General features: G+C 39.3%; 1 protein-coding gene across 3 annotated transcripts; it reads right to left on the bottom strand.

The window, feature by feature from the left end:
- Positions 1-41,592: 41,592 nt before the first annotated feature.
- On the bottom strand, positions 41,593-121,649 carry tshz3b (teashirt zinc finger homeobox 3b). 3 transcript variants are annotated; one of them, XM_055154524.1, is made up of 3 exons: positions 120,592-121,649; positions 119,736-120,178; positions 41,593-46,821 (listed from the first exon to the last, which is right to left on the bottom strand). In XM_055154524.1, exons 2-3 carry the CDS (start codon positions 119,773-119,775, stop codon positions 43,205-43,207), a joined length of 3,657 nt encoding a protein of 1,218 aa, XP_055010499.1. In that variant the 5' UTR covers positions 119,776-120,178; positions 120,592-121,649; the 3' UTR covers positions 41,593-43,204. The 3 variants fall into 3 exon arrangements, with proteins under 3 accessions (XP_055010499.1, XP_055010500.1, XP_055010498.1); XM_055154525.1 differs by lacking the exon at positions 120,592-121,649 and having other exon boundaries at positions 119,736-120,563; XM_055154523.1 differs by lacking the exons at positions 119,736-120,178; positions 120,592-121,649 and adding an exon at positions 114,393-114,673.
- Between the last annotated feature and the right edge of the window lie 8,557 nt (positions 121,650-130,206).

The following is a 130,206-nucleotide window of genomic DNA, read 5'->3' on the forward strand; positions in this document are numbered from 1 at the left end:
AGTGTAATCTTTGAATTAGCTCCAAAAAGAACTGTGCTGACCTTTACACAGAAGTTATATAAAGTTCAATTTAACAAGCCTCTCCTCACTGTGATTTATTAACCTGAAATTTGAAGTGGGCCCAATTTCTTTAGTGCGTTGCCAGGTGCAAAAGAAAAATCTCACCTGTTTGGACTTTGAGAATGCTCCGATTGTGCCGAGGTTCAATCAGTACTATAGATGCGTCTTTGTTTTGGCTATTCCCCGGCCGGACATTAGCGCTCGGTATTAGCTGGAGTGGCAGGCGCAGAAATGACGAAGGTATTGAAAAGTAATCATAAGAAGTGACTCATGCTGTCAGTTAATTTCCTCCTCTTTGGGTTTTGGTTGGCGGCTTCTGTCATTCTACACCTTCACCTTTTTATTCACTCACTCCGGTCTCGAGCCACAGTCAGTGAAATGGTATGGCGCAATCGTGAGCCAACAATTTTATCCTACAATTTTCACAAAACGATGTGTAGTCTGGGACCAAGCCTGTCACCCTGAGTTCTGATGGTCATGATGGACAGGTTGATTAACTCATCAGACAAACAAATGATGCATCTTTATTAAACCAAACATGACAGCTTAAGAGTAAAAAGAAGCTCCACGATGCTGCTCTGTGGACGGTCCTGACCCCACCATTGGTTCAGGCCCCAGTGAAACAGCGGAAGAGGGACAAGATTAATTCTCGTGAGTTTGTGAACTCATAAATATAGCAGATGTTCAGATAAGGACAGTGGAACGTTGAAGGGGTCATCTTCAAACTCGTGGATGCTGATGAAATATCCTAATATAGTTGTTCAGTTTCGGTGTTCCATTCCATCGAAAAAGAAAATTGAATTCTGTCAACTGGACAAATGTTTTAAGACTGAATACTTTTTGACACTCATCCAAGCAGCATCCTTAGTTCTGACAGGGTTCTGGTGCGGGTCAGGCAGATAAAAGGCGGTGACTTACCAGAACTGAAGGAGATACGTACTTGCATGAGTGGTGAAATGCATTCACGTCACCAACGACTTTGGCAGAATAAAGGTTTCTTTTGCACTCTCTAATGTAGACATGAGTCCTGCCTGTGATGTGCGCCCCTCTTTCAGGTTTTAGATTTAACAACAGCGTGGCCAATCTCTAACCTGATTAATCCACCAGTTTTACTTCGTTTCACTTTGTAGAAACCGTCTGACCTCGCAGTGTTAGAATTCATTTGCTCGACGGTAGGTGGGTACTTTTTATCATTTAACCAATCGCTGCTATTTGGTAGTCATGTATGTAATGCTTTTCTCAAATCCCGAAGGAAGAAGGGCAATAATGTCTTTCCCCTTGATAAAATTCACCACACACTCTCTTTATTCCAGCTTTAAATCCTCGATCTCGGGAATTGTTGACAACACTGAATATATGTCTCTTCGCTGATTGGCTGGTGCCCGGACTTGGACTTCCGGGGTTTTTGCGAACCGTCTAGTGTATTCCGATTCCTGACCTGGTCACTGGAGAGAAATGAAATTGAGCGGAGGCAGTAGGTGGCGCAAGCCTGGTTTGCCAACCTCTGGCAATGTCTGAGACTTGTGTTTGGGCAGGGATCATTTGTACTCACTCTAAACAAAAGTGTCGCATTCTAACTATTGTCTTTGCTTGGGTGAGTGTACGCTTAGTTCCTTCAAGTGCTAGAATGTTAGAAAATTTTTGTTTTAATTCATTTAGTTCAATCTGTTTTTGTAGAGCCCAACATCACAACAGCAGTCGTTTTGCAGAGCTTAACAAAATTGTAGATTTAACCAACCGTAAGTTAGAAATCAAACAACTCCTCTTTGTGTCTGTAAGAGTTTTATTCCCTTGGGGGCTGTTTAAACCATATATCTCTCACCGCTACCATCAGTCAATCCACGTCGTAGTTCAATTCTTGCCCTGTCCGAACGACTTCCTGATCATCGTCTTGTGGCTGTCCATCAAGTTTTACAGAACCAAATGAAAAGTATCAAGGTGAAATATCATGAGTTCTTTATGACAAATTCGACAGCATTTCACATAGCTTGACTTACAGCCCACGTGGTGTAGCTGGAGAGAATAATCTAGTCCCTTTTCACCTTCAGCTGGTGGAAGTTTGCCAGTCCTAGCGTACCTGCACCCTTTTTACTGAACAACTCTTAACACTGCTACTGTAAAAATAGTGGAAGAATACAAGCCATCTTAGAATCAAATGGCAGACTGTGACACAGGCAGAAATGACAGAGGTAAACAATCCAGTCAGGGAGCTAAACGACAAGAGTGAGTGAGACCCGGGAGGAGGAGAGGGAGGAGGAAGAGGAGGAAGAGGGGCGATGGGCACGGAGAAGCCATGCAGCCGCTGTTTGAAGCAGGAAGCTGGCTAGACAACAGAGGCGGTTTTATCCCTCAGAACACAATGAGGGGACGGGCACAATGGGAGCCCTGCAGAGAGCGGGCCCGAGCGCTACACACCAGGATTAAAGCTAACACACACTCCGACATCCTCCCATCAAAGGCAGGGGAGGGGAGGTGTCTTAACGCGGGGAGAGGGAGCACAAAGAACGGCTTTATAAATGAAGGTATACTGTGAATAGTGTAATGTTTGCTTACCCTTTCACAAGAGCTGGAGGTGCATTGTGTCTCCCTGGCACCTTCCCCGGCAGTTTGAGGGATAATCCAGGCGTTCAGGGGGAAAGTTACAACACACAAACACAGGTGCTGGAACTAAATGTGACGCGAGTTTTTCAATGCAGTGCGGGGACTTCCTATGGGATTTAGATTGTATAATAAAAACAGATCTTCGATTTAAAAGACAGGTTATATGTCAGTGTTAAATCAAATCTGCTAATTCATACTTCTTTGTCTCTCCTGAAGACGCCAGATTAAATTTTGAAACAAAGATCGACAAACACTTCAACTTTTTACCAGTTTTTTTTGTTTTTGTTTTTTTGTTTTGTCCTTGATGATTAACTTTTCTGAGTCATATTTACTGCTTTTCTTGTCAGTGTTTTCGTGTTGTGTTTGTAGTGAATAGAGCTCATCAAAATGTGCAATTTTTTTTTGAAACGTATGATCATTGTAAACAGGAATTTCCGCTTAATGGTGCACTATATAAATTAAGTTTTCTAAATGGTCCGCCAATAAGTTTTTTATGTATATTATTGCTTTGATCACTTAGTATGGCAGCCATGTGCTACCAGGTCAGATCAGCGGAAAGGCGAGCACCCTCACAGTAAGAATGGACATTTTTCAAGATATTTCATTGCAATAAAAACACCTTTAACTGAATAAATGCAAGGTAGAAAAGTGTAACGGTGTATTGTGGAATATTTTTTTAGCGAAAGCAATAACTTCTCCATGAAAATAAGCAGGTGGTAGACCCTCCACAACAAGGTTTTGCCTGGTTAAATACCGGTAAAATAAAACATTATAGAGAGATTTCACTTTTAAGGATTTTTTCGGTAACAACAAGTTAGGACTACTCAAAAAAATTGATGAAACTGATTACACCGAACATTTTGAGTAGAAAAACTGCTGCTTTTGAGTTAACATGTCTATTTTTAAGTAGTACATATCCTAAAATTTTAAGTACTATAAGGTTAATTTAATAGGTTAACAAACTGTCTATTTTTAAGTAGTACATACTCTAAAAGTAGTTTAAGTAGTTTGTAATTAATATTTTTTGACATAACATAACTAGTACACAAAACTTAAAACTTTCTGGTGCCTTCAGTACAAAATCTTTAACTGTTTACCACAACCTTTTTTAACCAGTACTGACAAAATTTTTAGTAAATGTACATGCATTATTATTAATACATAAACAGACTGAAGCATACACTTTTTTGAATAACATTACATTTTTGTTGGTTAATAGTAATTAATAGTAAAATGCATAATAAGTGTGTGATTACATCTTTGTTAGTATTTATAAAGTACTTGCAATGCAGTTGTGTCTAAGGCCGTATTTTGCAAGTATTAACCCATTAACTAGTTTCTTCCCATTAAAGGTTGTATAGAGGATTTTTTTAAGGGAAGAGAAACACAGTGACAGTTCTTTTACAAATGTTGTGCATGCGTGACACCACCTTCATCCTCCACAGCTCCCTCAGTAGAAACACCTCCTCCCGCCTCTTTACTCTAAAAATCACGTTTTTTTTTTACAGCCAGTGCGCGTTCAGAATTACTGTTGAAATGACCTGTCTAGAAATAATTTAGCAACCGACGCGTCAGTTTTTAGACCCTTCGTCCGCTTCATTCGCGCAATCGCTGGAAGGAATCTCCAAGAATCACCTCGGTTTGTCTTCGCTCCTTTTCCCCTTCTCTTCTTCTTTCAGCGACCTCAAAAACCGACTTTCTTTTGCGGCAAACTGGTCGTGGATTCTCGTTCGCCATCGCAACAAACTTTGTGCGAAATGTGAGGAAGCGACAGTTTGAAAAAGCCTCTAAGAACCGCTGCATAAACCACGTGATCCCGACGAGCCAATTACACTAGAAACGTAGGGAGTTTGATTGATGACCTGACAGCCAATAGATAAAGAGGCAGCCTCGTTTTCTATTGGCTGATGTTTATCTGGCTTCAACACGTCCACAGTTGATAAATTTTCATTCTTTTTTTTTTTTTGGTCATCATAATTACAAGGCTGCTGCGTCTCTGTAATGGTATTTTAAACTTTCATTGACAATTTGAAACAAAAAAAAAATCCTCCATACAACCTTTAAAGAAGTAGAGATTACAATAGATGTTTTTGTGCATACACTGAAATCTTAATAAGCATTATTAAATGTTTGATTAATACGAGCTAATAGCTAAGTAAGAGCCAATTAGTATACCAATTACCACTTAGTTAGGTATTAATATGTGGTCTCTAAAGTGTTACAATTTTTTCCTTTTTCCTCTTGCAAAATGTATACAAACCAGTATTAAGATGAAACCGCCTGATTTTATTTAAAGATCCTATATTAAACAAAATTGACTCGTGAGATTCAAGCCAAGTTATAATGTTGCATAAAGGGGTGTAACGATATCTAAGTCTCATGATATGATATCGTCATGGGATGAATTTCACGATACGATATTATGGTGGGGACGAACAATCCAAACATGCAACAATAACATAATAACAGCCTTGAAAAGACTTGATGCAAAGAACTAAGACTTAAAAGTGCTTATAACTGTTATTTCTTCTTGTATCCTACACTGAAATGGAGCAAAGGATCATGGTCTATGTAGTTCCCTCTGCACCATAACTCTTAATTTAAACAATATTATGATGGTCAACGATATTATGGTATAAAATTTGACGATAAGATATCACAATATTTCAGTTACTGTTACATTCCTAGTTGTTACCTCATCAAAAACGTACCCGGAGTTGTGTTTTGCTTCATTCACACATGGCTGAGTAACACTTATCAGTCTCTAGTGTCACATTTTGTAGTGAAACAAAACACAGCTCCAGGTATGTTTGTGACAAGGAAACATTATAACGTGCATCAGAAAATAGCGTAATATGGGTCATTTAAGTGGTACATGTTTTACATATTTGGCTAATTTAATTCTAAATTGATTATATTATATGTTGTAACAGTCTGTGGCAATGCATCATTCAACCCAGCCTATTATTTTATCTCTAACAGTAACAGCTAATTAGTATACCAATTACCACTTAGTTAGATATTAATATGTGGTCTCTAAACTAAAGTGTTACCATTTTTTTCCTTTTTACAAAATAGTATTAAGATGAAACCGAATGATTTTATTTTATTTTATTTAAAGATCCTATATTAAACTAAATTGACTTTGTGAGCTTTAAGACAAGTTACCATGTTGTTACTAGGGGTGTAACGATCCAAGTGTCATGATCTGAAACTGTCATGGTATGAACCTCACGGTACGATATTTATTGCTATATCGTGGGAAAGCGCACGACATGGTGAGGAGGAACAATATTCAATCGTACAACAATAACAATAATAACAGCCTTGACAAGACTTAATCCAAAGAACTTAAACCTAAAAGTAGAACTGTTATTTCTACACTAAAATTTTGCAAAGGATTATGGTCTATGTAGTTCCCTCTGCACCATAACTCTTAATTTAAGCAATGAGACTTGTAATTCGATATATTGTGATGGTTCATGATATTATTGTGAGAAATTTGACGATACGATATCACAATATTTCGGTTATTGTTACATCATCAAAAACATACCCAGAGTTGTGTTTTGTTTCATTCACACACATTTGAGTCAGTCTATAGTGTCACGTTTTGTGTCATATAGTGAAACAAAACACAACTCCAGGTATGTTTGTGACAAGGAAACATTATAACGTGCATCAGAAAATAGTGTAATATGGGTCATTTAAGTGGCACATGCTTTACATATTTGGCAAATTTTATTCTAAATTGATTTTTATTATATGTTGTAACAGTCTGTGGTAATGCATCATTCAACCCAGCCTATTATTTTATCTCTATCCTGTTATGTCATTCCAGAACAAGATAGGTCAGATAGCAAAGGTTACAAAAACACACCTAGGGGACACTTTATACGTCTCTTCACATTCTGCGTTCAGAGCTGCCGCCGGGACATATTTGCATAGAAAAGCTGTTTGCATATGAAACAGGGGCTACGCGGCGCTAGCATCATCGTTCATTGATTTACAGGGAGATGTAGCATGTAGCGCTGACAAGCTGGAGTGCATGTCCCCTTTACCTCCTCGTGCCCTTTGTGGTCATATCAACAACATCACCTCGGCAACGGCTGCGGGTTTAGGTGTCTGGGAATAGTGCAAGAGCGTGCAGATTTTTTCCCCCTCTTTTTAATATGAAATTGCGGTTGACGTACCCACACGGCGTACCTCGTGGTGACAGGGTGCGGCGCATTTGCTAATAAGGGTATTCGTCACGCTAGTCTCTTCTTCACTGACAGCCCTCTCCAGCCATGTGTCACCATTGTCCAGCCAAAAATGAACTTAACATTTAATTATAGAGGAGGAAGAAGAGGAAGAGGAGGAGGGGTTAGATTGGCTTGTCAAGATGCAGGTTAGTTAAGGAGAAAAATGTTGATTAGGGGGTGACATGCACAAAGGGCTATTACGGAATTATTATTTAATTCCGTTGCAACTTTTTATTTTTTTCAGTTTTAAATTTCTTGTCAAGTGAGTAGAGTGGCTCGGATTTGTGGCTAGAGAAAAATATACAGTTGAAGGCCCTGTACGCGCCCATGTATTTGAGCGAAAGACAGAGAGATCCTTTATTGATCCCGAAGGAAATTCAAGTTTTGCTGCACCAACATTTACGCTGCGCTTTTCAGTCACCTTTATGTCTCAGTCAAAGGTCTCAGCGCAGTTTAACAGGAGGACTGGTCAATAAGGGTCGGCAGATCTGTGTCAGGGCCGTTTGAGGAGAGGAACAGTCATCTGGACAAAAGTGCCCCTCCTGTATCTGCGTGAAAATCTGTCTTGCCCCAGTCAGATATATTGTATAAGTCAAAAAATCTCTACATCTAATTCAGATTTTTCTGTCTGAGCCTGGCCCCACGTACAACGGAGCAGTGTTCGAGTCCGACCTGAGCCCGATAGGCATTAAGATATTTGTGTTTGAACCCAACACAATTAAAATCACACTTTCATAGACCTTCTAATGACGCATGTAGGATATTGTTTGTGTGGCCTCTAATGGACACAGAGACATAAAATACAAACTCGGGACAGAACAAAAATAATGAGAAGAATTTATTACTCACCTCTCATAAAATGGTAAATCTAAAGCAGCATCTCATCCATTAGCCTGATTCATCAGCTGGTTTCACTTCATAGAAACCGTCTGACCTCGCAGCATTAGGATTCATTTGCTCGACAGTAGGTGGGTACTTTTTAAAATTTAACCAAATGCTGCTATTTCGTTGTGATGTATGTAATGCGCCACTAATGGGGCTAACTGGTATATTAAGCTTTTCCCAAATCCAATAGGAAGAAGGGCAGTAACGTCTTTCCCCTTGATAAAATTCATCAAATATTCTCCTTGTTCTGGCTTTAAATCCTCAATCTTGGAAATTGTTGCCAACACATAATGTATGGGTCTTCACTGTTTGGCTGGTGCCCAAACTCGCACTTCCGGAGTTCTTGCAAACTGTCTTATGTATTCTGATTCCTGATGTAGTCGCTGAAGAGAAATGAAAGGCACTAGGTGGCGAAGGCCTGGCTACTCATTCTTATTGTCCATATAAACTGTCTTCCGCAAATGCATCAAGTCCACAAAACCACACTGTTAATACAGTTTGAGACTTTCTTTTAAAAGTAAAAAGGTAAAAGTAGTTCACGTGTGTCTGTTTACCTCCACACAGTGCACGGATTGAGGTGAAGCTGCAGATTCGCAATAGTGGCTCTACTTCCTGTGGACTTTATCGCCAATCTTTTGTTTTAAAAATCATGTATCTGAAATATTACACCACATTTCACAAATAATTATAACACAGTTTTTACTTGTGTCTAAACTAGAAGTGCAGTGCTCTGATCTTTGAACACTTAAGAGTCTTTAAGCGAGTGGTTTTACTATAGGACAGGAAACAGCTGATGTGCCTGAGTCCAACCCGAACCCGAATGAATATAAGTTTTGTCCGTTGGGTTTCCATACTCAAATTAAGTAGCATTTTATTCTCTTGTAATCAGGGAGTTTATATTGGCATGCTAGTTTTTGTTAGCATTACCATCATAGCAAAACTCCACTCTGGTCTCTGAAAGTTGTGAAAATTGCTTATAAACTCATTGTAGCGAATAATTACAGTAGGATGGGCAGAATGCATAAGGCAAGTAAGCACACTAATACACACTGACGTACTTTGTGCATTCTGAGCATAAGGTAAGTAAGTGTGTATTAGCATGCTAGTTGTTTTTAGCTTTACCGTCTCAGCAAAACTCCTCTCTGGTCTCTGAAAGTTGTAAAAAAGTGCTTATAAACTCAACGCAGTGAATAATTAAGAAGCTCGGAAGGCATACGGTAAGTAAGTGTTTTGTTAGCATGCTAGTTGTTTTTAGCTTTACCGTCACAGCAAAACTTCACTCTGGTCTCTGAAAGTTGTAAAAAGTGCTTATAAAAGTGAGGAATAATTTTGATCCACTGCAAAAAGTTTAAAAGTAAGTAGTTCTGTTTTTCACGTTTTTAAGACAGGAAAAATCTGGTACATTGTCTTAATACCTTATGCATTCCGAGCATATGGTACGTAAGCCTGTATTAGCATGCTAGTTGTTATTAGTTTACCGTCATGGCAAAACTCCGCTCTGGTCTCTGAAAGTTGTGAAAAGTGCGTATAAACTCATCACGGTGAATAATTACAGTAGGATGCTCGAAAGGCATAAGGTAAGTAAGTGTGTATTAGCATGCTAGTTGTTGTTAGCTGTACCGTCACAGCAAAACTTGACTCTGGTCTCTGAAAGTTGTAAAAGTGCTTATAAAAGTGCAAAACATTTAAAAAGTAAAACTAAAAGGAAGTAGTTCAGTTTTTCACGTTTTTAAGACAGGAAATATCTGGTACATTGTTTTAATACCTTATTCATTCTGAGCATAAGGTAAGTAAGTGTATGTTAGCATGCTAGTTGTTCTTAAACTCCGCTCTGGTCTCTGAATGTTGTGAAAAGTGTGTATAAAAGTGAAAAATAACTGCAAAAAGTTTAAAAGTAAGTAGTTCTGTTTTTCATGTTTTTAAGTCAGGAAAAATCTGGTACATTGTTTTAATGCCATGCTGTGGAACATTATAGGAGTTTTTGAAGCAAGTGGAGGGAAAGTACAGTAGAATGTACCTGCATGTATTCCCTATAACACTTGAACGTGCCCCATTTGTTTTAATTTTTCAGCGCAGTGTGGTATGAATGCGGCTCTGTGTGGTTGGGTGATTGTGGCCCGCTCACATGTTGAAATCTCATTCTTCTGCTCGCTCCAAATTAGCGCAGCATCTGAAGGTAATGAAATCACTCACGGCATCAGGAAGTAACTTGAAAATTCATTTTTATTTCCTGTGCAACGCTTAAAGGGCCTCCAGGGGGGAACGGAGTCTTGCCAATAAAAGTTCCAACCTGGCACAAGCTAAGCCCTCACAAATGAAGACATATGTCACGACAAGCAGAGAGAAAAAAAAAAAAAAAGAACGAAAGAAGGAAAGAAAAGAGGGGGAATTTGAACCTGACATACACCTCTTCACCAAAAGACCTCATAAATCCAATCTCACAAATGAAGTTTTGGGAGCAGAAATTTTGGCTGTGGCTTTCCTGGATGATTGGAATGAATAGAAGGTAGTTAAAATGTAATATCCCATTATGTGTGCCTGTTTTACTCGCCTGCCCCGGCTGAGACATAGACTGTCTGTCTTTTAGGGGCTCTCTGTGGGATGTTTTAATATTTTCCAGGCAGGCACATTTTACACAATGTATCTTTCTCTCTTATTTGAGACTGAGATGCAGATAGGAAGACAATGGGCCAGTGGTTTTTGTTTCGATCCGATACCAAGTAATACTACAGCAAACATTGCAACATTGATCCAATACTGTTACTGATGAGTTTACTTATGAGCAGGTTAAAATGCAATAAAACTCCACTACTATAAAGAATTTGACCTTGGTGTGTAGATTTTATCATTATTATAGCTCCAAACTGAAACTGACTGCAATCTAAAGAATGTATTTAATAAACTGATCAAAATTAGATTTTAAAAAACAAAAAATATTTCTATATATTTTCAAAGTTATATAAATTTTTTGCAAGCAAGTTGATACTGTTAAAGGCCTGATCATTATCAGTAGGGCTGGGTATCATTAAGAAGCTGGAGATATACGATACATACCATGATACCTAGGCCATGATACGATACACGTCTCAATACAGTGCACTTTTGATTTGATATGATATATTTCAAATCTACTCAATATGGTTCAATAAAAATATCATGCCTGTGATACAAAAAGTCTTTGTAAAACCACTTGTGCAAAGTTCATATGAAACACAAACATTTTACTATCAAAACAGTGAATATGTTAAATGTGTCGCATAAACAAGCTTTCTTCCACTCAACAAGCAACAAAACTGTAGTTCTGTAACAAAATAGTAAAATATACCAAAAAGTACTCTTGACAATATATCAATACAGCAGTCCCCGATATCAATACTGTGTATCATCACATTAAACAATACAATATATTGATATTTCAACATTTTTGCACACCCCTAATTATCAGTATCAGTGGTGGCTGGTGATATAATTTTTGGGGGGCACCAAGACCAATATTATAAATATATATTATGAACATATGTATTATATACAGTATAGGCTATATAGTGTTGTAACAAATGCCATAAACAGGCATTCATTTTGGTCAGTATTGGCTGAACTATATTGATCAGAGCACAAGGAACAGACAAGCCCAAACTTTACACAGAAGCGCAACGTAACACACCGCTCACACCCAGCCCCAACAACGTCAGCAAAACTACAAGGTGCAAAGAGTGCATTCAATTCATTAATTTTAGGTAAAAGTTCGGTAAAGTAAGATTAGAACAGGTATGGTATAAGAGTGCTCTAGTCTTAAAGTATGTTGACATACAGAATGACTCAATAAACCAATCGTCCTCTTCTTCACAGCTTCAGATACTCAAAGTTCACAATCTGAATTCAATTAAAATGACGCCAAATTATCGGATCTCCATGAATACAAGCAAACGTCTCAAGTTACAGGTCAGATCTACCATACCATACCATCTTTATTTATAAAACAACTTTACAGCTGGCTAAAGTGCTGTACATAAACACAGGATAGACAAGGACAATCATAGTACAACACAATACACAATACAAAGCAATACAACGACTAAAAGAAAAAAAAAAAAACAGCACAATTACAGTAAGAATGCATCTTTTTTCTAAGCATCGGTTCTCTATAAAAACACAAGAGCATAAATACATTCAAGTTAGATACATTTAACGCTTTGCTGTGCACCATTTCAGGCAACAGAGCACCTACCAGAAAAGTTTCGCAGTGCACCTTTAAGCTGGTCGTCCTTATTTACGTATTTTTGTCCATTGAAATAACTCCATTTTCCCCATGACTGTGACAAACCTGGCACTGTACATAACCCAGCTTACACACTCTCTCCAGATCTGCATCCCATTCTGACGTGACAAGCGTGGAGGAGTAATTGATTACATTAATAGCTAATTGCTGGCTCATAATTGGATCTGACTCAATTAAAAAACCTCTGGGTGATTGTAATGAACCGGGGCGCGGTGGCTGAGCTGGCTGCGCTATTGGCAACGAGCGTTCGGAAGGGGGGGCTAACGCTAACACCTGCAATGCTAAATCATAAGCGCCTCAGTAGATATAGAAGCCAGCCTGGGAATGCTTTGTGCTGTTTTTGCAATTCCTCAATGCGGATTTATATCTTTTGCTTTGGGAAAGGTTGTAATATTTCAACGGGGGGAGTGCACACGTGAGGATTCGGGGATGGGTGAGGGTGGGGTGCGGGCTACGCGCTGAAATACGGTATCAGCATATATTGTAATTTCATTTTGATAAGGCCATGCTTATAGCCTCGTATGGCTCGTCTTGAGAGGAGGAGTGAATGAAGCGCCCGGGTGTTATTTTACATATTCCCACAGCTCAGGGACTCGGAGAAGGAGCCATCATTAGCGGGGCTGCACTAAAAGGAGGAGAGGATCTGCAAATTAGGACAGGTGCACCACAGTGTTGCCAGCATAATGCGCTAGTGATAAAACGGTTACCAAGTCAGTTTGTTTCACCCAAATCTTTAGCTGTTTTACATTTGTCACGCTCTATAGTTGGGTTTATATGTAAATGTTTGTGCATTAATATCTCTGTTCAGTTTGGTTGTTGTGTTTCCTTATCAATATCAAGAACAGAGTTAAAATTTAAAATGCAAGTAAAGTGCTTTGGATATCTTGAAACTTTTCATTTCTTTACAGCTCCTACTACCTCTAAGTTACTACTACTACTAGTAGTTTACGACTATAATGGTTGTGCACAGTTGGATATGGTCCACCAGTCAACACCAACAACAGAGAGAATTTTAAAAATGCATGTAAAGTGCTTGGAGCATCTTGAAAGGTGCAATAATTAAAGACATTACCTTTTTTTTTTACTACTACTGCTACTACTTCTACTATTACTACTACTCCATCTATTTTCTTCCGCTAATCCGGGGCTGGGTCGCAGGGGCAGCAGTCTAAGTCTAAGCAGGGACTCCCAGACTTCCTTCACCCCGGACACTTCCTCCAGCTTCTCTAGGAGGACCCCAAGGCATTCCCAGGCCAGCCGAGGGACATAATCCCTCCAGCGTGCCCTGGGTCTTCCTCAGGGCCTCCTCTCGGTGGGACATGCTTGGAACACCTCTCGAGGGATGCGCCCAGGAGGCAATCGGAACAGATGCCCGAGCCACCTCAGCTGGCTGCCTCTCGACATGGAGGAGCAGCGGCTCTACTCCGAGCTCCTCATTTCGGCCATTTGTATCCATGATCTTGTCCTTTTGGTCATTACCCAAAACTCATGACCACAGGTGAGGGGAGGAATGTAGACTGACTTGATTGAAAATCGAGAGCTTTGCCTTTCGACTCAGCTCCCTCTTCACCACAAAGGTCCAGTACAGCGACCGCATCACTGCCGACGCTGCACTGATCCACCTGTCAATCTCATGCTCCATCCTCCCCTCATTCATGAACACATACTACTACTACTACTACTACTACTACTACTACTACTACTACTACTACTACTACTACTACTACTACTACTACTACTACTACTACTACTACTACTACTACTACTACTACTACTACTACTGCTACTACTACTACTACTACTACTACTACTACTACTACTACTACTACTACTACTATTGCTACTAATACTACTTTTATACCACCACTGCTGCTACCATTATTACTACTACTACTTTTATACTACTACTGCTATTACTACTGCTGCTACCATTACTACTACTATTACTACTACTACTACTACTATTGCTACTAATACTACTTTTATACTACTACTTCTGCTACCATTATTACTACTACTTCTTTTATACTACTACTGCTATTACTACTGCTGCTACCATTATTACTACTACCACTACTACTACTACTGCTACTGCTACTACTACTACTAGTACTACTATTTCTACTACTACAAGAGTCGTCTATAATGTTTGTGCATTAATTTCTCAGCAAAGTTGGATATGGTCCTTCAGTCAGAGTAAATACTTTTGAGTATCTTGAAAGGTGCCATAATGAAAGACATTACCTTTCAACTCTTCTATTATTGTAGTGGTATAGAATTCTACTACTACTGCTGCTGCTACTACAGCTACTACTACAGCTAGTACTAGAGTAGCTTAAATGATTGTGCATTAATATCTCAGCTCAGTCCAATATGGTCCTTCAGTCTTCATTTGCAGTCTTTTAATATGTTGTGTTAGCTTATCAAGACCAAGAACACAGTTAATTTAAAAAATGCAAGTAAAGTGTTTTGAGTATCTTAAACGGTTCCATAATGAAAGGTATTACTTTTCATTTCTTTCCTACTAGTACTACTACTACAGTATAATTAGCGAGGCTGAACAAAAAGGAGGAGAGGATCACCAAATTAGGACAGGTGTTGTATACTGTAGTGTTGCTCGCATAATGCATTAGTGATAAAACAGTAAGTCAGTTTGTTTCCCCCAAATCTTTATCTGTTTTACATTTGTCAGCCTCTTTAGTTGGGTTTGTATGTAAATACTTGCGCATTAATATCTCAGCTCTGTTGGATATGGTCCGCCAATCTTCTTTCAGTCGTAGTCATTTAATATGTGATGTTGCCTCCCAAGGACATACACAAATTGACATTTCCAGCTCAGAATTATGTATGCAACTGTATGCCGGACCACATTTGTCTTTGTTTAAGAGGGCCCAGGCTGCTTCGTTAATGCTGGCATACTGAAACAATGGTCTATGACAATTTTGCACTTTTTTTTTTTTCTTTGCAATATCAGGTGACTGCTTTAATAACCCGTATATATAATCATGTTAGATTACGTATAGAATGGAGCATAAAGATATAAAAGTGATTATTACAGAGTTCGACGTTCTTAATAATAATAATGCGTTAAATTTGACTGGAGGAAGTGAAGCTGCCAGTCTGTACGTCAGCCCCTTCAACCACCACCACTCACGTACCAGGTGTCTTGCCCAAGGACTCAACAAAAGAACTGCTGCACCTCCTGTAATCTGGGTTCAAACCAGGACCAAACCTTGACCAGTGTTAATGCACAATTTAAGATGTATATGGGTTGATATATAAGAGTAGTCTTTGAAAATGTAATTAAACTGGTAAAAACTGTAAAAAATAAAATGACTCTACATTCATCTACTACTTCAACTGTTGGCAATGGCACATTCATTGATTAGACCGTTCCATAGAACCGGTTCCAACCAGTGAGTTCATTTTGTTGTATTATTGCACTACTACAACCACTACTACTAATAATATCGGCTTGCACTTGTAATGCACTTTACAGGCCCGTCGACGCCTCTCAAAAAGCTACACTGTGGTCATTATTCATTTACACCACAGTTGGTGTTGGTAAAGCTGCCCTGGGACAGATTGAGGCTTGAGTAAGGCTGCCAATCTGCGCCATCAACCCCTCCGACCGGCACCAATAAATCACACACACACCGCATTCATACTAGGCAATGTGGGTGAAGTGTTAGGACCCAACGATAGAACTTGGTCCAAACTGGAATCGATCCTCTGACCTTCAGGTTGGTCTAACTGCTCTAACCACTGCTGCTGCTACTACTACTACTACTACTACTACTACTACTACTACTACTCTTACTACTACCGCTGCTACTGCTACTGCTACTATTTCTGCTGCTAGGCAATGCAGGTGAAGTGTCTTTTCTAAGGTCACAACAATAGAACTTTGTCCAAACGGGAATTCATCTTCTGATCTTCAGGTTGGGGTACCACTGCTCTAACCATTGCTACTACTACTACTACTACTACTACTACTACTACTACGACTGCTACTGCTGCTGTTGCTGCTACTACTCCTATTTCTGCTGCTAGGCAACACAGGTGAAGTGTCTTGCCTAAGGACACAACAGTAGAATTTGGCCCAAACAGGAATCGATCCTCCAACTTTCAGGTTGTGAGACCACTGCTCTACTACTACTACTACTACTACTACTACTACTACTACTACTACTACTACTACTACTACTACTACTACTACTACTACTACTACTACTACTACTACTACTACTGACTATAACTGACTTTTATCAGACAAAACATCATGTTATGGTATCCTCGTCTTTGCTTCTCTACAGCAAATCAAGTAATCCAAAGTATTCAGATTACGTTACTCACTTTAAGTAATTTAATGGATTACGTTACAAACTACATTTTGGGGTATGTAATCTGTAATCTGTAGGGGAATACATTTTAAAAGTAACCTTCCCAACACTGCTCCTGCTACATTTCAAAATAGTGAAGTTTTATCTGAACTGACCCATAGCTCAAAGTTGATTTTATATCATGTTTAAATTATAATATTTATAAGTATGATACAACATTAATTATAAAAATAATAATAATAATGCTTACTTGGGACGCCATCATCTCTACATAAATGGAGAATACTATACTAATATCAATACAACTTCAACCATAACTTAATGTATATGACTATCAGTACAACTTTGTGTGTAGATAGCAGAGTTGAAACCCTTTGGTAGATTTCGCCTGATTCTAGCTCCCGTCGTACCCGTCTGCTTGCGTACCTTCATGGCCCTGTCAGCTCTTCCCCTCAGAGGCTGTGATGGGGTGGGGCCTCGTCAGCCTGTCACCGGACCGCCGGAGTTTCATTAGTGCTGCCGCTCGCCCCGCCGCGCACAAGAGCTCAAACACATGTGCAAATTAAACCCACGTAAAAACTCACTGCCATACACAAAGCTATTTAAATGATATTCATTAGAGTGATGACATGTCCTGATGAGCTTTCACTACACGGAGGAGGGAGAGGAGGAGAGAGGCAGGCTGACGGGAGCCGCGAGGACTGCTCTTTTTGGGCCTGTCAGATTTTTGCCAACTCTGTTTCCCGGGCAGTCGGGCGTACTCCATCAGAGCGCCATATCTGCAAGAAAGATGTACATAGAAATAAGATTGGATGTGCAAGTTTTTGTGTCTTACTGTCAGTGGTGGATGAAGTACTCCATTTTGTGACTTAAGTAAAAGTACAGATACAAAGGTAAAAAATTACTCAAGTAAAAGTAAAAGTGTCACATGAAAAAAATCTACTTAAGTAAAATAAAAAGTTCCAGAAACAGAAAAAGAGTTACTGCCATTGTCAGTTAACAAAAACTAGTGGTGAAACTTATGGTGAAACATAATAAATATACTCTGAGGGGCTAAAATGTCTAAAATGAGGGACTGCATTAAAAAGACATCAGTTGCAATTTTACTGAGCTAACTTTTTGTTTGTCTTTTTTTTGTGATTTGAGAATCAGACATCGGCTTTAAAAACTCGTATCTTATATAACATATCAATACCTGATTTTTCAAACGGTGAAAGATGAAAGTATGTACTTGAAGTTACACTAAGGCTATGTCCACATGACAACACTCCTGGATTTTTTTATTTTTTTTTTGAGGGTTGAAAAAAATGTGCGTCCACACATGTCGGATCAATAAATATTCACGTCCAGACAACAATAAAGCAAAACTCTGTAATACATATGCCACACCTGTATGTGGTGCTGTAAACAGGACACAGCCAGAGCCACTAGACACACAATACTACAAAGAGCACATGCACATAGTCTAAATAATAAAGGTTAAGAGGCTTTGATGCAACAGTGCAAATAACTTAGAAGCGTCCGCAGCACAAACTCAACTCCGCCGTCCTCCATGATCGTCATTATGGTTGTTACCAGTTGCTGTTACTGATGACGGGGTCGCAACGTCATCATTTTCTAAAAGCTGAGGTTTGCTTGTCCACACGACAACGCAACGCCGCCATTCTCAGATTTCTCCACTCTGGAACCCGTTTTCAAAAAACACCGTTCTCGCCCACTCGAAACGCCGGCTTCATGTGGATGAAAGGGCGAAACGAAGAAAAACGTCACAGTTTCTGACTATAATCTTTACATATTTGTACTGTCTTTTTGCAAATAAATAAATCATAAATGAAATATTGATTGACAGGACATGGGGTTATCTGTTACATAAGCGTGAGTTGCTGTACAGTTGTGTGAGAATAGTATGATTGTAGTCCTGTATCTCTCACTGTTTGAGCAGAGCTGTAGGAGCCTGTTGGAGAATGAGCTCCTCTGTCCCTCTACAGTCTGGTGCAATGAGTGAGCAGAAATGTCCATGTTGGAGAGTCATTTGTCCAGTGTCCTCCTGTCCTCCACGTAACCAGGTTTAAGAATAAGTTTGTCAATTTATATGCAACTGACTTTTTTTTTTTTTAATGTCCCCGGCTTTCTGAGCTTTCTGGACTTGCTCCGCTATAACTTCCTATATTATCCTGATTTCCTTTATTGTGCTAATTGCAGTTATATTTAGACTGGACTTCACAGTGTGTATAACATCTCTGCATGTCTCACTTTTTCTGGCGATCTGCACTTCTGTGGATGCCTCCCTGTGCCAGCTGTCAATACAGACACAATGTAAGCTGCCAAAACCAACTTAGCCAAAAGCACCGTTATTTATAGGCCCATCACCATTTTAGACGCAAAGCAAATTGGATAGTGTGATTAACTACAAATGCGTGGCAAGAAATGATAAGTTATTGTTGAGTTCATTAAGTTGCCAATTTCGGATTTCGTAACAACTCTCTTTTCTTTTTTGACAACACTTGTAACTTCATAAATCCTGAGAAGGCATTATAGTTCCAAGTATCTTTACTGATCTGGGTCCATAATTAGGAGGATCTTTACGGAGAAATGGCATACTGGACATACATTTAGACTGACGGGGAAAGCATCGTACGCAGGGAAAACTTTGCAAAACACGAGAACATGCAAATTCCATGCAAAGTCCTTTTCATTTTATCATTTTTTATGGTTCTGTGTACATTGGACCATAAATTAAGTTCTTCTCAACTATGGAAAACAGTATCTCAGTTCATAGAATTCTCTGCTTACTAAGACTGAATGTTTAATGCCTTAAAATTGGTGTGTGCTTTGGCAAGACACATTTTTCATGAGTTCCAGAATCAAAAAAAGGCCAGCTAGGAATTAGCTTCAGCGATGTGGTATAACAAAAAACAATGAGTAATAATCGTAAATAAGTGCCTGCATTAAAATAAGATCACTTGCAATTGTATTCAAGAAAGAGTAACGTTACTTCAAAATAACTCAATTAGAAGTACAAAGCAGTAGTCCAAGAAAATATTCAAGTAAGAGTAAAAAGACTACTGCAATGTGCTCTACGCAGGAATCAACCAAAACACACTTCATCACTTGCAGTTAGTCCAGAACTCTGCTGCGTGTCTTTTAACAGGGAGCAAACAGCGCGATCACATTACCTCAATTCTTCCTGTTCATTTTAGAATTGATTTTAAGATTTTATTATTTGTTTTTAAAGCTTTGAATGGACTGGCCCCACAGTACATCTCGGACCTCATCCAAATGTACACCCCCGCGAGTGCGCTGAAGTCCGAGGGCCAGTTCCAGCTTGTGCTTCCCAAAATGAGACTTAAAACCAGAGGGGACAGGTCCTTCTCTGTGGCTGGTCCCAAACTCTGGAACGCTCTGCCCCCCCATGTACAAACAGCTCCCACAGTAGAGTATTTTAAGTCTCGTCTTATGACCCACTTTTATTCTCTGGCTTTTAATACCGCGTGAGTTGTGTGGTCCTCTGTGTCTTTTATTTTATTTTATTTATTTATTGTTTTTAACTTTTATTTTTTAGCACTGCTTTTATGTATTTATTTATTTTCATTGATTTTATTATTATTATATTTAGTTATTCTTTTTTTTTTTTTTTTTTTTATTTTTTTTTTTTTAAGCACTTTTTATAAACTGTTTTGTTTATAAAATGTGCTATACAAATAAAGTTGGATCGGACTGGATTGGATCTGTGGAGAGGCGACCCCACTCACAGTCAGAATGCATGTTTTTCTAGGTATTTTTGAGCAGTAAAACCATTTGTAATTGAATAAATGTAAAGTAGAGCTGTTTAATGTCATACTATTCCAGGCAGCGCATTTACATATCCATAGAAACAAGCAGGTGACGGACCCCCAGTCAGAAAGTTACACAGTGCCTATTTATATTATTATTTTTATGTAACACATTCTACAATACACCACTGTCAACTCATTCTCCAAAAGCCTTCTCTTTCGGCCTCTATTATTCCCCCCGTCTTTCAGGCACAAGCCAATTAATCCTGGCCTCTCCTCACAGCCCCTAATTAACCCCTTCAGGACTGGCATTACGCTTAACACCCGTGATTGAGGCCAGCCCTGAAATTACCCATCCTGCACTGCGGTAATGACAAAATTCAAGCCTCAAATATCTCACTGTCTGCATGTCTTTCAATGTGTGTGTGCGGACGGGCATCTATTACACTGAGAGGACTGAAATCTGCACACACACTCGCGTTATATAGGGATCTGGGTGCTTTATGGGGACTAAAATCAGGTCCTCATAATGTAATCCTCGGTTTGGGAATCGTTTACAGAAAGATCTTAAATTGGAATCTATCGAAATAAGTTTGAGAAAATTGTAAAAGGTTTTTAGAGAGATGCAAATGGTTTTATATGTGATACTTTGTGATTTTACTGTTTTGTATAGGCTCTATTCGCACTTACCGGACATTTGGAAACATACAGATGACGACATTTGGTGTAGTTGCCGACACTGGGTAATGGGCATGTATGATAAAATCGTGGATTCAGCAGCAGTGGTTTTCACAACCTGCCAAAGCTTTCCATGGGGAATGTGACTCTACTTTTTTTTTTTTTAAGTTAGACAAATTATAAAACACAAATTAATAGGGAAGGAAGAAAGAAAGAATACAATGACATCTAGATGAAGAAAGCTGGGCCATTTTCTCACTTTGTCAAGATTTATTACTGCCAACAGATCCCAGAGGAAGTCATCATGTCTCGTCATCGTGTTTCCAAATGTCTTCTGGTTTTGTGACGTAAGCGTGAATAGAGCCCAGTGACTGTGGTGACTGCTACCCTGGCGAGGTCTCTTTTGAAAAAGAGACTCTGAACCTCAGTGGGACTTCCTGATTAAATAAAGGGAATATAAAATAAAATAAAAATCATCATCATCTTTCATTATTAGATCAACAACGTGGTTTAAAGTTCAGATATGGGTTAAGTAGGGTGTGGGTTTAGGTTAAAGTACGTACGACATGTAAGACTATGTATTTCACTAAAACATATTTATCATTTTATCTAAAAAATTGTGAAGTTAATAGAGATGTATCAATAACTGAAATATCGTGATATCGTCAAAGTTCTCACAATAATATCGTGGACCATCACAATATATCGAATTACAAGCCTCTTTGCTTAAATTAACAGTTATTGTGCAGCAATAGTTAAAAAAAAAGACAGACGGCACTACATAGACCATGATCCTTTGCTACATTTCAGTGTAAACTACAAGAAGAAATAACAGTTCTAAGCACTTTTAAGTTTTAATACTTTGGATGAAATCTTGTCAAGGTATTTTAAGAGGAAAAAGTAGCATATAAAGTTTTGTTAACCTCCACAAAATATTACAATAAATATCATACAGAGAGATTTGGATATTGTTACATCCCTAATCGTGAGCCTCCCCACCATATTGTGAGCTTTCCCACAATATCACAATAAATATCGTACTGTTAGGTTCATACTGTGACGATATCGTATCATGAGACTTGGATATCATTACACCCCTAGTAGTTAATAGTATTACTTCCTGATTGGACTCATGTAGCTGATGTGACATACACAGAGAGAATTCCATTACTTTTACTTATAGCAACCATAATATTAAAGCAGACCTATTATGCAAAATCCTTGCATAATAGGTCTGCAAAAGCGTTTCAGACCTTTTATCCATGTTATAGTTGTTTCTCCTTCTCATTTACTCTCTGGAGGTTGTACTTGGAGTGATTCATGCTTGTCTGAGTAATCTTTAATCACTTATTTTCCACTTACTTTACTTACTTTTTAATTTCCGTTTTCACCGGCATAACACCAGTGCTCTGTAATTTCATTCTCAAATTTGATCAGTTATACATGTAGCATTCATCAGCGTCACTTAGTCATTTTGGTACAAATAAAAATAAAACATCTGCTGCCTGCTTTCTAGTGTGATGTGCAGCTATCCGTCGGAGGTGCCGACAACTATTGGGCACTGCAGTTTTCTAATGTGGAAGTCAGCTTGTTTGTGCTTGTTTCTTTTTGAAAGATTCAATATTGTGATATAAAATGTGCAAATTCTAACATAAGGATTCACAGGCTTCTTAGATTACCGTAAATTCTGGACTACAAGCCTCTACTTTTTTCTCACACTTTGAACCCTGTGGCTAATAAAAACTATATATGCTCTGTGGTTTGGCAACACAGGGGATACATGCAGCCTGAGTGCAGAAAACGCTGCTGTCTGTGCTTCAATAGCTAGGGATATTGTCAGCACACTCAAATAGTTTATCACCATGTAAGAAAATAAGTTATGCTCCTAAATGAACATTAGTGAGTGGGATACGTCTTACCCTTATGTGTAAATGATGAGAAGAAATGTGTCAACATCTCAAAACACATTGACATGATACAGACAGGACAGCGGCTCTTGCAGGAGACATGCGCAGTAGAGTGCGGGGAGAAACAGGGGTGATGCGCCGAGGAAGTTTTGAACAGTTATTTTGCGCTTCATTCACACACCCTCCTCATGGAAAACACACAAAGAAATGCAGATGATGCAGCTTTTAAGTTAACGGCAGTTGATGTGGCTGTGGAAGAAGGAAACGGAGCTGCTGCACGTGAGCTCAGCATCAGTGAGTTGATGGTGAGATTTTGGCCACGGCAGCACGACGAACTGACTCAATGCAAAAAGACGACAAAAGCAAAAGATGTGGACACCTGCGGCTTATATTCAGGTGTGGGCTGTATATGTACAATTTTTAAATTTTGTTAAAATTTCGTTGATGTGGCTTATATTCAGGTGCCCTCAATAGTCCAGAAAATAAGGTATAACTCTGTAGCAGACATAAGAACAATATGAACTTGCCTAAATTACACAATAGTTATGATTAGACAAATACATTACAACATATTTAGTTGGTTATGTGAATGGTTAAACTGCTAGATTTTTTAATTTTTTTGTTTTGTTTTGCTTTGTTTTTTGTGTGTATAAATTCTCACTGTATTTTGGTTTGGATGGAATTTTCTGCGTTGATGACACAGGTAGAGGGTTTCCATTTTAGAACTCACCGCAATACTTGTATTTTTGTAAATTTTTCTCAACTTTTGTCCATTAAAAAAAACATATGCAAAACTATGATCAATATTTACCACAAATACCACCATAAAATACCACCATTAAATCAAGAAATATTAGAAAAACATGAAAACCTGTCAAATGCACTTCACTAAGGAAGGTTAGGCAAATAGTGATTATGCTTAAAGTTAGAATCAGTCTCCAGGAAAATGAGTTCAAGTCAAAGTAATGTCCCTAGATAGTATAGACGTGATTGTGTGTTTGTGTGCGTGTGTGTTTGTGTGTGTGTGATCACCTCTCCCCCTTTTGTTAAAGCTACACGCATACATTACTTTCTCTCATTAGCATGTACACAGCAGACATACGCACACACATGTACACGGGGAAGGGGGCTATACGTTGCGTGGCATGTTTAATATGTTCCAGGAGTCATCAGAGGACTATAGAGGACCACTCCGCCTTTTGTTCCCGTAGCGACCAGACATACACGCTCACACACACACGCACACGGCACACACTGATGTTGTAATCAATTTGTGTGGCCAGACGTGCTCGGGATGTGTGTGTTAATTAACATTCTAGAGGGAGGAAATAATTTAACCGCGATAATGAGCTTAAAGAGGAGAAGTGAGAGGGGTGTGATCTCCAGGAGAGTGGGATACTACAACAAGGAAGGTTCTGAGAATGTGTTCTGTGAAGGTAGGATTCACCAGACGATGGAGTGACTAACAACTTGGAATATGACTGGTTTTATATGGGCACAGATTTGTGATTCTCAAACTAGGGGTGTCAAATTATCGCGTTAATTGCGATTAATTAATTACAGTCATATTTAGCGCGTTATGTTTTTTAATCGCGTTAATCTCATTTTTAATCTCTAACTTTAGTGTTTCTGTATGTGAGTTGCTTTATTATAAAACCTGTTTTTATGTGTTGTTGGGGACAACAACACACACACACACACAAACAAAAAACACATTTATACATTTTTTAATTTCGGCAATTCCACTCATTGTCGAAAACCCACACAAAACACGCGCAGTAAGAGCGACGTTTACGGCATCAGTCGCACAATGGACGAGGTCGAAGAGCCAGTAGAACAGAGTCAGCAGTGCACAGGTAAAAACGCATTCGTGTCTTGGAAATTATTCTCCCGACGTGAAATATAAAAGAAAATAACAAATTATAATATCGCCTACAACTTAAATGTCACTGGTGAAAACAACCTGCATAGGCTCATGATGTCTGCACTACTGTCCTATAGTGACCTGCCACATGAGGGGACACACACACAAACACACACAAACACAAACAAACACAAACAAACACACACCTTCATCATCGTCATTAACCTGAGAACGCGCGGACCACGTTTCCTTCCGTAGTTACTGCGCGGACACCGACGTGCTCCCGTGAGCCGCGTGTGGATCGTGTTTTCTCGTGTACGCTGCGTAAACCGCGCTTCCTCCTGTGCGCCTCTAAACCAGAACTAACACCAAGACTAAAACCAGGACTAATTCAGTCCAGGACTAAACCAGGACTAAACCAGGTCTAAACCAGGACTAAACCAGAACTAAACCAGAACTAACACCAGGACTAAAACCAGGATTAATCCATTCCAGGACTAAACTAGGACTAAAGCAGGTCTAAACCAGGTCTAAACCAGGACTAAAACCAGTGATCTCATATATAAAGCATTTCTCTATCAATAATATTTTTAATATGGTTAAGGAAAGACTGGACTTTTTATTGTCTTTAAGTAGACAAAAGTTATTATGTTCAGATTTCCTCGTCTTTGCTACTTTACAGCAAACAGTTTCTTATTCATGGAGACTTGGGCTCAACAACCAATTTGGAGAGATTTGTTAAACAATAAATGACTTTATAAAGTCACTTGTTTTGTTCTATATCAGTCTTTTGATCTGCCACAATAATGTAATAATGAATTTAAATGAAAATACCTCAAATTGAAGGCTTTTCTCAGCAATTTTTAGGTGAGATTAAAATGAGATTAATTAGATTAATTAATTACAGATCATAATTAATTTATCTCTCAATTTTTTTAATCGCATGACAGCACTATCTCAAACCTGTAAACTCCTCTGAAATTGAACTGCTGAGGACCACCACATGTAATTATTTGTTTTATAGTATAATGTAGCTGCAATTACTTACATTTTCTGAAAATAGTAAATCTTCCATGAGAAAAGCCCTCTTATAAGTCTCAAAAATTGAAAATACTGACCCTGAATACATATTATATGCTATATTTCACTAAAATATTTCTAATGAACGCCTATATTTAAGGTGCTCTAAGTAACTTTTCTGGTTGAGGGTCTGCTACCTGATTGTTTCCATGAAAGTGCTTTTGCCTGGAATTTTTGACTTTATGGTATAATGTAAGTTATCTATCGTGCTTTTATGATAATGCAGGTGTTGTGAAAAACATGTATTCACACAGATCTGACCTGTCTGATCCTCTACATGGAGGCAGTTAAAGAAGAACAATCAAATCAAATACTAAGTAAAGTCACTGAGCAGGTGTAGGCAGAAGATAAAGCTTATTGTGCCGACCATTATTTCCAACTACAGCACGTTCATGGACATTCATCTCTAATTTCATATGATATTAATACAATATTTTAATATGTGAGGAAGCTGGCCCGATGTGGTCAAAGTAGGAGGCAGATGACAACAAAAAATGTATTTTAAAACAGACTTCTGGAGTAGTGTAAAATAAAGTACAAAAAAAACAAAATAAGTGGCTCAAATCAAAAGCACCAAACAATGTGCTCAGAAGTCTCTCCCCAACTGGCAACACCTGCTTTGCTTTATACCTCGCCCAACAGGAAGTATCCCCCCCAGGTGACTTGCCAGGTAACATTCAAAGCAAAGCGAGGATTTCTTTTTCTGGGCTTAAGTCCCATTTCAAAATCAAAATGTTTAACATAAACTAATGTGAATTTAAAATGGGACAAAGGCCCAAGTTGTCACATACTACAAAAATAATAAAAAAAATCAACAATTATTCCAGCTATATTAATTATCCACAATATAAAGATAGTATACTGTGGAGATGTTGATGATGATGTTGATGGGGGAAAAAAACATGCCTGAAGAGGTTTTTGATGTCATCCATGCATGTTTGAGTATTTTAGCGAGTATTTTTGATTTTGACCCCTCCTTACTGTGTGATTCTGCTCAGCCCATAAGCCTTCATTAGCCATGTTCCCACACGACAATTCCCCATAAATATACAAAAGCATAACACAAATCTGGACACAACAACTTGAACAACTTGATGTTGTTGTCTTGACTTGAAACCTACTGTGGCCACTGAGAGATAGCTCTATGAAGGACGAGTGACTTGACACAGGGAGCCAAAAACAAAAGTGAAACTTATAAAACATCTATAATTTTTAATAATAAAAAGTGACATGGTGATCTAAATATATTATGTGTTAATACCCCATGGAAGTAAAATCCCCCGTCTTTAACAACAAGCCCAGTCTGGCCCATTTGCTGATTAGTCAAAAACATGTGTTCTATTTGTCGCAGCCTTTTACTAATAAACTGAAGATTACCAGACTAATCGATACGCTTTTCTGTCCATCAGTGCATCAGTTCTTTACGCTGCTGTGTTAACTAACAAATCCCCTTAAATGACATGTTTCCACATTACGGCTAATGCAATCTGTGCTCATTTGCTGATAGGGCAAAATCCTTGGTGATGGTGAAGCGGCCAGTGTTGTGCCTATTACAGGAGAACAGGGCTCATCTTATTGAATGGGGTCACACATCTGACCTGGTATAATGCAGTTTTACTATCAGTGCTGGAGGCGTCTGTGCACGGGAGTCAGGGGTCCCTCGGCTAAACACACACACATTTACACACATCAGCATTCACACTGGGGTCACTGCAGGGATGTTATGAGACAATAAGCACTTTCTCCTATCAGAAGGGTCGGCCTCTTTGACCTTTGAACCCCGGAGATGGTTCTTCGTAGAGAGTCCACCCCCACCGTGTGCGTCCGTGGGTTATTTTTACACAGCGGCTCAGCTAATTGGGTTTAGAATAATTCTGCAATATAATAATAATGATGATGATATAAAATGTGTGCATATGGAAGGAACAGAGAAGGACAATGTATTGCAAAATGGATTGGGGAAATGATTATATTGCAAAGGGTGTAATTATTTGGATATGTCCTGCTTTGAAAAATGTACTTTCATGAGGTTTTAACCATGCAATGCTCCCTCATCATTATCTTACTCAGAGTTGTACTTAGCCTGAGTCATGCGTGCTTGAGTTATCCTGTATCGTTCTGCATTTGGATAAGCTGCTGAGGAAGGCAGGATCTGTAGTGGGTGCAGAACTTGACTCACTCACATCTGTGGCTGAGAAGAGGGCTCTAAACAAGCTTCTGGAAAATCCTCAGCACCCCCTGCACAGCACCATCACCGGACAGGAAAGCACCTTTAGGGACAGGCTGTTGTCCCGGGCCTGCTGCACGGACACACTCTGGAAATCGTTGGTAGTTTGTGTACAACATGTCACTGTAAATGATGAATTACTTCTGTATTATTATTATTATTATTATTATTATTTTATTTTTTTTTGTTACTGAAAATTTCCTTCTGGATCAATAAAGTATTTATCTTTCATTTGAGGCTTGAATGTTCAGAGATTTTCTGTTTTCACCTACCCCTCATCTGCTCCCATTTCTTTTCACCTACTTGCAATTATTCAAAACAATGCAGACTTTAAAAAAAAAAAAAGTCACATATGGCACATGGCATATTTTATTGTAGACACAAAGTTAACATGTGTTAAACACTTATGTTTAAAGAGTTAAACATGTTCTGAAGTGCATCTGACACTTGTGTACTGTTTAGTTTTGACTTGTGTCTAATGTACTGTGCCAATGTTTAAAATGTGCTCAGTGAAATGAATTCTGATTTGAAAAAATAAACATGATTCCAAACACAATCACAATAGCTTTCTGAAAAATTCTAAATTGATTTTATTTCCCCCAACACATGGAACTCTATTATGAAACAGGAGTAAACACAAGCACACAAAATCACCTGTGTGAACTGTATGGAAAGGTGCACTGTGTGACTTCTCTGGTGGAGGGTCTGCCACCTGCTTGTCTCTATGAGTAAGTTATTCCTTTATTTCCTTGATCCATTATGCCATAATATAGCATTACAGTTTATTGCTAAAAAAAAATAAAAAAAATACACTGAAACAAATGTGTATTGTTTCTGTGAGTGAGACATTGTGCAGACTTCTATAAACCTCAATTGGATAATACACATTCTAATCTATGGGTTTGGGTGGTGAAAAGAACTGTTGCCACAGCAACTAACATTTAAACAAATGTATCCTTTGAATAGTAAAAAAAAATCCTCAAAATGTGGCCTGTAAACAGGAAGCTCAACCCCATGAATAGGCAATATTAGAGCTCTTACGGTCGTGACAGAGAGCCATGAAATAATACACTCGGCTCTTGTTTCCAATGCATACAAAACAAGCTACAAGCATACACTACACTGTACAATTAGTCTGTGTATTTCAGCTCTCACACCACAGCACAGACTGTCTATTGTCTGTGTGTGTGTGCGTTTGTGTGTGTGCGTTCGTATCCGTGTGTGTGAAGTGGCTGTGCAGTGTTTGTAGCGTTTAGAGGAAATTAGCCCGTGAGCGTAGCCTCGGCCACAGCAGATAGCGGGTCCCCTCTCCAGGCGGCGTGGCGTATTGATTTCTTGTTGTGAGGAGTGCTGTTCAAGCCCCATTTAAGATTTCCATCCAGCCCGCGGCCCCGTGTGCCAGCCAGCCGTAAATTAGGGAAATAGCACATTCATCACGTGCGTTATTTTAGAGACTTTGGACACACTGGAGAAGATGGACGACAAGCAGGTAGCATCCACAGTGACTGAACAGGAGGAGGAGTGCACAGAAAATTATTAACATTGCAATTGCTATATCAGGAAATAGAATGAGGACTCTATCTAAATATATCAATGTATTTTAAAGGCACGGTATTACGCTATTTTCTGATCTATGTTCAAATGTTTCCTCAACAAAACATACCTGGAGTTGTGTTTTGTTTCATGTTTAACACACAGTTCTTTTCTTTAATGATTCTGATGCCATATGGTAATACAGGAAGTGCTCCACTGTGTTTTTAAAGTCCATACACCTTCACTAGAATCAATTGGATATTTTCAGTGCTGGAATTTCCAATGTCTGCTGAACAAAAGGTAAAATCTAGGGGTTAACTTAAAAATATCACAAGGTGGAACAGAGAATTTTGAGCTTTGGAGATGTAAACAGACAAAAAATAAAGAGTTACTCAAACATATGTGAATGAAAGAAGACACTTCAGGCATTTTTTTTCTTTTTTTCTTGAGAAGGTAACAACATTAAAACATGGCTAAAAACTCACAATATAGAACCTTTCCACAGTATAGTATTATGACTTCCATTTATGCAAATACGGGTTTCATTTACTAAATCAAACCTTGAAAAACACACTTTCTTATTATGTAGGGTCACTTTTTCATCTGTATCTTGGCCTAGTGCCGTTACCCAACTGTCTCCTTTCAATAGGTTTAATAACATACTATGGAACATTCTAAGCAAAGCAAAAACATCTCCATGGAGACAAGCAGGTGGCTCACTGTCCACTTGAAATGTTACATATTGCACCTAAATATTGCACCTAAATTTGAGTTTGCCATGAATTAGATATCAATGAGAAATCAGTGAGTTATCATTTACACTTTTTTCCCCAATGCTGAAAACGGCAAATGCTGCAAAAACAAGATACCTACCTTTTTTTTTTTTTTTTCTGGTAATAGGTTTAGATTCAGTTCAAATAAACACAAATTTGCAAATGTTCAGTCAGTTGGTAGATTGTTTATCCCCACTAATCCAGAGGTTGGCAGTTCGGATCCTTGACGGAAAGAGCAGGCTTTGAGTGCCTTGAAGGTGGAAAAGCGTTATACAAAAATGTGACCATTTACCATTTTATCATACTGAAACCAAGTCCAAAATTGTAGCCTTGCAAAATGAATTGTATCTTAAAGGTGCACTGTGTAACTTTTTGGTTGGGGGTCTGTCACCTGTTTGTTTGTATGGATATGTCATTGCTCTGCCTGGAATGTTCCACAGTATGGCTTTACACAGCTTTGCCTTACATTTATTAAATTATAAGTGGTTTTATAGCTCCAAAATACCTACAAAAACAGGCATTCTGACTGTGAGTGGGGTCGCCTCTCCACAGATCTGACCTTATTCTGGTTTGGTCTCCATGAAGACAGAAAGGTTTAATACCATACTGTGAAACATTCTAGAGAAAGTAATAATATCTCCATGGAGAAAAGCATTTGACGGACCCACCTTTAAGATCTAAATGAAAAATAAATAAATAAATAGTTCATTCAATATATTGCAACTCCCGATTCAGATTTTACAGTGCACTTTGTGATTTCTGGCCTTGCACTGAACACATGATAAGAAACCAACACTCGGGACTGTAGAGAATCGCACAAATTTCAGGTGTCTGCGTCTTTGTGCGTTCGGGTTGTGTTCCTCGTGCTATGCCCCGTGATTCCATTGTACTCCCCCAGGCCGTGTACAACTGCCCCAGCCCCCCCACAAACCCCATCAGCCCCCTCTGGACCGGACCGCTCCATGTCCCCGTGGCCCCGTGTTCCTGGGGGATTGTGATGGGTACATTGTGTGTAGGTGACAATAACAGGACTGGTGTGCGGGAGAAGGCAGGACATAGACGGCTCCAAAAGCACTTTCAAGATGTTACTGTTCGTTCAGGATTGGCGTTGTTGTCCATTTACATCCAAGAGTGGGATTTGTAGTTGGGGGTCAGGGAAGCACAGTAAAAAAATAAATTAAAATCACTCTTTAAGCCACTGCATTTTTACATTTTTTGTATATTCTTTGCAAGACTTTGTCCACTGATCTGAAGGTTGGCAGTTCGAATTCAGCTTTTGACATAAACATCGTCGGTAGAGCGGCCGGAACCACTGATCCACTAGCCTGATTCATCAGCTGGTTTCACTTCGTGGAAACCGTCTGACCTCGCAGCATTAGGATTCGTTAGCTCAACAGTAGGCAGGTACTTTTTTTGTTTAAAGGTTGTATAGAGGATTTTCCAAGGAACGAGAAATCCAGCAACTGTTTGTCCTTTTTCAAATGTTGCGCATGCGTGAAACCACCCCCCCTCCCCTACAGCTCCTACGTAGAAACGCCTCCTCCCTCCTCCTCCTTACGCCAGAAACAGGTTTGTTTACAGCCGGTGCACTGCACATGACTTGTAAACAACTAACTACAGTGTTGGTTAGGCAAGACGGAGAAGTGAGGAGCGGGGGGAGCGGGTGTGCGGACATTTCGTGCGCGGACGAGAAGTGAGGAGCAGGGAGAAGAGCGGAGCAGGGAGCAGGGAGAGGAGAGAGGAGAGGGGAGCGGTGCGCGGAGATTCCGTGCCCGGAGAAGTGAGGAGCAGGGGGAAGAGCGGAACGGGCAGCGGGGACAGGAGTAGGAAAGGGGAGCAGAGAAGGTTGCGCGGAGATTCAGTGCGAATGAACTAGCTACAACACGCAGCAGCAAGCGGACTCTTTCTTTGCCTTGAAAATTACGTTTTCAGACATAGGATATCGCTTTCGTGTCCTGAAAAACGTTTGTGTAGCTCTTGGAAATAAAGTACGTTTTCATAATAAGCAGAAGTTTCCTGTCCAGGAGTAATTTGGCGACCAGTGCGTCAGTCTTTAGACCCTGCGTCTGCTTCAGTTGCGCCATCGCTGGAATGAATCTTCAAGAATCACCTTAGTTTGGCTTCGCTGCTTTTCCCCTTGTCTTCTTCTTTCAGCGACCTCAAAAATGGACTTTCTTTTGCGGCTAACTGCTCCTGGATTCTTGTCGCCATTGCAACAAACTTTGTGCTAACTGCGAGGAAGATATAGGTCAAAAAAAGCCGCTAAGAACTGTTGCGTTGGTGGAGTAAACAGCGTCTGTGCGTCTTGCGTCTGTGGACTGCGTGACAGGCGTACGTAAACCACGTAATGGCAGCGCGCAGGCAAGTCAGTTACGCTAGAAACGTAGGGAGATTGATTGACAGCCTGTCAGCTAACAGATAACGAGGCAGTGTCGTTATCTATTGGCAAATGTTTAGCCCCACCACGTCCAGAGTTGATTTTGACTCTTTTATGAACCAGTGAAACGCTCTACCTCTTTTTTTGATCTGACATACCTGGAGTTGTGTTTTGTTTGTGTTCGTTCATTCACACAAACCCTGTATATTCGGGCTGTGTTCTTCTCTCAAACTGAAAACACTTTGTTCCACCTTGTGATGTCATGTGGTAATACAGGACAAAAGGGAGAGAGGAGAGAGAACAAGGGTGAAGAGAGGTCCCTTTTTTATTTAACCGATCGCTGCTATTTGGTCATGAGGTATGTAATGCGCCAAATCCCGTTGGAAGAAGGGCAATAACGTCTTTCTCCTTGATAAAATTCACCAAACATTCTCTTTGTTCCAGTTTTAAATCCTCGATCTCGGGAATCGTTAACAACACAGACAACAACTCGCCCACGTTGTTTACTGTTGTGCTGTACCACAAAATGGACCCAGACAGGAGCTTGAGTTTGACGTCATGACTTCACAGCTCTTCGCTGATTGGCCGGTGCGCGGTCTACAACTTCCGGTCTAGTCTAGGTGTATTCCAATTCCTGACGTAGTCGCTGGAGAGAAATTAAATTGAGCGTCGGCACTAGGTGGCATTAGCCTGGTTACTGATCCACAGGTTGGCGGTGCGATTCCATATCTCACAGATGAATACTGTTGGTGGTGTTGTTGTTGTTGTTGTTGTTGTGTCCTTGGGCAACATCCACCTCACCTCATCCCCTTCTCTGTGCATTCTTTGTATGAGTGTGTGTGTGAGTAGATGAGTGGTTCCTTGATGCAAAATGAGTCTTGAAGTGACTTGAAGTTGGAAAAGTGCAATATAAAAATGTGACCTTTTACAATTTACGTTGCAGAAGATTTTAAAAAAGTGATGAAGGAATGCTAAATTTGAGATAAAATGTTCAGTTTCTTCACTTCTTTTCTTTTCTTTTCTGACACTAACCTTGCTTCTTTGGGCAAGACAATTCTGTACACTCTTTTATTACTATATTTGTTGACACAGCTCTTATTGTATTGCTTTATGCTCATTTGGCATCATAATCACGCTCCTTTTATGCATTTGCACGTTCCTGTTTTTGTACGAATCTTAGTGTTCATACCTGCTTCTATCAGATCTCTACATAAGCTGCGTGAGGCCAGCCCGGCGTAAGGCCAGTACTTCTTGGATGGGAGACGGCCAGGGACAGCAGGTGCCACAGTGGGGCAGCAGTGGCTCTAGTGCCCACTGTTGCTGATTTATAGATAGAAACTTTATTAATCCCGAAGGAAATTTGAAAGACGCCAACAGCTTTAGGACAACAACATCCAATCATTAGATAAATAAATCACTAAAACCTCGTAAAAATAGTGCTCGAAAAATGTTTCATGAGTTCACAGTGCTCTTGAGTTAGGTCAGAGAGTTGTGTAGTATGAAAGTGGTCTGTGTGTGCGTCCATCAGTCTGTCCCAGGGCATCTGTGACAGCAATAGTAGCTTACCACTACCAAGTATGGACTGAATGAATTATGCAGTGTATAGCAGTATTTCCCAAAGACTGGGCCGCAACCCTCAGGTGGGTCGGAAGAGATTTTTGATTGGTCGCCTTGTCACAAATCTAAATTTAATGTCCAAATAGGCGACTTATGAATCCTTTTATTGCTGGTTCAGTTACTGTTTTTCATTTTTTAATACTTGAGTAATACTAATTGTTTAGAGAGACACAATCACTCAGTCAACAATAAAATATCCTCATTATTTTGTCATTTACGAATAATGTCTATTGACTTGGGTTGCGAAGGTTTGTGACGTCTAAAATATCGGTCCGCAAAGGAAAAGTTTGGAAAACACTCCTGTAAAGCTTAAAGTGGAAAAAAAAGCTACAATTTAAATGTATTATTGTTATTATTTTGTTTTTTTATAACTTCAGGGGTCTATATCAGGGGTATCCAAACTTTTTTCAACAAGGGCCACATATCTAAACACAGATGAAGCAGAGGGCTGATCGAGGGCCGTAGACTGGAGCTCAATATAGCGAATAATGGAAATACGTGCATGTTTAACACGTTAGAATGATTCATCCGTCTTTATTCATGCTAAGATCCTTAAAATCACACGCTAAATGTTAAATATCAGCTTTATCAAGGTAGATTTTCGAAAAACTTGCAGTAAAAAGTTAATTTTTAATTGATGGGCCAATTCACCCGGAAGCCTGAGGGCCAAAAAAAATTTGTCTGAGGACCGCATTTAGCCCACGGGCCATAGATTGGACATGCCTGGTCTATATTATTATGCTGTTTCCTCATCACAAACATACCTGGAGTTGTTAAAAGTCCTTTTTTGCAAGGACGCCAACGTGTTCATGCGAATAAAGAACTTTTAATATATTCAGTCGGAGTGCCTTGGTTTTGTACTGTGCCCACTTTTACATTTTCCAATAAGGGCAACTTTCTGTTTTAAGAGTACAAGTTTAACCCTCGTAGAGCACCTGTACCGCTATTTTTTAACGCTTTTATGACCCAGTGAAGTGCTCTACCTCTTTTATTTCTGGAGTTGTGTTTTGTTTGTGCTTGTTCATTCACACAAACCCTGCATATTCGGGCTGTGTTCTTCTCTCAAACTGAAAACACTTTGTTCCACCTTGTGATGTCATGTGGCAATACGGGAAGTGTTTTAAACTCCATACACCTTCGCTAAAATCATTTAAATAATTTCAGCCCTGGAACTGCCAATCTCTACTGAACAAAAGTTTAAAAGTAGCTGTTAATTTGAGAACTTCTGCTTCGTGACATCACCGGCATTTTGAGCTTAGGAGATAATAACGCAGGATTAGTCAAACATGTGTGAATGAAACAAAACACAACTGCGAGTGCGTTTTTGAAGAGATTACAACATAACCTAAAGTTCACAACAGTCAATTTTGCCTAATATAACATTGACAAACGTACACACTGCTCGCCATACCCGTGCAGTGTGTAAAACTTCACACTATTTTAAAGCCGCACAATCAGAAAAGCTTTAATCTTGGCCAGGCCCTATCAGGACTCGGAGCTCGTAGCACTTACTGGAAGCAGAACATAACTGTTTGTGTTTGCCTCGTGATGAATGGTGTCCCCGGGTCAGCATTCATCATTTGACTCCACTGACTGTAACCAATGGGCTTCAGTGCACTGCGCAATTATACTGTAAAGCGGTGGAGGTGAGCGAACGCAAAGGCCCTCCTGTGTATGCACGCGCGGCCTACTCAGAACGACCTATTGTCTCCTGAGCTGATGCACAACGTTTAAACGCTCTGTGAATGTGAGGGTATAGAGAGAGAAGAGAGGAACGACAGAGGGTAAGGAGGGAGAGAGAGAGGTAGTAAGGGGCAAAGAGAGAGGAAACGTTAGGGAGGGAGGCAAGATAGAGAGAGAGAAAGAGAGAGTAAAGGACAAAAGGGAGAGAGGAGAGAGAGTATAAAGAGGTGAAGAGAGAGAGAACAAGGGGAGAGAGAAAGAGAGTAAGGGACAAAGGGAGAGAGAGGCAAAGAGGTAGTAATAGGCAAAGAGAGAAACAGTTAGGGAGGGAGGAGAGAGACGAGGTAAAGAGGGAGAGAGAGAGAGAGAGAGAGAGTAAAGAACAAAAGGGAGAGAGGAGAAAGAGCAAGGGTGACAAGAGAGAGAACAAAGGGAGAGAGAAAAAGAGTAAGGGACAAAGGGAGAGAGAGGCAAAGAGGTAGTAATAGGCAAAGAGAGAAACAGTTAGGGAGGGAGGAGAGAGACGAGGTAAAGAGGGAGAGAGAGAGAGAGAGAGTAAAGGGCAAACGGGAGAGAGGAGAGAGAGGGTGAAGAGAGAGAGAACAAGGGGAGAGAGAAAAAGAGTAAGGGACAAAGGGAGAGAGAGGCAAAAAGGTAGTAATAGGCAAAGAGAGAGAAAGAGTTAGGGAGGGAGGAGAGAGACGAGGTAAAGAGGGAGAGAGAGAGAGAGTAAGGACAAACGGGAGAGAGGAGAGAGAGGGTGAAGAGAGAGAGAACAAGGGGAGAGAGAAAAAGAGTAAGGGACAAAGGGAGAGAGAGGCAAAGAGGTAGTAAAGGCAAAGAGAGAGAAAGAGTTAGGGAGGGAGGAGAGAGACAAGGTAAAGAGGGAGAGAGAGTAAAGGTCAAAAGGGAGAGAGGAGAAAGAGCAAGGGTAAAGAGAGAGAGAACAAGGGGAGAGAGAAAAAGAGTAAGGGACAAAGGGAGAGAGAGGCAAAGAGATAGTAAGAGGGCAAAGAGAGAGAAAGAGTTAGGGAGGGAGGAAAGACGCCGGGTAAGGTGGAAGAGAGAGAGAAAAGGACAAAAGGGAGAGAGGAGAGAGAGTACAAGGGTGAAGAGAGAGAGAACAAGGGGAGAGAGAAAGAGAGTAAGGGACAAAGGGAGAGAGAGGCAAAGAGGTAGTAATAGGCAAAGAGAGAAACAGTTAGGGAGGGAGGAGAGAGACGAGGTAAAGAGGGAGAGAGAGAGAGAGAGAGAGAGAGAGAGTAAAGGACAAACGGGAGAGAGGAGAGAGAGGGTGAAGAGAGAGAGAACAAGGGGAGAGAGAAAAAGAGTAAGGGACAAAGGGAGAGAGAGGCAAAAAGGTAGTAATAGGCAAAGAGAGAGAAAGAGTTAGGGAGGGAGGAGAGAGACAAGGTAAAGAGGGAGAGAGAGTAAAGAACAAAAGGGAGAGAGGAGAAAGAGCAAGGGTAAAGAGAGAGAGAACAAGGGGAGAGAGAAAAAGAGTAAGGGACAAAGGGAGAGAGAGGCAAAGAGATAGTAAGAGGGCAAAGAGAGAGAAAGAGTTAGGGAGGGAGGAAAGAGGCCGGGTAAGGTGGAAGAGAGAGAGAAAAGGACAAAAGGGAGAGAGGAGAGAGAGTACAAGGGTGAAGAGAGAGAGAACAAGGGGAGAGAGAAAGAGAGCAAAGGGCAAAGGGAGAGAGAGAGAACGTAAGGAGCGAGAGATGGGAGATGGGTGGGTAAAGAGAGACACATGGGAGAGTGTCGGGTAAAAGACAGGGAGAGAGCAAGGGGAGAGAAAGAGAAAGAAAGAAAGAAGAAGGGGAGAGAAATGGCACAAGGGGAGAGAGAGAGACAGAGAGACAAAGAAACAAGAGAGAGAGAGAAAGAACAAGGGGAGAGACACAGAGAGAGAGACAGAGAGACAAAGAAACAAAGAGAGAGAGAGAAAGAACAAGGGGAGAGACACAGAGAGAGAGACAGAGAGACAAAGAAACAAAGAGAGAGAGAGAGAAAGAACAAGGGCAAAGAAAGAGAGGGAAAGAGCAAGGGGAGAGAAAAAGAGAGAAAGAAGAAGGGGAGCAAGAGAGAGACAGAGAAAGAACAAGGATAGAGATAGAGAGAGAAAGAAAGAAAGACAGCAAGAAAGAAAGAAAAAAAAGAAAGAAAGAAAGAGAGAGAAAGAACAAGAATAGAGAGAGAGAGAGTGAAAGAAAGAGAGAGAAAGAACAAGTATAGAGAGAGTGAAAGAAAGAGAGAGAACAAGAACAGAGAGATAGAGAGAGAAAGAAAGAGACACCAAGAAAGAAAGAAAGAGAGAGGAGGAAAGAAAGAACAAGAATAGAGAGAGAGTGAAAGAAAGAGAGAGAACAAGAATAGAGATAGAGAGAGAAAGAAAGAAAGACACCAAGAAAGAAAGAAAGAGAGAGGAGGAAAGAAAGAACAAGAATAGAGAGTGAAAGAAAGAGAGAGAAAGAACAAGAATAGAGAGAGTGAAAGAAAGAGAGAGAAAGAACAAGAATAGAGAGAGTGAAAGAAAGAGAGAGAAAGAACAAGAATATAGAGAGAGAGTGAAAGAAAGAGAGAGAAAGAACAAGGGTAAAGTAAGAGAGAGAGAGAAAGAACAAGCATAGAGAAAAAGTGAAAGAAAAAAAGAGAGAAAGAACAAGGGTAAATAAAGAGAGAGAGAGAACAAGAATATATTGAGAGTGAAAGAAAGAGAGAGAAAGAACAAGGGTAAAGAGAGAGAGAGAAAACAAGAATAGAGAGAGAGTGAAGGAGACAGAAAAACAAGGGTAGAGAGAGAGAAAACAAGAATAGAGAGAGAGTGAAGGAGACAGAAAAACAAGGGTAAAGAAAGAGAGAAAGAAAGAACAAGAATAGAGAGAGTGAAATAAAGAAAGAGAGAGGGTATAAAGACAGGGAGGTAACACGAGGAAGAGAGAATGAGAAACAGAGGAGAGAGAGAGAAGGAGAATGGTTTTCCTCGACTTCAATTTCACGCATATTTTCTCGGAGGCTAATGAGAGCCCTAAACACGGTGCCAGACTTTGGGCGACCCTCTTGAAGCCATGACATTTGCACACACAGCAGCACCTTGTCACCGGCGATGAAGTCCTTCTACCTGTCTCAGCTCCGTGTGTGTGTGTGTGTGTGTGTGTGTGTGTGTGTGTGTGAGGAGGGAGAAGAGAGAGTGTGTGCGTTGTTTTGCGTGCGTGTGTAAAGTAAATGGGACAAAACTTGGTTGAATTCTTCCTCGTCTCACACGGTCCACTGGAATACGACGTGACTAAAAGTTTGCAGCGTTGGTTACCTTTTCGGTGGCAATCTGAAACTGCGGTGTACCCATGTATATAAATAAATACATGTTTTATTTTACTGTTGTATGATGGTTTTATAAAAGGTATATAATGTATACTTTTATTGATTATTCGTTGCCCATCATGCAATCTTCCAAGAGCTATGGAGCGTTCAAAGGCTCTTCTTGAGATCTTGAGCTGGAATTTGGATCCGGAGCACTAAACGAAAAGTCGAAACAGAAACAGAAAGAAACCTACAACATTTTTTGTGACTGTATGATCTAACTTTCGCAGTGTATTGTCGTCTGTTACATCTACCGCAATGACTGAGCCACATATTGATTCCATAGTCGTGCAAGGACGTGATGCGGTCGTCATTTGAAGATGCTGATACGATTTCGTCCGTCTTCTTGCTGCGCTTTGTTGTCTTGTCCATGTCCTGGTTACCAACTTCTGCACTTACCAAATTTCTGTAGCATTGTCAAAATAATCTTCTAATTCTTGTGATTAAAATTGAGAATATTGTTGATTTTGCTCCAAATGTATGCTGTAATACTACCTCACATTTAAAATACCTTGCAAACTTTTATATTTATTATGGTATTTAGTTTGTACTTCATCTTGTACACATGTTGGGCACCACTCTGGTACAAAACAGTAAGCTGGTAGTGTGACTGATCTGAACAATAGCTGTACCTATGGTTTGTATCTGAAGAATTAAATAATATTACACTTTGCAACGATTCACTAAATTTGAAGTCAGTTTCAAACTTATAACTAGTAATTAGACTGTATTCCATCTTGTACACATCTTGGTCACCATCCTGTCTGGTATAGTGACTGGCCTGAACAGTGTGTGTACAAAATAACGTTTGGTGGTAGTAAAATATATTAAATCAACTGTGGTCATTTTTACACTGAAATAACATAATTCTGTAAGAACAACAACATATTTAATAGCAATGGACAAAATAATTTTACTCATGTAGTCGAAGTATTGTGTTTCATGAGTAAGTTCTACTATAAAATCACCAATATGTTTGAAAGGTTTTACAGTCGCTACTCACAAACGCAGAAATACTAAGTAATACCAGAATCCTTCTAGAGAAGGAAACATCACTGGGAGAGCGCTCAGATCCACTGACCTACAGGTGATTCTACCTCCCAGAAATGAATGCCTCTGCCATTGTCTTTGTGTCCTTGGGCAAGACACTTAACCCACCTCGCCCCTAGTGTCTGCGTACAATGGTGTGTGAATGTGTGTGTGAATGGGTGAGTAGTAACTTGTTGTAAAGTGCTTTTCCACCTTCAAGGCACAGAAAGCACAGAATATTTACTTAATTATTTCATCAAAGCAATGCAGTTAATTATGACACTATTTTATATATGTAAAGGTTACAATTACTCAGTAAATTCATGACTGTTAATTGTGGTGGTAAGTACATTTTACTTAATACTGACAAATAAATTGTACCTGATATTACAGCAGGGAAATTTACTTGCTAGTGCAGATTCTTATGAGGATTTTTTCCTAGTAAATCTTACAATTTTTTTTTTTTTTCAGTGTGGTTTGTTTCTGAAGAAGGAAATAACATTACACTTTATTATTGTACACTAAATTTCAAGCTAATTTCAAACTTGTATAATTGCCACATCATGGTCACCACTCTGGTACAAAACAGTAGGTGGTATAGTGACAAAGTACCAGTATGTATTCATGGTTTGTGTCAGAAAAATTAAACAATAACGCAGTTTGTGACTGTTCACTAAATTTGAAGCAAATTTCAAACTTTTATAATTACTATTTAGTTGGTACTACATCTTGTACATATGTTGGTCACCACCGTGGTACAAAACAGTAGGGTGGTAGTGTGACTGGCCTGAACAATAGTTGTACTCACGGTTTATGGCTGAAGAATTAAATAATATCACACTTTGTCATTATCGACTAAATTAGAAACTAATTGCAAACTTTTATAATTGCTATTTAGTTTGTATTTAATCTTGTACACATCTTGGTCACCATCCTTGTACAAAACAGTAGACTGGTATAGTGACTGGCCTGAACAATGAACTAGTATTTATTCATGGTTTGTGTCAGCAAAATTTAACAATAACACAATTTGTGACTGAATTTGAAGCTAATTTCAAACTTTTATAAGTGGTAGTTCGATTGTATTCCATGTCGTACACATCTTGGTCACCACCCTGGTACAAAACAGTAGGCAGTAGGTAGTGTGACTGGCCTGAACAATAGCTGTGTATGGTTCTTGTCTGTTTGTCTCCTCGGCCCCTCTGCTCTGCTGCCACTCACCCTCCTCCCGTGTGCCCCTCGTCACCACGGCGATGACACCCTCCACTCTAATGTGCTCATTAGGCACTGCACAGCTCACACGTAATTGATAGCCATGACACATATGATGCACACACACACGATTGCAAAAAACAGGTTCCTTTTTTAATGCTGCAGTAGAAAACAAGGTTATATGAAGTCATATAATGGGGGGGTTCATTGTCAAGAACAACAACAACCGAAAAACCAAAGAAAGAAATGAAAGGACGAAGTGCACAGAATTCATAACAGGGTCTGTGCTGTTTACATGCCAATATTTTACACATAAAGTTTTTTTTTTCTTTTCTTTTTTTCATTTCAACACTGGCAGCTGTCAGTTACTTCACCAAATTAACTGCCAAAAATGTAGCAGAACGTGTCACTCAATAGGTTAGAGTTACCATGGTTACCTTTCATATCCCCAAAAGATAAAGCTGCAGTGTGGATTCATGGCAAGGTAATTAGACAGGGGGAAAATAGGACTAAAACTGAAAAAGCATTCAACAATAGGAAAGAGAGTGCTTATAAATAACTTTATAAAGTAACATCTTTTGTACAACCTTTAATATTTCATACAGCGGCACATGAGTAGTGTCTGGTAAAAAGACGTTTAACCCTTTGAGCACGAGGTGGAAATCATCAATTCACCTGTCGTCATCCATTTTGTGTCCAATTTTCTTTTGATTAAATAACACATTTATAAAACTATTGTGCAAAAACAATTTTCTTCATATACTGTCAACCAGTAGATAGTCTTTTGTTAAATTAAAAATATAAAAAGATGCATAATTTAGACATGAATTCACATTTTATATACATATGTTACACAGACCTGATTCATTGAAGGCCCCTGATCAACCAAAACACACAAATTTATTCATTATTTTAAACTTTAATCACAATGTGTCAAGTCTTTTCGATAAATTTACATATACATTTGAATTTGAAATATGCCCACCTTTCAGAAATGCATGCCAAGTTTGCAACACATCCTCCCTTTAAACTGTGCATAATCTGATCTCACAATGTCTATTCTCAAATCGATGTCTTCTGGAACCGTAGGAGAAGAAGTGCTTTGACGTACTCAGAGGGTTAAATTGAAATGGCTGACTTTGCACAAAATGTCTACAACAAAAACAAAAAAAATGTGATGGCCAAAAATTAAAATTACAAAGTGCGCCAGATTTAGTTTTCAAATGTTCAACTAAACGGTTTTCTTTATGCATGCAGCTTAACACCCCAGTGATGTCAAAATATAAATGAACTCAATTCCACAAGTTTTCAAAATACACACCACTTCATTTTAAAATGTCTTTTTAAAACCTTCATATACAGAAGCATTTCAGTGACAAACAGCCCCCATCTGCACAATTTTGAAAAGTCACTTAGTTTCCATCAAACCAGAGCACAAAATTTGAATGTCTTGGGCCCCAAGTGAGTTATTTCACATAAAAATAACAAACTGCTACAACACAAATTTTGAAAAAGCATGTGCCAAAACTCAGAGCAGTAGTTTTATGGCATCCTTGTGCAGTTCTATCACATTTATGGTCCTTTTTCCATCGCCATAAAGGTCTGTGAGGGCTTGGGAGAATGTGAGCGAGGAAGAGTCAGACAGTACAAAAGATTTGCAGCATTGTCCTCAGTGAGTGCTACTGTTTCTCCAGCTCACTAACGTACATGAGATGATCCTCGGGGGATTTGCCATGAGTCTTGCTCAGGTGAAGCTTGACCGCATGCTTGCTAGCAAAAGTCCGATTGCACAGTTTGCACTGGTGCACCGCCCCACTTTCCTCCTCCTCAGGAGAGGGGGAGGGCGACTTAGCAGGGGGTAAGGAGGTGGGCACAGATGGGGGCAAGGAGATGGGTAAGGATGGGGGCAGTGCTGTGGGCAGAGAGGAGGGCAGAGGGTGACTGGAGGGGTGCAGAGTAGAGAGCAGTTTTTCAGACAGTCCTTTGGTGTGTCGGTGGTGGTTATGCTGTGAGATCTGGCTAAGCAGCTGCTCCCCGGAAAGCTTAGCTAAGTCTCTTAAACGGAACCCCAAGTGGGATTCCAAGTGGCTGACATATGTGGACGGGGAGCGGATCTGTGAGGCACAGTCACTGCAGAAGAACACTGGATGACCTGAGTCCAAGTTCTTTAAAAACTTGGTGCCACCAGTTCTCCTTAGCTGGTATTTTACATTGGCCAACCAGTGGGATATAGTTGTCATTGACAGACCGGTGAAACGGGAGATGTGCATCCTCTCTTGGGGGCTTAAGTCCGACATCATGTATTTGCCATCACTGGTCTGTCTTAAACTGGAGGCAAACTGGGCCTGAAGGATGAGGAGGTGCTGAGGGTTCCAGTTGGACTGGCGACCCTTACGTTTCTGAGCAGGAGATACGTCCTCGGTCTCCTCCTGCGTGGCACCCTCGATGTCCGAGCGCTCAGACAGACTGGTCGGGGTTGAGGACTTTGAGACCACCTGACTCTCGGTCAGATTCCTCAGCATATCAGAGATATCTGATAGAGCATTCTCTCTCAGAGGGGAGGAGGACATAAAAGACGCTAAAGCAGCCGAGGCTTTGGTCATGGTCATGGCTGCAGAGGGGGACACAGAGGAGGGGGTGGAAGTGCTGGAGGACAGGGTGGTTGGACCCATAGGGCCACTTGTGCCGTTTTTCTCACCGTGTTTACCCTTGGTCAGATCGATGGGTTGGTCATTGCTTACATGTTGCTGGTAGAAGTAGCGCTCTAAGTGGTCATTGCTGGGTTTCTTACTCTGGGCTGGTGGTGTGGAGGCAGCTACTGCGGCTTTTTCTGCCAAACTGTTACTCATTTTGAATAACATGCTCATAGGGTCCAGAGAGGGTAAGGCAGGTTTAGCGGCCTTCCCCAAATGCACGTTCATTACAGACTGCAGAGCGCTGAGGGGGTTGACAAACGGCTGCTCTGGAGGTGGGTGGTCTGTGATGATGGCTGTGCTGCTGCAGAGCATAGAGGGCAGAGGAGATGTGACTGAGGGGGAGTCCACACCATTCTCCACACACTCTTTCACCTCACCATTTGACTCTCTGTGGTTGGTGTCTGCCTTCTCCGCCGCAGCCGTGCTCTCTGGAGTTTTACAACCCCCTGCTCTGTTTTCTTTAGGGGATTCTCCTCTGGCCGACTCCCCTGCTTCACTGGTACATGGGGACGGAGTGGTACGCCTTAAAGGTGAGGCTTTCATGGCAGCATTTGGCTCTCTCAGTTTTTCTTCCACTTTCGCCACTTTTTCAGTCACCTTTTTCACTAGTTCTTCCATAGCGTGAAAATTATTCTTTGGCAATGGGGAAGTCTGACGGCTCGGAGGGGAGATGAGAGGCTGGTTCTTGCCTGTAGGAGAGAGGATATCTCCACCGGGAAACATGTACTTCAGAGGAGAATTTTTGCCAGAGTTGCCGAGAGAAAGTTTCATAATGTTTGGTAGCTGATACGCTGCATGTATACTGGGATAACCCCCCCAACTTGGAGCTCCATTCTGAGCTTTGTTGATGGCCGAAGTAACAGTGTTCTCCAAGGACTTGAGAATGTCCAGACCTCCTTTAGGGCTTTCATCCAAGTCGTCCTCCGTCAGATAAGAGTATTTGGAGGAAATATCAAACTTCTCCTCTGCCTCGTCATCACATCCTAGTTTTCTATCTTTATTTACAACACCGCCATTGTTTATCACGGACTCTTTAGTGCACTCTTCCTCTTTCTCCTCCTTTTTAATTTCCACCGCGAGAGTTGAGGGGGAGATGCTAACAGGTGGCACCGGGGCAGGCGGAGGTGAGAAAGTTGTTGCTGCCAGAGGAACTGACTGCACCTTTTCTTCAGTTGTTACACTGTTTGTGGTAACAGGCGCCGGAGACTCTATAATCGGTTTGCCCTTTTTAATGGCCGAGTTGGTAACTTTAATAAAGTGTCCCGTAACCATCATATGAGCTGTTAACTCTTGTAGCGTGTCATGCGAACTGCCACACTCCATACACTTGAGTATCTGCGATTTTCTCGATTCAAACTGCCAGGCGTAGCTAGCCCCATTTTGGTGTCCATAGCGATTGTTGGCTGTGATATAAGGGTTGGCGTTTTTCTGTAGAATATCATTGGAATCGTTCAGGGAGGACGGTTTAGGCGTGTTTGCCCCATTTGAGTCTGGCGAGCTGGGAATGTCAAGTTCAATTGGCACCTTTTTCCTCGCGTTGGAGATAATCTTAGCTGCCACTGGGGTAACCGGTTCTTTCAGAGGCACTTTCTGATAGTGTTTAGTCTTGATCATGTGTACGCTTAGATCTTGGAGGGATTCAAAGGAATGACCGCAGTACATGCATTTTAAAACTTTCTGTGCGTCCTCTTTCCCTTCCATTTCTAGCAGCGACCTCTTCCTGGGTTTGGACCACCTCCTGGTACCCTCGCTGTCCGTCTCGTGGTTATCGTCGCGGTAATGGCCCGTCTCGTTCATGTGCACCGTGAGCTCCACCAGCGTGTCGTAAGCGGCGCTACAGTCTTTGCAGCGGAACTTGCTGGCGCCGGTGAAAATGGAGCCGTAGAGTTTGGAGCTTTGGCGGTAGAGCTGGACGGTGCTGAAGAGATTGGGTTCGGTGGAGGCGGCGGACACTGCTACTACGGGGGTTTGCTGGATCATGGCCAGTCTGTTGTGGTGGTTCTGCGAAGCCTGCTGGAGAGTTTTGGCGATGGCAGTTTGGTGCCAATCATAACCCCCGCTGCCACAGCTACTGCTACTGCTGCTGCTGCTACTACTGCTGTGACTGCGTTTCTCCGGCTGTTCCGGGGGTTGTGTGAGGTTTAAATTCAGAGTGGACCAGTACGAGTTGGTGAGGAAAGAGGTGTAAATCGCTTTCATTTTCTCCAAGCTGTCAGCCACTGATCCTGTCGCGACTAACATTGCTTCATCCGAACTTACTGGCGTGGAGGAGTTGGCAGCTGCGACTGACATGGCGGAAGACAGAGCATTCGAGGCGTCCTTGGAAAGAAGGTCCTCGTTTTTAAGGGACGAGCTTTCAAAATCAGACATCCTGTCACTGGATTCACTCAAGTGCGACTCGCTGTCCAGCTCCTGTCCAGAGAAGTCGGCGGCATTCGGGGAGTCGTGGAAACCAGTGGAACCCGGTCTGTCTTTGAGAAGAAAGTCTTTTTCTTGACACAGAAACTTGGCACCGGGCTCGTCTCCCTCTTGAGCCGAATCCTCTCCATCCAGGTCCTCCTCCATCAAGACAGCCTCCTTCTCATCTTCAGGGACGTACGCTGTTGAAAAAGAGACAGAGAAAAGACTTGTTAGAGACACGTTACAGAAAATTGATTGATATGAATACTTTGTTTTGAAATAACTGATGATAGCACGAAGGCAATAGGGTTTAGTTTTTCTCTAGAGGAAGCAATCATCCACTAATATTTACAGACACTATTTCATATCATAAGCTGCTGAGTAACGTATTTACATTGACACTGGATTCATATTGAAATCAAGTCAGAACCCGTCCCCACCCATTGGTCTTTGTTCTATGCACCATACCAGCACAGCAAAAGAGAGAATAAGAGAGAGATGTGGAATGGAATGAGATGGAGGAAGGGAGGGAGAGAGAGAGGGGGAAAAAACGTCTCTTCAAACACAACTTGCCACCTTATTCTTCTCAAGGGGCAACAGCTTGAAATTAAAACTAAATTTGAAATTAATGAAGCACATTCTGGCGGTGGCGTTCGTTTCTGAAGTAATAAATTACTTGTATCAACCTCGGAGACAGCGGTTCCTGTCTGTCAATTAATATGTCTTACGCTTCTTCTGCAGACTCTAATGCATTCTCTAACAGACACTCTCGCCATTTAAATTAAGCATGCATTTTCACTCATTACACCGCTCAGCCCTCCTCACCTCCTCGTAAATAAAAACGAATGCATGTACGTTCGCCTGCAACAAATCTCGCCCCGCAAAACACATTCACTTCAATTACCAAAGATTAGGAAAAAAAAAAAGTTTAGTGTTATTATTTACAGTTTAGCTAGAGGGAGAGGGCTAGAGGCTTTCAATTTATATTCAAATCTTTCTAGTTTAAGAGCAGTACAACGGAAATCAGCGGGACGATGTATCAAGATGAATTATAGTTTCGCCTTTTGTGCGCTTTTGCATGTGAGTAGGCGTCAGAGGATAACATAACATCACACGAAAGCTGCTCAAATGCTCGATTTGTCAAGAACAGAAGAATGCAGTAGGTGCGCGCTGCTGAAATGAGCCAGCTAGTGTAGATAAGGATTGGGGTGTTTGGGAACATCAGCTGCCTTGTGCCTAGCATTCCTTTGGGAAACAGGCCATCACTCATGTAACCTGGTATGTAAACAGTGGAGACGGCCAGTGGGGCGGGTGTGGTAAGGGCCACTGTAAACGTATACGTAGGGGTGATTTTGAGTTAGTATCTACAGAAAAAAAACTCAGATTTGCATTATTATTTATTTTTTTTCCCCAATAGAGAGTCCACTGTGCATATTTGAAAATAGAAGTGAGTAATTAAAGAAAACAGCAATTTAAAGTAGCAAAAAGTCTGGGGGGAAAAAAAATAAAAAATTTCCTTCCTACTTTTGCAGTTAAAAGTACAATCAGAGGTGGTGCTACCATTAGGCAAAAATAGGCGGCTGCCCAGTGCCCCTTTTATGACCCAAAGCCTTCAGTTCTAATTTGTTTTGTGTGCTTTAAATTATTTCGCTCGTTGTCATGATTCCTACTGTGGGAGCCCTGGTCCATGATTGGTGGAGTACTTCTACATCTGACTAATCCTGCTTCACCTCCAGACTCCTTCTCCTATTTAAGGAGGTTGCGAGACCTGTTCGGGGCTGCTGGACTTTGTTGACACTTTGCCATTTTGTGTTTGTGTTTGTCTCTTTAGTGTCAGTCACTCGTTTTGTACTAGTACATGTCTGACTTTGTGTGTTTTGTTGAGACACTTGTTTTGTTTAGTTCTATTTTTTGCCTTTATTAATTTGTCACTCGATTCTGTTTGTGGGTTTATGTAGTTTAGATTTAGTTTAGTGTGTCCCTTAGTTTAATCACTCGTTTTTGTGTAAGCCTGCGTGACCCGTTTTTTTTTTTTTTTGCACAAAACTCATATGTTAATCCTGTCGTTTAGGTTATTTTCAGTATGTATTTTAGTCTGTTTTGTTAATTTATCTTTTACATTCGTGTTAATTAAACATTATTCAATTTATTCCTTTATCCATCTTGGTTCTTTTGTTACTTCCCCTGTCCCTAGCAGAGCTGAGTCGTATCAACCCCCAACCCTGGAGGGGCCCTCAGTGCTATTAATGGCCGAGGCCTCAGAGCAATTTGATTTTGTCTCAATATGACATTAAACGAGAGTAGTTTTAAACAATAATCATAAGAAAAATAATAATAATCATATGTAATGGATGTAAACAAAAACGTAATTGTACAAGCAAAAAAATAAAGGCGACTGAACTAATAAGACATGTTTCCAGTCCACTGTATTTCAAATAAATAGAGATGTGCATATTTCAAGAGCAATGGGGAAAAACAAATAAATAGTAAAAAAAAACAAACTGTTGTGAGGGCCCCAAACTCAAGTTCACCTAGGGCCCCCAAATTGCTGACTCCGCCACTGAGTACAATCCATTATTTTTTAAGCAATACTTGTAACAAAACCAACCACATACAAGCACATTTCTGCAAATTTCTAAAGAACCAGAACATATTTTGATTGTGATGAACCTCGAAAGTGAACATCAGATTCAATAGCAAGAATAAATCCACCTAACTCTGTTGAAAGTCCGACACAGACACTGAAATACCGATAAGAAACACAATGTATGCAGCCCGAGTAGTTGAATGCCAAATCACACCTACAGTTTGGTAAAAATAGTGACTTGTGCACAAAATACCCAACGCGAGCTGCCAGTAGTGTCATCCAACACTCTTCAACTGTTGCACACTCCAGTCTCTAAGTGCGCCGTGACTTGTGCGAGGCGGTGTGTGCGGTCGTCAACGGCAACCCCGGGAGAAGGCTCTGTCACTGTCAGGCCACTGGTTGCCGACGGCGATGATGCGTCAGTGCCGTGGGATAAACATATGCACAGAGACACAGATATCCCCGAAAACATCACGTCTCTCTCCGCTCTTCTTTCTCTCCTTTTCTCTCTCTGTTTTTCTCTCTATCTCTCCGCCGGTCTACTGTATATGCATGCCTCCGGGCGATCTCCGGAGCTCCTCTCAAAAATGTCTGCTCCACTGTTTAATGAAAAGCATCTCCTACAAGCATTTCAAACATGCTACTTCGTATTAAGGTGTTTAAGAGCGCTTCAAAAATGGAATGCTGTTAAGTGCGACTACACACAAATCTTCACGTGTTAAATCAAACATGGAAGTCATTACGAATATGGGGTTACATTTTGGAAGGATTGTTACTCATCGTCAAAATCTCTGCTTGAGACTGTTGACTGTCATGACTACAAAGACAAAAATGAGAAGGTTAGGTTATTTTTGTTTGTGATTTCAAATGCAATGTAATAAGATTTGCAAAATTTGAATCAAGAGTCACTTCACGACCGACATTTTTACATCAAGTTGTCTTTGTGAACTGCAAATTACCTCTAACAAAATGGAGAATACAATTATTACCATATTATTTTTATATTAGGATAGAGAAGGATTGTTACTCATAGTCAAAATCTCTGTTTATTTCAGTTTTACTCTTAGAGGTAAGACTACAAAGAAAAAAATGAGAAGATTATATATTTTTTGTTTGTGATTTCAAATGCAATGCAATAAATAAGATTTGCAAAATTTGAATCAAGAGTCACTTCACAGTCATGATGGCTTTGTGAAGAATTGTTACTCATCGTCAAAATTTGGTAACTTAAAACTTCTGACTGTTTTGTTTCAGTTTTACTCTTAACAGTAAGAGTACAAAGAAAAAAGAGAAGATTATATATTTTTGTTTGTGATTTCAAATGCAATGCAATAAGATTTGCAAAATTTGAATCAAGAGTCACTTCATGACCAACATTTTTACATCATGTTGGCTTTGTGAATTGCAAATTACCTTTTTATTTGGAAGGATTGTTACTAATTGTGAAAATCTCTATTTGGAACTGCTAACTGTCATGTTTCACTCTCAGCAGTAAAACTACAAAGAAAAAAAAGAGAATATAATATACTTTTATTTGTGATTTCAAATGCAGTGTACTAAGATTTGCAATATTTGAATCAAGAGTCACTTCACGACCAATATGTTTGTATCATGTTGACTTTGTGAATTGCGAATTACCTTTTTATTTGAAAGGATTGTTACCGATCGTCAAAATCTCTGCTTGAAATTGCTAACTGTCATGTTTCAATTTCACTCTTAACAGTAAGAAAATATTATATATTTTTGTTTGTGATTTCAAATGCAATGTAATAAGATTTGCAAAATTTGAATCAAGAGTCACTTCACGACCCACATTTTGACATCATGTTGGCTTTGTGAATCTCAAACTACCTCTAAGAAAACTGAGAATACAATTATTACTGTATTATTTTTGTGGTAAATCAAATATGGAAGTCATTACGAATATAAGGTTACATTTTGGAAGGGTTGTTAAACTACTGACTGTCATCTTTCAGTTTTAACAGTAAGACTACAAAGAAAAAAAAAAAGAGAATATAATTTATTTGTATTTGTGATTTCAAATGTAATGTACTAAGATTTGCAAAATTTGAATCAAGAGTCAGTTCATGACCAACATTTTACATCATGTTGGCTTTGTGAACTGCAAATTACCTTTTTATTTGGAAGGATTGTTACAGATCGTCAATATCTCTGCTTGAAACTGCTGACTGTCATGTTTCAGTTTTACTCTTTGCAGTAAGACTACAAACAAAAAATACAGATTATATGTTTTTGTTTGTGAATTCAAATGCATTGTACTAAGATTTGCAATATTTGAATCAAGGAAACTAAGTTGTTGTGCATCATAGTGAAGATTTTTGTTTGCAATTGATTAATAATTATGCCTGATGACTCTTCTTTTCTTGTCTGTTTGATGTTGTGTCAGTGTTCATGTCTTTTTATACTATATGAATGAAATAAATAAACAAATAAATACATAAATAATAATAATCATAAATCAAGAGTCACTTCACGACCAACATTTTTACATCGTGTTGGCTTTGTGAACTGCGAATTGCCTTTAAGAACATGGAAAATACAATTATTGCCATATTGTTTTTATTATTATTTAATTTAAATTTGTTCATGCACATGCTTTTAACAGTTTTATATCTTTAATCTGCAAATATTTCACTGTTTTCACTGTTTCATGTTATGGTTGATGTGTGAGTGTGTTCTGTTTGTACTTCTGTTTTATACTTCCTGTTCTCAAATGACGTACCTGGTAAAATATTGAATAATAAAAAAGAAAAAAATCAGTAAAGAACAAAATTTTGCAACAGAAATCTAGTACTCAAAAATAAAACTGGAATCTAATAATACAAACAACAACAAATATCTCTTCAAACAACAACAAAATTTCTCAATGCAAGTTTGAATTTGACCTAAATATTTGAAATATTTTGTCAGAGGAAGTAATCAGTAAAAACAAAACAAAAAACAACAACAAAAGATCCAAAGCATTTCCCCAGCTCCTATTTCTCCTTCCACAGATCACAATTTCTCAATGGTTTATTAAAAAAGCAAGTTTGACTTTGACCCAAATGTTGAATCTAACAAACAACAAAAAGCAACAGAATAACAAACCTCTTTTCTTACCTAGCTTCGATCCACAACCTTTCCTCGTGCATCTCCTATCTCTCCTCCACCCCACCCCGCCTACTCCACCCCCACCCTCCCCTCCTCTCCGCACCTCTCCCAGCTTGTGCGAGACATAAGACTGCATACAGCCAGGCAGCCAGACCCACATGTACACGCCATCTGTTCTGAATCAGCCAAAACGACAGATGTTTAAGAGAACAATGCTCCGGCGAAGGGAAGGGAAGGGAAGGACGCAACAGCACAGCAGCCCCGGCGTTCGCGTCAAGGCCCGAGCACTTCCGCGAGAAATCTCCGCTACACCTCTGCAAATTAGCTGCCGTCTGGCGATAAGAACGGGCCCGCTATAGAAATGCATGAAGAGACAAGAAGCGGTTGCCAGGTCTGAGTGAATCCAGCGTGTAGGATGAGTATATGATAATGAAGCACGTGACTCGATTTGGGGTTAGTTTAAGGAAGTGGTAGTGGGATATATTATCGTAACAGACATAAAGGAGGTTGTGTTACAGCTACAGAAGCACTGTAAGATCATTTTATTGTTTATCTTTGTTTACCTGCATTGTTTCATGAGATTATTGGTAATAAAAAAAATCTATGAAAGCAATAATCAATGACTTTTTGTGTCATGCTTAAAATCTAGTCTATATTTTGGAATTTTGGGTCAATTTTATTTCAATTTTTTTTTTAATTCATCCCATTGCATAAGGAGACAAAAAGCGGTTGCCAGGTCTGAATTAATCCAGCATGTAGGATGAGTATACAATAATGGATTGTTTAATGAGATTGTGGGTAATAATAATAAAAAAAAAATAATAATAAAATAAAAAATCTATGAACACAATAATCAGTAAATTTTTCTGTTATGCTTAAAATGTGAAGTCTACATTTTGGAATTTTGGGTCAGTTTTATTTAAATTATTATTATTTTCATCCTATTGCATGAGGAAACAAACAAACAAAAAAAGCGGTTGCCAGGTCTGAATGAAATCAGCATGTAGGATGAGTGTACGATAATGGATTGTTTGATCAGATTATGGATTTTAAAAATATTATAAAATAAAATAAAATCTATGAATACAATAATCAATGACTTTTTGTTTAACGCTTAAAAAGTCAAGTTTATATTTTGGAATTTTTCTGTTATTATTATTATTATTTTTTTAATTCATCCTATTGCATGAGGAAACAAAAAAACAGTTGCCAGGTCTGAATGAATCCAGCATGTAGGATGAGTATACTATAATGGATTGTTTGATGAGATTGTGGGTAATAAAAAAAAAAAAAAAATGTACAATAATCAATGACTTTTTGTGTTATGCTTAAAAAGACATGTCCATAGTTTGGAATTTTGGGTCTATTTTATTTAAATTCTATATGTATAATTTTTATTCATCCTATTGCATGAAGAAACAAAAAGCAGTTGCCAGGTCTGTAGGATCAGTATAATATAATGGATTGTTTGATAAAATAATAGTAAAAAAAATTTAATAAAATCTATGAATACAAGAATCTATTACTTTTTTGCGTAAATGTGAAGTCTATATTTTTTTTAATTTTTTGGCAACTTAATTTTTTTTTTTTTTTTTGTTATTTGAGTTCTTCTGTTGCATCCATACATTCCATATATCACAGCCTAATAATTTACATTCTAAACAATATATTTATTTTATTTACATTTAAATCTATTTTGTCCTATTTACAAATGAGACAGAACAGAAATTTCCAGTGTTGTAAGTCTGTGTCTTTTACAGTGCCAGCTCCCCAAAAACAACAATATGCAAACCTCGAAATTCAAAATTGCTGGTGATTGTTTTGCTAAAATTCTCACTTTTACATCATTTACATAATTATATTACAATGACATTACGGCGCACTCCCAAAATCAGACATTAACCTGGGTAGTAGAAGTAGCAGAGACAGAAGAGGAGAGGATATCCAAGAGGAGAAGCAAGTTTTGGAAGAAAGTCAACACTAGCAAGCACCCCCCCCCCTCAAACACACACACACACGCATGCACAGACACACACACGATCCCTTAGGCCACTGGCTTTAGTCCAGGCTACGAGGTCCACCACCATGACCCAGCACAGTGCGATAAATATGGACACACACACACACACACAGACGTACACACACACACACACACTCGTATCCACATGAAACCGCCGGAGTGGAAGAAGTCTGGGCCAAGCAGCACACCACGCATCCAGGTGCTCTTTTAATTAGCAGAGAGAGAGGGAGAGAGAAAGAGGGAGGGACGGAGGGAGGGAGAGAGAGGAAGGAGGGAGGGAGGGCAGCGGGGAAGGAAACCAGGTTTGATCTCATTTTCAGCAGAAGGAGACCAGCTGAGATAGCTCATTCTGATAGGAAAGGTGAGCAAAGCAATAAAGACGCCGTGCTTTTTACCAGATAACAAGCCACTGCTCGAAATGATGCTACACAAAACACAGAAGAAACAAAACACAGCTATGAAGGATGATTTCTTAATAGGTGACTGATAATTGCTACTGAAAATTCATTTGCAAAAACCAGATAAAGATAACACACTTGAGAAAATGTGTCAATGTGTCGCGTTTTTGTGTGTCCTTAGGCAAGGCACTTCACTCACATTGCCTAGTATGAACGTGCGTGAGTGTTGTTGGTAGTCGGAAAGGCCGATTGGCGCAGATTGGCAGCCTTGTTTTGCACCAGTCTATGCCAGGGCAGCTGTGGCTAAAGAGTAAATGGATGAATAATACACACATCTGTAAATTATTATTATTATTAGTAGTAGTGGTAGTAGTGGTAGTAGTAGTAGTAGTAGTAGTAGTAGTAGTAGTAGTCCCGGGCACCAGGGTCGTAGGGCCTCAGAATTGGACTCTCTTCCTATTAATTTATATTAGAAGTGGGCCCAAGTCTTTTTTTTCTTGGGTAGTAGTAGTAGTAGTAGTAGTAGTAGTAGTAGTAGTAGTAGTAGTAGTAGCAGTATGAATGAATTTATATTAAAGGGGGGCTCATGTTTGTCTTTTTTCTCTTGGGCCCCCGAATTTCTGTCAAGGGACCTGGTGGTAGTAGTAGTAGTAGTAGTAGTTGTCAGAGCAGTAGACAGGGGAAGGCAAAGGGGTCTGTTGTCCCGGGCCCCAGGATTTTAGGGGCCCAGAATCTAACTCTTTTCCTATTAATTTATATTAGAGGGGCCCATGTAAGGCTTCATGCCCCTGGTCCCCGAATTTGTGTTGATGGGCCTGGTGGTAGTAGTAGTAGAAGTAGTAGTAGTAGTAGTAGTAGTAGTAATCAGGGCAGTAGACAGTGGTAAACATAGGGGTCTGTTGTAACGGGCCCCAGCATTTTAGGGGCCCAGAACTGGACTCTCTTCCTATGAATTTAAATTAGAGGGGGGCCCATGCCACTCTTTTTTCTCTTGGGCCCCCAAATTTCCGTCAGCGGACCTGTACAAACAGTACATTCGTGTGGGTTTGTTCAAAAAGAGCTGGAATAATATTTTATTTAACACACTACACTAAATTCATCCTTTTGTAAACACAGCTACACAAACAGTAAATTATAAGCCTTAGATGTTTTTTTTCCCTAATGGCATTTATCTGTTTTTGCAAATGAACTCTTCTTTTGCAGAACAATGGTGGTTTTTGATTGCGAGTTTCAGACACAACCGTTTGAGGAGACAAAATGTCAGGTGTGAAGTGCTCACTGGACTGTGGCTTTTTAAAAACAAGTGCACTTGATCCGTGCCAAATTCCACCACGCATGATGGACTTTTTACATCAGTGCAGCTTCACGGACCAAGTACAGGACTTCAGTAAACAATATTTATTAAATTTCTTTTAAATTGTCTACACGTTATGGTATATTTTCAATCTGTATTTGATAAAAAAGTATGTAGTAATACGTAAGGTGCTAATAAAGCATTACAGTTACAACAGCAGTTTATACTTGAAATGTTACATAACCATTTCAGACTAAATTATAGCATTCAACATTTGCATATTTACATTTTCTGTTGTTGCATTATAAAAAATCAACTCAGTCAAATCTGTGAAGTGTTAATAAACTATAACGATAACCAACTCTGGAGTAAATGGAGTAGTTTGTCCACAATTTGCTGATTTTCTGTTGTTGCATGAAAAAATTGAGTATATAGTTAGATTTTGAGAGTTGTTTATTGCAAAAATTCTCATATCGCCTCACAGCAGAAAGTATCATAAGTATCAAAAATCATTTGAGCAGGTATCGATACTAAAAAAGTCATATTCACAGGGTAGTAATGAATCTTTCCTGAATAATTTTAGAATCAGAACAAAGTATAAGAGCACATAGACTAGTATACGCCGCCCATGGACCACTTTGAACCCTACCTGGACAACTGAAGGATTACACAGATATGAGACTGTATGGTACTATAAAAGAAAGTACTATGATTTAATGTTGAAAATCACATTCTATAGTCTAAAGAAAGAGGTATGAGGTCATCGTGGTATTGGAATCAGTATGGAATATTAAGTCTACGACACTAGAACTGTTTGGCTCAATTCAGTTTTCAGTTTTTTTTGTTTTTGTTTTTTTTTACCTGATATTTGCAGCCAAAAAATATATTAAAAAGTGCTGTTTATTTATTTCATTTTTTTGTATTTTATTTTATTTTTTATTATATTTTTTGTATTTTCCCCAAACCCTTGAAAAATAACTTCAAGCAACTGTGAGACTAACATTATGTAAATTCCATGTATGTTAAGAACCAATGCACTGAAGTTATTTCATAGCAAAGCATATGCTGCGTTTATATAATCTCCTATAGCATCCCCAATGCACGTGTACACTTGACTTTCTTTACAGTTTGGTCCATTGTCCAATAGGGAAGTAACAATATCAAACTCTCTCAATACAATATTTTCACGATATGCATCCCACGGTAACTTACTTATTGAGATATTTTGTGAATATGTTACTTTTACTTACTCAAATTCTTGACAAAATTTGGTAAGATTTAAAAGTGTTTCATAACAGTTATTTCTTCATGTAGTCTCCAATAAAACAGAGCAAAGGATCATGGTCTATGTAGTTCACTTTTTTTTTTAGCTCATGCTCATAATAAGGAATTTAAGACTTCTGACGATACAATATCATGATATTTTGGTCACCGTTGCGTCCCTACCAGGCCCGTTAGCAGAAATTTGAGGGCCCAGGGCAAGAAGTATGACATGGGCCCCCACTCTTATATAAATTAATAGGAGAGGGTTCAATTCTGGGCCCCAACAGACCCCTTTCTACTCCCCTGATCCCTACTGTCTACACCGACTCAGATACCAAAACTTACCAGGGGATACCAGAACACGCACTTATCTCCGCCAATCCGTCACTCGCTGATATCCCCTAATCTCCGCCCTCACAGTCCCCCTTTCCCCCCCATCCTTTCCCGCCCCCCCAACCGCCTCGTCTCTCTCCAATCACCAGCGCCGTCCACGTTAATGAAGTTAATTGAATCCCGGATCGATAATGCTTAATTATTGTGATTTGACATGCACAGACAAATTGGTATGTGTGCGTGCGCGTGTTTGGGGTGAGTATATGCATGTGTGTGTATGGAAAGGGAGGGTTGCGGTGGGTGGGTGTAGTGGGGGATTGGCGAGGCGTGCCATTGATCCCGGGGGTGTTCCATCGACCTGTGTTTTCTGACGAATGGAGTTGTTCACTTCGCACGGCTACACGATGTACCCGAGCTGTAAAATATTTGCGCTATCACCGGGGCGATGATGCTGGAGGAGCAGGCAGCGCCGGAGGTCAAGGTGTGGTCAAAAATACGGCCATATAAAGTCAATCATAGAAGCCGATATTCAACTGTCAGCTATTTGTTTTTTTAAAGATGAACCTTGTAACTTTTCCAGTGAGGGTTTGCCATCGGCTTGTCTCCGTGGAGATGTTATTGCTTTGCCTGGAATGTTGATGAATAATTGTGCCTGAAATGAAATGTACTCTTTTGAAATGTTTTAAAGTAACCATCGGTGTTGATGTATTGTAAGGGAATGTAATGTAAGGGAAAAGGGGTCAGATAACATAAGATTATTCTTCTTTCTGCTCCTTTTCATTCATGTCTTGTATTTTTGATGTTGTGACACTGTTGATGTCTTTTAGTACTTTATGAATGAAAAAAAAAAGCCTTGAAAAGCATCTGTTCCAACTGGGAGTGAGCTTGCCTCTCCACAGATCTGACCTGTAACTTGACCTGCCGGACTCCTTGGAGTAAAATATGTTTAAAGTTGAACATTCCCGGCAAAGTGTCAACATCTCCAAGGAGACAATCAACTTTTTCTCATAGAATAAAAAAAAAAAAAAAAAAGTGGCATGTGAATTTTAGATTTTTTTCCCTTTTTTTTTTTTTTTTTTTTTTTTTTTTTTTTTTAGAATTTTTAAAGTTTATTTTCTTTTCTTTATTTCTTTATTCATTAATTTATTTTACTGCATTAACAGCTAACCCAATGCATTAATGCATTCATTTATTTATATCTACAATATTTGTGTTCACGTGGAGACCCCAAATATTTTTACCCAAATTCACATATTTTTTTTCTTTATTACAATCTATTACAAACTTACGTTGGCAGATTTTTTTGTTTTTGTTTTGTTTTTACAAGTACAAGAGGAGCATGTGTCAAATTACAAACAAAAAGCAGCCATTTTGGTCCAGCGTTATTTCTACTCCAACTAGATCAATACTACTACATTTCCCCTGAATCTCTTTGATAGACAGTACACATTTACTAGTATTTCCCTACTCCATGTATCTCCATTTCAAATCGTCACAAAACCACGCAAATATTTTGAAGTAAACAATTCCGTAAACAAACAACCTTGCATCAATCACCACGCCGTAAAAATAGAACTCCACTTTTACACCGGTGAAGTGAAAATACCTGCGCTGTAATAGCCAGACGCGGAAAAATATTATTAGCATACCCCGCGCTACCTAGCAGGGGAGACGACGTAGCGCTATAAAGAAGCTACGCGCGAGATTGGATTCGGAGTGGCAACAGTTAGCATGTCTGACGGCGGCTACGCTAACACGCTACAGTAATATTGCGAGCGCGGGAGCAGTTGTAGCCCGCCAGCAGCAGCATATGTGTGTATACTGGAAGGGGGAGAGCGGTGTTACAGCGGCTAATCATCTTGCGGTGCCACTCAGCTCCGAACATGCTGACAGTCTATTTACATGTTACAGCTCTGCCAGTGGAGGAGAGTGGCTCTGGACTAGCTCACAGTTATGTAGATGTGTAAAGCGTTGGAGCGGGCAGGCGGGCATTGCTTATGGAGCTAAAGAGAGCGTTCTACAGTGTGTTTTCCGACGCTGAGAAATATTCCGCTATAATGAGCCTGGATAGCAGTGCTGGAGTGTAACAAAGTAAAAGCAGTGCGAGTAAAAGTACCGCGCTTTGTACTTTACTTAAGGGGCAATTGTGTAACTTTTCTGCTTTTTTTCCATGGAGATGTTGTTGCTTTGTTTGGAATGTTTCGCAGTATCGTGTTAAAACTATCGATCTATCTACACGGAGACCAAACCAGTCACATCTATGGAGCGGCGACCACGTTCACAGTCAAAATGCCTGTTTTTGTAAGTATTTATGAGCTATTACTACTTGTAATTCAGAAAATGTAAAGTAGAGCTGTTTTAATGTCATACTGTGGAACATTTCAGGCAGAGCAATGATATCTTCACGGAGAAAAGCGTAAATATGGCAAAAGTATGGATCCTCAACAAGAAAAGTTACACAATGCACTTTTAAGTAGACTTTAAACTGGATACTTTTTACTTTTATTGCACTTCGTTTGAGAGCATGTATCTGTACTTTTTACTCCACTATGTTTTCGAACAGGACTGAAAAGTAAAAGTATTTTTTTAAATTATAGTTTGAGACCTGCTGAAAACGCTGAGGGGTTTAATTTGAACACACTTGCAGCCAGAGCAAACAAAAAAATACAAAAAAAAACAGCTAAAAAATAAAATAAAAATCACTAAATTTGAAGACTCATAGACTTCAAAATTGGCGTGAAATACTTTTACTGCTTACTCTTTTAATACATTATGAAATGGCTACTTTGCTACTTTTACTTCAGTAGATTTTCTCATGTGATACTTTTACTTTTACTTAGGTATTTCTTTGCTCGGATATCTGAACAAAATTGAGTACTTCTTCCACCACTGCTGGATACAGTGGGTACAAACATTGTCACTGTAGAAGCAGTTTTCTGATTTACTGGTTGTTTCCTAATCACAAACATATCTGGAGTTGTGGTTCATTTCATCCACATGCATGTTTAAGTTGAGTTCTTCTCCCTGCACCTTGTGATGTCATGTACATACAGGAAGTGCTCCATTCTCCTTCACTAGAATCATTTGGATAATTTCCCTGTACTGAACTAAAGGTTAACATGAAAACTACAACAAACATGTGTGAATGAAACAAAACACAACTCCAGCTATGTTTTTAAAAAGGCAACAACATTATACCTTGGCTAAAAGTTTGCAAGAGGTCAGGTACTTTAGATATGCAATGAAGTAAACACAGTACTTTAATTCTGACTGTAGTAAGTAGCAGTAGCAGTATCAGCCAATTCCCAAAATATTCAAGTAAGCTTATGACAAATTCTGGTTTATATGTACTGTATCTTCAGATGGCCTGTATTTTAACCACATAATTATTATCTAATTTGACCAACCATAATAGCAGTCCTGATGTACATGTTAGTTAAAACTGGGGAGTATATGAATAACAGATGGTGTTTGCAAATGACTCTTTGTACAGCAGTTTTTTTTTTCAAAAGCCAAACACGTTTTAGAGCGATAAAGGTATAATTCCATTCCTTCTTGATCAAATGCACTCAGTTTTAGTTTGATTTGATGATACCAGTAAAAGAACCTTCCAATTACCACTGCATTACAATATGAAAGTAATTTTATATTAGATTTTTAAGCTCAATCAACAGTTTACATCATCGATTAATGTGCAAAGAATCAAAATAGCAATTTAAGTTGGTGCAATTATCAAATAAAAAAGACTGAAAGTATTTAGATGATAGAATGTCTTCAGCAAACAACAAAATATTCTGTATTTTTATAGAAAAATCTTATGCAACTGTATTTAAGACCTCAACATGTTCTCTTAGCTCTTCTATGCATTTGGTTATCAGTTCATATTTAAGTCTTCTCTCAAATGTTAACACTCCTGGAGTTGTTTTCACTGTACATTCTGAACAGTATCGTACTTTTCAAACATATATCGCATAACACAATCAATTTCTTTTCCCTTTTCTTTTCAAAATCTTCTAATTTGCATTTATTGCCGGGTTTCAGATCACATCAGAACATTCTAGAGGTCAAAATTATTTAATACAGATGTGGAGGAAGTTAAAATCAGCATTGTTCAACTGCAGGTTTTTGTTGTAATACAGTGAGATCTTGGGTCTAGTCAGTAGTAGAAATGATCAGGTTCTTTATTTCTCATATTTCATGGTAAAGTACAGTGTAATTAAAAGTAAAAAAGTGTCTCTTCATTGCCCCCCATCTGGAAGTATGACATCATCACATTCTAGAATCTGAAAACCGCCAATAATAATCACAAACACAGACCGTGCACACTCTTTCTCCAAAATATCCCCAGTTGCCAAGTGTGTGTCAGTCCATAACCGTCCCTCGCTCCTTTGTTATTCAGATGGATCACACAGGGAGCAGTCACAGTCAAAGCCCAGCGCCCAGGGGCAGGCTGGGGTCATGAGCGCCGGTCTCGGGGGAGGTGTGCGTGGATGTGTGTCTCTTCATAGGAGAAGTCAGCGGGGTGTGCCGAGCCATGCCGAGCGGTGCCAGGCCAGGCCGAGCAGTAGATATCCGTCATACCCGCTGTCTTCTGTTTGCTTTCCCTTCTCTAAACTTCCCCCGTGCTTACCTCCCGGCTGCACTGTGCTGCTCCCGGGTCTGTTACTGCTGTTGCTGCTATTTTCATTCATCTGCGTCATACAGGCAGGGTCTAACTATACGGAGGTTTGAAAAAGACTGTTGCCATAGCAGTTAACAATTCAAAACAAAGTGTCGTGTATTTGGATGGTCACTCGTCCTCAAAATGGCACCTTATAGCAGGAAGAAGTGAGCTGTGCTGGTGCAAATGGCTCAACTTCCACAAGGGGGCCCAAAGAAGAACTAACTGTCTAAGTGAAAACAACTATTGCTGTTGGTATAGTTTTTTGGTTTCTATGTTTGTTTTTTGTAGCGTAATAGAGTTATATAAGTAATAGCTGTAGGGCCCCGCTCACTAAGATAAATAATAAATATAATATAATAAAGTTATAACAAAAAAATATAAATATATATATATATAATATAAAAAATAAATAATAAATAAATACAATAAATACATAAAATTTAAATAAAAATGTTTAAAAGAAAAAAATAATAATTATTATTATTTATCACCTTGCATGTTGATTGTATTTTTTATTTTTATTTTTTCCTGAAGTTCATCTGACTGTGGCTTGTCCCCGGATCACCTTAAACCAGGCATGTCAAACTCAGGCCCAGGGGCCAAAATCTGGCCCATTATATATTTATATTTGGCCCGTGAGATCATATCAAATAGGTATTAGAGTTGGCCCGCCGGTTACAGATAGACTACAGAGACATTATTTATTTAACATTTTGTTATTATGTTACATTATGCTTGTTCTGGATTCAATGTTTAAGCAAAACTATTATTAAACATTTATTTTAATAAGAAAAGGTTTAACATTACATGTCTCGAAAGAAGAGAAAACATGCAGATGTTGTTGAAAATTTTCAATAAATATTTAGTTTGGCAAATGACTTAGTCCCAGTTTTTAATTTTGCCCCTCTGTGAATTTGAGTTTGACACCCCTGCTTTCTTTCTTTTTTTTTTTTTTTTTTGCAAATATGACTCCCCCCTCCCACAGCATTTTACCCAGGGTCCCCACAGTCCTGGAACCGACCCTGCACATAGCCCTACATACCACACCGCACACTACAGCCCTATTGTTTTGTTTGCACTAAAGTTTGTGTATTTTCATTGTTGTGTTTTTGGTAAGTAAATTGGCTCCCGGTTTTGCAAAGAACGGCGGCTAAGCATGCCCATTGAACTGCGACGTTTATTGATTAACCTCGCCGGGAAGTGGACGCAGTGGTGAGGAGAAAATAGCTACACACGTGTTTTCTTTTGCATGTTGCTATTGCCGAGTATTTGCATAAGAAATAACACAGCGAGCTCCAGGTGGGTGGGAGTACGGAATAAAAGATATGAAAGCGTTTTAAACAGTTTGAGCAAAATAACTGCAGCTTAAGCATAAGAATTGGTCAAAAACAGCTACTAAAAATTGAAAATAAATAATACATGAGTAAATAAGTAAATAAACAAATGTGGTGGTGGTAGTTCGGTTATACCTGCCGACAAAACTACTTTCTCTGCTCAATAAATAAAAAAAAAAACAGTAAAATGTAGGGGTGTAACGATATCCAAGTCTCACGGTACGATATTTTCACGATATACATCTCACGGTACGATATTTATTGCGATATTTTGTGGAGGCTTACAAAATTTGCAAATACTACTACTACTTTTTCCTCTTTAAACGCCTTGACAAGACTTAAATGTGCTTAGAACTGCTATTTCTTCACTTAGTTTGCACCAAAACGGAGCAAAGGATCATGGTCGATGTAGTTCCCTCTGTTTTTTTAGCTATTGCTGCACCATAACAATGAATTTAAGCAAAGAAACTTGTGATTTGAGAGACTTTTGATGATACGACATCACGATATTTTGGTTATTTTTACACCCCTAGTAAAACGTAAACAGGAAATTTCGTGTTTTCGCCTGATGCGGGCATTTATATATTTTCAAGTTTGTATATTTTTGTAGTAGAGTTGGTAATTTTTGCATTTCTACATGCGTCAAAACAGTTATTACCGGAAAACAGTTAAAAAAACAGCTCCTATTACGCGTTAATACACAAGTTATAGCGACATAAGTGTAAAAATGTCTTTGTTTTCCATAGTAAGATCAAACACAACACCTCGTTCACTCTCTCTCCCTCTTTTTCTCCTTCACTTTCTCTCTCTCTATCTCTTGGCAGTGCATTCTGGTTAGTGCCCGGGTATCTATTACCTGCCAGTCCGCCCTGATCTCTTTGGACAGCTTTGATCAAAAGATGTCATCCGACCTACTCGACTGGGCCCGCTAGGGAAGTTAGCACCGTTAACGCTCGTGTGTACGTTTGCGCATTTGTGTGTGTGTGTGTGCGCGCGTTCGGGAGTAAATCGCATAGTGGGCTGGGTGTAAATAAAACGACAGGATCACTTTAAGGCCCTGTCAAGTAGGCAGGGGGCGATTATGATAACGCCCGCTCGAATCCAACGCAAACGGACACTGTTTAAATTCACTGGCCGGGATATAATATACATGATATAGCTCTTTTTTCCTCCTGCCTGCCTGCCTGCCTGCCTCCTGTGTCTCTTTTTTGTTTTTCTTTCATTTTCTTTGCAATAATGTGCTCTTTCTATCACTCTTTCTCTCCTTATGTTCTGTTTGTGGTTATCTCTTTATAGGCTATTGCATCTGCCACGAGCATACGGAAGACAAATGTTGCTCAATCACGGATTTTAGGTGTGCGAAAAAGGTCGTGACCACCACCACCACCATCACCACCACCGTCATCGTGTTATGTTTTTCTAATTTTCTTTAATAATACACAATAATGCGCGCTTTCCTTGTATCGCTGTTTTTTCTCGTCGTTTTTGCGATCTGTTTTATAGGCGGCGCTTGGTGCATATGCATTCGAATACAGATTGGGCTATAAAACACGGGTTGCAAGCTTGCCAACTCATCATGCGAAATTCTAACAGATTTACAAGAAAATGCCATAGCGGTACACAAATTTCAAGGAATTTGATTAACTTGCGCAAAAAAACAAAACAAAAAACAGACAGATACCCCCTTATCTTGCAATATATCTGTTTTCTTTCCATTTTAATGGTCAGTCTCACTCTTTTCTTTCTTTCTTTTGTCATTAGAATTTTGTAGGTTACTTCTTTGTGCATTTGCAAAAAAATTTTAATAGATAACTAAAACAGGAAATGCCAATACAGACTGTAGAGTTGCAAGTTTACGTATTCATCACACTAAACGCTACAAGTTGGGTTGTTAAAAGTATCGAAAATCAGATATTATTCGATACTAAAACTAGTATCGAAACTAGATACTCATTTGAGCAGGTATCAATACTAAAAATGTCACATTCACAGGACAGAAATGTGAAATTCTAACAGATTTACAAGAAAATGTTATAGCTGTAAACAATTTTTAAGGAATTTGATTAACTTGTGCAAAAAAACTAAACATAAAGCAGACAGCTACCCTCTTATCTTTCTATATATCTGTTTTTCTTTTCATTTTTGTCATCAAAATAATGATCACTCTCCTTTCTTTTTTTTTTTCATTTGAATTTTGTAGGTTAGTGCTTGGTGCATTTGCAAAAAATTTAAATAAATAAATGAAAAGTCAATGCCAATACAGACTGTACTATAAATTATAACAACAGTTGCAAGTTTGCGTATTCATCACAGTAAACGCTACAAGTAGGGCTGTTAAAAGTATCAAAAATCAGATATTATTTGAAACTAGTTACTCATTTGAGCAGGTATCAATACTAAAAATGTCACATTCACAGGACAGAAATGCGAAATTCTAACAGATTTACAAGAAAATGCTATAGCGGTACACAATTTTTAAGGAATTTGATTAACTAAAGACACTCAGTTTAATTCAGCCTTTATTAAGAGCAAATAATATCTGGTTCATAGTTCATAGTTCATCTTTCTATATATTCTTTTTTTTTTCTGTTTTTATTTCCATTTTCGTCATCACTCTCACTTTTTTTATTTTTTTTATTTCTTTCTTTTTTCATTTGACTTTCATAGGTTAGTGCTTGGTGCATTTACAAAAAACTGAAATAAGGAAATAAGAAGTCAATGCCAATACGGATTGTACTATAAATTATAACAAGAGTCGTACTTAACGCTACAAGTAGGATTGAAAATCTGATATTATTCGAAAGTAGATACTCATTTGAGCAGGTATCAATACTAAAAATGTCACATTCACAGGACTGAAATGGACCTTGAATAGTTTTAGAATGATCTTGTGTTGTATCAGAACAAGTATAAGAGAAAATAAAGTAGTATATGCGCTGACGAATCACTATGGAACCTACCTGGACCACTGGAGTTTTTATTATCACTGTGGTATCAGAATCGGGTATCGAGTTATCCCTTCGTGACAACACTGGCTACAAGTGAATACTACGAGCTACATATAGGATTTTTTTTTTTAAAGGATACAGCTCTTATTCCGCTTCCCCTCCTACCTTTCATTTCTTTTCTCATCTCCTTTGCAATAACGCCCTCTTTTCTCTCGCTATCAAAAACCAAAATGTCTTTCAAGTACAGATTCTAGGGCTATAAAACAAGAGTTGCAACCCTGCCAAGTCATCATGCTAAACGCCACCGGATTTACAAGGGAATGCTATAGCTACAGGAATGGAAGCTGTAACATAATTTTTAGATTTAAAGGTCCTAGATTATGCAGAATTGACTCTTGTGAAGTTTAAGCCGTGTTAGAATGTTGTTACGTCATCGAAAACATACCTGGAGTTGCGTGTTTTGTTTCATCTACACATGTTTGAGTGATACTTTATCCTATTTTTAGTCTGTCTACATCTCAAAAATCATCTGTTCCACCTTGTGATGTCATGAAGTTGTAGTTTTCAAGTCAACAGTTACGTTTTTATCTTTAATTCAGTGGAGATTGACAATTCCAGGGCTGAAATCATCCAAATGATTCTAGTGAAGGTGCATGGAGTTTAAAAGCACAGTGAAGCACTTCCTGTATTTTCACATGACATCACAAGGTGGGGTAGAGCGTTTTTTTTCTTTGAGAGAAGAATTCAGCCTAAATAAATGTGTGAATGAAACAAAACGCGAGTCCAGGTTTGTTCATGAAGAGGAAACAACATTATAACATAGATCATAAAATAGCGTAATATGAGCCTTTACAGAAAATAGCGACCTTCTTATTCTCCGTTTCTTTCTCCTCTCTCTTTCTCTGTGTCTCCTTCTTTTATTTATTTATTTATTTTTGTTATCATCTTCACAGGCCAGCTCTCGGTGCATCTGCTACACGAACACCGAACCCCCCGACCGCCATTCAAATACAGATTCTAGCTCTATAAAACGAGGGTCGCGAGCTTGCCAACTCATCACGCTAAACGCTCCCGGTTTTTACAAGCCGGCGCCGTACCCGTAGCCACGCGCGGGGGAAATTTTGAGGAATTTGATTAGCATAAGCAAAAACGGCGGGGCTAAAATCGCGCAGATGTATACCAGAAGTGGCTGCATCTGAGCAATAAAAGGTGTGAAATGCGAGCGGTTTTAGGAGAGAGAAAAATGGCTGGCAATAAAGGAGGAAAACAACAGTGCTCGGAGGCAATTTAGACTGCAAAACACAAGCCATTAAGTTTGTGCATTATCTTTTAATTTAATCTTGAGTGATTTATAATCCATCACGCGAGGCTTCAACCATATCCAATTATTCTGTGCGGCTTGATTGACAACAAAGGTGATTTATTAAGCTAATAAAAAGTGATGTGCAGGGCCGGACGCCGGGGCTCAGGCACACTCGAGCGTTCACACCCTTTTTGTCCTAAGAGGGCCGCGGTCGATACGTTTGAGCGCGAGAGGGGACTTCTTTTGAACAATCACTTAAGGGTCGAGTGGAATAGGCGGAAAAACAAAACAAAACAACAACAAAAAGCAAAAAACAAGTACGAATCGGTGTTAGAATATGTGCGGATGTGGAGCTGGGAGGGGTGGAGATATGAGGGGTGGGGTTGGGAGGGGTGAGTGCTGAGTTGGCCAAATGGAAATTGTGTAAAAAAAAAAAAAAAAAAGAAAAAAAAAGAATTGAAAAAAAAAAAAGTATTAAAATTTAAGTTGTAAACAATGAAAACAATGAAAATCCCCCTCAACATATCATAACAAAAAATGCCTATGAGTGCATATAATAATAATAATATATATTTTAAATAAATATATAAAATAATGTAATAAATAAATATAAATAAATAACAAAAAAATATATAAAAATAAATATATACTGTAGATACATAAACAAATAAATACAAATAAAAAATGAATATGTCATATATGTCAAACTGTAAAATCTGCGTTAATGTAAAAATATAAGGGGTAAAAACAAACAAACAAACAAACAAACAAAAATAAATTGGAAAGAAAATGTTGATACTTTGATTTCATTTGTCTATATAATCCCTCAGTGGTCCAAGTAGGTTCTATTGCAAAAAACATTTTAATTATGTGGTAATACAGGAAGTGCTCCACTGTGTTTTTAAACTCCATACACCTTCATTAAGAATCATTTGGATCATTTCAGCTCTGGAATTGCCAATCTCTACTGAACTGAAGGTAAAAAGGTAACTGTTAACTAGAAAACTACCTCTGCATGACATCACAAAGTGGAACAGAGCATTTTGAGCTTTGGAGATGTAAATAGACTAATAATAAAGACTCAAACATGTGTGAATGAAACAAAACACAAATCCAGGTATGTTTTTGATGAGGTAACAACATTAGAACATGTATTAAAGCTCATAAGGGTCAATTTTGTATAATATAGGTCCTTTATTACTGTATATTTATTGTTTACTTTTGAGTCTACTGTTCTCATCTGGTTGACCTATTGGCATATTTTCTTTTATGTTTTGAATTCCCTTTTTCAGTCACTGAAACTCAAACGCTTTTCTACATAGATATGTCATTGCTTTGTATGAAATGTTTCACAGTGTGGTAGGGATGTGACAATAACCGAAATATTGTGATGTTGTATTGTCAAAAATCTCACAATAATATCATGGGCTGTCACAATATATCAAATTACAAGTTAATTTGCTTAAATGCATGATTTTGTAGTAGCAACAGCTTATGAACATTGGAAACTACATATCCCATGATTCATTTCAGTGCAGACAACATGAAAAAATATGTTTTTTACTTGAATTCTTGGGATTATGATGGAAATAGTTCACACCAAAATCTTATCAAGGTATTTTATCATGATAATATCGTACCGTGAGATTTCATACATATCGTTACATCCCAACAATGTGGCATTAAACCTTTCTGACGAGAAGCAGACCGAGTTACAGGTCAGATCTGTGGAGAGGCGACCCACTCACAGTCAGAATGCCCATTTATATGTTTATTTTGGCGCTGTAAAACCACCTGTATTTGAATAAATGTAAGGTAGAGGTGTTTAATGTCAAACCGTGGAGACTGACGCCCAACCAAAAAGTTACATAATTCGTCTTTAACGCAGCTACAATGCACCATTATGTAACTCAATCCTATAATTGCATTCTCTCACAATACACAAATATCCCAAATCAAAACACAACACTTGCACGGAGATTCCTCTTATTCCACAACAGATTACATTAGGCTTTAATTCCTCCGTCCACAGCAAACACGTCGTCTAACCCCCCGCTTTATCTCCTAATGTTACGCTCAATCACTCGATATTAATGGAAAAACGCGCAGAGCTGGGGGCCCCCCGTAATGGTTGCCAATGGGCGCGGGTGTTTGCATGAGCGCAGGGGAGGGGGGCGGAGCTAAGGGGTCAGGAGTTCGTATGCATATCAATGTGGGAGAGTGCCATTAAGAAATATTAGCATGTTTACAGCGCGCGGGCATGTACGAGGCTTATTTAATGAGGCCCGCGGCTACTCTCGCGAGCGCTTTAATGCTAAGTGTGTTTTTTTCTGTCAGGCTGCCACTCACTGGAACGGATATACACGTTTTGATGCCGTCGTTCGTGAGGGTGGGTTTGAGTTATGGGCCGTAGTGGTCTAGAGGATAATCTCTCAAAGGGTATTACAGGTTCGCCCGGAATGTTCCACGGTATGGCATTAAACGTATCCATGTCGCATTTTATTCAGTTATCTGCTTTGACTGCGATAAATGCTCTAATGTGTGACGTCAAATGTGTATATGAGCTTAAAGGTGCAACTTTTGTGTAACTTTTCTGGTGGAGCGCCCGTCAAATGCTTTTTGTCTGGAATGTTTCACAGTATGGCATTAAAAGTGCACCATGTAACTTTTCGGTTATGGGGCCATCACCTGCTTGTTGCGATGGATATGTCAATTTTCTCGCTGGAATGTACCACAGTGTGACATTAAACAGCTCTACCTTACATTTATTCAATTACAAGTGGTTTATAGCACCAAAATAAATGGATAAAAAGGCATTCTGATTGTGAGTAGGGGTGTGCAAAAATATTGAAATATAGATATATCGGTTGCTGTATCGATTTGTCGCCAAGAGTATTTTTTGGTATATTTTACTTAATTATTTTGTTACAGAGCTACAGTTTTGTTGCTTGATTAGTGAAAGGAAATTCGTTCATGCAACACATTTGACATTTTCACTGTTTTGAGGATTAAAATGTTTGTGTTTCATATGAACTTTGCACAAGAAGTGGTTTAACGAAGACTTTTAGTATCACAGCCATGATTTAATTCATTATATCAATTTGAAATATCTCGTACTGAATCGTATCGAATCTAAAGTGCACTGTATCGAGATATGTATCGTATCGTGGCCCATGTATCGAGGTATGTATCGTATCGGCAACTTCTTAATGATACCCAGCCCTAGTGAGCCGGGTTGTCTCTCCACAGATCTGACCTGTAACTTGGTCTGGTTTGGTGTCCATGAAGATAGAAAAGTTTAAAGCCACACTGTGAAACATTCCAGGCAAAGCAATAACATCAACATGACAGATCCTCCACCAGAAAAGTTACACAATGCAGCTTTAAATGTATCCACGTTACATTTTAGTCAATTATCTGTTTTGACTTCTATTAATGGTCCTGTGGTGTCAATTGTTTTTTCTTACGAGATCTCAGAACTTAAGCATGACCGGGCCTGGTTAGTACATGGATGGGTGTTGTGTCAGATCTGTGGAGAGGCAATCCGCTCACAGTCAAATCAACTGTTTTTCAAAGTATTTTTGAGCTTTAAAACAACTTGTAATTGAATAAATGTAAGGTAAAGCTGTTTGATGTCATACTGAGGAACATTCCAGGCAGAGGAATGACATATACGTAGAAAGAAGTAGGTGACGGACCCCCTACCGAAAAGTTACATAGTGCAACTTTAGCATTACTGGGGTTGAAAAAGTAATGCAGCCAGTCAGAAGTGAGTAAACATTGTCTTTTGGTCCCATGTTTGATGAAAATTAACAGACTTAAAAATGAAATAAGAAATAGAAACAAAGAAAAATGTAAATTTGTGGTTATGCAACAAAGAAATAAAAGGCGAAGAGATTGCAAAGTCCATAAAAACATCACTACACAAATGTACCTGAGTGCAGACAGGAGTGATCCAGTTCTAATTTAGTTGTAGCAGTGTTGGTGCTTTGGTTGGCAGAGCTGATTAGCTGTTGCTCTCATTAATGCTATGCTCAAAGTGAACTCTGCAAATCATGTTTCATCTTCTCCCCAGCACCTGCAGCCTAGCACCCACACCAGCACCCACCCTCTCACCTCCAGCACCCTCCCTCCCACCCTCCATGCCTCCCACCCACACCACACCACGCAGCTGCTCGGGGCGCCATTTATCATGTGCCAATTTCACTTCTTAGACCTGTGAAAATATGGCTCAGGTCGGAAGTCAGAACATATTTTAGGCGAAGAAGTTGGGAGATAGAAAAGTTGGAGGTGCGGCGTGATCTATGGGGAAATGGGCTCAGGGAGAATCAGTGAATCTGCGAAGTTTAAAAGGTGAGTTCACGGTACGTAAGAAAATGTATGGTTTTTTGTTAGGGAATAGGGTTGTCGATACACCCCCCCCCCCCCAAAAAAAAAAAAAAAAAAAGAATGGAACAAAATGTATCAGAATTGTCTTGATCACAACAAATACAAGTTGTTGTTTTTTTCACTGAGGTAACAAAAATGGAGTATTTTCCGTCATATAAATATAGTTTGAACTGTTGGTATCAAGACAAAGTAGCTATGCAGTTTTTAGTTAGGTCAAGTATTCAGTCACATTTACAAAAATGATTTGCAACTCATTGCTTATAACCAAAACTGCCCTATATTTTTCTGTACAACTACCAGGGTTAAGTACTTATTTAGAATTTATTATGACCATTTATGTTTTTACTCTTTGTTATTATAGTATATTGTGATGAGTGAGCTACTGTGTTCAAATTATTTCTCTTGTGGGTCAATAAAGTTTGTCTAAGTCTATGCAATGTAAAAGTTGGTATCAAGACAAAAGTAGCTGTGCAGTTTTTAGTTAGGCCATGTATTCAATCATATTCACAAAACTGATTTGCAGCTACCCCGGCCTGTGCATTTGGTTGCTTATTGCCAAAATTGCTCTTCTTCTATACAACTACCAAGTCTATACAACGTAAAAGGTCAAAACAGTAAATTTTTGAGGACATCTTAAAAACATTATCACCTTAGACCTTGTTTAGAAACGTCAATTCAGTACAATGAGATCTTAAAGTATTTTTGCTGAATTACCTGAGTCTGCTGGCAATTTAGCTAGTTTACGTGCTGCAATCTTGGATCTATAATAAAAACTGGGAAAGGTGGGCTCTGTCCTGCTTGAGACCGACTAGTGGCCGCTCCAGGTACTGCAGCCCTCAGGAGTTCGGGCACAGTAAGAATTTGCCCATAGAGCACAATGCATTTTTGGGGGAATTCAAACTTCACAACTTAACAACTTCCAAAAAGGCCAGATTTTTAACGGATTCTTTTCTATTTTCACAACATAAACTTTAAAAAAATGTTTAGATCCTCAAAGCGCCAAAAAGTTAGCTTTGTAAGACTTAGTCTAGCCCTACTCTGAGTCAAAACGCCAGACGAGGTGGTATCATGTATTGAGGAAGTAATGCGGACGAGAAAATTATTTTTGGGCCCATGCCCCAATGAGCTCAGGCTACTGAAAACAATACGACTTCATCTTGGGTTCACCTTCCAGATTTTATTATAGTTCATAGCTACAATGCTACAATCTTGAAAATTTGGTCAATTAAAATGGACTATGAAATTTTGTGTCACATGAAATATAAATTGAAAACTTTTAATTGTACTATTCTGTCATTTCATATAGCATTTTTTCATATTCAAAAGAGTAACGCAATATATTCTATGGCTGTTTATGCTATAGCCTACTAAAAAAGTAACCATGGTAGCTCCTTTACTCTTTCCATTCTGTATAACTTTCCGTTCGTAATCAAAGTGAAACTTGAGGAGCAGCGCACCGGAGGTTGGCTTTGATTTGCAGTTAGCGCTAGTGTGTTAGCATGTCGTTGGCGCGTTGCTGGCATGTGGGTCTCATGATGGATCTCTGGACCTCGCCACCCATCCGCACCTCCCCTCCCGGCCATGAGAGTCAGCGAAGCCCCCCCGGGAGTCCAGTTTCAAAGCGACACAGACGTAAACATGAGGAGAAATGAATTGCATCAGGAAAAAGACTGGTGTTTTCGATCACATGATTAAGTCTAAAGACGCCAAACACATCAGGGCTTAAATGTGGAGTCAGATGACGTAAAAATAGGTCTGATTTGTAAGTGTTTTTGCTTAAATATGAATGCATATGAATGTTCATGTTTTTCTAATTATGATTTGGTTCGTACACCTTGTACTATCCCACACAGTGCAAGATGTCGCAAAAAAATTGTCATTATTTTACCAATAATTTTGGCAATTCTTGTTGAAATAATCTCAAATTTTCACAGAATGTATAGAAACAGATTAAGATTTTATATTTAATGTTTTATATTTGTTCTGTTTTCAGGTTGAGCCATTTGGAATAAGCTCACTCACAGTTACCCAAGACTGTGCAGCTTAAAAATTTGGAAAAACTTCACCAACTGGCAAACAAATTTGGACTTGGTACCAAAAATTTTAAGAAAAAGGCTGCTTATGCAGGGCTAAAGGATCTGGTAGACCATCATCAACATCAGAAGAGAAGGTCGAACAAGTTTGTGAAAAACTCTTGCCTAAGAAGGAGAACAAGTTTGGAAATGCAGATTCCTTGAATGAAGGTTTGGTGTATCAGATCGTTTAGCCCTGCATAAACAGCCTTCCTCTTAAAATTTTTGGTACCAAGTCCAGATTTGTTTGCCGGCTGGTGAAGTTTTTCCAAATTTTGCACTGAAGGCACACTGCACAGTCTTGGGTGACTGTGCATATTCCAAGACGCACAATGACTTCTCTTTGGGAGTGAGCGGCATGGCTCAACAGGAAAACAGAACAAAAATAGAACATCAAATATAAAATCTTGATCTGTTTTTATACATTCTGTGAAAAAACTGAGGTTATTACTGTTATTTATCCTGCAAGTAACTACTGAACAGCTTTGTATGAATTAAAGTTCAAACATCGTGAGACATTCTGGGCCTACATCAATCAGTAAAGAGTCCAATCATGGAACCAATAACTGATACTGCAAAATTTTCCTGGATTGGATTGTCACTGACATTCAATACCAGTATCGGTATCAGTATCAGTGCATCCCTGTCATTTTGTATTGTTCTAGTCATAACTACAGACAAGTTTTAGTCCTTGAGAATCTGTGTATATATTTGTATGTAAGAAAGTATGTCACATCTGCTGCAATTGTCCAATTATGAAGTAAAATAATAAACTTGACTAAAATAGAAAATAAATAGACTTTTTTTTTTTTTTTTTTTTTTTTTTATGTAAAACCTCCAATAATGATGTTAACAGTTGTAGTGAAATTCCCATTCTAACCTGTCATGTGCTCTTTAAATCCTAACTCGAGAGACAGAGTGTGCCACCCTGACTACACCAGCACCCGCGGGGAACAAGGTGCTGTCTAAGGATACAAGCCGTGAACGCTGTTATAGCAACCGGATCTGCAGGGAATACACAGCCACAGGTACGCACAAAGCAGCGAGGAAGATGTAAGAATCATACAGTAAACAGAACAGAACACTGGAGTTTATTTATATGCCTAATTAGCACAAGGTAATGAACTTATCCTTCGGTGGCGTGTATTTGCATATGGGAAATTCTATATAGTTGTGTAAATATGGACCAGGTAATGATTGACTGTGATAGTGTTGTAGTGTGAAGAGTACGCATATAGTGGAAAAGGACTGTGCAAAATGTATATATACTTATAATTAGACTATATATTCTCACTACAACTTCATGCATATTTGATTACATTGTTCTAAAAAAGAAACAAAACAAAAAAAAGTATATAATTTAAAATGTTATAGCATGAATATGTATTGAATCTATGCTAAATAAATGTAAATAAAATGTAAAAGTTGCACATTTATCGACTTCTGATAACTGTACTACTTATTTTTGGGCTGAGTATTTATCATGTGTACAGTTTCTTTGCAAAAATGTAAAAAATATGGAGTACTTTTGTTGTAATAAAATACATTTGAGCTGTAATATCAAAAGTATACATAAAAATACACTCTTTATTATTGATTGATTGATTGATATAGATGTTTTCATGACTGATTCTGATATTTGCGGGCTGATACGTGGGGATGATTTAAAAAAAAAATCCGCAAATAATTGGATTTTAATTTAGTTCTAACTCATCCGCAATATTGTTTTACTACAAACTGGATAAGAGCGCTTTGTAGTCACATTATTGCAGTACCCTGTTTGGGCTAAAGTGTTCAAATAAAGTTTTATGCGTGTACTTTCTTTCATATTATACTAATATAGTATAATAGTAGGTTTTATGAGGTACATGTGTGATGTATTGTCATATTTCTAACTGCAGTGGTAAACACGCTGTTGTAAAGTGTTGGGAAAATCCTCCACTTGAACCTCTCAGCAGCCTAACTTATGTTGTTATCAAGACCCACCCACTCTCTCTTCTTTCTCTCCTCCTCCTCTTTCTTTCTTACTCTCTTTCTCGCTCTGCCCACTCTTCCTCTCCTCCTCTCTCTCTCTCTCTGCCCTCTCTGATGCTCTTTCTCTCCTCAGCTCTCGCCCTCTCCTCCTCTCCCTCCGGGTCTTCCTGTCCTCCATTCTCTTCCCCTCTCTCCTGCTCTTCCTCTCTTCTGTTCTCTCCCCCTCTCTTACTCTCCTCCTCTCTCTCCTTCTCTCTCCCCCCTCGCTCTTGCTCCTCCTCTCCTCCACTCTCTCTCCCTCTCCTCTTGTCTCCCCTGCTCTTCCTATCCTTCGTTCTCTCCCCCACTCTCTTGCTCTTCCTCTCCTCCTCTCTCTCCTGCTCTTCCTGTTCTCCTCTCTCCACACCCTCTCTCTTGCTCCTCCTCTCCTTTGCACTCTCTCTCCCTCTTTTCCTCCCCCCTCCCTCTCTCCTGCTCTTCCTCTCCCCCTCTCTCTCTCCCTGTCCTCTGCTCTCTCCTGGACTGGACTCTCTTTCACTACTCCTCTCTCCCTCTCTTTCCTGCTTTTCCTCTCCTCCTCTCTCTCTCCCTCTCCTCTTGTCTCCCCTGCTCTTCCTATCCTTCGTTCTCTCCCCCACTCTCTTGCTCTTCCTCTCCTCCGCTCTCTCTCCTGCTCTCCCTGTTCTCCTCTCTCTCCACCCTCTCTCTTGCTCCTCCTCTCCTTTGCTCTCTCCCACTCTTCCTCCCCCCTCCCTCTCTCCTCCTCTCTCTCCTGCTCTTCCTCTCCTCCTCTCTCTCTCCCTATCCTCTACTCTCTCCTGCTCTTCCTCTCTCCTCTCTCTCTCTCTCCCTGTCCTCTACTCTCTCCTGCTCTTCCTGTACTCCTCTCCTCCGCTCTCTCTTTCACTCCTCCTCTCTCCTTCTCTTTCCTGCTTCCCCTCTCCTCTGTTCTCTCTCCCTCTGTTCCTGTCTCTCCTGCTCTTCCTGTCCCTCCTCTATCTTCCTCTCTTCCCCCCTCTCTCTCTCCTCCTCTTTCTTTCTCACCTTCTCTCTCCTCCTCTTTCTTTCTTTCTTTCTCACTCTCTCCCTCTCCTCCTCTTTCCACGCAGTAACAGTGCCGTAGGAGACACTTAGCTGTGAGTTGTGACAGCTGTGTGCAGGACATCATGTGACAGACACACACTCACACCCCCCCCCCCCTCCCCCACACACACACACACACACACACTCTGACACACGTGCACAAGCAGCCTGATGTAAAACAGAGCCGCGTCACCCATACCGCGACACAGGCCACCATTGATTACCGAGATTTACAGCAGTCCCCGTCCACACACACATAATGTTAACATGGTACAGATTGTTCGTGTCCATAAATGTGAGTGCTTTTTGAAGTGAAGCCTGTCAGGACACTGGACCGTTCTGACATGAGTTCTGGTCCCTCTCGCGGGCTTCGTACGCGGTGGGAAGGAGGCATTTTCTATCAGAGTTGTCAAATATCACGGCGGACATATGTTGTATGGATTAGTGTTGTCAAAAGTATCGAAAAACTCATACTAACTCATACTGAAACTAGTAACAAAACGATTTCAGATCTGAGCAGGTATCGAAAGTGATAAAGTCACGTTCACAGGATAGAACTGAACCTTTCCGGAGTAGTTTTAGAATAATGTTGAGCTGTATCAGAACAAGTAAAAGAGCAAATAGGCTACTATACGTCCATAGACCACTTTAGAACCTTCCTGGACCATTGAAGGATTACACAGAATACCAGCCCTGGCTTGAAATTCCCAGCTCAAGCATCTCGTAACTCTTGTGCCCGGGAGAGGGGGGACGTATTGAGTTATTGAAAATCAGCATTCGATACTGTAATAAAATGAAAAGTGAATGTAGGGAGACCAAATGTGGGGACATGTTTACGTCATTTTACTGATCTTCCTGAACACTGCATTTAATCTATTGGTGTGTGTTTGGGACCACTAAGTTTTGCATGTTTTGTTTGTATGCATGACTAAATGTGTTGTGATGTATTGTAACTTGCATGTGTAATTGATACTATATATAATTATCAATTTTTTAATATGTATATAGATTAACTAACTTTCAGGGACACTTTCCAGCTTGGGGACCTTCCAGCTGATTTCCATTACACAGCTAAAAAAACACATGGTAATATAAAAGAAAGTACTATGATTTAGTGTTGAAAATCACATTCTGTTGTCTGAAGAAATTATTGTTTTGTGGTATCAGAATTGGTGTTGAGATTGATTTTACTAGCTTGATTCATCAGCTGGTTTCACTTTGTAGAACCCGTCTGAACTCGCAGTGTTAGAATTTGTTCGCTCGACAGTAGGCGGGTACTTTTTTTACTTAACCAGTCGCTGCTATTTGGTCGTGACGTATGTAATGCACCGGTAACGGGGCTAACTGGTATATTAAGTTTTTCCCAAATCCCATAAGAAGAAGGGCAATAACGTCTTTCCCCTTGATAAAATTCACAAAACATTCTCTTTGTTCCAGCTTTAAATCCTCGATCTCGGGAATTGTTGACAACATTGAATATATGGCTCTTTGCTGACTGGCTGGTGCCCAGACTCGCACTTCCGGGGTTTTTGCGAACCGTCTAGTGTATTCCAATTCCTGACCTAGTCGCTGGAGAGAAATGAAATAGAGTGGAGGCACTAGGTGGCGCCACTAACTCACACAAACTTATTAAATCTATATACATAAAACTATAATTATAAAACTGTCCATAGATAAGATATTGTATTGAAAGTGTGAATGGAGGAAAAGTAAAAACAAACAAAACAAAAGAAAAGAATCTAACTCATGACCAGGTGAATGGAAAATCACAAAGCTAACCACTCTTCCAGCTGGACTCCATTTTGTTCATACACCGATTTGTATATAGGAGAAATTAAGTTAGAAGCAACTGTGTAAAAAAAATCAAAAAAATCAAAATCCTGTAAATAACACAATTTCAAAATGAAAATCAAATGTCCAATCCATCTTTTGAAACCATCCAATTAAATTTTCACATACATTTTCATTTTAAGAAAGAAAGAAAGTCTGTAATTGCCAGTGCGTCCAAACTCACTCCAGTGGTCATTAATTCTGATTCAAATATTTGCGTTCACTCGGGCTATGGGCTTTTAAGTTAAAGCCTTGAGATGCTCCATAGGGCCAATGCTATTTCACAGTGAGTTTAACTTTGAGCTTGGCAATTACTTTTCTCTTCACTTTCAATCAAGCGCGATGATCGTTATGAACTGATTTTGCAACATGTACATAAAAAAACTCAATATAACTGCAGTGAAACAAGGTCATAAAAAAAAATGACTATAGGAGGAAAGGTCTGTTGAGAAATATTTGACTGAGATAAAGCCAATTTGATAATGATAATTATTTTTTCTTTGAAAGCTAAAGATTATGGATAGAGTGAAAGAAGACATGCACATGTTTTATTGGACTTTTTGTGCCTTTTTAAAAATTGGCTCATTTATTGCAGGGAGTGAGAGAAGCGAAGAGCCATATCTTAAGGTGCATTGTGTAACTTTTTGGGTGGAGGGTGTCGTGGTTCATGTTCTGTAGTGGTTGTTTTTGCTTATTTTGGTGTATCTTTTTCCTTTAGTGTTGTGTGCCTTTTGTTTTGAAATGTTGTAGTTTTGAGTTCTACTTCCTGTCTTGATTGTTTGCCCCGCCCGTATGTGTTTCACCTGTGCTTGTGTGCTTTTATACCCTGTGTTCTCCTCTGCCCTTTGCTGGTCCATTGTATTTGTCGTTGTCTGTGTCTTTGTCAGTGTCTTGTCCTGTCCTGGTTAAGTTTTTGGAATAATTTTTTTTGTTTGAACTTTAAAGCAGTCCTTGTATTTTGGGTCCTTCCTTTGTTTTCACATGACAGAGGCTTCGTCAAATGCTTTTCTCCATGGAGATGTTATTGCTTTGTCTGGAATGTTTCACAGTATGGCATTAAAAATCTTCATGACCAGACCAAACCTGACGAAGTTACAAGTCAAGTCTGTGGAGAAGCAACTCCGCACACAGTCTGAATGCTGTTTTCTATGTATTTTTTGAGCTGTAAAGGTACCTGTAACTGAATACATGTTAGGTAGAGCTGTTTAATGTCATATTGTGGAACATTCCAGGCAGAGCAATGGCATATCCATAGAAACAAGCAGGTGACGTACCCCCAAAACCAAAAAGTTACGTAATGCACCTTAAAAGGCCATGTACCTATTTTCTTTCATGCAACATTCAAGTAACTCTTAAGGTCAAAATAAGTCTGCTGTGTGTTGTGTTTTATTTATTGTCCAATAATCAGGAAGTGCATATTAGCATGCTAGTTGCTGTTAGCTTTAGAATCACGGAGTTCTATGTTCTGGAAGTTGTGAACAGCGTTTGCTCGAAATGCATAACGTAAGTGAGCGATAATTTTGGATCATTACAAACTGTTTAAAACTAAGAAATTCTGTTTTTCATATTTTAACCGCAAATTTAAAAATTCATTTCTACAATTATTATTATGGATTTATTTATTTTTTTATTTTTGTAATCAAGATAAAGTCTATTTTTTATATATATTTTTTTATCTTATTCCCCAATCACATATTTACAATAATTAAACATTATAATAAACTCTTCTGTCTACAATTTTAAAACCATTGTCTTAGTACTAAATAACTCAAACCCAATGCTTTATAGTCCTCAAAATGGCGCCTATGACAAAAAAAAAAAAAAAAACCTTATATATGACCACATCAAATCTTCCCTTTTATGCCAACTGACCAGGCTTGAGTACAGGCCTGACCTCAAAAGATCTAAGCTAATTTGGCAAGACATAATTACAGCCATTACCCTGTCAGAATATTTGGTCAGCGCAAGTGGCTATTATTTAAGAGCCAATCTTTTAGGCTTAAGGAGTGACTATTAACCACCTAAGACTCCAACGCTCAATGAATCAATACCAGCAAGTTAACCAATCAAGCTCCTATTGACGACTTATAATGAAACAGATGCAAAACAAAAGCATTTAAATTCTTCATGTCAACAGGCTGTGTTCATGACATTATAGAAACTGAGGTCTGAAAACGGTCCTATATTAAACAAAATTTATTTTTGTGAGCCTTAAACCATGTTAGAATGTTGTTGCATCATCACAAACAGACCGGGAGTTGTGTTTTGTTTTTCTACCTTTTCTTTAGTAGAGTTTGGAAATTCTAGGGTGATAATTATCCAAATGACTCTAGTGAAAGTAGAGTTTAAAACACAGTGGAGCACTTCCTGTATTTCCACATGACATCACAAGGTGGAACAAGGTGTTTTCAGACAGAAGACGTTGAACTTCATCTAGATAGGCCCAGAAATTACAGAGATATAAACCATGAAACATACAAAATTTTAATTTTAACGAACTGTTAGCGAGAAATTCAGCGGAATAGTCACTTCCCATCCAGTTCCATTTTATAGGTGCACTATGTAACTTTTCTGGTGGAAGGTATGCTATTTGTTTGTCTCCATGGAAACGTAATTGCTTTGTCTGAAATGTTCCACAGTATGGCATTAAAGTTCTATATTGCGCGTATTCAGTTACGGTGTTTGAATTGCTCAAAAATGTCTCAAAAACCGACTTTATTTCTGTGAATAGTGTCTCTCCAATCCCCAGATCTGACTTGTAACTTGTTTGCATGACCTGCATGTCTCCATGGAGATGTAATTGCTTTGTCTGGAATGTTCCACAGTATGGCATTAATGTTCTACATTTCGCTTATTCAATTACGGTGTTTGAATCGCTCAAAAATCCCTTGAAAACCATCTTTATTTCTGTGAACAGGGTCTCTCCTATCCCCAGATCTGACTTGTAACTTGTTAGCGTGACCTGCTTGTGTCCATGTAAATAGATTATAACCCCTTCAATAGAAAAGTGACACACCGCACCTTTAAACCCTTGAATTCGAATGTTGCTATGCCACGTGAACCCAACCTATTTTTGCGAGTTCCCTCAAACAGCTTGTATTCAATTCAACTCAATCAAAACAGCTCCATCTCTCCGTGCGATATTTATGAGACAGACCGAGGATGTGTCTATGGGAGTCGAGTTCAGTGTGAGTGAATATAACCTAGGGCAAGTCTGGAGGCGAAATCATTCCTGGAAGAACGGGCAGAAAAAGGTATAAAGAACCAAATGTTAAACGCTGACGAATGCAATGTCTGCTCCCCTGCCTGTCTCCGTCGGCCTTCATCACTGTCGGCGTATCAGAGGAGCTGTATGTCTACCAAGCCGTCTCTCCTCCCTAACTACCTGGGCAAAAATATGTCAATCCGAATAGGCTTTCTGTCTTGTACCTCTTGTCTCAAATCCTACCGCTACCACTCCCCGGATTTATCTACACTGGAAACTATGTCCGAATGGGGTTTCAAAAAGAAGGGCTAATCGTGGCGAAATGGATATATCGTTAGCGTTTACGTGCAGGTTAGGTTTTTTTAATTTTTAAGTTCAAAGTTGAAGAAGTCCTCCAACATGGGATGGAATTTCAAAGATGTCATAGTAACGTGGTGGGCATATGTTGTATGGATTAGGGTAAAAAAACAGAGATTATTCGTTACTAAAACTAGTACCGAAACTAGATTTGAGCAGGTATCGATACTAACAAATGAACATGGACAGGAATGAACCTTTCCTGAACAGCTTTAGAATGATCTTGATACAGAAGCCGGGAGGGCTCATAACAAAGGCAAATGCCACAACAAATCTAAATGCGACAACACAACAAAAAGCCGTAACAAATTAAAAAAGGCCATAACACACCAAAAAAAGCCTTAACTGAAGTGACCACAGTACTCTATTTTACTGCAAACGCCACAACACAACAAAAAGCCACAAAGTAAGTGATCACGGGACTCTATTTTCTGAAAGATCGAGCGAAGCATTAAAGAATCAAGCCGGAAGTGAATGTGAAAAGCTGAAGAAGAACAAGGATGTGAAAAGTAAAGAAACGGAGAAGTGAACGAAGTTGGAAACGTAAGTAAAAGTAATTTATTGTTTTGTGGTCAGGATCGATGTCACTGTCTGACCGTTGCTTGGTCCGTCGGGAAATAGAGTCTCGCAGTCACTTCCGTTGTGGCCTTTTGGTTTGTTGTGGCGTTTGTATTTATTGCCGTGTTTGCATTAAAATAGAGTTCCGTTGTGGCTTTTTGTTGTGTTGTCGCATTTGTTTTTGTTGCAGCATTTGCGTTTGTTATGAGCCCTCCTGGCTTCTTCTTATCTTGAGCTGTATCAGAACAAGTTTAAGAGCACATAGAGTAGTATACGCCCATGGACCACTGTGGAACCTACCTGGACCACTGAGGGATTACACAGATACACAGTACAAGTTTGAGGTTATATTTTTAAGTTAAAAGCTGAAGAAGTTCTCCAACACTGACTGGAATTTGGAATGGACAAAATGGCTAGGCTTTGAGACAGCAGTCCCTGGCGTGCCTGCGAGGTACAGTATTGAATGTTGTGGTAACACTTTATAATGACTACACCTTAATTCGCCTTAGCAAAGCGCTGAACTCACAATGAACAAATAGTTTATAAATAATTTAATAGGAATGAGTCAGACTTAGTAACTACTTGCTTAAGGGGTTAGAGTTAAAGTATTAATAAAGTCATTAGTAAGCCTACATCATTATTAAGAAAGTATTTGTTGGAGATTGCTTTAATATTGCTTTGTCTAGAATGTTTCACAGTGTGGTATTAAACCTTTCTATCATCATGGAGACCAAACCAAACCAATTTAAAGATCTGCTCACTGTCAGAATGCCTGTTTTTTCTAGGTATTTGTGGGCAATAAAATCACCTGTAATTTAATAAATGTAAGGTAGATCTGTTTAATGTCCTACTTTGTATGTAGGAAGCAGCAGTGAGTGAGTGGTAGAGCATTCAACCCCAAATTTGATGTTTGTCAGTATGGTGGCAGCTGCTTAGTCCTTGGCCAAGACGCTTCGCAAGATTATCACCTTGCTTATGTCCAAGTGCTTCGTGCAACTGACAGCCACAATACTGTTAGTCTATTCCAGGGCAGTTGTGGTTATACTATAAGTGCATTGTGTAACTGCATATTTCTATGGAAATGTCATTGCTCTGCCTGGAATATTCCACAGTATGACATTAAACATCACTACCTTATATTTATTAAATCACAGGTGGTTTTATAGCTCAAAAATACTTAGAAAAACAGGCATTCTGACTGTGAGCGAGATTGCCTCTCCACAGATCTGGTTTGGTCTCCATGAAGATAGAACGGTTTAATGCCACACTGAAACATTCCAGGCAAAGTAATCTCCATGGAGAAAAGCATTCGACGGACCTTTCACAAGAATGGATGAAATTCTAAGCGAGTATCTAGATTACATTTATTTCTACATTACTTTTTCCTGTACTTTGGTTGTTTGAAGCCACAACATTACAAGATAAAATTGGAACAGAAGTTGTGTCCATGTGTAAGATGATCTCATGAGCACGTGTTTACTTGTGTTGGCAGACAAGAGTTAAATGTGTTGAGTTCCACATTCATCGTAAATTACATGTCAAAATCTTGTGTTATCTCTTTCACATGGACGCTACCTCATGTCTCATCTCGTCTTGTGGGAACTTTATTTCGTCCCACCCCTAGCTATTGCCTTGACACACCTTGACAATCAAATACAATTATTGCAAAACTTTTGTGCATATAATTTCATTGAGTTTCAATCCACCTGGCCAGCATTAGTCATGCTTGCAAGTGTAAACTTTGTCTCTGAGATGAAGGACTCTCAACAACCAATTTTTCAACCATCAGATGCACTCTGAAACAGTTTACAAAAGTTCAGCATAAGGCCATCCTGAGCACAGAATTTTAAAACAAGATTGAATACTGTTCTTTGTAGAGACTTTGCGGCTAGACAGATAACCCAATTACACTGGGCTCTTCGTTGTATCAAATGCTTTTTAAAGTCTTTGGGCCATGGTTGTTTCTCCGATAAAAATCCTACCATTCTATTTGTCTTCCTGGTGCGTTATCGTGTGTCTGTATATTATTCCTCTCCCATGCCGTTGTTATGTCTCGTAGCCCGGCTGTGCGCGCAGAACACTGGGTTCCTCTGCTCAGCCTGGCCTGCATCAACTCAAGATAATAAATGATGGTGAGAAAATGAGGGACGTCAAAACACTCCCCGGACCTGACATGGGTGATCAAAGTCTGGAGAGTCTGTCTGGTACTGCTCGCTAACAGTCATGCAAAATTACCTGTTATGTTAGCTGCAGGCAAAGATGCCAAACCGGCAAACGGCTACCATATACAGTACAGTGTGTAGTTATATGAAAGTAGAGCGAAAAAACAAACAGAAAGATAAGCAAGTGTTCGAGAAATTGGTTGTGTTGGGGTCGTGATAGTTCAGCATAACATCTATAGAATGAAAACAAGAAAAACACAAAAGTCCAATTTTTCACTGTGATGTTGAGCCATAAAAAAGAAACAACTGTCTGGGATAATCACATTCAGTTGTTTCCAAATGGTTCTCATCCAACAACATATCTGATTGGATGAAAATGTCTGTCCCTGCTTCGTTATTGGCTTTTACAAATGCTTTAACAATATATTGTCCAAGCATCTGTCTACAAAAGTGTATTTACTTAAGTTGCACAAATCTATCAATAATTCATTAACAATGGACTCCAAGTCATTGATTACCTCGCATACTGAAGATATTATCGATAAAAGGAACTTTGATCAATGGACTGCGTAGTACTCGCTTTGCTTATTATAATAGGCTGTGTGCCCAGTGTAGTGAGTGTAAACAGGAAATCTAGACTATAAAATGGTTCTTTCCAAAAATGTCACTGCCAATCACTGTACTATCAAATTTAGCAGTACACAGTCTCAGATAGTCAAAATCCCCAAATGTACGATGAAAATGAAAGCAAGCCTGTAGTCGAGAATGATTAAATAGATCAAAAGCAATATGAGATAGATAGGCACGAGACTGAAAACTGAAAGGGATACTTGGATCTTGGCCTGATAATATCTGCACTGCTAAAAACAGCTCACAGCAGTTTTAGTCTGGTCCTTACATTTCTGCTTAAGAATGACCCTGTACTTTATTTTTTTCTTAGGGATTTGAGACAATTTTGGCCATCCTTCCTTATTTCATTACTCAGGAAGTGCGTGTTAGCATGAATGATTAAGATGCTCTGAATGGATAAGGTAAATGGAGAATAACTTTTGGTCCATTGCAAACCGCAAACTTCTCATGTTTTTAAGATGATAAAGATCAGGTACTTCAGCGACTTCAAGATTTTCATATTGTTTAACAGGATTCTATTTTTAGTCGAAAAGCCAAAAAGCAAACAACACAGAAAATTTTGTTATAGTAGAATATGGGATCATCTTTGAAGCTTGGAAATACATATCGTGTGTGTTTGTGTGCATGTGAGGTTCTGTTGGAGAAGCTTGGACAGCCTACCTAATTTGGTTAGTTTAATTTCACGCTATGTTTGGAGCAAATGTGGAACTGAATGTGGAAAAAAAAAAAACTTTGCTACTCACTAGATGTGCCAAATGCCCATAAGGATGCACTGGCCAAAGCACTAAATACAGTGCAATGACTGAAGCCATTGTAGAAATGGAGAATAACTCTGGACCAATGCAAATTGTGAACTAGCTCTGCTTTTCATCTGTTTAAGACATTAGAAATCAGGTACAGCAACTTCAAGATTCTTAGATTGTAAACTGGGAATATAATTTTAGTCGAAAAGCCAAAGAAGCATAGCCAAGCTGGCGCCACCTAGTGCCTCCACTCAATTTTGTTTGTCTCCAGCGACTAGGTCAGTAATGGGAATACATTAGTGTTTGCCAAAAACCCAGAAGTTGCAGACCATAGTTGAGATGGATGTAGACGAAGCCATACCTTCTGTGTTGGCAACAATTCTCGAGATCGAGGATTTAAAGCCAGAACAAAGAGAATGTTTTCTGAATTTTATCAAGAGGAAAGATGTTATTGCCCTTCTTCATGACCAAATAGCAGTGACTGATTAAATGAAAACAACAAATCTTAATGCTGTGAGGGCAGACGGTTTCCACAAAGTGAAACCGACTGATGGATCAGGCTAAAAGAGACAAACAATATAGTAAATTTGTTTTTTGTTTTCTTCTGTACTTGACTTTATGACCCACCAAGGTATTTTGAGGCAAAATTTCAAATCTTTTTCGGTCTTCTTACACTTTAACGTTTGTTTACAATTTCAAAGTCCCATATCTTTAATCTTTTTTTTTTTTTTTGCATTAAAGGTTGTATAGAGGATTTTCCAAGGAACGAGAAATCCAGCGACTGTTTGTCCTTTTTCAAATGTTGCGCATGCGTGAAACCACCCCCCTCCCCTACAGCTCCCTACGTAGAAACGCCTTCTCCCGCCTCCTCAACGCCAGAAACAGGTTTGTTTACAGCGGTGAGCTGCACATGACTTGTAAACAACTAACTACAGTGTTGGTTAGGCAAGGCGGAGAAGTGAGGAGCGGGGGGAGCGGGTGTGCGGACATTTCGTTCGCGGACACGAGAAGTGAGGAGCAGGGAGAAGAGCGGAGCAGGGAGAGAGGAGAGAGGAGAGAGGGAGGGGAGCGGTGCGCGGAGATTCCGTGCCCGTAGAAGTGAGGAGAAGGGGAAAGAGCGGAACGGGCAGCGGGGACAGGAGTAGGAAAGGGGAGCAGAGAAGGTTGCGCGGAGATTCAGTGCGAATGAACTAGCTACAACACGCAGCAGCAAGCGGACTCTTTCTTTGCCTTGAAAATTACGTTTTCAGACATAGGATATCGCTTTCGTGTCCTGAAAAACGTTTGACTAGCTCTTGGAAATAAAGTACGTTTTCATAATAAGCAGAAGTTACCTGTCCAGGAGTAATTTGGCGACCATGCGTCAGTCTTTAGACCCTGCGTCTGCTTCAGTCGCGCCATCGCTGGAATGAATCTACAAGAATCACCTTAGTTTGGCTTCGCTGCTTTTCCCCTTGTCTTCTTCTTTCAGCGACCTCAAAAACGGACTTTCTTTTGCGGCTAACTGCTCCTGGATTCTTGTCTGCCATTGCAACAAACTTTGTGCTAACTGCGAGGAAGATATAGGTCAAAAAAAGCCGCTAAGAACTGTTGCGTTGGTGGAGTAAACAGCGTCTGTGCGTCTTGCGTCTGTGGACTGCGTGACAGGCGTACGTAAACCACGTACCGGCGGCGCGCAGGCAGGTCAGTTACGCTAGAAACGTAGGGAGTTTGATTGACAGCCTGTCAGCTAACAGATAACGAGGCCGTGTCGTTATCTATTGGCAAATGTTTAGCTGGCCCCACCACGTCCAGAGTTGATGAATTTTTATTCTCTTTTTTTTTGGTCATCATAATTAACAAGGCTACTGCACCTCTATAATGCTATCATTGACAACTTGAAACAAAAAAAACAAAAAAAAAAATCCTCCATACAACCTTTAACAAGTTCAAAAATACACAACACTCCATTTCTGAATCATAGACAACGCAGGTGCACAAGTAAGTCTGCATATAGTGCGCTAGAAGAGACAGATTCAGTTAGTGTTTCATTCTCTTTGCCAAGCTGCTATTTTTTTCTGAGTTCTTCTTTTCTCAAGCCTATCTCCTCCTAATTAATTAGAGCAGAGCCACTGACGAAGAGGAGAGGCCGTTTTATCAGCACTCACTCATTCCACTCTTCCATGTCCCCTTTTGAGAGGCCCGAGCAAAGCAGAGAGAGAAAAACCAAGAGGATTAAGACTGTATCCGTAATATGGGAGAGAAATGTTTGCTTCAAGATCTCCATACACTTAGAAAGCCTGGACTAAATTAGAAAACATTCAGAAATAGAACAGTAATTTGCCATTTTGTGTAGACAATGTTTAGGGTCAAATAACATGAATGTGCAAATTGAACTGCTTTTCCATAACCTATTATTAAGTGGTAAGCGCAATGGAATTTCTATTTTCAGTTAGAAGTTTGTAAGTTTCACAAAATGAAATAAAATTATATCTTAAATTGTAACTTGCCATTTTGTAGATAACATTTAGGGTCACAGTTAAAAGTTTGTACACTGACACCAGTCTCTTGAAATTCTTATTTATATTTTTTACTCTTTGTTATTGCAATATAAACTGATGTGTGAGCTGCTGAGTCCAAGTAATTTCCCTTGTGGATCAATAAATTTGGTCTAAGTCTAAGCCAAAATGTAAAAAAAAAAAAAAATCATAACAAATCCTTCAGCCTTTCAAAGACCATCTGTGTTCATGCCTTGATCTGATTTGAAAGCTTTTTTCCCCGGACACAACTCCATCCTCATAGGTTTTGGCAGTTATTGTTGTGTCCTTGGGCAAGACACTTCACCCACATATAGATGACAGTAGCATGGGAGTCCCGGTCTCAGTCCCAATCTGGTCCCGGTCTGGTCCCGGTCTCAGTCCTGATCACCCGACAGTCTACGAGGGTGCACCTCCGGGCCTGTCCCCGACACTCAGTTCTGGTTTAGTTCTGGTTTAGTTCTGGTTTAGTCCTGGTTTAGTCCTGGTTCAGTCCTGGTTCAGTCCATATGCGGCGCAAAAGTCCGGCTCGCAGTTTAAGTCACAGAAACATGTAAACACAAAATTGAAAACTAAAAAAACCGAATCGTTATTCGTTTTTTGTGTTTGGTTCTGGAGACAAATAATGAAGGAAATAGCTGTTTTTTCGTTTTCTTATTTTTGGTTTTATTTTGAAAAACGAATGAACAAATGATACACGGATTGGATCTTAAAAAGTGCTATGTACGACAATAGCATTACATTTGCTAGACTAGGCTACAATAAAGTCTACCATATCATACCTGAGGCCATTTACGTTGATACATACACAACTTCTTCATAGAAAACATCTGCTTTTATAAAATCCCAACATGGAAGTTACTATTTCCAAAACCGCCCATGATTAACGGACTTGTCACCCAAATCAGCGTTGACAAATCACCCATCACGTCACCTTTCCTATTGTTCCGCACTGTCCCCACCTCCCCTGTCTCCACGTGGACAAACCCAGGTCCGAGGGCCACTAGGGGTCATATCTTTTTAATTATCTTTCCCGCCTTTGATTAATTATTCGGCGTGACAACAGCGCCTGGGTAATGCCTTTCACCTGCCTGCGCTGACTGACGGCCCCTCTGTCGAACTCAAAAGCAAACAGCTGCTGCCATGATCGCCTAGCAACCGGGCCCGTGATGGATGAGCAGCGGAGATGGATGGCCACAATAAATCAGCACGTCTGCCGCGGCGCTACGGAAACCTGGGACCGGCTCGAGAGGGATCAGGGAGAGTGAAGGAGGAGAGGGGACATGGGATCATCGCTGAAGCTAGGAAATAAATATAGTGTGTGTATGTGTGTGTGTGGAAGGTATTGTTGGAGAAGCTTGGATAGCCTACCTAATTTGGTTAGTTTAATTTCACGCTATGTTTGGAGCACAGGACCAGACGTGGAAAAAACTTTGTTACTAGCTGGATGTGCCAAACGCCTATAAAGATGCAAAACACTAGATACAGTGCGATGACTGAAGCCACTGTAATGTACGGCACAGTGACTATTTCAAAGTCTGGTCTTCAAACACACACACATACAGTGAGTGTGTGTAAGGTTGGAGAAGCTACTAATATGGATAGCCTACGTAGTTTGGTAAGTGTAATTTTATGTTGTTTGGAGCACAGACGTCCAAACATCCCTCGATTGGCCAACACACTATAAAACGGTAAACACGATAAAGGTTAACCCGTGTAATCCCTCAGTCGTTGACAGAATTATATTTTTATTTGAAACCAGATGCAGAGCAATGACTAAAGCCATTGTGAGTGACAGCACAGTGACATTTTCAAAGTGCCAGTGTCTGGTCTTGAACCAGCAACCCTGGGCTTCAAAGGCATGGGTTGTAGCCATTACAATACCACAGAAACTCAAGGACCGTTGGGGCGTGAGGTTTGAAGTTGGGTTCTTTGCTCACCTAATCTCTTAAACAGGTGTCGGCTGTGAGGCATGCTGGTGGTGTCCTCAAAGTGGATGTTTGTGAAAAGTTATAGCTTACATATTTGGAAATGAAAAGATTGAAATATAGCAGAAATTAAAGCTGGAACAGTTGAAGCTTTAAACAAGTTTTGAGACATTTTGGTCTTAAACCTTCTAGACCTAAAGCTATTTTAGCACATTTTTCCTCGCCTGGATTTTTTTCTTAATTTTGCTATTAAACTCTCCCTTTTACCTCCTAATGAAGTGTTACACATTCTTTTTTAGTACGGAAAACGGAAAACAAAGTTCCTATTGGACACTCATTTACCCTATGTCATCAATAAAGTACATGTGACGTAGGATAATGCCGGAAATATGCTCGGAAAGCCGCAACTGTCAGATTTTCAAGGGAAACAAAAGTAAGTTCCTATCTTTTATGGTTGGAAAGTTATGCGCGGTTATGTAAAACATGTCCTGTAATGCAGAGGACAAATTTCCCTATAACAGTGAGAGTGTAACTACCTTAACCTTAATGCGTCAAAGGAAGTTTAAAAATGCTTACATCCAACATCGGGAGCTTTTTTTTATGGAAGTCAATGGTAAAATGTTCAGTTTATTTTAATGTGATATAATGTTAGTCATAGTCTTACAGTTTGGCACATCTTAGCAAGTCTCCAATAACCAGTTCAAAAGCGCATCTCAAACTTTCTTCTTTCTAACTTTCCCCTTCACCTCTCTTCTCCTTTTGACCGCCTTGCACCAGCGCCCACCTCCTCCTCCACCCCCACCCCGCCCCTGCCTTTATTTACCTGTCCGCACGCATCCACAGTCATAGGTGGAGCTTGGGTTACAGCTCTGTAGCCGTCCAGTCTAAATAATATAGCAGTGATGAATGGTGCGGCTAGATTCATATCCATCAACGGTGTCTTTTTTTTAAGGCGCATCCATCTTCCGTAAGGCCTCTCTTTGAACGGGGCGGAGAGACACTGCACCGGCCAAGCCCCTGGGACAGCCCTGTGTTAGTGGGCTGGAGTTTGTCAGTCTGGATGTATGGTGAATGATACACTACATCTGAGAATACAAGCTGGAGTGATAGGGAGAGATGGTTACTGACAGAGAAAAGAAGCAAGTGAGTGTTTACGATTTATGGTATGAATAGAAGTCTGATTTGTATCTAAATTTGGTTTGGAGTTGAGTTGTTGTGCACAGTTTGTCAAAAAAATGTATTACCAGATACCAACCCTAGAGTCAAAAAGCAGATACTAATTGAAACAGATATAAAGTTGGATATTTCCTGTATAGTTTGAAAATGTGTTTTTCATGATCATTATAGTTTCCAAATCGTAATAAACCATTTCCTTAATATCGAAATTGAGACGGTTTAGTTTTTATTGTGTGACTGTTAAGCTACCTCTGATAATATGCTGACATTTGGTATGTTAGTCGGTTGTGGGTTCAAATCTCGCTACAATCTGTGAAAAAAATCTGTTTGAAAAATGCATGGCCTCCTTGTGATACCGTGTAATCTGCCCAAAATGAATGATAGTGAGTGGTGGTTTGCCTGATTATTTAGACAGTTATAATACCAGGAATCAGAACTTGAGTAGTTAAAGTTAAGTTGAGTCACTGAAGGTTAAATTTCAAAGCAAATACCAGTAATGTTCGAAGTTTAGTAAAATCTAAGTAAAATTTAACACTACTTTCAAATGCTACTCTAGCTATATGTTTGTCAATGCAACTAAATACAGTCAGCCATTACATGCTTGTCGGTCTCATTCCAAATTTATAGCAGTGATTATGTCAGCGAGTAAGCTTCATTATCCTAGCTCTGGTCTAAGTTTGATTCCCAAACTGGACTGTGTGCTGTGGGGTAGATCTGCTCTTGGTGCTCCAGTTTCTGTCATAAATCATGAGGCACAAAGCGAGACCACAGTAAGCTAATCTCATGGTGGAGTTAGTCTTTGCCAGGATCCAGCTCACGATCAGGAGAGGGGTCCCTGTGCTGCTCAGCTGTCACCTGCTGACAGAAAGAGGACAGTCTAACCTTACCTAATCTACTTTACACATTACCGAACAATGTCGAAATATCTTCTACATAAAATAGTTGATTAACCGAAAAGTCGAGATTATTTGGTTAATCGCTAATCTTGGTTGGGCTTCTGTATAAGTAAATAAGTAACTTTTTTGGGTGAGGCTCTACCAATTGAACAATCTAAGGCGTAGGACTCATTTCTATGACAACTTTATGTTATGTCCAAATTAAGCAGGATGTAGACTGTGCAATTTTTGGCCCTTTTTGAGCCAATTTTTCACTTGTGTTTTTTAGCCTGTTTCATCAGCCGGTTTCACTTCGTAGAAACTGTCTGACCTCGCAGCGTTAGAATTTGTTCACTCGACTTTTTTTCATTCAACCAATCACTGCTATTTGGTCGTGACGTATGTAATGCACCGCTAACGGGGCTAACTGGTATATTAAGCTTTTCCCAAATCCCGTACGAAGAAGGGCAATAACGTCTTTCCCCTTGATAAAATTCGCTGAACATTCTCTTTATTCCGGCTTTAAATCCTCAATCTCGGGAAAGAATGTATGGCTCTTCGCTGATTGGCTGGTGCCCAAATTCACATTTCTGGGGTTTTTGCAAACCGTCTAGTGTAGTCTGATTCCTGACGTAGTTGCTGGTGAGATATGAAATTGAGTGGAGGCACTAGGTGGCGCCAACAATTTTTGGGATCGGGCCAAGTTTTGGCTTAATCGTGTGTCGTGCTTCGTGTAGTAAACATGGGGTAACGAGAACTGATTAATACCTCATGACCAGCTCCCAATAGGCAATCATAGGTCGCACGAATATCAAACTTCTGCACTGTTGAAGCAGTTCCACAAGCTGTGAACTTTTAAACCCTGCAATTTTGTTGTGCAGTTTGAGCTGGGGATGACTGAAACTATCAAAAATATTGCACAGCGTATGCCCGGCAGTATTGCCTAGCCTGGAAAGATCCACAGTATCATAGTATATTATAGTTATCAATCTACTTACTGTATGACTTCCCATGTGTTTTTATTGTTCATGAATGCCTTACCAAACCTCTTACTGTAATCAAGCTCGCCTCTCCACAGATCTGAGCTGTAACACGCCGTCACCTGCTTGTCCTAATGTAACAGACGAGTTTAATAAACTGTCGAACATTCCAGGAAAACAATTACATCTCCAGGTAGCAGAGTCTTCACTGAAAAAGTTACACAGATTTCTAAAAGACGCTCAGCAACTTCGCAATAAATAGATGTCGTACAAAACTTTCTTTTTACTCTTTGTAGTCCAGAAAAGTTTGAATATGGAAAGTGGCCCTGCTTCACCATTAGCACGAGAAGCCTGGGTCGTTTTGTTCTTTTCTCAAACACTCACTCATTCATTCAACACCACTAATCCCCTCTTCTTTCTGTCTGTTCCCTCATCCCTCACTCCGTCTCTGCTTCCCCTGAGTGGTGGACCTCAGAGACAGGAGGTAGGACTGGCCTCCCTCCGCACGTGCACGCTGTTACGCACACGCACGCACGCTCGCACACACACACTCAGGGTCCTGGCACGGCCCCGTTTGATAAATGACACACGTCTTTGTGTCAGGAGAGAAGGGTGGGTCTGTGATGTATGGTGCGGACGATGAGAGGGGGAAATCGACTGTTTGGCAGAGAGACGCCGCTGGTCCAACCGCTACTCTTCTGTTCTTTTGGGCTTTTTTGTAGACTTTTTTTTATAGCCGTGAAAGCCTTAAAGATATACGCACTTAAACTTGCAAACATGTCACATCAATCCGCTCTGTAATATGTAGCGATAGGGTTGAATAACTTTCAGTTTTTTTCAGGCACCATTACGCCGCTGGTCCAACTGCTACTGTTTTCCTCTTTTTTACTTTTTTCTATAGTCCTTTTCTTTTTGTAATGGTGCGCAATGTAACTTTTGCTATGGTCATTGCTCTGCCTGGAACGTCTCAAAATATGACAGTAAACAGCTCTACCTTACCGGTAATCAATTACAGGTTGTTTTAAAGCTCAAAAATACCTTGAAAAAACAAACAACAAAAAAAATGACAAATTGACTGAGTGGGCTTGTCTCTCCACAGATCTGACCTGTAACTTGAAACAGTCTGGTTTGGTCTCCATGAAGATAGAAAGGTTTTAATGCAACACTGTGAAACGCTCCAGCATTTGATGGGCCCTCCACCAGAAAATGTACACAATGCAGCTTTAAAGCACGAAAGATGTACGCTCTTAAACTTGCAAATATAAACTTGCACGAACCGCCCCTTAGAATTTTATGCTTCTATCTGTGTTTTGGTTACTTCTGAGATATTTAAATTTAAAGTTCGGACCAAACCAAAACCAAAAAATGCAATAAAACGCTACAGAATCTTTAAAAAATGTAAAGGTTTTATGACTTGAAAAAAAAAAGAGACAAAAACATGAACTAGAGCTTTACAATTCTACAGTTGTAAAGAATTGCAATGCACTCTGTAAAAAGTTGAGTTGGGTACCTTTTGACGTTTTTCAGGTACTAGTACAATACCTTATGTTGGGTGTTGGTTCCTGAAAGCTACTTTTGGAGTATTTGTTTCTAAGTATCATCTCGACTGACAAAATAGAAGTACAATGCAATATATTCTAAGTTCTTTTGATAAAAGCTTGTTTTATTGTTAAGTGTAAGTGGCTCTACTTTCTATACTTTTTCTATACTGCTCTTGGTATCAAAACTTATTTTCATCTTTCTGTATCAGTTCTCAGTTCCTTTTTTATCTGTGCTAGACGTCAAATGTTTTTTTTTTATTAGGTACTGCACTGGTACCTTGAAATAGTACTCAGCTGTATGTATCAGCATGCATTCTACCATCTACCACACCAACGCGGATTTCCCAGAGATGTGGTGTGGGGCAATCCTGTTTCGTTTTACTTTTCTCAGCATGCATCTCTCTCTCTCTCCTTTTCTTTCTATCTTCTCTCTCTTTCTTTCCAGGCCTGTGCTTCCCTGGCAGCGTTTCAGAGCGGACGAGTTCACTGTGGAACAAAAAAGCAGAGGAGAAGAAAAGGAAGGGAAGAGGGAAGCGCCTAGATCTGGTCAGGCGTGCAACAATATCAATCACAGCCCCGTTTGGCAACACCGATACTAGTATTTCAAATAAAACAGCCAACGCAGACAGATCTCTTGACGTGGGGCTGTAACCGGAGCACCCGCCAGCACCACCCTCAAACTTCTCATAAAGTATTAGGAAAGAGAGAGACTTCTGCTTTGTGTTTAAGGTGCTGTGTCTGATTTGGACTTTGTCTTAAAAATGTGAAAAACAGAACTTGCTAATTTAAAACAGTCGTAGTGGTCCGAAGTTATTCACATTCTGAGAGTCCGAATTATTCACTGTGATGAGTTTATTCTGTATACTAACAACAACTAGCATGCCAACACACATTTACTGATCATCGGACAATAAAATGCTTTCTAAGATGACCTCAAGAGCTGTGTATACAATAAATGCATACTGGAGAAAGACACATTTTTCAAATATGTGGGAAAGGTTTTTATACAAAATAAGGCGTTTTATAAAAATTTTGAAAACTGCACAAATTTGGGACATACAAATCTGAAAAAAAAATATTAGTCAGGTTTAAATTTCAGGGTTTATTTTTGTTGTGAAAATTTACGTCAGCCTTAAAATGTAGCTTAATTTATTTTTTGGAGTTTAAATTTGATAACCCTGGCTTAGAATTCGATACCAACAAATTCTATGCAATTCGTCAAAATCTTGTATGGTACAAGTTTTGTGTATGAAAGTGTCACTTTAAGGAGTTTGTACGTAAAATTCCTTTTAAGAAAACTTGTAGCTACAGCATCCCTTAAACATATTTGATGCAAACTGGACAAAGTTGCTGTTTCCAGGTGAAAGCTTTATATACAGAAAGCGCACACTGACCTAAAAAAGTAAAAATTAAACCTAAAAAATAAATTTAGCCTATAGCCTCTCGCCTTAAACCCTCCCTTTACCGACGCTCCGCCCTTTTCGCCTAACCTCTCTTCCCCTCACCGACTATCTTTCTCCACTTGTTTTTTGTCGCGAGGTGGCTGACATCTGCAGAGTGCATTTAAAGCGGAAAAAAAATGTGTCAGAGGGGTGTGATGCTCTGTTTTGCACGCACACACACTCTCACACACTCACACACACACACACACATATACAGCGGAGGCCCCCCTTGCTTGGTTTCATTAGCTCACTGGCAGGGTGGCACTTCTCAAGCTCATTACTGGGGAAGGATTTATGGCGCGGCAGCCAGTGGCGGAGAAAAGGCATCTGTCAATAATTGCAGGGAGCAGCAACTCCCATCTCCACCAGCTTTGAAATCTCATTAGGTATGCAGTTATCAGGCATAAAGATCAAAAACATTACTCAGCTCAGACAGAAACCGACCACGAAACATTAATTAGCAACAAGCCCTCGCAGTATAAAATAAAACAGCCGGCTTCCCCTCCTGCCCTCTCATCTTTCTCTCTCCCTCTTTCTTTCGTTCGCTCTTTCTTTCTCTATACGACCCAGTTTGCTCTCTCTATCACCTGCTTCCTCCTCTCTTAACCTTCAAAGAAAACATGGCGAGGTGCGAGTGGGTTTTGGCGCAAACCACTTCCTCGGAATGCGGGAGGCTCAGGGATATTTAGACAGAGTGCCATCAGGGGCTTGTGCAACAGGAAGACGGGATCTCTGAAAATTATACACAATAGTAATAGTATCAAGCTGGTACTTCAGGAATCGTGGAAATGTGGAAGGTGTGGAAAAGTAGGGGAAATACAACAAAAACTGTAATTCTGTAACTGAAAAGGGTAATAAAAGTAGACCAGAATACACTATTTGATTCATACAAACTACAAAACAAATGACAAATGATGAGAAAAAACATAACATTGCTAGAGTGTATAGTCAAGATAGCTAATTATGTCCAGGCTAACCGGTAAGCTATATTTTCAAGCGTCCTATAAAATAAAAGTGTCAGGATTCGTTTGCTAGTCTTTATTTTGCACAAGTGAGAAAAGTTCTAAAGATTTGCAGAAAAAAACAAAAAAAAAAACCCAAAAAAAACAATGCTGGACATTTTAGAAAGCTTATAGTGTATAGCCACGTTAGCTAATTATATCCAGGCTAACCCGTAGGCTATATTTTCAAGAGTCCTATAAAATAAAAGTGTCAGGATTCGTTTTCTTGTCTTTATTTTGCACAAGTGAGAAAAGTTCTACAGATTTCCAGAAAAACAAAAAACAAAAAAAACAAAACCAATGCTAAACATTTTGGACAGGCTTATAGTGTATAGCCAAGATAGCTAATTATGTCCAGGCTAACCCGTAGGCTATATTTTCAAGTGTCCTACAAAATAAAAGTGTCTGGATTTGTTTGCTAGTCTTTATTTTGCGCAAGTGAGAAAAGTTGTACAGATTTCCAGAGAAAAATAAAACAAAAAAATAAAACAAAAAAACATTGCTATTTTTAAAAGGCTTATAGTATATAGCCACATTAGCTAATTATGTCCAGGCTAACCTGTAGGCTATATTTTTAAGTGTCCTACAAAATAAAAATGCTGGCATACATTTGCTAGTCTTTATTTTGTGCAAGCGAGAAAAGTTGTACAGATTTCCAGAAAAAAATAAAATAAAATAAAAATAATAATTATAACAGTGCTGGACATTTTAGAAAGGCTTATAGTGTATAGCTACGTAAGCTAATTATGTCCAAGCTAACGGGTAGGCTATATTTTCAAGTGTCCTACAACATAAAAATGCCGGGATTCATTTACTAGTATTTATTTTGTGCAAATGAGAAAAGTTGTACAAACCTACAAAACACAAAAAACATAACATTACTGGACATTTTAGACAGACTTATAGAGTATAGCCACGTTAGCTAATTATTTCCAGGCTAACCCGTAGGATATATTTTTAAGTGTTCTACAGAATAAAAGTGTCTGGATTCGTTTGCTTGCCTTTATTTTGCGCGAGCTAGTGAAGTTGTACAAATGAGCAGAAAAAAAAACAAAACATAACACTGCAGGAGATTCAAGAAAGGCTTATTGTGTGTAGCCACGTTAGCTACTTATTTCCAGGCTAACCTGTAGGCTATATTTTTAAGTGCCCTATAGCATAAAAATGCCGGGATTCATTTATTGGCTTTTATTTTGTACATGTGAGCAAAGTTGTTAAGATTTCCAGAAAAAGACCCCACAACAATAGCGTCATTGTATCAGAATACTTTTTTATGACCATGGTCCATATAGCTGGCATTGTAAATTTCAAATTGTACGGTTAACCGCCTATTCTCAAATGTAGTTTACAAAACACAACCTTGAGCACCATGTCCCCGTCCCAGATTTATCTAAAACCAGTGATTTGTCTGAGTTTTATACAAGAAATGTCTCTATTTTAGACCAATCTGATTCCTGCAAACTGTAAAAAGAGGCATAAATCACCAAAACACAAAGAAAATGTGACTGTACTGACTCATGTTAGTCATGAATGGGCTGAGTGCATAACAATTTTCCTTAATTACGCACTCATTTCACAATTATATTATTATCAACCACCCTAAATTAGCATTACAGCTAGCTTAAATGCTATCACTCTGATGTGTAATTTTTTCCCCTAAATGTAGTTCTGCCAAGACCCTGTTAGCTAACCTGTCTCTATGCTCTCACTTTAACTAAATAAACTGTTCCTGATTGTGAAAAAAGTGTATTGTCAAAAAGTATTATATTTGCGAGCATAAATACAAATACAAAGTCCTATATTACACAAAATTTACTCTTTTGAGCTTTAAGCCATGTTAGAATGTTGTTAGTACCTCAAGACACATGATCTGATGAAGGCTTGTCACCAAAACGTAATTTAAAAATTAAAAATGCTTTTGGACATCGGCTGTCTGACTGTGCTATGCATTTTTTTCACGTTTAAATTGCTGTTCTTTGCATTTGCACCCCTACAAACTCTGGAGTGTGTTTTCTGTTTCATTTGAGTACCTCATCAAAAACATACCCAGAGTGTTTCATTCACACATGTTTCAGTAATCCTTTATTATTAGTCTGCGTGCAAATCTCAAAATGCTCTGTTCCACCTTGTGATATCATGAAGCGGTAGTTTTCAAGTTAACAGCTACATTTTACCTTTTGTTCAGTAGAGAATAACAATCCAAGGTCTGAAATCATCCAAATTATTCTCGTGAAGGTGTATGGAGTTTAAAGCCACAGTCGAGCATTACTGTATTACCTCATGACATCACAAGGTGGAAAAGAACTCAGCCTAAATATACACGATTTGTGTGTTAAACATGTGAATGAAACAAAACACAACTCCGGGCGAATTTTTGAGGAGGAAACAACATTAGATCAGAAAATGGCGTAGAATGGGCTCTTAAACCTACAAGTACCATCATCATTAGAGTGACCAAATTTCCAAAATCAAAAACTGGGACACTCTTGGTTTTGGGGTGGTTGGTATTAATAAAATTGTGAAACAAGTGCGTAATTAAGGAAAACGGTTTTGCTTTTGGCCCATTCATGACTAATATTTGAGTTAGTATAGTCACATTTTCTTTTAGTTTTGGTAAATTTTAAGCAGCTTTTCTGACAATTTATGCCTCTCTTCACTGTTGGCAAGTATCAAATTGGTCCAAAATAGGGACACCACGGATGTTTCTTATATAAAACTAGGACAATTTACTGGTTTTGGATAAATCTACTGGGACAAGGGACACAGAGCTCAAAATTGGGACTGTCCCGACTAAATAGGGACGTCTGGTCACGCAAATCAACACACTTTACTAATTATTCCAGTGTAGTACCTCAGTCGTCCACATGGGTTTTTAACAAAATAGTAAAAATGACTCAACTGAACTCACTTTGAAGAGTTGAGACATTTTGTTAGCGCCACATCTTCACCTCTTTAAACTTGTCCCAGTTAACTCGTTTTACCCTCGTACGCCATTGTCCTTTTTATGTCATTAGCGTTACCATCACAGGCTACTAATCGCGAACCGCAACGTTTTCCTTTTGACGCTGTCCAAATATGCGTCGCCTCAATAGATCCTACATTCTTTCACTTCGCACACACATCTTCTCAGCCTGCTTGCATCCCCCTTTTTTATAGTTTACGTCACAGCTTATTAGTCAAGTCATATTACTGTCTATGTCCCGAGCATTTCAAAGCGCTCTGTGGGCCGATGAGCAGTCCGATTACACGCACGCATACAGTTCCACCAGCGCAACAAAGAGGGGAGATAATTCCGAGCATCTGAAACTGATCACGACTTGAAACGGAGGGAAAAAAAGAGCACAAAGGTACGTCAGTATGGCTCGGAGTGGCGGCCGCGCGGTGTAAGAGGAGGGCGCTGTCACTCACAAAGGGCCCTTGATTAGTACGTAGGGCCCCAGATTGGTTCACTCCGGCCCTCGGGTTTCATCACAGGCTGCATACTAGAGTGAAGGCTGCCAGTCTGGTTTAGCCTAAGCCTCCGTGGGAAAGGGGGAGGAGAGGGTACAAAGTGTTCGGAGAAAGAGAAAGAAAGAAGGGGTAAGAGGAGGGTAAGGGGAGACGCAGAGCTGGAGCCAGGCCCAGATGATACTCGCTACATGCTAACCTGCTATTGTGAGAAGACTAAGCACAACATCTTACGGACTAGGGCTGAGAATCAAGTCGAGTCGAGTTGGATTCTGGTGAGAAGCAAATAGCATTCACATTTTGAACTGTTTTGTTTTTATTGCAAATTAGAATTTTAATCAGAATACTTTCTATTTATGTTGCCAGTGTGCAAAATCCACAAACTAGGAGCTTGCTTCGGCGTTACGGTGCAACATAAAACAATGATTAATAGTAGTACATAAAAGCTAATAAAAGTTATGGTCAAATAGAAAAATAAGGACATGCATTAAGGTAAGTAGATAATAGGTAAGGTAAGCAGATATATACAAAAATAGAGTTTGACTGAATATACAAAATGCAAATGTTTTGTCCTGAAGGTGAAAAAAAAAAAGTCCTTAAAACAACTAACAGAAACTGTAAACAAATAGGGTGTTAAGCCAAAGATGTTAATTTTGTCTTCTTTTGTACTTTGTCTTCTTATGAACTTTAAGAACCCAAGAAGTTAAAGTAGGGTGTTAGTTTCAGAGGAGTTTCAGTGTAGTTAGCTCCTCCCTTCAGACAGATATACGGAAGTGTCCACCAGCATCTGACCAGAACTGAAGAAGCAGCTTAGATGAGCTGCGAAACATTTTCGATCAAACAAACTTTTGTCCAGTTGAAAAATTGAATTTCTCCTTTTGCCCTTAATACTAATAATAATGTTAAATACTAAACTTTAAATGTTAAATACTATTAACAGGCCTAGCTGTTCATTCCTTTTTTGACACAGACTTTTCAAGCCATTTCTGAACATATTTGATGGCAATTATATGCACTTTTACTTAGTTTGCACTAAAAATCTATCCATGCCGGTGCCTTCGGTTAATTTCAGTTCTCTTCAGTGACTAGGTCAGGAATCGGAATACACTAAATGGTTTTCAAGAACCCTAGAAGTGCGAGTCCGGGCACCAGCCAATCGGCGAAGAGCCATACATTCTGTGTTGGCAACGACTCTCGACAATGAGGATTGCTCCTCGTCCTACGGGATTTGGGAAAAGCTTAATATACCAGTTAGCTCCGTTAACAGCTCATTACGTACGTTACGACCAAATGACAGCGTTTGGTTAAATCAAAAAAAGTACCCGCCTACCGTCGAGAGAATGAATTCTATTGCTGCAAGGTGGACGGTTTCCACGAAATGAAACCGTTTGATGAATCAGGCTGCTAAAAATCTAAAATCCAAATAAAACACAACCATGTACTATCACAAGACAATCAGAAATCAAAACTTCCTTTTGTTTTTTTAATTCAAAATTTCAAAATTATAAACAGACACATGGATGAATCAAATGATCTTGCGTGACCAATAATAACAACAGTACTATTTTCATCATTTCTTACACAATTCTTCTTGTGTACTTATGAAATAGAGTTTGTTTTTAGAGCTTTGTTTCCCCCAGTATTTGGCACCAGTACTTTTATCTGCACTTCTGTGAGTGGCTAAAACAACTCTCCCATAAAGTTCAAGTGAATTCATTGACGCTCAAGTTGCGTACCTTCTTACACAATTCATTGTAAAGTGTGTATAATGTGTACGTGACTTTACAGACACATTTGACCGTAAATCCAGGGACCACACACAGACTTCTCACTCATCACATCTGACACTGTCTCCTGTGAATGCCTGTGTCCACTCCAGCAGAGTAACCAGCACCCCCCGCACACTACACTACACACACACTACTATAAAGATACTACAGTACTCGTAAACACGCACGCCATTACTACTGCACTAATATCAGTGAGAGAGAGACCAGGAGAGAGGAGAGACAGAGAGAGAGGAGAGAGAAAGAAGTGAAGAGAGAGTGAGAAAAGAGATGGAGGTTGAGCAAATAGAATAGGTGGAGAAAGAGAGAAAAATAAAGAATGTAAGAGGGAGTGAGTACGGGAATAGAGAGCAATAAGAGAGAAGGAGTGAGAGTAGAGAGACAGGGAGTAAAAGAAGAAGAGAGAGTAAAGGAAAAGAGAGAGAAACTAAGAAGGTAAAACAAGGAGATAGTGTAAGGGAAGAAAAACAGAGTAAAAAAAGGAGGGAGAGTAATGGAAGTGAGGGAATCAGAGGGTAAAATAAGGAGAGAGTGTAAAGGAAGAGAGAGAGAGAAACAGAAAGTAAAAGAAGGAGAGCATATAAGAGAAGAGAGAGTAAAACAAGAGGGCATAAGAGAAGAGAGAGAGAAACAGAGAGTAAAAGGAGAGAGCGTGAGAAAAGAGAGAGAAACAGAAAGTAAAAGGAGAAACCATAAGTGAAGAGAGAATGAAACAGAGAGAGTAAAAGGAGAGGGCATAAGGGAAGAGAGAGAGAAACAGAGTAAAAGAAGGAGAGAGTAAAGGAAGAGAGAGAAACAAATGGAGATTACAATGAGGAAGAGAGCATAAGGGAAGAGAGAGAGAAACGTAGACAGTAAAAGAAGGAAAGAGAGAACGAAATAGAGTGAGTAAAAGAAGAGAGCATAAGGAAAGAAAGAGAAACAGAGAGAGGAAAAGAAGGACAGATCATAATGGAAGAGAGAGAAACAGTAAAAGTAGGAGAGAGAGAGTAGGGGGAGAGAGAAAAAGAAGGAGAGAGTGTGAGTGAAGAGAGAGAAACAGAGAGAGTAATAGAAGGACAGAGAGCTAGGAAAGAGAGAAATAGAGTGAGTAAAAGAAGGAGAGAGCATAAGGAAAGAAAGAGAAACAGAGAGAGGAAAAGAAGGACAGATTATAATGGAAGAGAGAGAAACAGTAAAAGTAGGAGAGAGAGAGTAGGGGGAGAGAGAAAAAGAAGAGAGTAATAGAAGGACAGAGAGCTAGGAAAGAGAGAAATAGAGTGAGTAAAAGAAGGAGAGAGCATAATGGAAGAGAGAGAGAGAAACAGTAAAAGCAGGAGAGAGAGAGAGAGTAAGGGGAAAGAGAAAAAGGAGAAAGCATAAGTGAAGAGAGAGAAAAACAGAGCGAGAGTAAGAGAAGGATAGAGCATAATGAAAAAGAGAGAAAAATTGTGAAAGTAAGAGAGAGAGTAAGGGGAAAGAGAAAAACTAGGAGGGAGTGTAAGTAAAGAGAGAGAGAGAGAAACAGAGAAAGCAATGGAAGGACAGAGAGCTAGGAAAGAGAGAGAAATAGAGTGAGTAAAAGAAGGAGACAGCATAATGGAAGAGAGAGAAAAACAATGAAAGTAGGAGAGAAAGTAAAGGAAGAGAGAAACAGATTAAAATAAGGAGAAAGCATAGAGGGAGGAGAGAGAGAAAGAGAGCGAGTAAAAGGAGAGGGCATTAGGGAAGAGAGAGAGAGAGAAACAGGAGAGTGTAAAAGAAAGAGAGAATGCTAGGATAGAGAGAGAGAAATAGAGAGAGTACAGAAGGAGAAAGTCCTAGGAAAGAGAGAGAAATAGAGTGAGTAAACAAAGGAGAGAAAATAAGGAAAGAGAGAGACAAAAGAGAGAGTAAATGAAGAACAGTGTGCTAGGAAAGAGAGAGAGAAACAGAGTGAGTAAAAGAAGGACAGAGCATAATAGAAGAGAGAGAGAAACAGTAAAAGTAAGGGAAGAGAGAAACAAAGAGAGAAAAACTTGGAAATAAAAGAGAGCAAGAAGTAGAGAGAGAATAAGAAGGAAAACAGGACTTTTAACATACATTTAGTAATCCAGATAAATGCTACAGAAGAGAGAGAAAGGGAGATAAGCCGAACAAAGAGAGAAAAAGAGAGACAGACACAAAGAACGAGAGAAGAAAAAGGGAAAGTTTGTACGTAACCATTTTTCATTGTCCACCCTAAAGACAAACAGTGCAGTAATAATGATGGCGACATGATTTGCAGTGGACTCCGGCTGAGACCACCCCAGAACAGTAAAACACGGAGCGGGCCTTTAACCTTATGAAACACACACACATACACACACAGACGCACAAAATACACACACAAAGTACTGTATCTGCCTTGTGTCAGTACAGGAAGTAGACACATGTGTGGGAGTGTAGGAATCACACTCCGCCGATCCATTTCCTGTCTGAGATGTTTTCCCAGGATGCCTCGGGGCGGGCACCACAACACTTAAGATGTACTAGCGCTTGGATGACTGTACAGATGTTGTTAATGCTTAAGGAGGAAAAAAAAGTTATATTTTTATTAACTTGGCTGGGTGTTTTGTCGTATTGCGTATCGTGTCTGTAATTGATTGTTGTTCTATTTTCTATTCAAGAGCTATTGATGATTCCTACTAGTGTTAGAATACTACAATTAGTTTTCTATACAGACATTTTCCATACAAAATAAATGTAGTATCTATAATATTTCTCTGGTCTTATACTTCTTTCTTTTCAGAGCATTTACATTTGAAACATGTTTTAGTACTGATTATTATTTGGGTACTTTTGACAGCCTAGTGTTAAGAAGAGTAGTCTTTGCATTTGCAGAGACTAAACAGATCAACAAATATTAGACAAATAAACACAAAAAATGCGGTTTGTGGTGAAGATATTTACTTTTCATACAAGCTGTATATGATTATTGTATATATAGAAAATAATATCGGATTATGAACCACACATTGGCATGGATAGATGTAATTACTAATGAATAATGTTGCAAGCCAAATTGAATGCAACCTGACAATGTACATTTTAGCACAACATACAAAATGAAAAGAATAAAAACAATAGCTGGAGGCAGAGAGGAAGTTGAGGTGAATATGTGGACTTTTGACAACACAGCTTGAATTGTTACTTGACTTGTTTTCTACATCTGTCCAGGGTGAACCTTCTCTCCCGGCAACGCCCAAGGCTCTCCTCCCTCACAAAAGCCAAAGACACAACAGGCACATAGATAGAGCAGAATTGGGGAAGAAGGGAGGGGGCGAGGTGGAAAAAATGAGGGTAGGATGGAGCCTTGTGAGCCAATTTAAGAAATAACTGCTGATGCATCAGCTATTGACTGTTTGAGCGCTCGTGATAACGCTCAAGGCGAAACCGGGAGCGAAATGACAGCATCAACTGCCTGCAATAAAGTGCAGCGCGCCAGACCAAGGGAGCTCTAATTGACAGCTGTCAACCTAATGGGAGCCATGACGGAAGATTCTGGAAGAGGAGGGGAAGAAAGAGTGTTTATAAAGCATCAGCCACTTATCCTGCAGGAGAGAGGGAGGGATGGAGAGATGGAGGGAGGGAGAGAGCGAGAGAGAAAGAGGGGACCGAACTCCTCACTCTTCCTCTGTCTCCTCATGATGATTGCCGTTTGTCTACCCGCGCGCTTTTTCATTCGCTAGTGCTTCCTCCATGCCCCAGCACATAATCTGTTTTACAATCTCATTCCCTTTCTGTCCGTCTCGTATGATAGAATATTTAACTACGCAACTCTTCTCGCTCTTTCTATTCTGGCCGCGCGCTGCTCGGGCTCATTGTGGCAGAGCGTAGTGGGACAGCGGGAGCCCGAATGGAGAGCAAGGCCAGAACTAATCAGAGTGTCAGTGAGATGCCTGGGAACAGCTCACTCCACACGGGATGAGGACAGAGCAGAGGAGGCTGGAGGTGGGATACAGCCAGGTTTTAAAGGACAAGTTGGGAATCATAACTTTACATTGGAGACAGAAGAGAAGAAGAGAAGGCGGGGAGAGAGGGAGGGAAGGGAGAGTGGGATGGTATTCAGAGGTAGTTGGATATGCCAGCGTGTAGGTGGCTATATTTGAGAATAGTTCTTTTTACTCACACATGGCGGGTTAAAGAAAAGATGTTTTGCTCAGTTTCTGCCATAGACTGTATAAAGACGTGGACTGAGGGAGCGTGACGTCATTTATGGCGTTCAGCTCCAGTCAAATGAAGCTCACAAGGCTAGTGTTTCCAGTTGAGAATTTGGAGTTCTATAATAGGAATTGATTTACTGAAAGAAAACAGCAAAATAAAAGCACCAGGATCATGTAGAGGAGGTTAATACGAACATTTTAAGACCAAAATGAGGAGCCTGAGAGCAGCAGTCGTGGAGAAAGGGGCAACGTTTTTTCAATACAAAGTGAACTGGAACCAGAGATGATGGAGCCAATGGTCACTTCCTATGTTATGTCCATTTATATACAGTCTATAGCTTCTACAATGTCAATCAAATGGAGTATATCCTGTTATAGAATGCTATTACTGATCACCAGTACTCACACGACAAGGTGAAAGTGAAGCGTCTGTGGAGCACTTCCTGTTCCACCACATGACATCACAACGTAGAACAAAGTGTTATCAGTTTCAGAGAAGAATTGCGCCTAAACATGCAGGGTTTGTGTGTTTAAACATGCAAATGAAACAAAACAAAGCTCCAGCGATGTTTGCGATGACGAAACATTACAACATAGATCTGGAAATAGCGTAAAATGAACAAGTTCCTTTAATAAACACGCCTAAATCCACACTTGAATCCCTAAAGTTTGGATTGGTTCAGTAAGATTCCGATGATTGCTTGGTGTTTTCAGTATCTGTGTAGTGATCTGTGGGAGTGTAGTAATTATGGCGAATCAGTGAATGAATGGACGTCAGCGAGAAGTTGGAACTACACAATCAATATTATGAACAATTATATTTCCCAAGCATTACTAATTATCCCATATTAATCTCATTAGCATGCTCCATGAAGGAATCAGTGTTGCTGCTCAAAATTATTAGTAAAGAACTTCAAATGGTAAGCGAAGAAAGTGCAAATGTGAAACTAAAGCTGTAGTCTATGTATATGTAAAGTTTTCCATCTATATTATGATCATTTTACTCATGATAAACACAATAAATTACTATGGCAACAGCAAAACAACTAATAAAAAGCATCATACGAAATGAGATTACAATATAAAAGTAAAATTTAAAAAAACAAGAAAAGAAAAAGGCAAAGTAATAAATTAGTTAATCAATTTAATGTAATATAAAAAATAATAATAAAATATTTGACAACATGACAAAAAATGAAAAAAAATTGTAAAAAATATGGGAAAAAATAAAAAAATAAAAAACATGATCAAGAGATGATAGTTACGCAATAAATATTTTACATTCCTAAGTCACAAACTGTTATTCTCACTATCTCCACTAGTGCAGAGAGCTACAAACATTTCCTCTTCCTCTCCCCTCTTTCTCTCCTCTTCCTCTTCCTCTCCTCTTCCTCCCGTGCGAGCGAGTATATTTAAATGGGCCACTGCCTCTCCGCTCAACGCCACGGCAACCAGTGCAACGAACACACATCAAGCATGATTAATCTGCCTTTCTCATCTGCAATCAATCACACGCACACGCTAACACACACACTAACACACCCGTACACACACACACACACACACACACACACACGTACACACACGCGTACACACAAGCGCTACGAAATCACAGAAATCAGCTGCTTTTCCTCCTCACCTCCCATCTATCTCCTATTGGACACAACCAGATCTGTCGCCGTGGTAATATTTAAATAAATCATGCTTAGCCTCCCTGGACACCATGCTGATGATAGGTGTTTGCATGTGGGGAGAGAAAAAATAAAATAAATATAAAACGCAGGTGAGGGATTCCGAGTAGCTAAAAAAGTGGCACTGAGTAGCTAATAATGGATACTGTCAGTCATCAATCCAAATTTGAGCTTCTATAGTGTTTGTGCGCGCGGAGGTTTGTTTTAAAGCTGATATACCAGATTTTGAACCGAAAATTTGACTTTAAAAAATGGATTTGCCAAATTTAAGCAGCTGTTCCTGTTTTTTTTCCTTGTATTTAACCAAAATTTGTCTTGCCTCAGTACAAATATATAGTCTAAGCAGCTCTTAAAAGTCAAAATGAGAACGTTGTGTGTTGTCTTCTGGTAAGGATGTAACAATAACCAAAATATCGTGATATCGTATCGTCAGAAGTCTCACAATAATATCGTGGGCTGTCACAATATTTCGAATCACAAGTTCCTGTGCTTAAATGCATGCTTTTATAGTAGAAACAGCTTATAAACCTCAAAAACTACATATCCCATGATTCATTTCAGTGCAGACAACATGAAGAAATATGTTTTTTACATTGAATTCTTGGGATTATGACAGAAATAATTCACGCCAAAATCGTAAATATAGTACCGTGAGATGCATATCGTGATAATATCGTACCGAGAGATTTGGATATCGTTACATCCCTATCTCTAACCAGGATGTGCACAGTTAGAATGCTAGTTGCTGCATTACTGCGACAGCGAAACTCCACTCTCCACTCTCCACTCTCTGAAAATTGCGAAACGGCGCTTATAAACTCGTAGAAGTGAATAATTAGGACGCTGGGAACGTGTACAGTAAGTGGGGAATAACTTTGGACCGCAGCAACGTTTTGAAAATAAAGAAATTCTGTTTTTCACCGTTTGGAGACTAAAATCAAAAGGTACTAATCGCTTCTCTCGCTCTAATGTTGAAACACGATAGCAATTTTCCAACTACACACTGAGAGAGCTCTGCTAAATACTACAACTTGTATTTCTCTCCTTATGCAGGTGTCCAAAAAGTACTTTAAGTATAAGTTTGATGAAATATTCTTATTGTATTATCAATATTTGGTAGCACAAGTGAGCTGAGAATGGTGTTTTGAAGCTGATCGCGATACTAAACTCACTTCCTGTACGCAATTTTGTTTTACGTTTTTCATAAAAGTAGCCGCCAGTCTGCTGAAAAAAATCTTTCTGAACACAACTAATTGCTCATTCAAACTTGTTTGTGTGAAAAGTGTCTTGCCCAATGACACAATTCCAGGATGCAACGATCAGAGCTGGGATCGAGCCACCATTATATCATTAAGCTCAACCAGCCGAGTCAAAAGTTTATGCTAAAACGTGATAAAAATACAGCTGATTTCGGATTTTTTTTCTAATATTTTGAAAAGCTTATCCAAATATTTAAGCTAAAAACTAATCTACATTAATCGCCCAAATTGCCACTATGAATGGAGGGCACAGTTTGTATTTATAGACGTTTGTGTCTCGGGGACAATGGCTTCCCAGTTGGACACGGAGAGATAAAAGTTTTAGGTTTAAGAGTGCGTTTTATGAAAATACACTGACTTTGATGTGTGGGCTTCCTCTCGCTGTAACAATGATCTGTTTGGTCTGGACTGGACTTTGAAGCCTGGAGGACAAAGCTGGAGCATTGTCCTCCCCTGATGTTCAGAGTGCTGAGAAAATAAACTGCAAGGATACTTCGAGTTTAAAGTGCCTATGACAGGTTGTACTACTCATTATGTTTGTACCTTTTTTGGGGTAAAATCTTAATCTGCACAGTTTGGCAGTTTTTTAGGTTAAACATTTGACTTGGTTGGAAATCATGACATCACGTTAGGGAATTTCATAACTGTTACCTAGCAACCATGTAGTACACAGGGCCAAAACCCCTCTAAAGTACACAGAAATGATGATTTAGCAAATAAAAATGTAAGAAAACACCTCAATCTTTTCAAAAATTCATTGAAGTATCTGAAAAAACTGTGCTTCTTGTGTGAAAATTGTGAATAACTTTTGGATGGAATTTTCCCTAGTGTCATGTCTTCAAATATAACTCTCTACTTCCTGTAATTTCCAACATATTTGTTGACTTTTCTTGAGAAATCACTTCTTTATGATGAAATATGAAATTTAAGAATCATAAAAACCTGTCATAGTAAGTGATTTGAATTGAATTTGAATTTGCTGCTAATAGAGAGGCAGGTGGATACTATAGGTAAAATAAAATGGAATCAAAATATAGTTTACGTACATAATACAGATCAAAATAATTAAAAATAAAATGTATTTGTGGATTCATAGCCGAAGTTTTGGGTCCATCATGTCAAATTCGGTGCTTGTGATGCCATGAAGTGATGGTTTTCAATTGCAGAAGTGAAGTGAGCCAAGTGATTCTAGTGAAACTGTATGGAGTTTAAAAACACAGTGGAGCACTTGCTGTATTACCACATGACATCACAAATTGGAATTCTCAAACAGATTTGGGTGTGAACGAAACAAAACGCAACTCCAGATAAGTTTTAGATCAGGGGTGTCAAACTCAAATTCAGAGGGCCAAAATTTTAAACTAAAAATTAATTAAAAAATTTCAACAACATCTGGATGTTTTCTCTTCTTTCAAGATATGTAATATTAAACCTTTTTCTTATTAAAATAAATGTTTAATAATAGTTTTGCTTAAACATTGAATCCAGAACAAGCGTAATATAAAATAATATCATTTTAAACACATAATCTCTATAGTCTATCTGTAGCCGGCGGGCAGCTCTAATATATATTTGATATGATCTCGTGGGCCAAATATAATAATAACGCAGGCTAAATTTGGCCTGAGTTTGACATAGCTGTTTTAGATGGTGAAAACATTAGACCATAGATCAGAAAGCAGCATAATATGGGCCCTTTAAAAAAAAAAAAAAAAAAAAAAGCAACAACAAAAAAAGCCAAACCATGAAATAAGAAAAAATGAAAAAAATCTAAGAAATACGAAAAAAGTGAAAAAAAAAATTCTTAAAAAGTGAATCAAATAAAAGATCATTCTTTATAATGATTATCGCAGGAATATTTGTTTTAAAAGTACTACTCAAGTACCAATGGAACTACATAAGGCCCATAGTTGTTGTCTTATGGATAGCTGATAAAATGACTGGATTAATGTAATTATCAACTATAAAACAATAAGGACTATGGTTCGTAATCAAGTTAAGAGCCTTATATATTTGTGTTGGTCTGCCTCGTTGTATACGCCATTCTATTGTGTTAATTACCAATGATTAGACTCCTTTCTGACAAATTGATTTCCAAGGGGCAAAGCAAATGCATACAAATTGAAAGTAATGAGATGAGCAATTAACCAGAATTCAACAATACGTACTATATAGATTATACGTGCACCGTGACAATTAGAAAAACTAAAATTTAAATATTGCCCAAAATGAGCAAAATAAAGAAATGATAGTTGATTTTTTTGGCAAATTCATTTTTGATTTTGTTCTAAAATTAAGCGAGTAAATCACGCTAAAAGAGATATTTCAGGAGAAGAAGTGACTGGAGTCGTAATGTTGTTTTCAAGTCTGCAAACCTATTAATGATAATGAGTATCGCCGGCTAGGGCAAATCTTTAGCCGCTCGCTTCCATTTGTAGTTTAGGTTTCCATGCCAACGCTTCAGACATTTTACCACTCCATTGCCCAGCCCATTACCTGTTGTAGGAGCACAAGTGGGCGCAAGGGAGGAGGGGGGGTCAGACGGGGCGGGCACAGAGGGTCTCGAAACAGGGCCGGTGCCGCGAGATCAAGTTGCTTACATCAAATCGCGCGGCGGACATAATTGGCGAGCGTGACAGTGTGCGGCGCTTGTCATCTCCAATCATTAGCACTGTCACAGATCCATCAGATGCAGGGCTAATTAGGAGAACGCTAATGAAGCTGGCAAAACAAGTCTGATTTTTTTTTTTTTTTTTTTTCGTTTTTTTTTCGATGCTACGGCGTTCACCATGCAAGATAGGTTTTGGGTATGTGTGTGTAGTGTGTGGAATAAGCAAGAGGTGTGTTTTATAGTTTTGGTGAAATTTTTAAGTGGATAAATTGTGTAAAAAAAAATATAGGTTTCGAAATGTGCTAAGGCATAATTTTCAGTTTTTTTGTTTTGTTTGTTTGTTTGTTTGTTTGTTTAGTTTTGTTTGTTTGTTATTTTTTCTTTTTGTGATCTTTCAGATAGATGTAAACTTGCAATTCAATATTTTCTTTTTTTTTTTTTTTTTTTTTTACTTTTTGTGATCTTTCAGATAGGTATAACCTTGCAATTCAATGTATTTTTTAATTTTAATTTTTTATTTTTTTTATTTTTTTTTTATCAATCTTCCATTTGATAATAAGGCTAAGGTTGGCATATTGCATTATTTTATTTTATTTTATATTACTTTTTAAAAATTTGGTATTTATGTATGTATTTATGTATTTATTTATTAATTTATTTGATCAATACTCATTTCTTTGTGCATGTTTTTGGCAGTGAGCATTAACATTCAACAGAAAACTAGAACAGTCACTGGAACAGTTCTGAAATGCAAAAGTCTTCAGTATTTCACAACATGTGTTCTTGGTGGACTAAGTCACAGAATTAGCAGATTTCAAAACAAAATAAAACCACACGAACCTAAGTATGTTGATCTCTACTTCGCAAATCTCTTTCTGAGTGAACGCAATTTATTTTCTCGCATTCTGATTTGATTGCGATTCATATTTCCAGCCCATTCTCTTGACACATGTTCCGACTTAGCCAATTAAAACCGCACGCAAAAACTCTCCGGATTAAGTCTCCTTCTAATAACCAAACTCACCTTCTTAACCTAATCGTCCCATTTATCTCATTTGCGCGCATTTGATGGTTGAATGATCCGCTTTAGAAAATACCTGCTACTACATTTTTGGCCCAGACGTTGCTCCGTAATTTCCTCATCGCGGGACACAGGAACTTCGCCAGACATAAAAGCGAGGAAAAAGTGGGAGGGAGATTGACGAAGCACATTCAAATAGAAGACTGTTAGAAGACTGTTAGAAGACTGTTAGAAGACTGTTAGAAGACTGTTAGCATGGGTGGGGTAGGGCTTTTTTTCCACCCAAGTTCCTAATCAGGGCCCTATCATTTGCCATCCTCCTATAACCATCACAAACGCGCCATCAATTTGTCAGCGGACCTTATAACTTACAGCTGTGAACGAGGGATGGAGAGGGAAGAAAGAAAACAAAGACGGAGAGAGAAAGAGGAGGAGAGTTAGGGACGAGTAAAAGAGAAAGTTGGCGATAGAAACGTTTTTTGGAGCCATTTTGATTTTTGATTCAGACCAGAATGAAAAGTTGCTTTACCTGTTTACGTCTGTTTATCTGTAAGTCTAACTTTATGTAGTATTCTAATAGTTTTTCATACTAGTAGTAGTTTATTTGATCATTTTGCAGCACTACAAAACAAAACAAAAGCTGAACTAAAACGTATTTCTAATGCCTAACCCTATTAAACACCAATTCTGAACGTAAAACTGCACCAGAAACAGGTAATAATTTGCACGTTAGTACAAAATAAACAACTGATTTCTGATGAACTGCCAAATAAAATGTGTAGTAGCTTTGTTTGCATGCAAATACACCTTATTATTAAGTAAGAATAACACTGGAAGACACTAAAACACATTTTGGTGCATAAAGTAGATGAAAAATGTATGGTCGATTTAAAACAGTAAAGACGCTTTAAAAAAAGAACCAAAAACACATTTACTATATCGCCCCTAGTGGCAAAACAGGATTATCGAAATAAACTGCTATATTTGAAAAGTAGTGATGAGAAAGAAGGAGTTGAGATGGAAAAATGTCAGAGAGAGAGCTTAAAATCAAAATATCAAAATCAAAATAAAACTTGAAATGTGTGTTTTTAGTCACTCAACATTTTGCATTCTAACATCTCACTGCATCCGTTCTATTAAAACTATGTTCTGGTTATCAATTTAGCAATCCATGAGTTTTCAAAATGATGAAAATTTTCGACTGTTGGCAAAGAATTCATAACAAAGTGTCGTAATTTGATTGATTGACGAAAAGTGCTCAAAATGTGGTTGTAAACTGGAAGCTTTGAGTCATTAATTCGCTATAGACGCACTAGAATAATTGCATCTTATGTGAAAATAGGGCTTTTATTTTGATAAGTTACCTGCTTCACCAATAAAATCCTCTCCCTACTGTATTTCTTGAACAGCAGTGAACACAGGAAGCCCGTACAGAAAATAAACAAGTCACCAATCGTCAACCGTTTGTCGCCATTTTGTTCCTTGCCCAGAATTAAAAGTCATCTTGCCTCTCCATGCATCCATCCATCTATCTATCGTTGTGTCCACCCATCCTCCCTCCCTCCCTCTCTCCCTCTTTCCCTCCAACCACTGTGTCCATTAGGGCTAAAGCATTTTGATCAAGCGGGGCCCTGGGCTGAGAATACATAGTCTCCTGATGTGTGCCAGCCTCTGATTGACCATTAGGGCCATTGACGAATGTGGCTGTCAGGATCCAGACAATTAAATCAAATATGAAACAAAGTCGCTCTGACGGGGGCGCTTTTCTGATGGAGCTAACCAGTCTTCCGCCTCGCGATTAAGCTAATAGTTGTATTTTTCACCGCACTATAAAGACTATTCCTGTTTACTCGCGTTGTGTGTCAGGACGGACGAAATCGCGAATTATCAGATCGCGATTTTTTCGGGCGAATGGCGCGATTTGAGTTTCGATTTGGGTTTTAATGCTTAGATTCTGTTCAAAGTCTGCCCAGAAGTATTAACATTCAAGAGAACACTAGATTTTGAGAGATATCGTTTTTTTTCATGGCGATGTTGATAAAATTTTTAGAAAACAACCGATGGCCGAGTCAGTTTTTAAGTTTACTACAAAATCGCCCACAACTCTTTTCAGTAGTTACGTTTTGTGCAACTATCTCTTCGTATTTAAGTGTTAATATAAAGCTTTGTGTATTTTTAGGCAGCAAAACGACGAAAACAAAATATCGGCCTCTGCTGTACCTGATACACTAAAAAGTCCAAATATCGGTCCGATATTGATAGAGAAGACAAGAATCACATGCGTTTCAGAACGTGTTTGTAAAGTTCTAAACTACAGGACTTATTTTAAGGCAGCAAATTGACCAAAACAAAATATCGGCCTCTGCTGGAGATTTAAGGCCGATACCTGATACACTACAAAGTCCAAATATCGGTCCGATATCAGTAGCGAAGACATACAATTTCAGAACGTGTTTGTAAAGATCTAAACTACAGGACTTAGTTTTAGGTGGCAAATTAACCAAAACAAAATATCGGCCTCTGTTGGAGATTTAAGGCTGATACCTGATACACTAAAATGTCCAAATATCGGTTCGATAAATAGCCAACCAAGAGAAGACTAATACATGAATCTCATGCATTTCAGAATGTATTTGGAAAGATCTAAACTACAGGACTTATTTTTGGGCAACAAAACAAAATATCGGCATATGTTGGCCATTAAAGGCCGATACCTGATTCACTAAAAAGTCCAAATATCGGTCCGATAAATCACAACCAAAAGAAGACTAAGGCAAGAACCTGATGCATTTCAGAACATGTTTGGAAAGATCTAAACTGCAGGACTTATTTTTGGGTGCAAATTGACTAAAACGAAATATCGACCTCTGCTGGAGATTTAAGGCCGATACCCGATACACTAAAAAGTCCAAATATCGGTCCGATATTAGTAGAGAAGACAAGAATCACATGCATTTCAGAACATGTTTGTAAAGATCTAAACTACAGGACTTAAAAACTAAAATATTCGTGGTCGTTGAAATTTCCGATTCAATTGTGATTAACCGTGCAACCCTGACGTGTATGAATGTGTGTGTGTGTGTGTGTGTGTGGTATGCAATTAAAATCTCTTCTGTGTTTGTAGGTAAAAGTCAAAAGCAATATTTCTTCGATGCAAGAAGTAGCAAACAAGAGCGTGCAGAAGGTAATACGGCCTAAAATAAAAAGTTAAAGGTCGAACATAAATCACAGCAATTCTGTATTAGAAGAACAGGGGCGTACGCAATGACGCCATCTTTGTTACAGTATGCGGCACAGACCAAATATTAGAAGCATGTTTACTAGAGTCGATACGTAAATCTTAAAGTACAATTTCAAAACACACAAGTTGGGTTTCTGTTAAATGAAGTGGCATATCGAATAGGCCTATTGAAAAATGGTTAATGCATTTGCAAGCACGAAAAACAACGCAAATGAGTCTTATAATATTGAAACTTTGACAATTTTCGTACAATTTTCTTTCCTATTTGTCCATTTAACTTAGCTTCAACTTAGAAATAAAAACTAAAACTAAAAAATAAAACATGACATTAAAAATTTCACCTGCATTTGACGCAACTCAGTCATTTCGTAGCTGTAACACAAACTGTTCTATTACTCGAAAGCCAACTAAAGTCTTCCATAACTGGCAATTCAAATCAAAGTTTTAATTGCAAATAGTTTTTCCAATAACGTAACACACTTTTTCGTAAATAGATAGAATTTCTTGCCATAGTGCTTGTTTAAAATAGAATCGCACACAAAAAGGTCGGAAATGCAAGTCAATAAAAGGAGAGCGAAAACAGATAAATAGCCGCAATTAAAAGCCAAGCGTTAATGGCTACAAGTTTGTGAGGCCAGACGTGACTTCAGAGAGAGAGAGAATGAGCGGATGGGGAAAGAGAGTGAAAGAGAAAGAAAGAAAGAAAGAAAGAGAAGGAGGTGGTGGAGGAGGAGGAGAAAGAGAGAGAGAGAGAGAGAGAGAGGGAGAGAAAGAGGGAGGGAGACTTGATTTATTGACACTTATCGGGAATGAACAGATCAAAGGCTGGCCGGCATGACGGGTGATCAATCAGGCATCAAATCAAAGATCAAATCAAAGATGGCGATTGTCCATTAAAGTCCGCTTCCAGTACACTCCCTCCCTCTCTCGCTCCTTACCCGAGCTGTAAAATAATCTTTAGGCTGAGGGCGAGAAAGTCTTTCCCAGAAACTGAAGAGAAAAGCGGAGTTGATAGAAAAGCAAAAGTGGCATGTGTAAGATTGTCGAGATGTTACAAAGAGGATGCAAGCGTAAAAAAAATTGTGGAAAAGTTATAAGAAAAAAAAAAACAAAAACTATAGGACTATGAATATATGATGTTCAGGATGAAAATGTGAAGTTTCAAATAATGCAAAATGGTAACTAAATTAAATTCACTGCAAAACAAAAATCTATTCTGCCACTCAAATGTGTTTCATTCTTTGCATCATTTCCAAATTTTCAAAAGCCTGCAATCTATCTCTGCAAATCTCTGAAAATATGAAGCCATCCCTTCTTGCTTAAAGATGCTCAACATTTGTTTTAACTTATAGACAATACGTTACAACTGAAATCAGTGCATTTTTAAATAATGGAAACCAGATGAAAACAATAATAAACCGTGCAAAAATCTGTGTATTCAAAGCGGTCGAGATCACAAGTTGCTTTGGTACAAAGAGTGTCAGCTGACCCTAACACTTCACCAATTGTCTCAGCTACACTCTATGGATCTCTAATTCTTTAGTCAATAAGTACAAGCCCAGGACCAGGAGCAGACCGGAGAGTGGATGGTGGGGGCATGTTTCAGAGACGGAAATGTTCATAGTAAATACAGGGACGTGGTTAAGAAAACTGATTTAAAATAAAGGCGTTTATGAAATGAGTGCATTAAAACAGACGGTTCTCTAAAGGGACAAAACAGCTCTGCTCTACTCTTGCCCTCTGCAGGAACTCTGACCTGTGACCTTTAGAAGTGTTGCAACTATTTACTCTGAGCATTGTGTGTCACCTGTAAATGTCCAAACTTGTGTTCAGCTGGCAAGCGTAGCAGCTAACTAATGTAAACAGAATGTAAACATGTGTTTGAGAGAATGTCAGTAAACCGCTCTCAGCATGATGTAACCGAATAGGGCACAGATGATAGCAGTTGTCTATCAGGGGAATCATTACTGCGCGCATTACAGGACATGTGCTGTGGAAGGCTGGGAAACTTGTACTCTGAGTGCTTCAACAAAAGATGCTTTTGCGGTTCCATAATGTGGGAAATGTCAATGAAAAGTAAGTGAATGAGGGAGGGGTGGTAGCAGGGGGCACGGAGGGAGAGAGCAGAAAGAGAGAGATAGCTGTAGAGTTGGCATACAAAGCCGAGTCAGTGCGTACCTGAGGCGCGCCGGGGCGCTTGCTGCTTCCTCCGCGGCATGTTGCACTGTTGCGGCCCGCAGTCCGGGGGATTCTTCTCCTCTCCTGACCCCCGGTGATCCGATCACCCGAGGCTGCCTCGGGGGATCCGCGAAACCTTTGATACACAGTTCCCCCCGTGGGTGTGCTCCTAGGGCTCCCACATAGAGAGGAGCGGAGTGTGCGTGCGCGGGGCGTGCGTCTGACGAGGACGTTCGAAAACAAAACACAAAAAAGGTAGAAGCGAAGAGGAGCAGATGATGGGGCGGGAAAGGCAGCGTGGATTCCCCGTGCCGCTGCTCGCTCTGTGTCCGCCTCTCTCTCGGATAGACAGAAGAGACTCCGCGGTAGAAAAACCAAACAAGGATCGTTAAAAGCGTCAGGGTGATCCTCTGTAGTTGTCGTCGAGGGCTGAAACTGGGAAGCTTGAAGAAAGGAATAAAACAAACGTGGCGTCAGTCAAAAGTCCGCAAACAACGGGGACAACAACACATCAAGAGCTGCCACAACTGAAGCCCTGCGCCTCCTCTACGGTTCAAGCTCTCCGCCGCTGATAGGCGTCACGTAGCTCTCTGTCTCTCTCACTCACACGCACACACACGCTCACAAGCCCTCTCTCACTCCTCGTGCTGTCTCCCACAGCCCTCGCGCTCCCGTACTGTCATTCACAGCTTGATCCGAGCTCAAAACGAGCTGCGGTGAAAAGGAAACAGTGAGCGTAAAATGTAAAACACCATGTGTAAGGTGCACGTGTACACGTTTCCATTTAACCTGCACTAGAATGGACATGCACTGTTCGCTGACTGACGTGAAGGCGTCACGTATTCACTTTACTTACTTTGTGCTGTCGATATCCTCCAAACACACACGCGACTCAAAGCAGCCGTGTACACGGAAGCGTAGCGTTAAAATCCATTCTGAACTGAAGCGGTTTGTTTCTTGGTTGAGGAAAGCAGAAGAAAAATGAGGAGGTGACAGTCAGGAGCGGTCGCTAACACGCGCTGCCCCTTGTGCGTCTTGCGTGGTGTACTTTTGACTGCTGTTTTGTCCAACACAAATCCACTCTAGGGGGCAAGTCACTCAGTCACTCTTGAGGTTAAGTGTACGTGCGTGTGCGCGTGTGTGAATCGATGAGATGCGCGCTTGATTGGGTCTCCCTTGTTGTAATAATGTACATGAGGAAAAGGAGGAGGTGGTGGAGGAGGGACGGGCTCACGCATGCCGCATGGCTCAAGCGCAACGACTTCTTCTAGCGACTGTAGAGCCAAGCACTTTGTCGGTCGTTGCTGGTACTTTTCAAGTCCCTTTTACCTGGCGTGGAGCTACTTCAACCAGTCTCGCTTGAATGCCACGCAAAACACTTGCTTCAAACAGATTTTGAATTTTTACAGGTAAGCTCCTCGCTCCAAACACAAGTTTCTTTTTGCCTTTTCAGTGAAGCGTAAAAGTTTTGAAGCCGTTGCTGGATCATATGTTTTCCTTTGTTTTTTAGGCGCCCCTCGAAGAAGCAGGCAAAGGAGAGAAGAGTGCTGAAGAGGAGGGCAGTGAGGGTGAGTTGCCTAAAGGCTGTCTCTCTCTTCCCTGTGCCAGATGTGCTACCTCCGCTGCCACAGCCGCTGCTGCCGCCTGCCTGCTGCTACAGAGCCTCGTCTCTCGCGCTCGTCAACACAGAAGGCGCTCCTTTCGTCGTCCCTGATCCGCCTGGGGAATCAGATCTACCCCGCGTGTGTCTTAAAACCCCCGAGTGCGTCCGCTGCTTCCTCGAGGTTCTTCTTTCCACCGATCGACGTTGTTTTCGCCCTAATCTCGTCGCCGAAATGTGTGCGCCGCTCCACCACTGCGTGCCGTTAGATCCGCCCAAGCATCTGTCCGTCTTTCCATTGGCGCATCCATCAGTGTCACACACACATACTCGCGCGCGCACACTACTACAATACCCCTCCCACCCGACAGTTTACACTCAAACATAACGCACACGCACGCGTACACACAGGGGTGCATGCGCGCGCTCACGGGCAATGGAGAGCTCTCCTCGCGGTGTGACTGACACAGTACGAGCTGTGAGAAGCCCGTCAGCGAGCTCCTGGCGCTGCCTTTGATACACGCAGCAGCTGTTTGATCTGCTCTGAGACACTTTGGTCTCCAAATAAAGCAGCAACGATAGGTAAAAGTGCTGATGAAAACTATTACTTTGATTTTAAACTCTTTTAGATAATTTGCCTGCTTGATGTTTGAGGTATTTTGCTCTGTCCATTTGCTGAAAATGTGACTTGATCAATAGTTTCACTTTGTTCGGAAGAAAGTGGAATCTTACAAAGCCAGAATGAGTACGACCCAATAGATGCCTTAATTTCAATGCAAAATAATAATAATAATTTCACTTTTTTGAACTGTAGCATACCTGACTCTTCGTGCACATCACACGTGCGTTTTTATATCCTAAATATTACACTTTTCCATCATTAACCCTCCGTCACAAATATTATCACTGCAAATATCTACTTTCATAATTTGAACACGAGAAACAAATTCACTTTTACTCTAATTTAAAATGTTCTGAAAATGAGAATATCCATATGTTAAGTTCAAACTACATGGAACATTTTTGAAAATCACGATAAAATATGGTTGATGAAATAATACCCACATTTAATCTGCGCATTTTCAACTCATTTACGATTTAATCACACGCACCGAGACAGTCTGTAACATGATCAAATATTGTTTAGTTTAGAGGAACAGAATTCGAGCCTTCACTTTCTCTGGGAGACGGAGTTCAGTGCGTGCGCAGCGGAGGTAGGTCCTAGGATTTATGCAGCAGCCTGCTCAGTGGCTTTGGTCAGGAAGTTCACAACAACAGACTGAAAACGTAATTTGTAAACGATTAAGGGCTGTTCTTAAAGCATCATTATAAATATGTCATACTATTCTTAGAAAAGCTATGCTCTCTGTAAGCACCATGAAGGATTACGCACTTGTTAAGAAAGACCTGGAAGTTTTAAGTCCAGTAATGATTAACTGTTCAGTGCTTTTAATAAGACTAAATGAACAGAATATTTTCATGATCTTCTTAATTAGGCTACTAGTATAAAACTGGATATTATTGTTATTATTATTATTATTATTTATTTACCGAGCTTAATCAGACGTCCTATATTTACAAATGCGTGTCAATACAGGCCAAATAATAGACTTAAAGACAACCAAACTCTTAAGTTCCGTGTGTGTGTGATTGTTTGAGGGGCAGAGAGGACGGAGATTACGCAGAGAAGAGTGTACAGTAATGGTAAAGTTCATAACGTTTCATTTTTAACGTGTTTTTTTAATTTTGATTTACGTATTACATTTAGATTTCTTAAAAACAACTGACAATTGTGAAGTCGAGTAAAGATTCAAAGAAGGAAAAACAGGCTACAAATGCAGACAGTCAAGTTTCTGAATGTACATTTTTGTCAAATATTCTACGCGTAATTAGGAGAATATCCAATTATGTTTGTAGTTTTATTATAGTGATGCGTGCTGGACACAATGGACAAAATTAAAAATGTAGGAACAGAAATCATAACTAGACTAACTAATAATTATTAACTTTTGTTTTAAGATGAGCTACCAATTGATTTTACGCACAAGTTTTCATAAATGCGTAAAATATGGATTTATCCTAAACTTGGGTAAAATTAAACAGTTTGCTTTTTTATATAAATTGTTTCAAGTATCCAGTGTGAGTTTCATGCAAGGGATACTTGACAATCATAATGTGTTAAAAAAAATAGATGTTTTCCCCGTTTGACCGAATGTCTGTCATTGCGCGTAAAAGCGGAGTGGTTTTACGCATTAAACAATTTGACACTCGCGTATGTGACTCATGTCCAAGTGCCTTTGCTCCCGTACATTTTGATAGTCATAATGTGATTTGATGTAGCATTATTACGCACCAAAAATAGGTTTCCAACGAGCCTTTTCTTCCATGTGTGTGTAAAAAGTTATTGAAGAGTATAGTAGATTCTAGAAGCCTACAGTATTGCTTTGTGTGTTACTGTACATTTGTGCCTGTGTGAGGCAATAGAGGAGCAGGAGAGAGGGGGACTCGGGACCCTGCCTCGCACCGCTGCTCAGTCATTACGCACGGGTCCAAGGGTCTCTCCGCAGACGCACTGAACGTTTTTACGCACGCCGTGATCAGAGTGTAGTTTATCCTCCATAATGCCGCTGTGGTCAACTATTCTGAATCAAAATAAACGAAAAAAATATTTTGAAATTTTGTGAGAAATGTGTGCGCGTGTAATGTTGATAAGCGAGTTCCTGCTGATCTTGGAATAATAGAAAACTAAACAACTTGTAACCAAATCCAAACATTTATAGCAAGCTGGTTTTGTGCGTAAAATCCCCCCAACGAGTCCAAATAGTCGCTGTGTGTCCTAAAGTGTTGCGCGCCAGAGTGCAACTAGCGTGATTTATCTGTGCGTCCCGGCGCTCTGCACACACACGGCCGTGATTTCCTTCCCCTCTTTCCCCCTCTCTTCTCCTTCTTCTTCTCCCTCCTCGCGCACGGTGATCACATTGGCGTGGAGAGGCGCACCGGTTTCACGGCATACTACTGGTTTCTAGTAGAGTGGATAAAGAGCCAGGGGGAGGGACAGTGCGCTGCGCAGCGGTGGGACTGACTGCACGGGAGGAGAAAAATGTATGTACCCTCAACTCTTGGCTGTTACACCAAAATTTGAAAATACTCATGAGGCCACAGTGCTACGATTGTTTTTCTCATGTAAATATGTCAAAATAAAAATAAAAAATCTCGAACAAAATATTAGTATACTTTTGTAAATATAGTTCTGAATCTAAAGTGTCCAAATGATGTCCAAGGTTTATAATTTGAGCTTACTTTTCTGAAAGAATGGTGTCCTAAAAACGTAACTTTCATAAACACTTTCACTTAAACAAAAAAATATTTACCCCAAAATGAAAATAAATTCAAATCTGGAATATCTCATAATGCATGTTTGTAATATTTGACACAATTAATCAGAGTCTGAAATGATTTGCTTTGCTTGTTTTGAAATAAATGTGAGATCGTAAAAGGAGTCATTTTGAAATTCAGTTCAAATTCATTGCTTTAGGTCGATTGCCAATGATGCACTGACTCAGACATTCACCTACTTATCCTCCTTATCAGATGTAGGAGTAGCCAAAAAGGTTCTCAACTGTTCTGCAGACTCAAGTACAAACTGTCCCCTTGTGATAAACAAAATTAAAATAAAATATAATGTAATAAATAACACCTTGAAAAACACCAAACCCCAACTAACTTCCACTTTCTTCTTCTGACACTGTTTTTTGATTTTTGCCTCAGCCTTGGGCCATGCCTCTGGCTAATATATCCCGCTATTGTCTTCTCACCTCAACTGAAGCCACTTTTTATTATTATTATGTAGCATGAACCTCCACCTTACAATTCAGTGACCTCCAAAAGTCATCTCCGACCAACCAGCAAACCAACGCGACTGGCATTGATTTAAAAAAAAAAAAAAATTTGCATGTCCAGAAAGAAAGAAGTAAAACGGGGCCAGCCTCTCCTCGGATAACCCTGAAAAAGTTCGAAAATTGTCCCTAAAAAGTAAACACGTTGACGGGTTGAGAGAGACGGAGTGGACGCTGTCTTTCTTTTCGGCGTTCCCCCTGCGCACCCCCTACCCCTCCACCTCCTCTTTCCAAAATGCCCCCTCCCCACCCTTCTTCCTCCATCCCTCCGCTCCCTCTCTTTTTCTCTTTCTCTCTTCTCCCCCCCCCCTGCCTGGACGTTTGGCTGGGCTGCGGAGCTAGCAGGGTTGAGAGGCCAAGTGCTGACCAGCTTTCTTTCTCTTCTGTCTGCTGTTACTAGGTCACCACGCATACACAACCGTACACACACACACACACAGACATGCACACACACACACACACACAAGTCTATGCACCTCTCCTCGCGGTCAGTGTTTGCCACTAGGGAGAGGGGTAATTTAAGCCCTCCTTGATGTAGCCTATTCATCACTGTCCCGTGCACGACGCTTCAAAATTAAAGCCTGATCTACAAAGTTAGACTCAAATGAGAGCGGGATTGGCAGGGGTCAACAAATGCCAGTCGAGTCAATATATGCCGTATGTAGTTTTGTGTGTAGTATTTTGTAGTATATTTACGTATATCGCTGGAGCAAGTATATCACAAAATGAAGATAGAAGAAGAGAAATTGTGCAATAGTACTAAACAGATCTGAAGAAGTTTGTGGTTAATAATGTGGATATTTTGGCGTTTTATTCCGATTTCAGTTTCCTGTTACAAGCAACATTTTTGAGGCCTTTTTGGTGTTTGTTTGTTTCAGTTTTTTACGGTCCTGATTCTGTAAATATACACGGTTACTAGTGAAAGCGAGATTTATTTGAAATTCTGTACATTCTCAAGCAAAAAAACTGCAATAAAATATCAGTTTCTACATTAAATTATCATTTCTGTTTCTTTTTTGGAGCTACTTTTTCTTGCACATATTTCAAGAAGCACTAGAAAAAAAAACTGTAGCTCTAGTCGTGGGTTTCAGCATGAGTAAACATGAGGACAGTCGCCATAGCAATTAAGAATTCAAAACGAAATATTACACCTCTGGAACGGTCAACTGTCCTCAAAATGGCACCGTATCACAGAAAGCTGAAACCCACGGAAGCTCTAAGGCCAAATATATTTATAACTATACTGAGGCCTGATGAGGGTTGTCAAAAATATCGAAAATCTGATACTAAACGATACTAAAACTAGATACTCCTTTGAAATAAGCGTCGATGCTGAAAATGTTGGATTCACAGGACAAAAATGAACCTTTCTTGAATAGTTTTAGAATGATTTTGAGCTGTTTCAGAACTAATATAAGAGCATATAGATGGAACCTGGACAACTGAAGGATTACACAGGTATTATATAAAAGATTTAATGTCAAAAATCACAATCTATTGTCTAAATAGGAGTGTTTTTTATTATAAATATGTTGTGTCGGAATCAGTATCGAGTATTGTGCCCATTCCATAGTGTCAAAATTTTAGTATCGTGGCAACAGGAGGCCTGACGATACGATTTTAAACTCTTTGGTATCAGTATCGGATCAATATTGCGACATTTCTACTTGTTATGAACAAAAAAACCATCAGAAGCACCTATCACCGAAAACAACTATGCAAAAACTTCCACTAAAGAGAATCCAAAATGAAAAAACATCTTCTATCAACTCGCTTGTTTCGATCGCAAATAATAATGGGCCAATGTGATTAAAGCAATAGAGTAATAAGACACCCTGAGCTACAACTGTGAAATGAGAAACACAAATGGAAAATACATGATGGTGAATGATTGGTTTTCATTACACTTTGACTAACAACATCAAGTCCTTCCTGCATTATGCCATAATCCCATTAGATCACATCCTGCAAAACAATTGGAGAGAAATGCATCAGTTACACACGCAATTGTCAGAGAAGTGGTGAGGGTAGGGTTTGTAAGAAAGGAAAAGAATCGGGGGCAGTTTTTTTTTATATATAGAGAGAGAGACTTTAAGATTTGTCAATGTAGGAAAAGTATGTCTTGGAGTAAAATGACTTATTACACTGCAAAAAGCAATGTATGTGTAAGTTAAAAGGCTTAAATTAAGAGTATTTGACTTTTTTGAGTAGATTCAACTTGAAAAATAAAATGATCTACTATTGTGTTTTTTTCTTAATTCAAGCAACGTTAGATTTTGTTTCTTATTTTAAGTGTAGAAAGATGTATTTTCAAATTGTAAGTACTTAAAAGTTTTGTTTAATTGGTAAAACATTTTAGCCTGATTCACTTCGTAGAAACCGTCTGACATCGCAGTGTTAGAATTTGTTCTCTCGACTGTAGGTTGGGTACTTTTTCCCAAATCCTGTAGGAAGAAGGCCAATAACGTCTTTCCCCTTGATGAAATTCACAAAACATTGTCTTTGTTCCGGCTTTAAATCCTCGATCTCGGGAAACGCTGACAACACTGAATATACAGCTCTTCTCTGATTGGCCGGTGCCCGAACTCGCACTTCCGGAGTTTTTGCAAACCGTCTAGTATATTCCGATTCCTGACCTAGTTGCTGGAGAGAAATGAAATTAAGCGGAGGCACTTTATTTGTCAAGTGAAATTTACCCAAATCATGATAAAAATGTTCGTAATTCAAGTAATCTTAACTTGATTTTAGTTTATTTGGTGTATTCAATTCGTTGTGATCTCCTTTGTCAAATAATTTGGCTGCTGAAAATACTTTGGCTTTTTTTCTTCGCTGTTGTAATTATAATAGAAAGCAAGAACTCTAGAATACAAATTAGGCCATTTAAGAGACTCTTCCTTAGAATTATATCTGCATTCTTCTGAGATATTGCGCTATGGCGTCGTTAAGCGCGATGTCACTTCCGAGTGCAATACAGAAAGCAGTGTGGCAAAATGAAAATAAAGAAATAAATGAATAAATAAATAAAATGTGCCACCCCGAAGTGACATCATCGCGACTCTTCGAAGCTCTGACCTCACTGAACACAGCGGAATCTGGAAATGGGTTTTTGCTCATGTAAACAAAGAGTAAAAAGTTTGTATACTGCACGTTGTTGACTCAAATCAGCGACGTGTAATCGGTCGTGACTTTATTTATGAAATAACGGGGCTGTTAGAATCACAATCACAGACTTCTGGACCTTTGATTTAATTATTTAATTTAGTTTAAAGGACTTCCGAACTGCAAAAACTGATGTGGGTAAACGGAGGTACCACGGTTAGATGAGTTTGCAGTTTCATTTTGAAGGTCTTTTAATTCCCAAAATCCGATAATAATGAGATTTTAAGCACAGTCTCTGTATAAGTAACATAACTACGTAAGTATGGAAATGCTGCAAGTGCTTAAGTGTCAGTTTTCAACCCGTTTGAATCAAAATGATGTAGAAATAAAAAACTAAACGGGAACTGGAAAGAACAAATCGTCACAATGTAAGATGTTAAGTTAGGTATAGCCAACAAACTTTGAGAAACATCTAGACAGTTAATGCTACAAATGATTTATGATAAGATGTACGGTCGTGTTTTCTTTTTCTTTTTTTTTTCATGGGTTACATAATGTTAGAGAAAGGACGTGCAGACAGGGCTGGTTTCAGTGCAGAGGTCTGGTTTAAAATGCAAACACATGTGGATGTAACCTTAGACTGCCAGTTTGTGCTAGGAGGATACTCATTAGTGTTCTTTAGAGACCCCATCCATTCTGCACACTTGAACTATAGGAAGTAAGCCGGTAATGGGTTTGAGACTGGGGGCAGATTTTGGAAAGAAAATGAAGCAAAATAATCCAACTAACACTTAACATTTTTGTGATATGGAACCATCGTAAGGATATGGAACCACCGTGCAGACATTAGATAAAAAAAAAAAAAGAAAACGTTTGAGCAGTTTTGCCTACATTCCTGGAAATTGAAATGGACTTGTATTTGAATATTCATTTTGATTTGACTAAACGTTTACATAATTATTTGCTTATAGTGCGTAGAGACTGAAAACCCAGACACTCCAAAAAAAAAAAAAAAATCTGACTGATTCTAAAACACAGCTTTTTAGAAATGTATTTATTTATCCACATTTTGTTTTGTTTGTTTGTTTTTTACATTTTATTATAAGTCAAGAGTTAAGAGATAAGATAAGCCTTTATTGTCAAAAAATAAATTTGTATGTGAAATAATGGCAGCTTTTTTTCTTTTTTCAAGGTGAATTTCTTGAATCCGTTGACTATTTCGATCATTCGTAAATAAGCCAAATAAGTCGAAACTACTTCTAACAAGATACTAGTTTCATGCACAAGTAATGTTATCTCATTTAGTTTATATACTCTTTATTTTTATCTGTAAGTTTGGAAAATGGAATTGATTTAACTCAGCTCAGTAGTCCTGTCAGTTAACGTAGGAGTTGTAGTCAAAAAAAAAAAAACTAAAAACAAACAAAAAATTTTATAGCTTAGAGGTTACTGGATGACTCACTACTTCCTCCCTTCACCTAACTCAAGTGTACATGTTGAAGTGCACGTGTGAGTGAGTGACTTCATTTGGAATGTATTTAATTATTAATCACCTATCAGGAACTCAGGAGTCACACTTACTTGTTTAGTACAAAAAAAAGAAAATTTACTTCAAGAACTTTGGGATGGGCATCACTTTTAAGCTGCAAAAAACAGTTTCCGAGATAATAAACACAAAACTTTTCTAAAAATCAAGAGCTTATCTCAAAAATCAAATCATTTCCCTCCCTCTATGTGTAACCAGGACATAACATCAGCTTGTAAAACTGACTCTACACTGTAAAAAACACACACACAGACAGTTATTTTTAGTCTCGCATTTTGATTCTCGCTCTGATGAGTTAAAATGCTGCTTCCGCCCCTCCATTAATGCGAG

This window comes from Boleophthalmus pectinirostris, unplaced genomic scaffold (assembly GCF_026225935.1).
Source record: "Boleophthalmus pectinirostris isolate CB_2022bp ecotype Guang Dong unplaced genomic scaffold, ASM2622593v1 HiC_scaffold_19, whole genome shotgun sequence".
NCBI lineage: Eukaryota > Metazoa > Chordata > Actinopteri > Gobiiformes > Gobiidae > Boleophthalmus > Boleophthalmus pectinirostris.

Coding starts and splice junctions, on each gene's coding strand:
- tshz3b (XM_055154523.1), bottom strand. CDS start 114,507: ATGTGCTTCGTCAATCTCCCTCCCACTTTTTCCTCGCTTTTATGTCTG. Junction 46,822..114,392: donor GGCCAAAAATGTAGTAGCAG/GTATTTTCTAAA, acceptor CTTTTTCAACAG/CGTACGTCCCTGAAGATGAG.